Below are 144179 nucleotides of genomic sequence, written 5' to 3' on the forward strand. Positions count from 1 at the left end.
TCCAACCTAATTGGGACCACGATGGCTACCTGGATCCTGTTGGTTTGGCTTAAAAAGTGAAATATTCAGATGGAATTGGAAATACAGGGCATCCAAACTAAAGGGCAGGGAATTTCAAACTGGCTAAGGCTCCCCTTCCTTCATCCTAGTTTTTCCAGTGTAGGTAACTTAATGGCTCTCTATGTTCACCCATTTCCTTTGCAAAACACCATCAGGAGACAGTCAGCATCTCTGTTAGGCCCAGAGAATTTTTAGAGGTTGTTTGTGGCCAAGACACTATAATTAGATGAATGAGATCCTTTGCCCTTCCCCTGTAGGTAGGAAGAAGTTATGTAAGGAAGGCTGGTGCTTGCTGACTTGGGTGGGTGGAGACTGCCTTAGAGACTGTGGGGCACCTGCTTGCCTATAAGTGCTAACTTGGATCCTGACCTGTCCAGAGACCTGATCCTCTGGAATGTTCACTGTCCACTCTGCCCTCAACCTTCTCACTCCCCACCTCCCCACCCATTGCATAAACTTAAAGTAACTGTCAGTTTTTTCTGGCACTAAAATCGTTTTCATTGTTATCAGTATCGAAGAGAATTCAAATAAAAGCTATTGGCAATACAGTCCAAGAAAAATTCTGCTTCTGCCATTATCTCCCCTTTTCCAACTGTGAGAACGTGTTCACAGGCTGTCTCTCCTCCCGCTTTCAAGCTGATGTCTCCAAATACTTGGGTTACTTAGGAAATTTTTGTATGTGTTTTGAATATTTTGTTTTGTTTTCACTTGAACTTTTGTTACACATGCCCAACTTTAAACACACCAGAGACACAAGGATTTATCCTCTACTGTTTCTGCTTTGAAGGAATTTGTTGAGGTTTCTTAATTTATGATCAATTTTGTAAATGTCTCTTTGATACTGGGAAACAGAAGAAAGTACTCTGCATTTTGCACTTGTGAACCTGTGCGTGTGTGTGCGTGTGTGTGTGTGTGTGTGTGAGGAGAGAGAGACAGAGACAGAGAGAGCATTAGTGCATACTTAGCCTTGGAAGTTATCCTTGCTCGTTTCTTGACTGCTTGATCTGCCAAATAGAGTTGTATTAAGCTCTTCCCAGCACTTCTGTGTTTCTGTTTAATTATCTCATTGAATGTGGGTGCTATTTTTTTACATATAGTTCTAAATGTGCAAGTGAATTTGCATGTGTGTGTGTGTATAAAATTAAACTTGTGCAGATCTCCTACTAAAAGGCCACATGGGCATGTGTTCCTTGTTTTCTGGCTTTTTTTCCTCTTTGCACAATACTTTTTAAGAACATGTGATTAAAGGGAAATTTGATCCAAGGGGAAAGGGCTGTGGTAGCCTATTGAAAACCTCCAATTTGTCTTGGCCCCAGGGAATCTTCCTGACTGATCAGGGGGAAAAGGTAGGCTCTCGCTGAGATAATGCAACTGGACAGGGCAGACCAACCCAGAGGAAGATTCTGTGACCTTCGTGAGGCACTGAGTCTAGTGGGGGCAGGCAGCAACCAAAGAAAGAACATGACCATGGGTAAGCAGTCAGTTCCAGAGATGCTGTAAGGAATGAGATGTTTCCAGGACAGAGAGAGAGCAGCAACATGTACCTGTAAAGCATAGGCAATCATATTAGAACGTTCATCTGCACGGAGCAAACACTCATCCACTGAGCTTGGTTTTGGCCAGAGATTCCAGTACTAGAAGGGGGGTGATAAAAAGGAGTTTGGGCCAAACGGGGGATGTGGGCAATACAGGGCACCGGTGCCGTGGCCTAGACTTGGGAACGAGGCAGAACCTAGTTATCCGTCGGCTGGAGACTGAGTCGCAGAGAGGGAAGCTGGAGGACTGCTTAACATCCAGCTGTCTGAGGGCAGGATGGGTGCAAAGGGAGCCACAGTCTGCAGCTTGGGACTGCTTCTCATGGCCAGACGGAAGACAGCTCCAGCCTGCAAGCCCTCAGCCCTAATCTACAAGGGCCAGGAAATTGGCATTAATTTTTGCTTCTCTGATGAGGTAAGGAACCTGGTCAAGACCAGAAGATGTGTCTCTGGGGAAAGAGGGAAAGCAGAAAAAGAGAGATCAAACAGTCAAAAATAAGCAAAGGTTAACTACCAGGATTAAATACACACACACATACACACTCACAAATCCACATGAGTAAAAGAGAGTCCACTTCTGTTTTCCAGTATCTGTGGGGCATTTATTGAATTAATCTAAATAAAAAATAAAATTTTCAAAGCAGAGAAAGTTCCCATGGAGCAATTCTTTGTCAGTAGTGTGTTTAAAATTAGACTTTCATAATGAAGGTCCAATTGAAAACAAAACAATATAAAACAGAAAACAAAACATTTTTTTAAAGGTAACCAAGCATTTAGGGGAACCAGCTTGACAGAGGCGAGTGGAGAGACAGCCTGTGAACATATTTTGAATGTTTGAGAAGCAGTAGAGAGGCTGCCAGAAGCTGGTTGTTCATGTTCTGTATTGCAAAACAACTTTTGTTTGAAACCCTGTGAGATCTATAACAGTTACTACTGTATTCTAACAGATAAGAGATAACTGGATAGCGATTTTTAAGGTATCTGTAGGATGTTAGGCAGTAGGAGTTTCATTCCTGATAACTAGTGGATTGACCCTCCTAAGGAAAAAATTTCAAATGCAGAGAAAATGTGTCTTCCTGAGTGCATTTCTGAGTTGGCAAGAAAGTAAGAGGTTCAGGCCAAAATCCTAAGTGAGTTCTAAGTGAAAGAAGGACTACGCTGGCTGTGGCTCTGAGGGCACTGGTTGAACCAGGTGGACTTGAGCGTCTGTTGTTGGGCCTCACAGAGGACAGAGAATCATGAAGTACAGAGATCAGGGCCATCCAAGGCACCTGGACACCTCGCCCATAAAGGTGAGACCCCAAATGCCTACACTTCCAGATTGTATAAACTGGAAATAAGATGGTTATTAACCACCTTAACCATCAGGGAGTTGCAAGACCCTAGGTCCTGAGCAAAAAAGGAAAATTAATGTCATTACTGAGCATCTGGGACCACAATCTGTCCCTCATGTAGCTTGAGGCCCAATTTCATACTATCTGTGTGTTCTAAATAGTAAACAACAAACCACCCTCCACCCCCAACACTCAAGCCAATACTTTGTTAGGTTAATCTGAGACTGGTAGTGGTATAGCTGGCAAGAACTAGTGCAAATCTTTGATAGAGGAACCTGCCTTTATTTCAGACCTTAAAGAATTTCCACAAATAAAATCTCAGGGAAATGCACAGCTTTCAATAAAAAGAAATGATCCTCACACAGAGGCGCTATAAATGAGAAAAAAACAGACTGCAGAAAGAGACCCACAAGAATTCAAATACTGGAAATATCATGCACAAACAAAACTCTGAAATAACTATGATTGCTATATTGTTTTTTGAAAAAAGACCAACTTGAAAAACATGTTGGAGATAAGGAACTATAAGGAAAGATCAAGCAGATTTAGACAAGGTCCAAATACAACTTCTACAAATAAAAAATAAAATGAAAATGAAAACTTAATGGAAATGACAATTAGAAAATGAAATTTAGTAATTGATTCCAATGAATTCCCTAGTGGTCCAGTGGTTAGATCTTGGTGCTTTCACTACTGAGGGCCCAGGTTCAATCCCTGGTCAGGGAAAGAAAATCCTTCAAGTTGTGTGGCACAGCAAAAAAAAAAAAAAAATTAACTCTACTTATAATAATGTAAAAATTTACCTAGAAATAAATTTAATAAATGTTACAGAAGGCTCCTACCAATTAAAAAATACAAAATGTTGTTGGAAATAAAAAAAGTTGTTGAGAGAAATGAAAGACTTGAATAGAGAAATATACCATGATCACAAATTAGAATAATCAATATTATAAAGATGTACATTCTCCTAAAATTGATTTATAGACTCCAGGCAACTCCAATAAAAATTCTAGCAGGGTTTTGTGTAGATATTGACAAGCTATTATTAAAATTTACCTGGAACTATGTAGGTCTTTTGAGCATTACTTTACTAGCGTGTGAGATGAGTGCAATTGTGCGGTAGTTTGAGCATTCTTTGCCATTGCCTTTCTTTGGGACTGGAATGAAAACTGACCTTTTCCAGTCCTGTGGCCACTGCTGAGTTTTCCAAATTTGCTGGCATATTGAGTGCAGCACTTTCACAGCATCATCTTTCAGGATTTGGAATAGCTCAACTGGAATTCCATCACCTCCACTAGCTTTGTTCGTAGTGATGCTTTCTAAGGCCCACTTGACTTCACATTCCAGGATGTCTGGCTCTAGGTCAGTGATCACACCATCGCTCACACGCTAGTAAAGTAATGTTCAAAATTCTCCAAGCCAGGCTTCAGCAATATGTGAACCATGAACTTCCTGATGTTCAAGCTGGTTTTAGAAAAGGCAGAGGAACCAGAGATCAAATTGCCAACATCTGCTGGATCATGGAAAAAGCAAGACAGTTCCAGAAAAGCATCTATTTCTGCTTTATTGACTATGCCAAAGCCTTTGACTCTGTGGATCACAATAAACTGTGGACAATTCTGAAAGAGATGGGAATACCAGACCACCTGATCTGCCTCTTGAGAAATTTGTATGCAGGTCAGGAAGCAACAGTTAGAACTGGACAGGGAACAACAGACTGGTTCCAAATAGGAAAAGGAGTTCGTCAAGGCTGTATATCGTCACCCTGCTTATTTAACTTACATGCAGAGTACATCATGAGAAACGCTGGACTGGAAGAAACACAAACTGGAATCCAGATTGCCGGGAGAAATATCAACAACCTCAGATATGCAGATGACACCACCCTTATGGCAGAAAGTGAAGAAGAACTAAAAAGCCTCTTGATGAAAGTGAAAGTGGAGAGTGAAAAAGCTGGCTTAAAGCTCAACATTCAGAAAACGAACATCATGGCCTCTGGTCCCATCACTTCATGGGAAATAGATGGGGAAACAGTGGAAACAGTGTCAGACTTTATTTTTCTGGGCTCCAAAATCACTGCAGATGGTGACTGCAGCCATGAAATTAAAAGATGCTTACTCCTTGGAAGGAAAGTTATGACCAACCTAGATAGCATGTTCAAAAGCAGAGACATTACTTTGCCAACAAAGGTTCGTCTAGTCAAAGCTATGGTTTTTCCTGTGGTCATGTATGGATGTGAGAGTTGGACTGTGAAGAAGGCTGAGGGCCGAAGAATTGATGCTTTTGAACTGTGGTGTTGGAGAAGACTCTTGAGAGTCCCTTGGACTGCAAGGAGATCCAACCAGTCCATTCTGAAGGAGATCAGCCCTGGGATTTCTTTGGAAGGAATGATGCTAAAGCTGAAACTCCAGTACTTTGGCCACCTCATGCAAAGAGTTGACTCATTGGAAAAGACTCTGATGCTGGGAGGGATTGGGGGCAGGAGGAGAAGGGGATGACAGAGGATGAGATGGCTGGATGGCATCACTGACTCAATGGATGTGAGTCTCAGTGAACTCCGGGAGCTGGTGATGGACAGGGAGGCCTGGTGTGCTGCGATTCATGGGGTTGCAAAGAGTCGGACGTGACTGAGCGACTGAACTGAACTGAGAACTGAAGTGTTCTAGAGTTTTAAAAAAGATGTTTATTTTTCTAATTTCAGAGTTGGTACAGTTGCTTAAGGAATTTATCAAGGACCCAGACTGTCTTTTATTTTCCTCTTCGTTATTCCTAGTCATGGCCATCATCCTGATGTTCACAAGATGGCTGCTGCACTTCTAGGCATTGCAACTGTGTTCCAGGCAGAAAGAGGGTGAGAATGTGGTATGTCTGTCTCTTCTTTATGAGGAAAACAACATCTTTCCCAGAAGCTCTACTTGGTAGACTTCTGATTATATTTCTTTGGCCAGAAATCTGTCATATGACCATATCTAGGTGCCAAGCCTGGGAAATTTTTAGTTAGGTGAACTGCTTTGCCAAAGGAAATGAGGATTCTGTTATAAAGTGAATGTGGGAATGGATGTAGATTAGGCAACTAGCAGTCTCTGCTCTCTACTTGAGAGAAAACATCTTACATGAAGAATGATGAAAAGCAAAGCAAGCAATGTACTCCGCATACAGATGGAGAGACAGTACCGTGTAGGGACTAGAGTGGGAATCTCTACTGGAGGACTGGTCCTCACTTTCTTCCCCTTTAAATCACAACGCTGGAGGGAACAATCTGTATTTCTTTTTGAGGGCCTGTAGACACTGTGAAGGGAAGTCACATCATAGATGCTTCATGTGCAAGAACACATTTAGACCTTAGAGCAAATATATGAGTCAGTGTCATTATCTCATTTCACACCAGGGTGATGTAAAATCTCAGAGAGATCGGGTAGAATGCACAGATCCTACACCTAGGAAATGGCAGAGCCAGAGTTTCAGCAGAGCCTTCCTTCCATTGCCCACCCTATTTCAAAAGTGAAATAAGCACATGCATTTTTCAAATTGAATTTTAAGGTCACATTTCCTAAACCAAGTGTCTTTTAAAGCGTGACCTGGTGACACCGGCAGCTAAATCCCCTGGGGGTTTTTATTACAAATGCAGACTCCTGGACCTCCTTCAGATGAACTGGAGCAGAACTGAAACCAGGAATCTGCATTTTAAAAGGCTCCCCTGGTAATTTGGAGACATTTTAAATTTGAAAACCATGGTTATAAACTTATAATTTATCATTCCATTCTAATGTAGTTTATTTATGGATCTGTGGCTCATGGAAATTTCCTCCACATATCAGGAAAACAAAATTTAAAAATAGTCTGTTTCTCCTTCTTGTTCCTCAGTTTCCTGATAAACACACTCAATTCCATGGAAAATGTGAAGGGCCTGGAAGTGTGTCACAGAAGATATCCCAACACTGATTAACTGAGGCTCTGCAAGGCAAAAGCGTGGATTACTATGAACGTGAATGCTGATTAGAATCACACAGAGCTGGAATAGGATGGGCAAAGGAAATGACATTACTAAATATTTACTATGTTCCAGACACTGTTCAGACACATTACGTCATTTAAGGGGCCTAAGACATGTGATTTGATCCGTTTTATTTATAAATGGGGAAGGTGAATTCTTATATTTCCATTTTAGAGATGAAAAACAATGATGAGAGAAAAACAATCGCTTGTCTGAGATAAATCATTCATTCATTCACACAGTAAATATCTCTTGAGTGTTTATCTTAAGTAAGATATTGAAAGTAGAGCAGCAAAAAAAGAAGTCTAGAGACTGCAGGTGTCACAAAGTCCTGATTGACCCACCCAGTCTCCATTGAAGAAGCCAGAACTGAGAAAGCAGATTGGGGCTGGACCCTGGCAGAACAGGCTCTCTGGGCTTCGCCTGCCTGCTGCAGGGAGCTAAGAACAAAGCTTCTTGCTGGTGATCTCAGGCAGCCCCAGAGAGCAGGCTGTGACCTTGGTTCCAGCAGTAGCTACCTCCCTGGTTAGGTGGTCTGGTGTATGTATGCTTGCTAAGTCGCTTCAGTCGTGTCCGACTCTGTGCGACCCCAGAGACGGCAGCCCAGCAGGCTCCCCCATCCCTGGGATTCTCCAGGCAAGAACACTGGAGTGGGTTGCCATTTCCTTCTCCAAATACCAGCTTCTTACTTGCCCAGAGGAGAGGAGCAGGTGAGGGGTCCAGACAGAGAGTGTATCAGCAGAATTTCAGAGGGAAGAAGGGGAGCCCCCAAGTCTTAACATAGTCTCTCACTAAAACTTGAGAGATAGATATTATTTCCATTTTATAGATGACAAAATGGAGGCTCAGAAAGGTTAACTGGCTTGCTCAAATAGGTGTTCAAGCCAGAAGGGGAATAGTGCCCATCTCAGATCTCAGTTCCAACACCCCCACCCTGCCCCTTTACTACTCAGGAGGGAGGTCTTCACAGGCTTGTAAAATGCTCACCCCGGTAGCCCTAAACCAATTTACAAATCGATAGTAGAGGCTGGTTCTGATTCCTGCTACCAAGGTTTATTTAATTCCAGGTTCGAATCACACAGAAAATAAAATTTTCTCCCTGAAAGGTTCTGTGGAAAAATGTTCTCTGTTCTATGTAACAGCCTCCTCGGCTGTGTTTGTGTCTGAAGAGAGGACTAGTCTGACAGGAAGAATTACAAATCTGGAGCTCATTTTGGCGTCCCAGAGGAAAGGTGGGTGGAGCGTCTCACAGTAAATTAGGAATTCAGAATGAAAACGTAGCTGAGTTTATTTAGGTTTCTAGTGACACCTCAGAATTATTGTGCAGGCGTGTCAGAGGCAGCTCAAAGTAATGACTGCTCCTCCTCCGCTGTCGGGGTGCTGCCTGCTAAGAAGGGGGAATCCCTCTCCTTGGGGGATGGGGGTGGGAACCTTCCCTTTCTCACCTGGATCAGGAAGGGAGAAGGGGAAAGGAGTGTGGTTTGGAGTCCTGTCTGGCTCAGCTCCGAGTTCCGGAGAGGGGCGGGAGTCAATTCGGGGGTGTGTCTGAGCTCGGGATCTGTGTCTGAGGCGGGGACCTGACGCCAGGATTTGGAGACTTTCTTTAGATTTTTCTTTTTTTTTTTTGCGGGGTGAGGGTAATCTAGGTTTGGGGGTGGACAATGACAGTGGGAGGAAAACAGGAGACTGGGTCGTATCTGAAAAGCTGAGGTAGGATCTTGGGGTGGGGGGATGGTGTTGAAAGTTGAGGCGTGGATCTGGAGAGGGGAAGTTGAAGCCTGCCCGATGATACTAAGGATGTGGGTGAATGTGTGGGGGATTGACGGTGCAGGACTGTAAATTGGGGTCAGGCTCAGTACCAGATCTTAAATGAGAAGAAAAAAGGCTAGAAGAATAGAGCTTCGAGCTGCCACAGCCTTTTTCCGAAACCGACTCACACCCAGACACACCCATCGTCTAGCCCTCGCCCTCTGTGGCTGGAGGTAAGGCTGTGCCAGGCTCGCTAGACCCTGCCCCCACCCGGCCTTTAGCTCCCAGCGGCTCCGACTGGGGCAGGGGTCTGTCTCTTCAGCCCCGGGGGAGTCTGGGGGCGTGGCCAGTAGCCCGGAGCCTGCGGCTCCGGATTGGCATCCCAGCGGGCCCGTGGGCGGGGTTTCGGGTTGGGTCCCGCTCGGCAGTTCGCAGACGGCGGGGAGGCGGGGCCGGCGGGAGCCCTGCAGCCAATGGACTGGCAGCCCCCAAGCAGTTACAAAGGGCCGAAGCGAGGCCGCCGCGGCGGCAGGGGAGGTGGGGCGAGGCGAGGCTTGTTGAGGCAAGGCGGCGGCCGGGCCGGGCCGGGCCACAGGCAGTGGCGGCGGGACTATGGAGGCAGCGGCCGCTACTCCGCGTCCCCGGCTGTTCCTCCTCATGCTGGCGGCGGCGGCCACGCTGGTCCCGGAGGCAACGCGTGAGTAGCGGCGCGGCAGGGCTGGCGGGAAGCTTCGGGGCGCGCGGGCCGGGCCCGGCCTCTGGCTCACTCCTTCTCTTTCTCAAACATGGCGCGGGGCCGGGGGCGCAGGTGGCGGCACCCGGGCCGGGCTTTCCTGGTCTGGCCGCCGCCTCGCGAGCCGCGGGCGGGCAGCGGAGGCGGGGCAGAGGCGTGGATCCGAGCGCGGGTGAACGTGCCCGGTAGCCCTCAGCCGCCGCGGCTGCTGGCTCTTCGCGGGGAGGTGGCGTCGGGCGAAGCCGTCCGGGGTCCGGGGCTGCCCTCTGGGGAGCGAGTGGGCACGGGCCGAGGGGCGGAGGGTTTGAGGCTGGCCGAAACCGGCAGAGTTGGGGCTGCTCCCCGGTTCCCGCGAGGCGCTGCGTGGCGTTGTCCCAGGCACCGCACCCCGAGCGAGTTGGTCCTCCAGGCTCCGGGGGCCCGGGCGGGGTTAGGGGGTCGGAGGAAGCTTCCAGGGCGGGATGTGCGCTCTGAGCCTCCAGGCCTCCCCCAGCAGTGGGAGGGAATGTGTGTGGCAGAGACCCTCGGGGTCAGCGAGGCCTTCTTGGCCTTTGACATCGGCTTGACCCCGCCGAGTGGGGCTGCTTCTCCAGCCGGGGGTGGCTTTGGAAGAGGAGCTGCTGCGAAGCTTTGTGTGAGGACAAGGAGGCACTAAGATGTGTGGAATGTTTCTTCTTTCGTGCGTCTGGGGAACGCTGAAGTGAAATCCACTCACCAGAAGGCTGCGGATTGTTTTGGTAGTAGAAACTTGAACGTTTGCTCAGTCTGCAGGGTTTGGAATGTTTGAATGGAAATGACTCTGAATTGATCAAATGCTTTTATTTCCTCGAAGGAACATCGGTAGAGAGATTCCATTTCTTGAGTGACAGTAGTTTGAATCGGTTGTCTGTGTAGCTGGTTTTCGAGGGACAGTATTTGTTACGTTTTCCAAAATATTAAATCAGGATGGGGTATGTGGTCATCACCTACCCAATGGAAGGGGGAGTGAAAAACTTTGTTAGCATTCTAACTGTACTACTAGAAACTGAAACGCAGGGCCTTAGTGAAAGCAACTAAAATAAAGTGAATACATTTTTATTTCTCTAATTGAACACAGAATGTTTTAAAAACATTTCAAGACTTAGGGTGCCAGTTATTATTAATAGCTATTGTCTTTTAAGAGCTTATTATGATACAGATGCATAAAGTACACCAAAGTACATTATCTGATCCTCACAACTAAACCCTAAGGGCTGGTGGCGTTTGCTCCATTTTACAGAAGAGAAAACAGGTGTGGAGAGGATAAGTACTCAATTGCTAAAAGCTGGATTTAGGATTTGCAGCAAAGGTTTCAGGGTTTCCAAAACCTATGCACTTTAATATATATATACCTGTCTGGCATTGCCCATATTCATTTTTAGATTTTTGTACTCAAAATTAGAAAAACAATTTGGCTTCTTTCTGACTCCAAGTACTTTTTTTTTTTTTTTGGCCACACTGCATGACATGCAGGATCTTGGTTCCCCCTGCAGTAGAAGCGTGGAGTCCTAACCACTGGACTGCCAGGAAATTCCCTTCGAGTACACTCTTATAGTCCCTTTAGGCTAGGCCTACCTTTGAGGAAACAGTGGATTTTTGACATTGCCTGAGAAGAGGGGCAAGAGAGATATGTGGATAGGTAGGAGAATCAGTATAATTATGCATCAAGCATAAGTAACATTTCCACACCACTAATTAACTCAAATAGCATAGTTCACTCTTTTCCACTTAGCTTAGCACAGAAAGTGTTCATGTATTCAAATAACAGAATTGAGCTTACTGTATACACAAAGCATTGCCCAGTTCATGCCCTGGAGGAGCTTACAGACTACACTGGCATGCATACAATACAAAGCTGATCCAGGCGCTATTATCCTTAAGTCTAGACTACCTCAGCTGGTCTGCCTGCTCTCCTAGGTGATGTTGATGTTTCCATTCATCCTTTCATACCTTCTGAAGAAGCTCAAATGCTTTTTAAAATTTATAAATTGAGGGACTTCCCTGGTGGTCCAGTGGCTGGGACGCCGAACTCCCAATGCAGGGGTCTGGGGTTTGATCCCTGGTCAGGGAGCTAGATCCCATGTGCTGCAGCTAAGACCCAGTGCAGCCAAATAAATACACAGTTGTTTTTTTTTTTTTTAAATAATTTGACCTTCATTTTTAAGAGTCTGCAGTTGTTCCTTATTGTCTGGGTATCAGTTTTATATTTTTCTGCCCACCTTCTGCTCTGTCCAACATAGATTTCTTTGGGGAAATTGGTCCCTTGTCCTTGGTACATAGTTTAGTACCATTATGTTTACATAGATTTCCCATGTGAGAATGCTTTAGCTTCCTGTCATTTTGTAACTTTTTCTTGGAAAACATGCCCAAGCCCAACTATTCTTTACATTAATGCCTCTTGAATGTATCTTCCTTTCTTCATATGCAGCTATCAGGTTTAGTCCTGCCTATTATCCCTCAAATCCATTTGCTTTCCAGAGTTTCTCTCACCTAGGCTCTTCTGTAGGCTGCTGCCAAGCTAACCTTCAGCCATCCCCACAAGGGGGTTACAAGATTTCCCATTTGTATTCAGTGCTTAGAGCAGTAACTTGAGGTTTATGATTAGGGCCATTTCTGTATCCAGCTAGAGACCTCGCATCCTGCTACTGCAAACCCTCGATTCCAGTGTTTTCTGTTTTCCCACCCACTCCTGACTTTTCAGCCTTTTTACTACATATTTAATTTTGCCCCTTTTGGGAGTGTGAGAAGTTTTTAGTCCTGACTTCCTATACTGGTTTAGTTTGTGAACTATTTGCCTGAACTGCATAGAACTTACACTTTGTGTTTCTGTTTCTACCACCTTACACTGTCACTTAAATATTCTCTTGAACATGTTATAAGTACCCAGAGGGCAGGGGTCATGCATTTAATTTCCTTTTGGTCTTAGAACCTAACACTATATTTTATATTCTGTTCCATTTAAGTACTTGTTGATTAAATGAATTCTATTTGACTAGAGTATTCCTTTAGTAATTATACTGTTATATGTAAGTACAGTTTATACAGTATTGCGAATTCTGTGTATAATCAGAAAAGTCATGTAACTTCTAGTTATGCAGAAAACGGGGATGATACCTACTTTGCCTAGTTTGAGATTGTGGAGATTGAATGAGAAAATGGTATTAGAGTTTGAGGTTGCTGTTTTGTATTGTTATTAATAGGAGGGCTGATGTTCAGCCAGAAATTCCCACTGGGCCACCTGTGTTTTGATTGGTCAGACATCCTTTCTGATTGGTTGATCCCACTGTGGTGCTAGTTGTTAATACTTTTAATATCACCCCTGCAGAGAGGCATCAGTATTCAAAGAGGGAAGTGAGTAGTCTAGGCTGAAGTGACTGGGGGAGGGAGACTTCCTGGACACTTCAGGACTTAAACTGACTTTGAAGGGTAGCTGGAATTCATTGAGGCAGAGTGGGGGATGTGATTAGTGTTAAACTGTGTCTTTGTAAACTGTGTCCCCCAACTCCCCTAGGGCAGGAAGCAAAAGCTTTTATTGTCTGGCTGGCAAATTACTCTATATTTATAATTTTCTTATTCTAAAATGTGGGGCTTCGATATATTAACCACTGTTATTTATTCCCCAATTCTAAAAATTCTCTAATATGTGACTGAAGCAGAAATGAAATATAAGTGGAATAAGAGAGAATAATGTAATAGGATACCCACTAGGGCTAGGCATTCGAATGTTGAAAGTCATAAGTCATTCACTTTACAGATGGAAAAACATGGGTTAGGTGAATTTTTCAGGATAGGGAAGAACCAGAACAGGAATTTTGATTTTTCTGATCCTGGATCTTGTGTCCTATATGGCACTTTAAGATGTGAAGGACTTGGATCAGGGAGGAACAGAGTTAATGGAGTACTTTCCTAAGTGAAGTTACCTTGAATTTCACAGAGCTTAAGAAAAGTGAATTCTGAAAGTGGGAGAGAGGGGGAATAATTATAGGTTATAAAGTCCTCAAGAGAATGTCAGTATCTTTTTTATACTGCTGGAAAAAAATAAAAAGAGGACCTGGTGTAGTGTTTGTTGATTGAGAAATGTAGACTTACTAATTTGGAAGAAATTTTGGGTTAATTGAAGTGGGGTATAGGCCTTGTAGTACATGGTGGTTAGGTTTAGAGTTTTAGATGAACTCTTTTTTTAAAAAAAAAAATAACATTTTTTAATGGGTAATACATTGTAAATATGTTTTATTTTTATTTTGTTTTTTTTCCCACTTGGCCTGCAGCATCTTAGTTCCCTGACCAGGGATTAAACCCGTGCCCCTGCAGTGGAAGTGCAGAGTTTTAACCACTGAAACGCCAGGATCTACTTTGTTGTTGAAATTAAATGGGGAACTGATATGTTAAAAATAATCAAAAGGGAAACCCAATTTTCTTGTGGGGAAGGCTGCTCCTGTGAAGACTTTAGATGAAAGCTCCTAGGCCTAATGGGAACAATTACCTGAACTCAGTACCATTCTTATAGTAGTGCTGTATTGTATCAGATATGTTCATGTCTAATGAAGTGGGTTTTGAAAATGCCAGTATCCAATGGATTGCCCTTTTGATGTGAGAACATGTCTTTTCAAACCACAGAATCCTCTGCACATGTCAAAAAACCTCATGCCTTTTGCTGTTCTTTCTTGGTCATGGATTGCATAATGCAACTTTCTCTGAACAGACAGACTGTGGTTTGATATCATGTGATTGGGTCACATCTTTGCTTCCTGGTTCTGGAAATCGAGGGCAGATACTGGCATGTTTCTTAGAAATTTTCGTGCCTTGTCCCATAAAACTGGCTCAAGAAAACTTTTGGGATCTTCTAAAAATGTAGGTCTTGACCCAGCCTAACTACAATACTTAAGGTAACATTTAATGCCTTTCTTAATGTAATTTTCTCAGTATCAAATCCAAGAGTCTCCATAAATATTAAGATTTGCTGCTACTCTGAATTAGATCCAGGTTTAGCTGTACAGTTTCAGTCCAGATAGTGCAAGTAGGTTTCTTACGGTTACCTTTTTCTGGTATGAACTTAGGATTGATTGACTTCTAGGCTTTTTGCCTTAGAAACTTTCTCAAATGCTAGAGGAGTAAGCCTGATTGGTTTTATGGGTCCAGTTTTATAGATCATATCTGGCCTTTTGAAAGCTGCTTTCTCAGTTTGGCAATCTGAGAGCAATAAACATTATAAAGAATGATTTATAAATTAAATTATGACTTACAGGATATACAAACAGGTTGCTTTGACATTTCTCAAAGGTTTAGTGGGCCTTGCATCATCTTATCAATCTGAAAGGAACATATTTTAAGAATGTGCCAGGAATTCTACCTGCCTTGTCTCATTTAATTCACATAACCAGCCATAGATGATAGCTATATAATAGTACAAAAACTTACTATGTACCAGTTAATTTCCAGAAGAGTCTTTTTAAGTCCATTTGTTCCCAAGTCCAGTGACCAGTGTTCCGGAGATAACTGTAGATTTTGATGACATTGGTTTTAAGCCAGGATTCTTTTCAGTTCTCTTAAATATTTTTCAAAGATGTTAACATTTGTCATTCATATTTTAATCATAAACACATTTGTAAAAGGAAGACCCTTCACAAGGAACAGATAATGATTAACAGTAATCCAACCACTGAGACTCAAATGATTGTGCATTAATTACCATTAACTCCATCTGCTTGAGTAGGCAGAGTTGTCTGCATTTTGCTCAGATTGGAACTTAGTTTGTATTGATGAATGTTGGTAAATAGAGCTTCTGTGTTTCCATTTTACAGACCAGGAAACTGAGGTCATGGTGTTAATGAATGAAGCCTGTATTTGAGCTTTTCAGAGTGTGGACTCTTGCTGCTTTCATATACAGTAAATTACCTTGTTACGGTCACTGTGTCAGGAAGGATTTTTTTTTTTTTTAAACCATGAGAATTTGCTTCACTTTGTCTTTATTATGGGATTCCCTGGTCTTTATTGCAGTTCGCCTCTTTGAAACTACAGGTTACGCAGATCTTGCAGTCTTTGACATAGATAATTTTAATTTCTCCAGTGAGTCTAGTGATAATTGATCACTCACTATTTGTGTTGATTTATTTATATTCATAGTAAACTCTTATGCTTCTCAAATTAACATAGGCACAGACCTGAAAATTTGAGTCAGAGAAAACAAAAAAGCTATCATTGTCCATCATTAACATTTGGCTTATTCTTCCCCCTCCATACATTTTTTGTATAATATAAACATTCTTTAATCATTCCATTTTAGTAGTTTATCAAAACTAATAAATATGTTTTTAAGATGGCAGAACTTCGACTTGAAAAAGAAATAGCTCATTTAAAATAAGCACATATTTAGTAATGGTCAACACAGTGGAAATACAGAAAAAGAGGCACACTTGCTTTCAAGGAGTATGATGCTGGGGTAATAATGATGAATCCAGATTCGGTAATAGAACTCCAGGGACTGCTTTATAGAGGTTATAGGACTTGATCTCGGGCCTTTCAGGACAGGGACGGTTTAGACAGGATGAGGGGCAGAGGGAAAGCACTCCTGGGTAGGGGAAGATGATGTGAGTGAAGAAGGAGCCTGCTGAATTTCAAGAATTTAAGGGGAGGAATGGAAATTTATGATGTTTACATTATGGGTAGGCTCAAGAGAATTATGAGCCTTGAAAATCAGGTGGATGGTTTTAATAATTTAATGTGGAAAAAGAATGTCTAATTATACCAAAGAGGAAATGGAGCAGGGTGGCTACCTAGGAGTTTTGGAGTAGGTATGATGACCTTGGGAATGGCTTTGTGACATTTCAAAGAAATAGGAGGAGTGGGTAGTAGGGCATTTGCATGACTGTCCCTCATGTATCTGTGTGGCTTCCTCCCTCGCCTCTTCTATGTTTTTGATCACATGTCACCTTTTTCCCAAAGAGGCTAACCCTGACCACACTTCGTAACTGCCGTTATCTTTTCTTTTTCTTTTTTTTACACTGCCTTCTAAAATACTGTTTATGTATCATACTTACTAATTTACTGTGTTTATTGTTTCCTTCTAACTACTAGGATATAAGCTTCATGAAAGTGGCTATTTTTGGTTTGTTCATCAGTTTATCTCGAGTGCAAAGAAAGTGCCTGGTGCATCATAGACACTCAGTAAATATTTATTGAATATTTAAGGAAGTAGCTCTTAATTGTAAAAAGGTGGAGTACTGGTTTTTAGAAGGACTCCATGATATAAAAACAAGTGATTCCAGGGGTTTTTATATCTAGATAATTCCTTTAACTAGTAAGGAATTTGGTGAGAGAAAGATTGAAGAGAAGTGAATTCTGGTTTGAGCATGTTGAGTTTGAGGTGAAAATAGGATAGGTAAGTGAAATGGTTCAGTAGGTGGAATCCATAAAAGACTGAAAAATGGTTGGAATGGGAGAGCACCTTAGGGAGAGAAGTGATATCAGCATTTGCCTTCCATCTCATTCTTGTGGATTCTTATGCCCCCCAAACCACCTTAAGTATTTTGACCCTGAATTCCTAGCTTAGATCTAGAGCCTCACTCAGTTCATGTTATATTGTTCTCCTGGGTTGCAGGTCCATATTTAGAGTACCTGGCAGATAGCCTGATACTGATAAATATTCAATAAATGAGACTTATTATACATTTAGATAAGTGGAGGAATGTCTTTTGGAAGAGGAAATATATGTCTCTGTAATGAAGAGTTATGATTAACTGGTAGACGGAGAAGCAGATTTCACTCAGTATAAGAAAAGACATTATATCAATGGGGAGCAGTCATAAAGTGAAACATTACAAGGTACTACGTTCCCTGTCACTGGAAATGTTCAGGCAGAGGTGGTAGGCAGAGAAAACCTCCTGTCCAGAAGTTGTAGAAAACATTTCTTGCATTATGTGAGAGGATGGAATTGATTATATCCAAGCTCTTTTTCTACTCCAGAACTCTGTACTTAGAGTTATAGTCCAGGCTTCCGTGCTGTTTTTAGGCAGCGTACGGGCTCTCCACTTCCCTAGCATTCATGACTTCAAGATGAGCACCTTTTGTAGCTTACTGTTTGGGAAAAACTGATTCAGTGCTTGGCTTGTCCTCTGGCCATTTTCCATAAAAGGATTTAGGAAGCTTGAAGTAAAAATACATTCAGTAAGACCAAAGCTAGTGATCAAAAAGATAAGAACCAGTAAGTAAAAGGGGAAAATAAGGAGAACAATTAACCATAACTTTTTCACCTGAGGAAAGTGTTAGGCGTAGAGCTAATAATTAGCTTTGAGTTTTCTAGCCGTGAGGGCCATACGGGAACCTGAGAGCTTACATAGATCTCATTGCCTATAGTTGAGAACACATGAGGAGGCTGCCACCTTCATTAATAAAATAGTGCTCCCAAATATGAAGAGTGCAAAGTAGGGAGTAGCTTCAAGTGGTAAGAGCTCCGTGGATCTGGCAGCCCTGACTCTTGTTCTCAGCCTTCCTCTCTAACATGCTGGAGCATTTAGTTTAGTGCTGCTGCTACCATTTTTCTTCTCTACTCTTAAGGACACGCTGCTGCTGCTGCTGCTGCTGCTGCTACTAAGTCACTTCAGTCGTGTCCGATTCTGTGCGACCCCATAGACGGCAGCCCACCAGGCTCCCCGTCCCTGGGATTCTCCAGGCAAGAACGCTGGAGTGGGCTGCCATTTCCTTCTCCAGTGCGTGAAAGTGAAAAGTGAAAGTGAAGTTGCTCAGTCGTGTCCGACTCTTAGCGACTCCATGGACTGTAGCCTATCAGGCAATTCCAGTGGAAGGACTGATTTAAGACTGGAATGTTTAAATCAAGCTTTCCCAAAAGCTAGAGGATAATGGATGGAAAGCAACATAAAACTGTTCATCCTGGTTTATGAAGACTTTGTCTTCAGATCCTTATCTTTGGGCCTGTCTCCGTTTGGCAGACAGAGTCTGAGTACTGCCACCAAATGAACAGAGCCAGATATTTACCGCTCTTCCTACAGGCCCAAGACAGCAGGGTCCACAGAGTGTCTTTGCTTGGGTTTCTTGTTTGAAGAGCTGCCTCCTTTCTGGGTGATAAATTATAGGAATGATAACTTCCTTTAGGAGAGACTGCACTTACCTGGAGATCATGGTCTTACACGTGTTGGGTGTATAGTAACCTCAATATTCATGTAAAAGATACTGACACATTTTACCATAAGTTGCATTTTTTGGTTAGAGACATGATTATTTCACTGGAGAAAACAGTTTCTCCATGCTCTTTAGCAGAATCTATTATAGAAGTCTTTGTATAAGAAAGTGAAAGTCGCTCAGTTGTGTCTGACTCTTAACGACCCCATGGACTATATACAATCCATGGACTTCTCCAGGCCAGAATACTGGAGTGGGTAGCTATTCCCTTCTCCAGGGGATCTGCCCAATCCAGGAATCAAACATAGTCTCCTGTGCTGCAGGCGGATTCTTTACCAGCTGAGCCACCAGGGAGGCCCAAAAGGGCTTTGTGTAAGAGGCACTGGGAAAAAAGGGAAGAATTTGGGTTTATCAGTTTCCATGACTTGAGAAGCCCACTTTCCTTGCTTATTCTGCAGTTGCTGAGTTACTTAGGCCTGTTTCAGTGTTTCCTTGTTTTAACCAAGAGGGCTGAACCTCCTTATTTTTGTTTGCTTGCTTAGGATAACCATTCCATCTAGACTTCCTAGGTGTGACCCTCACTGATTACATAACAGTGTATATTTATAGTTCTGGGACACCTTGAGCGGGCGTCCTGTTACACTTCTCCCATGTAAGATCTTTCAGTATATGGAATACAAATAGCTCCCATGGGAAAAAGCAAATTTTTTTTTTAACTGGAAATGAGGACTAATATACATATTTGGGACCATTGAACATGAAAGAGATAGTTAAACCTGAAGAGGAATATAGAGATAAAAGCAGTAACAGTGGCTTTTCATTTATACACATGCACGTGTGCGCGCGCACACACACAATATGTGTATGGGGCTATTTTTTTTTTCCTAGATGTATTCATTCCCAAACCAAACCATAATGTGCTCTAATTGAGTCTCTTTGTTTAGCACATGGCTGTTGATTTGAGTACTTGCTCCAGTTGAAAAACTGACATTTAAATTTTGTTATTCAGTGTACAACAGATTTAAATAAAAACACCAAGATTGTGTATTGTAGATTTCCTTCAACATAATTATATGTAATTATTTTACCAAAATAAACAAGTTAATGTAGTTTTAGCTATTTTATCTCACTTCACATTTGGAGAAAAATTACAGAGCAGGGGTTAGAGTTTGCTCATGTTTCTCAATGAGGAGAGCTAATTTCTGATTGCTAGTTCCAGCTGGTTCCACAGAACCAGGCACAGTTGATGCTGGTCAGAGAGCACTGAGCACGAGGAGAGGAAGTGCAGTGGAAGTAGGCCGGGCTGGCTGCATGTTGCTAAAACAGGTGATCGTTTTCATGAGTGTGGTGTCTCAGCAATTGTAAGGAACCTGTGAAGATTAACTGAGATTGTACTCCTAAGCTTGGAGCATGCCTCCTGGCACTTAGAAAACATGGAGTAAATGATAGTTATTATTAAGAAAATTGTTTTTCATAGAATTGTAGAAGTTTTAGACTAAAGAAGGACCATGAGACCATGATTATCATTTTGTCTAACTCTGTAAGTGAGGAAACTGAAGCTCAGACATTATGTGGCATTTCAGGATAAGCAAAATGATTTCAGAATAATAATTCAGCTAACGACTGAACAGGAATCCAGCTCCCTCCTCACTTGCAGTTTCATTTAGCATCCCTTTTCTGACTCAAGCCTCCATTAGGGAGAATGATTTTTTTTTTTTTTAATGTCTAACTTTGTGGAAGGTTTTTTTGGTGTGGTGTGTGTGCTCAGTTGTGTCCACCTCTGTGACCCCAGGGACTGTAGCCTGCCACACTCCTCCTCTGTCCATGGAATTTTCCAGGGAAGAACACTGGAGTGGGTTGCCATTTTCTACTCGTCTTCCTGACCCAGGTATTGAACCTGTGTCTCCAGTGTCTCCTGCATTAGCAGGCAGATATTTTACCACTGAGCCACCTGGGAAGATTTCTTTAAATACTATCAAATCAGACCCTTAACAGATAGATGCATAGATGGATAAATAATGATAAAATTAATATAACAAAATAGTTGTTATGGAATTTATATGGTAAGTATAGAGGTGTTCACATTTCTGTCAATTTTTCTGAATGTTTGAAAATGTTCATAATGTTGGGGGGGGGACTAAAAAAAAATTGTATTATCTCCTCACCCCACATATCGGTGTCTCTGAACACAGACAAATCAGCAGTACTTGCTACAGCCAAAGGAAATAAAACAACCGGGGGACCAGATTCCTCTGGCGTGCACATTCTAGGCCCTTTGCTTGACATCCTTCAGTGAGTGAGAACCACAGGTCTGTCTCACATATTCCTGTTCTTTTCTTTCTTTACTCTCCCTCCTTTCTTAAATTGCAAACGTTGCAGATTTGAAAGTGCGTACCAACGAACAAGCCAGTTGGCACAGTTAGCACTGTGTATGACTTTCCTCTATTTTTCTTCTTTCTGTTGTTGCGCTTTCTCACTTTGCATGGTAAATTTAACTTTTGTTCTTTTCTTTCTTGTTTTAGTTTATAATCTTGAGTATTTGTTCTTATATATCTTTCTCCCCAAGACTGCAATCGTTTCTTCTACCTTATCCTTAAAACAAAACAAAACAAAACAAAACGCAAACATGGCCTCATCAGTATTCTTTCAGTTCGGGCCTTTCCACTCTTTCTCATATAACACTTAAATTTCTCATGTAACACTTAGATTTTAGATGCAGCCTACCCTTTCCTTATGGTAGGAGAAGGGGAAGGAGGGAGTTTTAATAAATTGGGTTTTAGGAGTCAGGGGATACTCTTAAAGGGTCAACAGACTCAGAATTAGCTGTGCATTGCAAACAGATGGTGTGCCCTAAGGAAATAGCTGCTCTAAACAGTTGGGTTCTTGCATCTAATTTAGCTTCGAGATCCTGGAACTAGGAAAAAAATTTTCATGGAGCAAATAGAGTGAGTGAAGTCGCTGAGTCGTGTCTGACTCTGTGCGACCCCATTGACTGTAGCCTACCAGGCTCCTCCGTCCATGGGATTTTCCAGGCAGCAATACTGGAGTGGGCTGCCATTTCCTTCTCCAGGGGATCTTCCTGACCCAGGGATTGAACCCAGGTCCCCCACATTGCAGGCAGATGCTTTACCGTCTGAGCCACCAGGGAATCCCAAATTCCCATGGAGCAAGTGGGAATACTTAAATATGAACCATTTTAAACCACTGCTAGGGCCTAGGCACTATTGACTGGCGTGTAGGCATCATAACTCTGCCACCGTTTTGTATGCTGCATACTTCTGTAGAACATAGTTCTGTGCTGTGTCTTCTATTCTCCAAAGGATAAGCAACATCAAGCCTTAACAGACTCTTACCTTTTAATAACCAATCCCTACTAGAGTCCTTCAGTAACCAAAATGCTTCTAGCAATTTGAAACCTGTATTCCTAATGCTGAGTCTTGGGACTCTAAATTTTGAGGTGTGAAAACGCTATTGGGTTGAATACAGCGCATCCCCAAAGCTCCAGTTTTTAAATACACATAATTTAGTCTTAAAAGAGTAAGTACTCCTCTAAAAGAAGTCAGCGCTAGCTGCTTGAAGCCCACAGATTCCGAAGGGTAGAAACATTATGACAATATACACGTAATAAACGCCTCTCCATTTTGGCTGGACTTTTCTGTCTGTGCTTGGTTTGGTTCAGCTATATTTCTTTGCTGCTGCTGGTAAGTCGCTTCAGTCGTGTACGACTCTGTGAGACCCCACAGACAGCCCACCAGGCTCCGCCGTCCCTGGGATTCTCCAAGCAAGAACACTGGAGTGGGTTGCCATTTCCTTCTCCAATGCATGAAAGTGAAAAGTGAAAGTGAAGTCGTGTCGGACTCTTCACGACCCCATGGACTGCAGCCTACCAGGCTCCTCTGTCCATGGAATTTTCCAGGCAAGAGTACTGAAGTGGTTTGCCATTGCCTTCTCCAGGAGACTGTAATTAGAATTGAACTGCTTTCTTTGATATTTTATTTGACAGGAGAGATGAACATTTCAGACAAGAGAAGACAAGAACATTAAATTGTGGTTCACCAAGTCTCAGATTTCTAAAGTATTTATCATCCCTCTTTTGGCTAAATTCTGTTGTTTTTTCCTTTGTTTTGCAAAGGGGTGGGAATGACATAAAACTAAATACCAAGAGACTGAATTAAGAGTAGAAAAAAAAAAATGTGATTACCTCTGTGGAGCAGGAAATAGAAAGGGTTGAGTGTTGGGGAATTGTTACCTTTTGTCTGGGGGAGGGGGAAGGTGGATAACAGTCTTGTAGAACTTTTTGACAACCTTAAGCTTTATACATATACAACTTTGATCAAAATAAAATCAAAGTTAATGATAAACATATGGCAGTTGTAAGTTCATGAATGTTTAGTAAATACAAAGGTTTGAATTCAAGAAAACAGATTATTAGATTAGAATTATACAAACACAGAGGTCTGCAAATCTAGCATACCTTTCCAGGAGACACTTAAAATGACATCAAAGGTTGAAATAATGAAATAGAAAAAGGCAAATCTGGTGCAAAAAAAAAAAAAAGTAGATATGGTAAGATTAGTACCTGACAAAATTTAAGCTACAAAAGATATGCAGATGACACCACCCTTATGGCAGAAAGTGAAGAACTAAAGAGCCTCTTGATGAAAGTGAAAGAGGAGAGTGAAAAAGTTGGCTTTTAAAGCGCAACATTCAGAAAACTAAGATCACGGCATCCAGTCCCATCACTTCATGGCAAATAGATGGGGAAACAGTGAGAGACTTTATTTTTTGGGGCTCCAAAATCACTGCACATGATGACTGCAGCCATGAAATTAAAAGATGCTTGCTCCTTGGAAGAAAAGCTATGACCAACCTAGACAGCATATTAAAAAGCAGAGACATTACTTTGCTGACAAAGGTCCATCTAGTCAAAGCTATGGTTTTTCTAGTAGTCATGTATGGATGTGAGAGTTGGACTATAAAGAAAGCTGAGCACTGAAGAATTGATGCTTTTGAACTGTGGTGTTGGAGAAGATGCCTGAAAGTCCTTTGGACTGCAAGGAGATCCAACCAGTCCATCCTAAAGGAAATCAGTCCTGAATATTCATTGGAAGGACTGATTTTGAAGCTGAAACTTCAATACTTTGGCCACCTGATGCAAAGAACTGACTCACTGGAGAAGACCCTAATGCTCAAAAGGATTGAAGGCAGCAGCAGAAGGGGATGACAGAGGATGAGATGGTTGGATGGCATCACCAACTTGATGGACAGGAGTTTGAGCAAGCTCTGGGGGTTGGTGATGGACAGGGAACTCTGGTGTGCTGCAGTCCATGAGGTTGCAAAGAGTCAGACACGACTGAGCGACTGAACTGAACAAAAGCATTAAAGGGAAGAAAAAAGATTTTATTTTGATAGAGGTACCATCTTTCAAATGTCATGAATCTTTATGAGCTAATAAAATATTGTCCAAGTACATAAGAGCAGAACTGTTAAAAATGCAAAAAGACATTAATTCACTGTTTGTAGATTAAGAAAACAGTATTTGAATAACTAATAACATAATTATTCCAATTTCATAATCATTAATAATCTTATAAAAATAATTCTGCAGTTTTCCAGGAAATTGATGATTTGATAATATGGAAATCTACAAAGAAAACTCAAATTAAAAATTAACAACCCCTCTAAAAAAAAAACCAAAATCAATCATGTATCTGTTGGAGTTGTAAATTACAAACCATTTAGAAATGAACAAGAGTTTATCAAACCTAGTGGGAGTGTCAGTAAAGGAATCCCCAAAGGAAAATTTGAAAGTGAAAAGATTGAAAATCAATCTGGAGACTAAGTAAATACAAACAAAATAAGGATTTAGAAAAAAAATTAAGAAAAACAGATTTGATACATAAAACTCCAAATTAGTTCTTTGTAGACACATTATTAAAATAGATAAATATTTGAGAACTCTAAAAAAGAAAATTTTTTATTTGGGCTTCCCTGATGGCTTTCCTGGTGATTCAGGTGGTAAAGAATCTGCCTGCAATGCAGGAGACCCAGGTTCAATCCGTGGGTCAGGAAGATCCCTGGAGAAGGGAATGGCAACACACTCCGTTATTCTTGCCTGGAGAATTCCATAGACCGAGGATCCTGGTGGGCTACAGTCCATAGGGTTGCAAAGAGTCTGACACAACTGAGCAACTAACTCACTTTCAGAAGAAAAAGAGGCAATATAGAAACATGGCAGAGGGTATGGGATCTTTTTGTTGAGCTGTAATGTATTTTAATGGAGTCCAGCTTCAGATTTTTTTCTTTAAGGTGAGTGCTTTTTGAATCCTATTTGATTATATTTCTGGATTCAATGTCTTGAAAATGTTTTTCTGTGTGTTTTCATCTAAAGGGCTTCTTATTTTACCTTTCACATTGAGATGCAGTCTGTTGGGAGTTGATTTTGGTATGAGATTTTTTTTTTTTTTCATCGAAAAAATATGTATCTCCAGTTGACCCAGCACTATTTGTTGGTCATGCCTGCCTTTTCCTAGTGCATTATGTCGTTACCTTCACTATAAATTAAGTAGTTGTATGTGAGAGTTATATGTGAGAGTTTGTTTCCGGAATCTCTATTCTATTTCATCGTTCTGGTTGCCATTGTGCCAATACCGTATTGTCTTAGTATTGTACTGTTATAATGGGTCTGGATATCTAGTAGTGCAGGTCTTCCAAAAGCATTGTTTTTCAAGATTGTTTTGGCCATTCTTGGGATGTTTTTCCATATAAGTTTTAGAATCAACTTATCAGTTCATACACATACACACACCCCAAACTGTAGCATTTTGATTTGATTTTGTCAAATGTACAGATCACTTTGAAGAATATTAACATTTTACAGTGTTGAACTGTCCAGTGAGAAGACTGACATGTTCCTCCATTTATACATAAATTTTTGTTTTATGTTTTTCCTAATTTCTATCAAGTAATCTTAAAAATTTAACTGGAGGATAATTGGTTTACAATGTTGTGCTGATTTCTTCTGTACAACAGTGTGACTCAGCTGTTAGTGTGCATATATCCCCTCCCTCCTGAGCCTCCCTTCCCCGCTGCATCCCACCCGTCTAGGTTTTTGGGATACTGCGCTGAGCTCTCTGTGCCTGTATGCAGCTTCTCACTCGCTCTTGGTTTTACACAAGGTAGTGTTCACGTGTCAGTGCTACTCACTCAGTTCGTCCTACTTTCCTTCACCTGCTGTGTCCACAAGTCCAGGAAATAGGTCCAGCATTACCATTTTTCCAGATTCCATACATATGTATTAATATACAACAATTTTTTCTTTCTTTTTTTTTGATGGGACAGAATAAAATAAGTTTTATTTTTATATTCAACTGCTTTCCCTCAGACGGTTGCACAATAACGGGTAGTTGGTGGGATGCGAATCAGATCATTTTTAGACAGCATTTTCAGCACAATCTTTATACAGAACAAAATACATTTCTCCACATTGTTCTCAGTCCAGCAGAGCCCAGACTCTGGGGCTGTTGTTTTTAATCCTCAGTGGAGACTTCAGGCTTTGCTACTTAGCACATTCTCCAGGGCTCTAGTTACCTGATCAGCACTGAAGTTGTTCAGAGAGACATTCTTCTCTTGGCCAAATGCGTAGCGGGCCCAGAGCTTGGGCTGCACATCCGAGCACTCGCAGATTAGGATGGGCAGGTCGGGATTCGCTTTCTTCAGCTCCACATAGCGTTTCTCAATGAAGTCCCTGACGCCCTGGCTGCCGGGCCAGCGCTGGCACAAATGGATACGAATTTCACGAAGATCCAATTTGCCTCGGACCCCACGAATCGCTGCAGCCGCCGCCATCTCGGCTAGTACTCAATCATCCCAATTTTTTTTTTTTCTGACTCAGCTTCACTCTGTATAATAGGCTCTATCAACTGATTCACATTCGTTCATTTTTATGGCTGAGTAATATTCCACTGCATATGTACCATAACTTCCTTATACATTCATTTGTAGATGGACATCTGGGTTGCTTCCATATCCTGGCTATTGTAAATTGTGCTGCTGTGAACATTGAGGTACATGTGTCTTTTTAATTATGGTTTTCTCAGAGTATATGCCCAGTAGTGGGGTTGCTGGGTCATATGGTAGTTTTATTCCTAGTTTCTTAAGGAATCTCTGTACTGTTCTCCATAGTGGCTGTATCAACTTACATTCCTACCAGCAGTGCCAGACATTTCCCTTTTTTCCACATCCTCTTCAGCATTTATTGGTTGTAGATTTTTTTGGTGATGGCCATTCTGACCTGAGGGGATACCTCATTATAGTTTTGATTTGCATTTCTCTAATAATGAGTGATGTTGAGCATCTTTTCATGTGTTTACTGGCTATATGTATGTTTTGAAGCTTTCACTATGAAAGTCTTACATGTTGTTCCTAGACACTTGATTTCTTTGGGTGCTTTGTGAATGATTTATTTTAGAATGTTTGTTTTCTGTTTGTTGCTGGTTTAAGAAAAGGTGACAACATTTTGTATAGTGACTTTTTTGTTTGAGTAGGTATTGAGTTTCATCCATTTTTTTGTTGATGTGATCTATGTACATTTTCCTAAACTGCCTGTAACTCTCTTATTCCTGAGTCTATGTACAGTATCTTTATGTATGACCTCCTTTACTTCTTTAGCCTTGCATAAGCCTCAGTTCAGGTGTCTTCTTTGAGATGTCTCCCTATTCTGTGCTCCCTCAGCACTTTGTCTGCATCACCATTTGTCAGCTGTGTGTGTGTTCTTCACATTACCGTGAGAGCTCCTTGAGAGCACGAGTCTCATCCTCGTCATCTCTGTCCTCCTAGAGGCACATTCTTTCCTCCTCCACAGATGACACCATTTTCTGTTCTGGTAAAGTGTGTTCAGGCCTTATTGTCTGCTTCTGAAATTACCAGCTGCACAGACCTTCGCCTCATATTCAACTGTGGCTCCAGTAGGTCTTTTGCTGTTTGCTGGCCCAGGTGTAACTCTCCTCTGCCCTCACTTCAGAGGCAGCCAGTGGGTGGTTACCACCTCTTCTCACCGCAGTTGTTGCATACTTCATTCCACTAGCCCAGAATGACTTGTCACTTCCATTTAGTGACATTCATCATGATATCTTGGTGTCTATGCAACCAACTCACAATGTCTCCTACAGTTACTCTTGCTTTCCAAGTGGAAGGGGTTGAATCCTTTGTCTTGTCCTACTTGGGGGAGGACCACTTAGATTATCTGATAACCCCCCCTTTTTTTCCTTCTGTGGTTTTTAGAATAAATCTAGATTATATTGCTATCACTCTTAGGGCACCCCTGTTTCCTCATCTATAAAATAGTTATTGTCACTCTGTTAAGTGTCAGTCACTCAGTCATCTTTGATTCTTTGCAGTCCCATGGATTGTAGCCCACCAGGTTCCTTTGTCCATGGAATTCTCCAGACAAGAATATTGGAGTGGGTAGCCATTCCCTTCTCCTGGGGTCTTCCCAACCCAGGGATTGAACCCAGGTCTCCTGCATTGCAGGCAGATTCTTCACTATCTCAGCCACCAGAGGGTTACTATCAGGTAATTATCAATTGCCTTCCCAGTATGAACGTTTTACGATTAATGAGTTGTGATTCTTTATCATTAGGGGTATTATATGTAAATGAGTATACATACTTACTTGTTAATTTGGCTTGGAACTGCAAACATGGTTCCATGTACTTACTTCTCACATGCTGTGGGAGTGAAGTTCTTGGACTAAATAAGTTTGCTCAGGCAGGCGCATTGATGAAAAACTGAATGGATATTTGTGAATGGAGTGAGAAATAGCTACCATGAATGCTGAGTGTTGTGTGTGCATGTGTTTATATTGTCAGTGCTGCCTCCTAGAGCCATAAAAAGGTTTGTTCTGATTCTCTGTCCAGCATCTAGAACAGGAACTGACACGTTGTAGTGATAAAAAATGAATGTATAAGTGAATTTTTTGAGCATTTTATTATGTGCTGGGCACTATACTAAATATTCTGTTACCTGATTTAACCCTCAAACTTTCTGAGACTGCTATTGTCATGCATTTAGGAAACAGGCTCCAAAAGTTAAGCAACTTAGAGGCTAACTGGCAGAGATAGGATTCGAACATGAGGCTTTTTCTTTGTCTCTGAATTCCATGAAATTAACTACTGTATTCTTGTAATACCCACTAGTCAACATAAAATCCAGTAAGAAACTATAAAAGTGTGTTTAGATTGAGGAAAATAAATTCATTTATTTTTAATCATTCACCATCATAAATACAAGTTTGTCCACTTTTTTTCCAAGGGCTAGAGTGAGGTAGAGTGCACACATCTGCTCTGTATATTAACATACCCCCCTCAACTCATTGAAGTGAAACAAAAATAAGATTGCTTGATAGGAATGAAATTATAATCACATGGTATACAGCTTCAGTAGGATGATTATTTCCCTGTCCTTAAACATACTTCTATAAATTATCAGCCTTAAAGGCTATACAGTATTCCGCTAACCCTGTTGTCACTCATATAGATTGTTTTCAACAAATGCTGTAACAAACATCGATGTGCTTATATCTTTGCTATCATCTGTTGTTTCCTTAGACTAAATTCTAGGAAGTAGAATTAATGAGTTAAAAGATGCAGACTTTTAAAGGCTCTTGCTATATCTTTGCAAATTATTTTCAAGAAAGAAGTCTTGAAATTGACATGAAGTGACTGTATTCCTCAGGGTTAAATATCCTGAGTTGGAGTTTTGAAGACAAAACAGGGAAAGGGGATGGAGTACAGAGGGACACATTAAACATTTTTTTGTAACTTTGAGTAGATACAATACATTCATTTTTCAAAATTCAAAAAGTAGGTTTACAGTGAGAAGTCTCCTCCTGCTCCAGTCTTCTGGGTACCCAGTTCCCTTCTTTGGAAGGCAGCATTACCTGTTTCTTTTATAGACTTCCAGGGAGAAGAAGGGGGTGACAGACAATGAGGTGATTAGGTGGCATCACTGACTCGAACATGACTTTGAGCGAACTCTGGGAGATAGTGAAGGACTGGGAAGCCTGGTGTGCTGCAGTCCATGGGTTGCAAAGAGTCAAATAAAACTTAGGGACTGAGCAACAACAAGAAAGGAGATACTTTGTAACATTTACAAGCCAATATATGTATGAATTTTCCTCTCTCCCTTTTTTAGCACAAATGTTGTTACTATATCAAATTCAGTGTTATGCACTGTGGATTTTTACTTGATACTCATTGGGGTCAGTCTTTGTGTGGCTGCATGATCTTCTATCTTATAATGATTTTACCACTTCTATTGATAGATGCATAGGGAAGATTATAGTCTTGTAGAACTGATGAGGACATTACCTATTAGGTAAGTATATGTAAGCCACTTTACACATGTATGAGTTATCCATAGGCTACATTCCTTGTGAACCGGAGGGTATCTTCATCTGTAATTTTGACAGAGCCAGCTTGTCCTCCATTTATATGATGAAAGAAGTTATTCTGGGCAATGAGTAGTTATATCAAATGGACCTAAGAGATATCTACATGGGAATTTTGGACAGTTGAAAGGAGAGCACTGAGAAATGGGAAAAGGACTTTAAAAAAAATGACGGTAGTAAGGTAGAAAGTGGTAAGAGAAAATTTGCTTGTGTGGCCATTTTATTGAGGCCCTTTGGGTCCAGAAGATCCCCTGGAGGAGGAAATGGCAACCTATTCCAGTATTCTTGCCTGGAAAATCCCATGGACAGAGGAGCCTGGCAGGCTGCAGTCCATGGGGCCACAAAAGAGTTGGTCATCACTGAGCAATCAAGCACACACTGCTAGTAGCAACCGTCCATGTAGTAAGGAGATACTGCTTGGATGTTTACTTAAGAAACACATACTAGATCTCTCCTGTGTACCAGGATCTTGGTACCCTGAAGATGTTAAGTTGAACTAGGTCAAGAAATGAAAACCTAGATACTTAATGTTTGATATAACTTGTAAGGTAATAGAATCTTACTGTTTAAAGGATGGTAGAGTTTTAGACTAACTTTTCATTTAGTACAGAGGATCCCTACTTCAAAAAATCTGACTTGGTCATTAAGCCTCTGCTTAAATATCTCTAATGACAGGGAAGTCATAACCTTTTGAGCAGCCAAGTCCATTGTAGGGAGGAGCTGCAGTTATAAAGTGACTCTTTATGAAACAAAATTTACCACATCCTGATCTCATGATTTGATTTAGTATTGGAGTAAGAGAAATTGACTCAGTTGCTACATCTATAAAATGAGGTTGTCTTCACATCTGTGGTATCTTTCAGATCAAACTTTGTTGAATTAATTCTTTGATTCTCTGACTCATTTACATGGCAGATTGATATTCAAGTAACGCTTATGATTACTTGTTATATTGGACATTTGTGGGATTTTGTGCCCAAAATCTCCCTCTGTCTCCCCCATCACCATGGCTACAGTTAACAGTAAGTGCTGTTGACTCTCTCTAAATCTGTTCTTAAACAGATTCCCCAAATCTGCTAGGCAATTATCCTGTACTTGTGCAGTTTATTTTGAACCCAAACGAAGGCCTTTGTAGTTAATTGCCCCTATTAAATCTCATCTTGCCATTCAGGCAGCGTTTTCTTAGCATACTTTTCCTCTGATACTAGTTAACGTTATATCAGCTAATTCCATGGAGCTTTGGAGACTAGAAAATGCAAGTATTGTGGAAAACCAAGTATTGAGAATTTAAAAGTACCCGCATTCATGTATTGAATTATATAAATGATGCTTCTTAAGTGCTTTAAAGGTGGCAGAAGTAAATGGTATTTAACTCAAGAAATGTTTGGATAAGTAAGATTTTTGTTTTGAAGCCCAACATTTGGGACTGAAATGTTATCCATACTGAAGGAGAACTTACTCTCACAACGTGTGGTGCTGTTATTTTTAACACTCATGTTGACATTACAGCTGTAGGGCAACCAAAAGGCATGGAGTTAAGAACTACTGAGTCTTTTGAGGAACAAAGCCCTTAGCAGTAGGCTGGAGGGAGTTGCAGACAGGATTTTAGCCTTGTTTTATAGAGATATGCCGCATATTTTAAGAGGAAGAGAACCTGTGTGGTTCCCTAGACTTGAAAGAGGCAAAAAAGAAGATAGGCCTCCTTGAGAGGGGTGTGGAGAGAAAGGAAGGTGGGCTACTCTGCAAAGCTCAAGTGGACCGGTAGACTAGATGCTAACAGGGCTTGACGTTAGTACTGGAAAGGATTTAACTTTTAACTTTTGCCTTCACCTTTGCCAGCAATGGTGTGGTCTGCTTTTAGTCTAGCTAAGCAGACTGAATAAAGGGCATTGTGTGTGTGTTCCTTTACCTACCTGTTGGTGAGTATTTGTTACATTTGGAAATAGTCTGTGCTGTAAAAAGTAATCGTGATATAATGGGGTAATGGAAAGAATGGTCATTACTAGAAAAACCAGAGTGATGAAAAGATTGGAATCCAGGGTCTGGTCAGAAGTCTTCATCCCCTTTTTCCGTTTTAGTGGCTGATCTGTCTTCTCTCTTAGCAAGGAAGAAACCTCTGAATCCTTCCAGGGGACTTTTTGTCACAGATACTATTCTTGGAGTAATAATGCTGTGTTTGGTTTTGAATGTGTTGACTTTGCACTAACAGGTAAGCCAAGCAGAATATGCCCGGGCAGGCAGTTTGGAGTCTAGAGCACAAGTGCAAGGAGAGGAGTGTGGAGACAGATGTGGGCTGCAGCAAAGGACTGAGTTTGCAGTGTCACATGACTGAGGCACACAGGCTTGTCAGTGTGTCTCCTGTCCTAAAATAATTAGAAGAGAACAAATTCAACCAAAGGGGCATCACTAGTGAATTTCAACAAGATGATTCAGCCTAGTTCTTGATGGGTGAGGATGGGAGATGAAAGGGTGATAAGTATTGAAAAAGAAGAGTATTTTTTCTTATGTTTTCTTTTATTTTTTAAATGGAGGAAAATTGCTTTATAAGGTTGTGTTGGTTTCTGCCATACAACAAAACACAAATCAGCCATAATTATCTATATCCCTCTGGAGCCTCCATCGCACCCCTCTAGGTCATCACAGAGCCCAGGCTGGGCTCCCTGAGTTACACAGCAGCTTCTCACCAGCTGTCTGCTTTATGCATGGTAATGTATGTATGTTGGTGCTACTTTCTCCATTCGTCCCACTCGCTCCTGCCCATGCTGTGTCCACAAGTCCAGTCTCTTCCTGCGTCTCCATTCCTTGCCTGCAGATAGGTTCATCAATACCATTTTTCTAGATTCCATATATATGCGTTTAATATATGATATTTATTTTTCTCTTTCTGACTTCACTCTGTGTAACAGGCTCTAGATTCATCCACCTTATTAGAACTGACTCAAATGTGTTCTTTCTTGTGGCTGAGTAATATTCCATTGTGTATATACCACATCTGTATCCATTCATCTGTTGGTGGACATCTAGGTTGCTTTCGTGTCCTGGCTCTTGTCAGTAGTGCTGCTGTGAACATTGGGGTACATGTGTCTCTTTTCAATTATGATTTTCTCAGGGGATATGCCTATAGTGGGATTATTGGGTTAGTTTAATCCCTGGGTCAGGAAGATCCCTTGAGAAGGGAATGGCTACTCACTCCAGTATTTTTGCCTGGAGAATTCTGTAGACAGAGGAGCCTGGCAGGCTACAGTTCATGGGGATGCAAAGAGTCAGATATGACTGAGCGCCTAACACTTTCACACATGGTAGTTTTATTCCTGGTTTTTTAAGGAATCTCCATACTGTTCTCCATAGTGGCTGTATCAATTTACATTCCCACCAACTGTACAAGAGAGTTCTGTTTACTCCACATCCTCTCCAGCATTTATTGTTTGTAGATTTTTTTGATGATGGCTAATCTGACTGGTGTGAGGTTAAGGGACACAGTATTGAAGGATATGCCTAAAAAGAAGTGTAAGGGCTGGGAAGACAAAGTTCCTGGTACTAATTTTTATTTCCGCAGTAGGGCTTATGAGCTAAGTTGCTTCAATCATATCCAACTCTTTGTGACCCCATGGACTATAGCCCTCCAGGCTCCTCTGTCTATGGGATTCTCCAGGCAAGAATGATGGATGGGTCACCATACCCTCCTTCAGGGATCTTCCTGACCCAGGGATCGAATCTGCATCTCTCTTGTCTTCTGCACTAATGTGCAGGTGGGTTCTTTACCACTAGTGCCACCAGGGAAGCCTGTAGTAGGGCTCATAGGAATTTTAATTTTAAGTCATCAGTAGGCCCTGTTTCATATACTATTCATAGTCTCTTCATTGCCAGGTGTAAGGGCTTGTGACTCAACCATTGATAGCCCTGGTATTAGGTAGAAGTAATAGTGCCTTGATGTGTGACCTCTGGATACAATGAAATGAAGCAATCATGGAAATTTCCTTTATAGAAGAAACTAAGAACCAGAATCTCAACTTGGAATTTCTCCGATACTGGAATATAATCAGAATGATAACCCCATGTGTTCTGCTCTTTTTACTCTTGCTCTTCCCTTGAGAGCTAGATGTTTGGTTTCTAACAGTCCTTCACATCTCACCAACATCTTCAAACTCGATAATTGTATGATTTATTCTGCAATATTTGAAAAATTCTCCTAGTAATTGTATTCCTGGCATGGGGCTGACAGTTTTCTGTGAACACAGTAACTTCATTGCAGTGCTGAATCACAGAGAAATCTCTGAAGACATCTTAATAGGGATCAAGCTTAAGTTAAATTTTAGTTGCAGGAGAGCTACCAGTGCAGATAAAGTGATGATTAACTGAGTAATACCTTCCATACATAGCCAAGTTTGCACAGGCATAGGTTGTAACAGCTCTATCATGTCTTACCTTTTTTTCTAGAGACTGGAGTTTTGTGGGTTTTTTTCTGACCTTGATTGTGACACGGTGTGTACATTTCCACAATGTTAAAAGTGTGGGAAAATATGCATCTTATGATTGAGGCAGCTGTGGCTACTAATGGAGATTGGGGCACAGAAGCAAAGGGCCAAGGTAGCAGAAAGGCACTCAGCAAGGAGTTTAGTTCTTTCCTTTGCTGTCAAGTAGAAAAGTCAGCAAGAAGCTGTATTACTGAAAGGTTGGAGTTACTTACATACGGATACCAGTATACAGAAGAACCACACATATTTATTCCTGTTCATGATGATGATTTACTGGGGTTGCAAGGAGTCAGAGGCAACTTAGTGACTGAACATTGTCTAGAGACATTTTCTTCTTATTGAAAAACTCTTAATATAAGAGAAGCCCCCTTTTAGCACAGACTGTCTTAAATTTGCAATACTTTTAAGAGAAAAATACAAATGTATTTTTCATAGTGTTGAAAGTTGTATAGACATGAAAGTAGATATAAAATCTTTGTTCTTGGCTCATTGACAACTGTAAACCAAGTCTGCAAATTAAAGAGAGCTACAAAACCAACAAAATTCAAATTAATACAATTATTCAGTGTGACAGATGATATTTAGGTTTCACAGTAGAAAAAACAGCCTTGGGTCTGATTCCATTTTAAATCTGTATCTATATATTTTAAGTTCAGTGATACTAAAAGCTTGCAAGTGCCAGTTCTCAGAGGTAATGTGCAAGGTGGTTATGTATTAATTTCTTCATGGCTTTGTAAGTCCAGGTTTATCAGACCTCATACCTCATCAAACACTTGCCAGCATGCATTCCTCAAATGCCAGTTTTAATGAGATGTCAACTGTCACAATCACTCGCAGGCGAGGTTAACATTATTGAATCTTTAAATGGCTCTCTCAAACAATGCTGGAAGTGAGAATGGAAAAATGTCATTACAACCGCAGTTACTGCTAATGAGCTCTTGTGGACTGTACTACAAAGATAGGACCCATGTAATTCTTGTAGTGTGTATATGGTATTGGCTTTTAAAAATACAGTAAATATACCATGCCTGTATCCTCATCTGCTCTGATGGTTCAGGTTCCCTGTTCTTTTCACTCTTTCAGTTACAGTTACCATTTCAATTACAAAAACCTCTCGCTTATAGTGTTTCATGAGGAAATCTGACCTGAAAGAGATCTTAACCCAGCTGAAGCAGCAGCAGTAAAAGCCAACTGACTGACAGTGCTTGTTTAGATATGTGTGTATATGTGTTCAGTCGCTCATTTGTGTCTGGATTCTTTGCAACTCTAAGGACTGTAGCCCACCAGGCTCCTCTGTCCATGGGATTTTCCAGGCAAGAATACTGGAGTGGGTTGCCATTTCCTCCAGGGGATCTTCCCAACCCAGGGATTGAACCTGCATCTCCTGTGTCTCCTGCAGGAGCATTCTTTACTGCTGAGCCACCAGGAGTGGTTACTCATCATCCAGAATGGTTATCATTCATCTTCGTTGCTGTTGTTCAGTCGCTAAGTCATGTCCGACTCTTTGTGACCGCCCATATTGCAGCACTCCAGGCTTCCCTGTCTTTCACTGTCCCCTGGAGTTTGCTCAGACTCATGTCCATTGAGTCAGTGATGCCATCTAACCATCTCCTTCTCTGTCATCCCCTTCTCCTCCTGCCCTCAATCTTTCCCAGCATCAGGGTCTTTTCCAGTCAGCTCTTTGCATCAGGTGGCCAAAGTATTGGACCTTAAGCTTCAGCATCAGCCCTTCCAATGAATATTCAGGGTTGATTTCCTTTAGGATTTACTGGTTTGATCTTGCTGTCCAAGAGACTCTCAAGAGTCTTCTCCAGCACCAGAGTTTGAAAGCATCAGTTCTTTGGCACTCAGTCTTCTTTGTGGTGCATCCCTCACATCCATTCATGCCTGCTGGGAAAACCATAGCTTTGACTATATGGACCTCTTTCAGCAAAGTGATGTCTCTGCTTTTTAATACACTATCTAGGTTTGTTGTAGCTGTTCTTCCAAGGAGCAAGTGTCTTTTAATTTTGTGGCTGCAGTCACCATCTGCATTGATTTTGGAGCCCAAGACAATGAAACCTGATACTGTTTTCACATTTTCCCCATCTATTTGCCATGAAGTGATAGGACCAGGTGCCATGATCTTCATTTTTTGAATGTTGAGTTTTAAGTCAGCTTTTTAGTCTCCTCTTTCACCTTTATCAAGAGGCTCTTTAGTTCTTCATCACTTTCTGCCATTAAAGTGGTATCATCTGCATATTTGAGGTTGTTGATGGTTCTCCCGGCAGTCTTGATTCCAGCTTATGATTCATCTGGTCTGGCATTTCACATGGTGTACTTTGCATATAAGTTAAATAAGCAGGGTGACAATGTACAGTCTTGACGTACTCCTTTCCCAATTTTAAACCAGTCTGTTGTTCCATGCCCAGTTCTGCTGCTGCATGTCCTGCATACAGGTTTCTCAGTAGGCAGGTGGTAATGTGGTCTGGTATTCCCATCTCATTAAGAATATTCCACACTTTGTTGTGATCCACACAATCAAAGGCTTTGGCATAGTCAATGAAACAGTAGATTTTTTGGGGTGGAATTCCCTTGCTTTTTCTGTGATCCAGCGTATGTTGGCAATTTGACCTCTGGTTTATCTGCCTGTTCTAAATCCAGCTCGTACATCTTGAAGTTCTCGGTTTATGCACTGCTGAAGTCCTAGCCTGAAAGATTTTGAGCATAATCTTGCTGGCATGTGAAATGAGTGCAATTGTATGGAAATTTGAATGTTCTTTGGCATTGCCTTTCTTTGGGATTGGAATGAAGACTAACCTGTGGCCACTGCTGAGTTTTCCAAATTTGCTGGCATATTGAGTGCAGCTCTTTAATAGCATCATCTTTCAGGATTTGAAATAGCTCAGCTGGAATTCCTGGAGAAGGCAATGGCACCCCACTCCAGTACTCTTGCCTGGAAAATCCCATGTATGGAGGAGCCTGGAAGGCTGCAGTCCATGGGGTCGCTGAGGGTCGGACACGACTGAGCGACTTCACTTTTCACTTTTCACTTTCATGCATTGGAGAAGGAAATGGCAGCCCATTCCAGTGTTCTTGCCTGGAGAATCCCAGGGATGGCGGAGCCTGGTGGGCTGCTGTCTATGGGGTCGCACAGAGTCAGACACGACTGAAGCGACTTAGCAGCAGCAGCAGGAATTCCATCACCTTCACTGGCTTTGTTCATAGTAATGCTTCCTAAGGCCCACTTGACTTCACACTCCAGGATGTCTGGCTCTACACCACTGTCGTTATCTGGGTCATTAAGATCTTTTTTGTATAGTTCTTCTGTGTATTCTTGCCACCTCTTAATCTCTTCTGCTTCTGTTAGGTCCTTGCTGTTTTTGTCCTTTACTGTGGCTATCTTTGCATGAAATGTTCCCTTAGTATCTCCAGTTTTCTTAAAGAGATCTCTAGCCTTTCCCATTCTGTTGTTTTCCTCCATTTCTTTTCATTGATCACTTAGGAAGGCTTTCTTATCTCTCCCTGCTATTCTCTGGAACTCTTCATTCAGTTGGGTATATCTTTCCCCTTCTCTTTTGCCTTTCGCTTCTCTTCTTTTCACAGCTAGTAAGGTCTCAGACAACCACTTTGTCTTCTTGCATTTTCTTTTTCTTGGGGATGGTTTTGGTCACCACCTTCTGTACAATGTTACGAACCTCTGTCCATAGTTCTTCAGGCAGTCTCTCTCCCAGATCTAGTCCCTTGAATCCATTCATCACCTCCACTGTTTATAATGATAAGGGATTTGATTTAGGTCATACCTGAATGGCCTAGTGGTTTTCTATACTTTCTTCAATTTGAGCGTGAATTTAGCAATAAGGAGTTGATGATCTGAGCCACAGTCAGTTCCAGGACTTGTTTTTGCTGACTGTGTAGAGCTTCTCCATCTTCGGCTGCGAAGAATATAATCAGTCTGATTTTGCTGCTGACCACCTGGCGATGTCCATGTGTAGAGTCGTCCCTTGTGTTGTTGGAAGAGAGTGTTAGCTATGACCAGTGCGTTCTCTTGGCAAAACTCTGTTAGCCTTTGCCCTGCTTCATTTTGTACTCCCAAGGCCAGACTTGCCTGATATTCCAGGTATCTCTTGACTTACTACTTTTCATTCCAGATGAAAAGGACATCTTTTTTTTGCTGTTAGTTCTAGGAGCTCTTGTCGGTCTTCATAGACTCGTTCAACTTCAGCTTCTTCAGCCTTAGCAGTTGGGGCATAGACTTGGTTTACTATGATACTGAATGATTTGCCTTGGAAATGAACTGAGATTGTTCTGTCATTTTTGAGATTGCAACCAAGTACTGCATTTTGGACTCTCTTTGTTGACTCTGAGGGCTACTCCAAAGGAGTTCTTGCCCACAGTTGTGGATATAACGGTCATCTGAATTTAATTAGCCTATTCCCATCTATTTTAGTTCACTGATTCCTAAAATGTTGATGTTCACTTTTGCCATCTCCTGTTTGACCACGTTCAATTTACCTTAATTCATGAACCTAACATTCCAGGTTCCTATGAAGAATTGTTCTTACAGCATCAGACTTTACTTTCACCACCAGATACAACCACAACTGAGCTTCGTTTCCGCTTTGGCTCAGCCTCTTCATTCTTTCTGTAGCTATTTTTCCATTTTTCCCCAATATTGTACTGGATAGCTACTGACCTGGGGCATTTGTCTTTCAGTGTCATTTCTTTGTGCCTTTCCATACTGATTATTCATTATTCATCTTAGAGTATATTTTAAATAAATATACTTAAAATTTTGTACACTATTTTAGACTCTCTTTCTCCCAACATATTTGTGACCTCCTGTTTGGGAAACATTTCTTTGGACAAAAAAAAAAAAATATATATATATATATATATATATATATAACCCTAACCTATATATATATATGTTTGTTTTTTTTTTTGGCTGTGTAGAATAGCATGTGGAATCTTAGTTCCTCGACCAGGGATCGAACCTGTATCCCCTCTATGGCAGCACTGAGTCTTAACCACTGGACCATCGGGGAAGTCCCTGGCAAATGTTTTTCTGATTGTTGTCACAAGTTCAGAATTCAAAGATGGGAAAACAAAACAAATTTTAAAAACCTGGCCATTCTTAATTTAACGAGAGACAGTTTAACAGCAAACAGTAAATAGACTGATTTGTGCTAACCTAAACATAGGTGTACTCATAACTTAGCAGTCAGGGATGACAGCACGTGGGAAGTGTTGCCAGCCAGCAAAGTTCACTGGAGCCTTGGTGTCCAGGGGCTCAGTCACATAGCACTCTTATGAGAGAGAATATTTCAGGGTGTCAGAGCTCATCTCCCAGGAACTGGCCAAGGACCAGTCCTGAAGACAAGCCTTTCTTCAGGATGTGCAAGGTTTGAGCAGCTTGGACTTGCTGAGTAAACCTTTTCCTGCATACCAAATTAGCTGTTCAGAGTAGCTAGTTTTCTCCTGGCCTGCCTGTCTGCCTAGCCACTGTTTCTAGTTACAGTAGACCTCCCTGGTCTCATTGCAGATGGCCATTCTGCAAACGTGGACACTTCCCTTTTCCTTTACCGATGGGTAATTGGACTCAAGGATAGATCTGTGCTTTTCATGAGATCACAGTGATCTCCCATTCATTTCACGTTTTTTTTTAAATGTTGTGTACCAAGCTTAGTTCTAGATGTGGATTTACAGAATCTGCCCTCAAGAACCTTAGAGTTTCATGAGGGAAAGGAGAAGTTAATTCCGGTAAGCAGTGTATGTATGCTTTGGGGAACACTTATCCTTGTTGGCAAGCTTAGTGAAGGGTTCTGTGTGTATGGGAAGGTGTTGATTATAATTAGAAGACGTCCCTTAAGGAATTACTCTTCAAGTTGAACCATAAAGATCAAATAGATAAAAGTGGGCATGGAGCAAGTGTTTCTCCAATTATTTCTGTAGCCAGTTGCCTTTGTGGTTGGAGCACATATGTCTTGTTACCTTGCTTATGAGAAAGTACTCTAATCCTGATTAGAAGATACATGTCTTTTGGAGTTTGCACAGGAGAAGGGAATGTCTGGCTCAATACAAATCTATTTCCATTACTCTATTACCATAAGCTTACCCTGAGATTTCCAACCTACAGTGAGGAGGAGGTAGGATTTTCACACTGCGCTCCCCAGTGAAGGGAATATATGAATCCCTAATTTTGGACTGATAAGAGTAAGTATAACCTTTGTAAATTTCAGTGTACTGCATTTTAAATGGGAGGACAAATGCTTGCCTTGCACAGATAAAATTGCATGTAACAGTTTTTCTCTACTTGGAAGCCAAAAAGGTTTAGGAAAAAAATCTGGGTCCAAATTTCAACATGTTTGACTCCTACATATATGTGCTTCTTAATAGAATTTGGAACTTCTCAGAATAACAAGAGTTTTGTTTTTGGAACACTGTACAAAAAACTATAATACAATCAGGAATGTGTCAATATTAGCACAGAGACCATGGGATAATTAAAATTGTTAACCTTGATAACTTTCTCTGATAGGATCTTTTCCTTTTTTTTCCAGCATTACAGTGTTTCTGCCACCTTTGTACAAAAGACAATTTTACTTGTGTCACAGATGGGCTTTGCTTTGTCTCTGTCACAGAGACCACAGACAAAGTTATACATAACAGCATGTGTATAGCTGAAATTGACCTAATTCCACGAGACAGGCCATTTGTATGTGCACCATCTTCAAAAACTGGGTCTATAACTACAACATATTGCTGCAACCAGGACCACTGCAATAAAATAGAACTTCCAACTGTTGGTAAGTTGTATGAGACTTTTTTCTTGATACTATAAGGAAAGCTCTTAGACTATCCCAGTTTATTCAGTTTAGAGGCAAAAAGTAACTAGTCCATGCTAGTAGAGTCATAAGAGTAGCCAAAATTCTTACTCCTGGGTGTATGTTGCTTGAGAAGGTGGTACCAAGACAGACTTTCTCTGAGGTCTGTTGTGCCTAAAAGGGTAGGCACATGTAGAGAATCCTGATACAGGCCACCATAGCAGTATATCCTGAGAGTGTCCCTGCTTGTATAATGCTCCAGCCTTTGAAAGCAGTCAGTAATGGAGGGGGAATGGAGAGCAATACTCAACAATCCAGACGCCTTCACTTTGTAATTTCACCTTGCTTTATGATCTTTATGTATAAACTATTACATATGATTTCTAGGTTTTTGGTTCTTCACCATAGTTTACATTTTAAAATGTCCTAGGACCTGGAAAATCCCATGGACGGAGGAGCCTGGTAGGCTGCAGTCCGTGAGGTCTCTAAGAGTCGGATACGACTGAGCGACTTCACTTTCACTTTTCACGTTCATGCATTGGAGAAGGAAATGGCAACCCACTCCAGTGTTCTTGCCTGGAGAATCCCAGGGACAGGGGAGCCTGGTGGGCTGCCGTCTATGGGGTCGCACAGAGTCGGACACGACTGAAGCCACTTGGCAGCAGCAGCAGGAGAGCCAGAAATTTGAAAACTTCATAAACAGTTAGGATTAGGTTAAAGATTCTGGTTAAAGATATTGATCTGAGCTGATGTATTTAACTCTGCTGTCACTTTTCCCTGGTGGGCTCCCTGGTGGCTCAGATGGTAAAGAATCTGCCTGCAGTGTGGGATTCCCAGATTCGATCCCTGGGTTGAGAAGATCTCCTGGAGAAGGAACTGGCAACCCACTCCAGTCTTCGGGCTTGGAGAATCCCATGGACAGAGGAGCCTGGCAGACCTTGAGGTCACAAGGAATCAGACCTGACTGAGTGACTACATGATGTGATGTGATCTGTCACTTTTCCCAAGTACCTACTATAATAAAGGAGTACAAAAATGAGGAAAAGCTATATTAATGCTAGGAGAATTAATGGAAGAAGTGCCACTTACATGCATTTAGAGTTGTCAAACTCTGCAGTTTATAATGCAGATGATAATCGTCTAGTGAAGAATTGACTAACTATAGGAAAAGAAGTAGGTGAAAGAACTTCTTGCAGAATCCCACCAATACTTTAAGCTGAGAGGCTGGGCGTGAGACTAGGCTACAGGGGCAGACTCTTTCTCTCTTTTTTTAAAAAATATAAATTTATTTAATTGGAGGCTAGTTACTTTACAATATTGTATTGGTTTTGCCATACATTGACATCAGTCTGCCACGGGTGTACATGTGTTCCCTATCCTGAAACCCCCTCCCACGTCCCTCCCCATCCCATCCTTCTGGGTCATCCCAGTGCACCAGCCCCGAGCACCCTGAATCACGCATCACACCTGGACTGGCGATTCGTTTCACATATGATAATATACGTTTCAATGCCATTCTCCCAGGGGCAGACTCTCAATTCTCCTTTAGGAAGCACGGCTTTCATTGCTCAGAGGTACAGACCCCAGTGCTCAGTTTCCACTCAGAGCTGGTCTAGGCATCATACTAGTTAAAGTAGAAAACACTGCTGGAGCTCAGAATAAAAGGGCCAGTCCTGCCAGTTACAGAAGGCAGGCAGTCTTCTACCTAGTTCACGTGATGACAGCAAAGTAAAACCAGATCTTTAACATAAAGAAGGTCCTTGTGGCAGAGCTCTGTCAGACTTTTCTATAGTTACTTGCAATTCTAATATGACGAAGAGAATAATTCGGAATTTCCCATTTTTGTTGTTTGAAATGGTTTGAAATATCAGAATGGAGACTCACAAAACCTTATGAAGAACTTACTTTATTTCTAATGCTAAAATACACAGATCCCTCATTCCCAGGCCCCAGATAATCAGACAGCAAATAATTTTACCAAATGGAAAGATTCCGTGGTTCAAAAGAAGTGAACTGAACTGGATAAATGAGAGTAGACGTCATCCTATGAAACAGACTTAGCACATGATAGGGAAGAACTTCCAGAGTCCAAGGTCTGTTGTCAGCTGTTGACAGTGAAATGAGAACATTTCACAGTTGTTAAAGATCGCTTTCAGATGAAAAGCTCAATTGATAAATTATTTTAAAAAATGCAGTATTGAAAGTGAACAGCAGACTGGATACTATAATTTTATAATCAAGTGTGAGAAAGCTTAAGGCAAGACAAGCTTGAGAAACTGTTACAATTCAGAAAAAAGACAGTTGGTGAGCAAATTAAGAGATACAGAGGACAGATCTAGGTGATCCAATGTGCTTACTGTAAAACCAGAAAAAGGCAAAAGGATGGACAGAAGAGAGAAGAATACTATGTAAAATTAATGAAGAATTACTTAACCAAATATATATAATGAAAAACCCATCAGTTTTCAAGAATAAAAGAAAACTGTGTACACATGCAGCACAAGTGAACACTGGTTACGTATAAAAGGAAAAAGTTCAAATAATTTTGCTTTTTTAAAAAAATACCAGAAGGCAATGAAATATCATATATTGCTTGTTACCCAAAATTCTTTAGATGAGCCAAGATTTTTCATGTGTAAAGGCAGCAGCTAACTTTAGATAATCAACTATTCAGTGTGTATGCACTCATGTACTCCTGAAAGATAGGATTCGTTCTAAGAAATCAGTCCACTAAAGATCTCAATATGATAAAGATGTGATATGAAGGAAATGGTAGTGGGCCATGAACCAGCAAGTGTCAGAATGAATGCCTAAATAGTTATAATTAATGTGTTTCTGAAGCAATGCAAATTGTTTATTAAATTATACAAAAAATGATCTTGAATTAAAAGGCTCAGTGATTAAAATAAACTGGAAAGTATACATGTGCAAACTCTATTAAAAAACCAGGGTATATTTTTGCATGGACAAAAAATTGGTGGAGGTATACAGATACACAGAACATGCAGATGAATTTTAGGGGGATTGTGAGGCTATAGATAAATTTAACTTTTCCTCATCTGTATTTATACTTCTTAATTTTTTTTCTTGCTATGAGCATATACTGGCCTTGGAATAAGAAGATAAGCCAAACTGCTTTTTTAAGAAAAGAAAAGACCAGTGACTCAAGAAATATTTAATGAGAGTTGTTCCAGATTATTGGTTCTTTTATTAGTAATCTGAGAGTGATGGGAGGTGGAGAGTGGGTGTACAATGTTTGTAGTACCTGGCCTTGTTATTTAGGCTCAAGACTACAGGAAGACTAAGTGGATGTTGACAGAGCTAGTGACCATAAAAGGAGAGCCAGTGGGAGAAGATGAAGTGCTTCACTTGTTATGGGTTTGAGCTCCATGAACTGCTGTAATGAGGCTGTGACTAATGGTAGTGACCAACTGCAGGAAATGGGAGGATTAGGAAACTGTGGATGCCGCCTATAGTGTTATTGTTGTTGTTTATTTCATTTGAGGCCCTTTTACAGGAAAGCCATCATCTGGCCTTGGTCCTGTTGAACTGGCAGCTGTCATTGCTGGACCAGTCTGCTTTGTCTGTATCTCACTCATGTTGATGGTCTATATTTGCCATAACCGCACTGTCATTCACCATCGAGTGCCAAATGAAGAGGATCCCTCGTTAGATCGCCCTTTTATTTCAGAGGGTACAACGTTAAAAGATTTAATTTACGACATGACAACATCAGGTTCTGGATCAGGTAATGTATTTCTTTCTTTTTCCTAAAATGTCTTTTTAAAATTAACTGTATTTATTAGTTGGCTAAGCCAGCTGGAGAATTTTGAGCATTACTTTACTAGTGTGTGAGATGAGTGCAATTGTGCAGTAGTTTGAGCATTCTTTGGCATTGCCTTTCTTTGGGACTGGAATGAAAACTGACCTTTTCCAGTCCTGTGGCCACTGCTGAGTTTTCCAAATTTGCTGGCATATTGAGTGCAGCACTTTCACAGCATCATCTTTCAGGACTTGAAATAGCTCAACTGGAATTCCATCACCTCCACTAGCTTTGTTCATAGTGATGCTTTCTAAGGCCCACTTGACTTCACATTCCAGGATGTCTGGCTCTAGGTGAGTGATCACACCATCATAATTATCTTGGTCGTGAAGGTCTTTTTTGTACAGTTCTTCTGTGTATTCTTGCCACCTCTAATGCTTCTGTTAGGTCCATACCATTTCTGTCCTTTATCAAGACCATCTTTGCATGAAATGTTCCCTTGGTATCTCTAATTTTCTTGAAGAGATCTCTAGTCTTTCCCATTCTGTTGTTTTCCTCTATTTCTTTGCACTGATCGCTGAGGAAGGCTTTCTTATCTCTTCTTGCTATTCTTTGGAACTCTGCATTCAGATGCTTATATCTTTCCTTTTCTCCCTTGCTTTTCACTTCTCTTCTTCTCATAGCTATTTGTAAGGCCTCCTCAGACAGCCATTTTTCTTTTTTGCATTTCTTTTCCATGGGGATGGTCTTGATCCCTGCCTCTTGTACATTGTCACAAACCTCAGTCCATAGTTCATCAGGCACTCTATCAGACCTAGATCCAACCAGTCCATTGTAAAGGAGATCAGCCCTGGGTGTTCTTCGGAAGGAATGATGCTAAAGCTAAAACTCCAGTACTTACTTTGGCCACCTCATGCGAAGAGTTGACTCATTGGAAAAGACTCTGATGCTGGGAGGGATTGGGGGCAGGAGGAGAAGGGGACGATAGAGGATGAGATGGCTGGATGGCATCACCAACTTGATGGACATGAGTCTGAGTGAACTCCGGGAGTTGGTTATGGACAGGGAGGCCTGGCGTGCTGCAATTCATGGGGTCACAACGAGTCGGACACAACTGAGCGACTGAACTGAACTGAAGCCAGTTGGCTAAGTTTGTAAAAATTTGGGCTAGTGTGAATACTACCCCAGGTTTGAACCTTAATATAGGTCTTTAAGCTAGGTTTATATCTGACTGTGGCTAGTTTATGAAGGACAAATTAGAAGTGACTGACTTGTCAACATTTCATCAGTAAGTCACTTTCACATTTGTGTAAATTTCAAAGCATTCTCACCTTCTCATGACTGTGTAAGATAAAAAGGATAAGGACAGTTATTCTTCTATAGCTGAGGCTGAAGTTCAGAGATGTTCAAATAATCTGCAGTTACCCATTCTCTTCAGGACTGTTTAGCAGCTTTATTATTATATTTGAAAGCAGGTATGACAGTGTATTTGAAATCGTGAAGGCTATTTGCTTTTTTAACATGAAATTGCTGTCTTTGGCTCAGGCCAGTTCTTGTTGTTTTTATTAAACTAATGAATTTTTTTGTCATTTTCTCCCTTAAGAAAATGCCTGATCACCTTTTTATTTAATACAGCTTTACGGATCCATGGCCCTTCTGATATTTGCTTTTCTCAGTTTGTTGATTTATGTGGGATCAGAAATAGATTACCCAATTGCCTGAAGCAAATTAACTTCAAATAAGGGCTAGATTAATGGATACAAAGATTTAAATATATATATATGTAAAGAAAATTTCACAAATTATATATCAAGTGATTAAAGGAACTTTAAAGCAGTAATTATGACTAGGGTAAGCATATGGCTCTGAAGCATAAAATCACAGATACACAAAAAGTTCACATGATGAAAGATGCTTTATTTCAAGGGAATGAAGGTATATTTTAAGGGATGTATATGTATATATGTTCATTCATTTAAGTGTGAAGAAACTGATTTCATGACCTAAAGTTTTCTTCTATAGAATTTGACCGTAAATATTCCATGAGTTCTGTCCATGATTGCTAGGATGCATACAGGCTTACGAAGGAGCCCACATCTCTTAAGGCAGCCTTGTAGGGATTCCTGAGACTCCTATGAGGAGGGAGGCAATTAGAAGTTGGATTAGAAGGAGCAGCCTTAGTTCTGAAGATGTGACACTCTGGGCAGAAATGGTGGAGGAGTGGCGAGAGATTATTTTACAGCTTCCCTGGGGTTCCCCTTTGATTCTGAGTTAAAGGGTTCTCAAAGAATATCTGGCTCATTCCAGGAGGTATCCTGGAACAAAATAATATCTTAAGCAAGGACCAAAGTCACGGAAAATTAGGGTGGCTTTAAATCATTTGGAATTAATCCCTCGGACCTGCTCTCTTGTGGCCAAACTTAAACCCAAGGAAATCAAAGCAGCTCATGCCACCTGGCACAGTGTTATGTATCTTGGCTTCCTAAAGGATTAAAAGAAATCGCTGTCTGGATGGCAGATGATTTCTAAATAAGAATATATTTACCTTTTAAGATACAGATATGAAGTAAAGAATTCTATATTTCTAGATCTGTCAGGGACCCAGCTCCACTGTCTGAAAGCTCTCTTTTTTTATGCCTCCTTTCACCATGTAAAAACTTGTCTGCATTGTTTGCCAGCTCTGTGGCTTTGGGCAGTTAGCTGATGTCTCATGCTGGAGTTATTTCATCTTTAAAATGAAAATAATGAACCCTGCCTGGTGTATGTCATTGAATTTGTTGTGAGATTCAAATGAAACGATACGTTTGCGTGAAAGCACTTAGGCACTTGGTAGATTGTAAAGTTATATCCAAATGACAAGTGTTATTACTCTTATTGAAAAGGTATTTGGGAAAAAAATCTGACGTACAATATGAATTTGCTGCATTTTACAAAAAAGCTTAGTTTAAGGCCTCTTTCCCTGTCATAGTTTATTCTGTGCTGAATGGCTTCCAGATTTATCCAGACAGAAGCTATCTTCTGTTGAATGATAGCAGAAAGTGCTTTTCCTCCTATTTATTACAAAGCCTGAATGCCACTTCATGAATGGAACTCATGCCTCTGAGTAAGTCAAATGTCTGTGAGTAATACCCTTTTTAGTTCTTTCAGTCATTGAAGAAGAGGTAAAACAACATTTTATGTTATGAATTCAAACGTTTATTACTCAGTACCATATTTGAGGAAGGGGCCTATCTCTCTCTTTCAAAGACTGTACTTTTTAGGAATTGTGGGAGCCAATAGAGAGCTGGGTTCTGGTACCCACCTCTAAACTTAAAGTTAACCTTACGCCTGTCGCAGGAATCTGCACCGCAGGTTGTGCACGTGCCTGTCTTTAAGCATATGCCTCTAAGCAGTCATTAGACTGAAAACTGTGTGTGGACATGCACATGGGTGTGTCCGTTTTTGAGAATGTAGATCTCTTAGCCCAGTGTTCATCATGTCTTGTTCATGCTTATGATCTCTTTAATGTATGCATATTGTTCTAGTCTTATTTCCATTGTTCACTGCTTGTGAAGGTGCTTGGACCATGCATTTTTCTGTATTGTAGCTTCCTCTCAAGCAGTTCTAAAAGGTACAGAAGCAGAGAACATTGAGATCTATCTTAGGCCTGTTTATTTTTGTCTTTACAAGAAAACTATTACTTTTTTTTTTTTTTTTTAATGCTCAGATACTTTGCCTGATAGCTCAGTTGGTAAAGAATCCACCTGCAATGCAGGAGACCCCGGTTCAATCCATGGGTTGGAAAGATCCCCTGGAGAAGGAAAAAGGCTACCCACTCCAGTATTCTGGCCTAGAGAATTCCATGGACTGTATAGTCCATGGGGTCGCAAAGAGTCGGACACAACCCAGGGACTTTCACATTTGACTTTGAATTCTAGTTCTGCATCTGTCAATGGTGAAGGGGAAGACAGACTTTTCCTTGTCCTCTTAGCCTTTCTTGACAGTACCCTTTACACAGTCTTGAACGTGTCAGGCGTTTCCAGACTTCCCATTTGCTATTCCCCTTTTTTATTTCTTGCCTTTGTAACTTCAAGATCAGCCTGCTGAAAGGAACCTTTTTTCCTGTATGTTTTTAATATTTATTTATTAGTACATAAATAAATATAACCCTGGTGGCTCAGACAGTAAAGAGTCTGCCTGTAATGCGGGAAACCTGGGTTTGATCCCTAGGTTGGGAAGATTGCCTGAAGGAGGGCATGGCAACCCACTCCAGTATTCTTGCCTGGACAACCTCCATGGACAGGAGCTACATTCCATACGGGCTACAGTCCACGCAGTCACAAAGAGTCAGATATGACTGAGCGACTAAGCACAGCGCATTTAATTACGGCTGCACTGGGTCTTCACTGCTGCAAGCTGGTTTTCTCTAGTTGCAGCTAGTGGGGCTACTCTTCATTGCAGTGGCATCTCTTACTGCAAGCACAGGCTCTAGGTGCATGGGCTTCAGTCGTTGTGGTGCGTGGGCCTAGCCGCCCAGCATGTGGAATCTTTCTGGACCAGGGGATCAAACTTGTGTCTCCTGCATTGGCAGGGGGATTTTTAACTGCTGGACCACCAGTAAAGTCCTTGAAATGAACTCTTATGTATGCTTTACATCTTTTTAAGTACGTGGTGTGGCCCTGCTCAAAGGCTTTAGTGTCTACTGTATGTACTTCCAGTACGTTAGTGTCTATTGTAAACATAATTAGGAATTGGTTATTCATAATACAAATGAGCTCCTTCATTTAATTTCTACAGGTTTATTTTTAACCAGCAGTCTCCTTGTAAAAACAACTGTTTACAATTAGACTGCTAACTACTTTGCAGGAAGTGGGGGGTGGATGGATAGAGCAAGGGAAAGGAAAGACCTATTTGAGAAGCTTAAAGATGAAGAGAGACAAAGATTTAATGTTTGTATTTATACGCATTTCACACTAGAAACCAAAGAGAGCAGATAATTTCATTTACCCCTGTTGGGTTAATTTGATCTGTAGTAGGCAACTCAATATAGATTACTTGTGACACAGATTTATGCATATTAGACTACATAAACAGTGTAGAACATGATGTACACTGATATTTTAATTGTCAGTGCCAGTATAATTTAAGGTGACAGTTCTTAGTCCATGAACTATTAAGTGAATTAGAATAGTCAAAAATACAGTTACTTAAATTTTATAGGTAAATACTTTTATATAAATGAAGTGTGATAAAATATTGAAAACTCTGTATGTTATAATCAAGCAAATTCATTTGGTGAGAAAACTGCCAACATCTCATCACCAAGGTAAGTTACTTGGCATCATTCTTTAAGATATTAGTGTTGTGTGGGGAGCCAGTTCCTAGCACATCAGATCAGATCAGATCAGTCGCTCAGTCGTGTCTGACTCTTTGCGACCCCATGAATCGCAGCACGCCAGGCCTCCCTGTCCATCACCAACTCCTGGAGTTCACTCAGACTCACATCCATCGAGTCAGTGATGCCATCCAGCCATCTCATCCTCTGTCGTCCCCTTCTCCTCTTGCCCCCAATCCCTCCCAGCATCAGAGTCTTTTCCAATGAGTCAACTCTTCACATGAGGTGGCCAAAGTACTGGAGTTTCAGCTTTAGCATCATTCCTTCCAAAGAAATCCCAGGGCTGATCTCCTTCAGAATGGACTGGTTGGATCTCCTTGCAGTCCAAGGGACTCTCAAGAGTCTTCTCCAACACCACAGTTCAAAAGCATCAATTCTTCGGCCCTCAGCCTTCTTCACAGTCCAACTCTCACATCCATACATGACCACAGGAAAAACCGTAGCCTTAACTAGATGAACCTTTGTTGGCAAAGTAATGTCTCTGCTTTTGAATATGCTATCTAGGTTGGTCATAACTTTCCTTCCAAGGAGTAAGCGTCTTTTAATTTCATGGCCGCAGTCACCATCTGTAGTGATTCTGGAGCCCAGAAAAATAAAGTCTGACACTGTTTCCACTGTTTCCCCGTCTATTTCCCATGAAGTGATGGGACTGGATGCCATGATCTTCGTTTTCTGAATGTTGAGCTTTAAGCCAACTTTTTCACTCTCCACTTTCACTTTCATCAAGAGGCTTTTTAGTTCCTCTTCACTTTCTTCCATAAGGGTGGTGTCATCTGCATATCTGAGGTTATTGATATTTCTCCCGGCAATCTTGATTCCAGTTTATGTTTCTTCCAGTCCAGCGTTTCTCATGATGTACTCTGCATATAAGTTAAATAAACAGGGTGACAATATACAGCCTTGATGAACTCCTTTTCCTATTTGGAACCAGTCTGTTGTTCCCTGTCCAGTTCTAACTGTTGCTTCCTGACCTGCATACAGGTTTCTCAAGAGGCAGGTCAGGTGGTCTGGTATTCCCATCTCTTTCAGAATTGTCCACAGTTTATTGTGATCCACAGAGTCAAAGGCTTTGGCATAGTCAATAAAGCAGAAATAGATGTTTTTCTGGAACTCTCTTGCTTTTTCCATGATCCAGCAGATGTTGGCAATTTGATCTCTGGTTCCTCTGCCTTTTCTAAAACCAGCTTAACATCAGGAAGTTCATGGTTCACATATTGCTGAAGCCTGGCTTGGAGAATTTTGAGCATTACGTTACTAGCGTGTGAGATGAGTGCAATTGTGCGGTAGTTTGAGCATTCTTTTGCATTGCCTTTCTTTGGGATTGGAATGAAAACTGACCTTTTCCAGCCCTTGGCCACTGCTGAGTTTTCCAGATTTGCTGGCATATTGAGTGCAGCACTTTCACAGCATCATCTTTCAGGATTTGGAATAGCTCAACTGGAATTCCATCACCTCCACTAGCTTTGTTCGTAGTGATGCTTTCTAAGGCCCACTTGATTTCACGTTCCAGGATGTCTGGCTCTAGGCCAGTGATCGCACCATCGTGATTATCTGGGTCATGAAGATCTTTTTGTACAGTTCTTCTGTGTATTCTTGCCATCTCTTCTTAATATCTTCTGCTTCTGTCAGGCCATACCATTTCTGTCCTTTATCGAGCCCATCTTTGCATGAAATGTTCCCTTGGTATCTCTGATTTTCTTGAAGAGATCTCTAGTCTTTCCCATTCTGTTATTTTCTTCTGTTTCTTTGCATTGATCGCTGAAGAAGGCTTTCTTATCTCTTCTTGCTATTCTTTGGAACTCTGCATTCAGATGTTTATATCTTTCCTTTTCTCCTTTGCTTTTCGCTTCGTTTCTTTTCACAGCTATTTGTAAGGCCTCCCCAGACAGCCATTTTGCTTTTTTGCATTTCTTTTCCATGGGGATGGTCTTGATCACTGTCTCCTGTACAATGTCATGAACCTCATTCCATAGTTCATCAGGCAGTCTTATCATATCTAGGCCCTTAAATCTATTTCTCACTTCCACTGTATAATCAATCATAAGGGATTTGATTTAGGTCATACCTGAATGGTCTAGTGGTTTTCCCTACTGAACGGCCGAGAGGAGCTACCCCGCGTCCGAGGTCAGGGGTAGTGGCCGAGAGGAGATACCTGGCGTTTGAGGTCAGGGGTGGCGGCCGGGAGGAGATACCCCATGCCCCAAGCCCGAGGCCAGGCGCCACGGGCGGGAGGAGCTAGCCCACGCCCCTGAACCCGAGGCCAAGGGCGGCGGGCTGGAGGAGCTACCCTACGCCCCTAAGCCCGAGGCCAAAGGCGGCAGGCTGGAGGAGCTACCCCAGGCCCGAGGCCAGGGGCGGTGGCCAGGAGGACCAACCCCACGTCCAAGGAGCCGTGGCTGCACGGGCGCAGGAGGGCCTAGAGGAGCTGTCCTAGCACATAAATTAGTAAATTTCTTGTCCTGAGATGATTTTTGTGATCATTTTTAAAGTTAGACCAGAATTCACTTCTCTTGTTTCTGGTGTTTACATACTTTTTTCCTCCCATTCTTAAAACTTACCAGACTCATCTTTCTGAACTAAGATTTGTAAATCATTTCTTCCCATTCATGGCCCCTTTTCAGAAATGTTTACCAGTTCCTCTTTCTCCTACAGCTCTTCACTGGTCATCTGGAGCTTGGCATTCAGTACTCCTCACATTCCGACGCAGCTTCCCTCCTGTTCTACTGTTTTACTACACACGTCCCCATTCTGCTTATCTAAGCTGGTTCCCTAAACATGTATCATCGATTTCCTTCCTTCTACTTTTGCTTGTATATTCCTCCTATCTAAACACCTTACCTTCTCTTCTTCTTTAGTCCTGTCCCTTCTGTAAACCCAGTATAAATTCAGTTTATCTTTTAAAGCCTACCTTGACTGTTAGGAGTTTCTGGATCCTTTTATTAGTTTCCTTTTTATCATGAATTACTGATTTCACAAATTTACTCTGTATTTCCTCAGTGAGATTTTAAGTTTTTGGGTCATTCTTTAACACCTATCCTGGGTTAGAAACACATACTAATATTTTGTATTGAATACTGTTTATTTTTATCCTTAGGTTTACCATTGCTTGTTCAGAGAACAATTGCGAGAACTATTGTGTTACAAGAAAGTATTGGCAAAGGTCGTTTTGGAGAAGTTTGGCGAGGAAAATGGAGAGGAGAAGAAGTTGCTGTTAAAATATTCTCCTCTAGAGAAGAACGTTCATGGTTCCGTGAAGCAGAGATTTATCAGACTGTCATGTTACGTCACGAAAACATCTTGGGATTTATAGCAGCAGACAATAAAGGTCAGTGACATTTGCTTCTCCTCTGAGTGTAACAAAATATATTTTAATTCATTCTACAAATAAGACTACTAAACACTGTCATATTTGATGAGAAATGGATGTTTGTCATATTGATTAGACCTATTAAGTAAAACAGAATACATTAGAAGCCTTTAGAAACAGGAACTTCTAAAAGATTTTCTTGATTCTTGACATGTTCCTAAACCTCTAATTACTTCATAAAGTATAAAGAGCTATTTAAAAAAACAAAAAATGAAACTATATGCTTTTGTTAATTTGGTTCTGGGAAGTTAGATATTGAATATAGTCATAACAGGGAAAAAAAATTCATAAGCTCTTGTTGCCCAGAGTTCTGAGATAGACTAGAGCTCAGATACGTTTCCTTTTATTCTCCTCCTGACCATTAGGGCATTCTAGTATTTCCTAATGAGCTTATTTATAGGGAGAATAAAAATAACTTCTCAAGTGTATTCTGTGTTTAAATTTCTAGGGCTAAATAGATTAGTCTTTTAAGTAAACTCACTTAGAGAAATGGTTTCTCTAAAACCACCTAGATCTTGGTAACCATGTGCATGAACCCTTTCTTGCCTGTGGTACACAGGTGATTGAGGCCAGGGGTCAGATCAGATGCTGAAGCAAGTGAGGAAGCCATGTGTGTAGACAGTCAGGATGAGCGGTGACTGAAAAGTCACTTCAGACTGTACTTACTTTTCTGGCTTCAGTTTTTATAGCAGTGCCCACAATCCCTACCTTTTAGCTTTTGTCAGAGACTTGTATTAAACTCAACTCTCATTGTACTTGCTTTGAATCAAATGTATTTCCCAGCATTGCTATTTGTTTTTTTAGAAAAATGCTTTCATTCTTTTTTAAAGGCCATAACCATAGTCATCTTTTTACTCTTCTCCCTTCCCATTTTCTTCAATAATATTTATTTCTTCAAAATGTTAATAGTGTTTAATCTTGGTGTTCATGGGTGATTTTGATTTTTCTTGTTGTTTCTCTGTATTTTCAAATTTATTTACAATGAACATTACTTGTTTTTTTTAAACTTTTATTTGTAGAAAATATCCAGTATTCAGAAAAGTAGAGAATAGGATAGTGGATTCCCATTCAGTTCAGTTTAGTCACTCAGTCGTGTCCGACTCTTTGCGACCCCATGAATTGGAGCACTCCAGGCCTCCCTGTTCATCACCAACTCCTAGAGTTCACTCAAACTCACATCCATCGAGTCAGTGATGCCATCCAGCCATCTCATCCTCTATCGTCCCCTTCTCCTCCTGCCCCCAACCCCTCCCAGCATCAGAGTCTTTTCCAATGAGTCAGCTCTTCACATGAGGTGGCCAAAGTACTGGAGTTTCAGCTTTAGCATCATTCCTTCCAAAGAACACCCAGGGCTGATCTCCTTCAGAATGGACTGGTTGGATCTCCTTGCAGTCCAAGGGACTCTAATTTCTGCTTTATTGACTATGCCAAAGCCTTTAACTGTGTGGATCACAATAAACTGTGGAAAATTCTGAAAGAGATGGGAATACCAGACCACCTGACCTGCCTCTTGAGAAACCTATATGCAGGTCAGGAAGCAACAGTTAGAACTGGACATGGAACAACAGACTGGTTCCAAATAGGAAAAGGAGTATGTCAAGGCTGTATATTGTTACCCTGCTTATTTAACTTACATGCAGAGTACATCATGAGAAACGGTGGGCTGGAAGAAGCACAAGCTGGAATCAAGATTGCCGGGAGAAATATCAATAACCTCAGATATGCAGATGATACCACCCTTATGGCAAAAAGTTGAAGAGGAACTTAAAAAACCTCTTGATGAAAGTGAAAGAGGAGAGTGCAAAAGTTGGCTTAAAGGTCAACATTCAGAAAACGAAGATCATGGCATCCAGTCCCATTACTTCATGGCAAATAGATGGGGATTCCCATTACCCAGCTTCAAAAATTATCAGCTCATTGCAAATCATATTTGAGTTCTGATTCCATCTACTCTGCCCCCTTTGAATTATTTGAAGCTAATCCCAGCAATACATCTTTTCCCTATGAATATTTCAGTTTGCATCTTTAGATTATAGGGAATCATTTTTTTATGAAACATAACCATACTACCATTGTCAATTTAAAAGATGCCATCAAATACCTAGTCAGTTTCATATTTCTGCAATTGTTTACTTATTGGTTATTCATTTTTAGGATCCATTGCATTTGGTTGATATTTATCTTAAATCCTTTAAAAACACTGGGGATCCCCCCCTTTTTTCCCTTGCAGTTTATTTGTTAAAGAAACTGGATTATTTGTCCTATAGAGCTTATCATATTCTAGATTTGCTAATTGAATTCGTACAGTATCTCTGAACTTGCTCCTGTATAATTTGAAAACTGGTAGTTAAAATTAGAAACTGAATTTGATTATCGGTTTTCTGACTGAAAATATTATATACTTTCTACATATTGTATTCTTTCTATTGCACCTCATCAGGAGGCATATATATGTGATTATCTACTTTTTGTGACCTGGGGTGATGATGGATGTAAGCAGCTGTTATCAATAGATACTACCAATTTGGTATTGTTTAAAAACAAACAAAACTAGTACTTATAGTCTGACCAAGTCCTTAGTTTTCATTTTCTTCTCTCAGACACCATTTTTCTTCTTCCCCAATGCTTTAAAACAGTCAATGTATTCTGTGAGTATGGAGTTTTTACTTTGCCAATAAAGGTCCGTCTAGTCAAGGCTATGGTTTTTCCAGTGGTCAGGTATGGATGTGAGACTTGGACTGTGAAGAAGGCTGAGCGCCGAAGAATTGATGCTTTTGAACTGTGGTGTTGGAGGTGACTCTTGAGTCTTATGGACTGCAGGAGATCCAACCAGTCCATTCTAAAGGAGATCAGTCCTGGGTGTTCTTTGGAAGGAATGATGCTAAAGCTGAAACTCAGTACTTTGGCCACCTCGTGCGAAGAGTTGACTCATTGGAAAAGACTCTGATGCTGGGAGGGATTGGGGGCAAGAGGAAAAGGGGATGACAGAGGATGAGATGGCTGGATGGCATCACCGACTCGATGGACGTGGGTTTAGGTGAACTCTAAGAATTGGTGATGGACAGGGAGTGCTGCGATTCATGGGGTCGCAGAGTCGGACACGACTGAGCAACTGAACTGAACTGATGGGAGTTTTTTAAATTTTTTTATTGAAGGATAATTGCTTTACAGAATTTTGTTTTTTGTCAAACCTCGACATGAATCAGTCACAGGTATACGTATATCCCCTCCCTTTTGAACCTCCCTCCTCATCCCACCCCTGTAGATTGATACAGAGCCGTTTGCGTTTCCTTAGCCATACAGCAAATTCCCATTGGCTATCTATTTTACATATGGTAATGTAAGTTTCCATCTTACTCTTTCCATACATCTCACCCTCTCCTTCCCTCTCCCCACATCCATAAGTCTATTCTGTTTCTCAACTGTTGCCCTGTAAATAAATTCTTCAGTACCATTTTCTAGATTCTGTATATATGCATTAGAATATGATATTTATCTTTTCTCTGACTCACTTCACTCTGTATAATAGGTTCTAGGTTTATCCACCTCATCAGAACTGACTCAAATGCATTCCTTTTTATGGCTGTCGATGGACATCTAGGTTGCTTCCATGTTCTAGCTATTGTAAATATTGCTGCAGTGAACAATGGGATAGATGTATCTTTTTCAATTTTGGTTTCCTCAGGGTATATGCCTAGGAGTGGGATTGCTGAGTCATATAGTGGTTTTATTCCTAGTTTTTTAAGGAATCCCCAAACCATCTTCCATAGTGGCTGTATCAATTTACATTCCCACCAACAGTGCAAGAGTGTTCCCTTTTCTCCACACCCTCTCTAGCATTTATTGTTTGTAGACTTTTTGATGATGGCCATTCTGAATGGTGTGAGGTGATAATACCTCATTGTAGTTTTCATTTGCATTTCTCTAATAATGAGCGATGCTGAGCATCTTTTCACGTTTGTTAGCCATCTGTATGTCTTCTTTGGAGAAATGTCTGTTTAGGTCTTTTCTCCACTTTCTGATTGATTGGGTGAGTTTATTTCTTAATAGGTGCTTTTGTTTTCTGAAATGTTTTCTGAAACCCTTGTTAACTCATATGAAGGCTCTAATTTTACAAATTGTAATTTCTCCGTCAAAGAACTCACCCACATTTTTGGTTTCAAATTCAGTGGTGGCAGTGACTTTAAAAACTGCAGTTTGAGGCTCTTACCAGGCCCAGCATGTTTTAGGCTTGTTCTAAGTTGTTAACATGCTGACTGGCAAAAAGCGCTCCCGCTACTGTGCCCTGAACTCTACTCTGTGCTCAAGCAGCAACCAAGCTAGTGCTGTCACCTAGTGGTCACCGTGGGAATTGGTGACCCTGCTGGCTCTTCCCTACTCTCCTTTCTTCTGTGTTAGGGGGCAATGGACTCTGCTTAGAACCTAGGGCTGCCGCTCCCCCACCACCTTCACCTCCAGCCCCCTATTCCCTTTTCTTTATTTTCCTCCTAATTTAGTTAATTCCAACTCAGACAACCCTTTATGTGGGCGTAGCCTCTAGTATATCCTTCCACCTCTCTTGTCAATTACCTCAGAAACTCTCCCAGTCTTCCATCTTACTGTGTTCCGAATTTATTTCTTGTTATTTGTGAACCTTCCAGAATTCAGCTATGGTTAATCATGCAGATGTACTTAGTGATATACCTGTATCGAGGAAAAGGAAAGGTACAAGTTTGAACAGAATCAGTTGATTAAAGTTGATGAACAAATTTATAAAGAATTAGTATCATGAATATCTAAATCCTTTCAAAAATACTCAGCAACCTCTTCCAGAATCTTCTGAAAACATTTCATTCCTTAATTTCTTCTAATCAGAGTTGCTTTCTTTCAAGTAACAACCTTCAAAATAAAGTGTTTTATGTCACTTTGAGTTTCTTTCGTTTTACAACTAACAGGGAAGGAAATAGCACATTTTAGTTCTTGTGTGCCATGCTAAATGCTTTTTAAAAACCTATTATCTTATTTTTAAAATCTTCTTAGTGGTCTTGAAAAGTTAAGGTATTCTTGTAGTGTAAAAGAGGAAACAAAGGCTCACTGGTTAAGAAGTTTCTTAACCAGTCTAAGGTCACATAGTCATCAGTAACAGCCAGGCCCTGGATTCCAACCCAGGTCAGAATGACTCCAAGTAAAGCATCTTTTACTGAAATGCCCTGCCTCCTAGTATTGTTGTAATACTGTTTTGCTATCACGATTTTGTGAAATATATGGTTCTCCAGCTACTTGTAGGCTAAATGGACTTTTGTGGACCAGCCTAGCCTAGAAGCCCAGCCAGAACCTTTACCATGGTTCCTAAGGGAAAATACATTTTCATTTCACATACTGGTTTACAGTTAATTGAACTTTTGGAAAAAGGCACATTCTTAGCTGGTGAGGTTTAAAACTACCTTGTGTAAAATTAAATTCAGTCCCAGCCTTTTCCCCTCTTGACATTTTTAGTTCCTATCTCAGCTACCCCATGTGTCAGTGATACTACTGTTTTTATAGTTTTCTAAGCTGGATACCTTGGAATTGTAATAATCTTACTTGGCTTCTTGTTGAACTGTATACACAGTTTGTCATTAAAGCTTGCATTTCTCATTTAAGGTCACATATGGTTTGTCCCCTAATATTCTATTCCCACTATGGCTGTGCTAGGTTCCAGGTATTTCTCTTTTTCCTCCTTGTTTCCCTCCCAGCTTCCAGGAACAATCACTGAGCACCTCACCTGGACCAGGCATTCTTCTATGTATTAAACAGTCCCATCCCTGCTACTGTTTGTGTGGACTCGAGATCAGCGTCTTTACACTGTGATTCTTTGTCTCTTGAATGGACTAGTTGTCTTTGCCTCAATCTCAAGAATAGGCGACTTAATTTAAGGACCTAAAGGATATAAACATAAACGTATAAGAAAACTGAAAATAAATGAAAATATATGAACAAGAAAAACAAAATATGAAAGAAATCTATACAAATGTAAGGTACCAATGTGTTGCCGTTGTGTGATTCAGGACTGAGTAAAAAGTCATAATGTTTGAACAGATAAATCATAAATGTTCTATAGCCTATCTGAAATATTGTTTTTCTACTTGGCAGACAATGGCACATGGACTCAGCTCTGGTTGGTGTCAGATTATCATGAGCACGGATCCCTTTTTGATTATTTGAACAGATACACAGTTACTGTGGAAGGAATGATAAAACTTGCTCTGTCCACAGCAAGTGGACTTGCCCATCTTCACATGGAGATAGTTGGTACCCAAGGTAACTCAAAGCAGTCCTGTTATTTAAGCTTTAAATTCCTATGGGTCTAATGTCTATTCAGAAAATTTTTGCAAGAAGTCAGCCGAAGCAGAAATGTTTAAAATGAGTTTTTATATGAGAATATCTTAATTTTCTGTTGAAAATCTAACATAGAGTTCGGAATCTAAGAATTTGATTAGAGATTCTCTAGTTGTTACAACAATACTGATATTTTGGTAAGTTCTTAAAAGTAGTGTTTAGTCTTGTGATTTTGAGGATCTTGATTTTGGAATTTATGTATAGTACCAAATGAAATGTGAAGATGTTCTGTAAACATCCAACATGCTACATAAATGTTATCTGACCATCTGATAATTGTGTTTGATCCTAGGATAAGGAGATTGCATGAGTTAGTATTGTGCTATATAAGATATTAGATGCCAGTGTAGTCTCTGCTCTAATGATTATCCACTTGCTACCTGATGATTATCCACTTGCTAACCCCATTACCAGCTTTACTATATACGTCACACATGCTGTTTTACTAGTTCAGCCTGCCCCATCTTTGCAAAATCATTGTTGATTATAATAGCCTTATTGAGTTATAATTCACATACTATGTCACATACAATAAACTGGAAAATTCTTAGAGAGATGGGAATACCAGACCACCTTACCTATCTCCCTAGAAACCTGTATGCAGATCAAGAAGCAACAGTTAGAACTGGACATGAAACAAAATAGACTTCAAAAACAGGTTCAAAATTGGGAAAGGAGTACAGCAAGGCTGTATATTGTCACCCTACTTATTTAATTTATATGCAGAATACATCATGTGAGATACCAGGCTGGGTGAATCACAAGCTGGAATCAAGACTGCTAGAAGAAATATCAACAACCTCAGAATGATGGTAATGACAGAAAGTGAAGAGTAACTAAAAAGCCTCTTGATGAAGGTGAAAGACGAGCGTGAAAAAGCTGGCTTGAAAGTCAACATTCAAAAAAGGAAGATCCAGGCATCCAGTTACATCACTTTATGACAAATAGAAAGGGAAAAAGTGAAAGCAGTGACAGATTTTCTTTTCTTGGGCTCCAAAATCACTGTGGACGGTGACTGCAGCCATGAAATTAAGACACTTGCTCCTTGGAAGGAAAGCTATGACAGACCTAGGTAGTGTATTAAAAAGCAGAGACATCACTCTGCCGAGAGAGGTCTGTGTAGTCAAAGCCGTGGTTTTCCAGTAGTCATGTATGAATATGAGAGCTGGACCATAAAGAAGGCTGAGCGCCAAAGAATTGATGGTTTCAATCTGTGGCGCTGGAGAAGACTCTTGAGAATTCCTAGAGCTGCAAGGAGATCAAACCAGTCAGTCCTAAAAGAAAACCCAGAATATTCTTTGGAAGGACTGATGCTGAAGCTCCAGTACTTTGGCCACCTAGTACAAAGAGCCAACTCATTGCAAAAGACCCTGGTGCTGGGGAAAATAGAAGGCAAAAGGGAAAGGGGGTGGCAGGGGATGAGATGGTTAGATAGCATCACCAACTCAATGGACATCAGTTTGAACGAACTCCAGGAGACAGGCCAGGAGCCTGGCCTGCTCCAGTCCATAGGGTCGCAAAGAGTCAGACATGACTTGGTGACTGAACAATAACAAATTGAGTTGTAATTCACATACTATACAGTTTACCCATTTGGTGTACAAATGAGTGGTTTTTAGTATAATCAGTTTTGTATAGCTATCACCACATTTTAAGAACATTTAAGAACATTTTCATCACCTCAAAAGAGGTGAGGCCTATAGTTCTCAGCAGTCACTCCCCATTTCCCTCTAAACTCTCTAGCTCTAGGCAACCTCTAACTTATTTTCCATCTATTGTTCAGTCACTAAGTTGTGTCTGACTCTTTATGACCATCTATATAGATTTGCTTATTCTGGACATAGCATATGGAATCATACAATATACCTTTTATGACTAGCTGCTTTCTAGTATAGGTTCAAGGTTTATCCATGTTGCAGCATTATCAGAAATTCATTCCCTTTTATGTCCAAGCAATATTTCATTATATGGATTTACTACATTTTGGGTATCCATTCATCAGTGATAGACATTTGTTGTTTCCACTTTGGGCTATTATGAATAATGCTGCTATGAACACTGATGTACAAGTTTTAGTGTGGATACGTTTCCATTATCTTGGGTATATGCCTGGAGGTGAAGTTACTGGATCAGACAGTAACTAATGATTTGGAAAAAAAAAAAAAAGTCTGGCAAGTTCACAAAGGGCCTGTACTATTTTATTGTACATTCCCACCAGCGGCCTCTGAGGGTTCCAAGTTTTACACACTGTAATTATTTTATAATAGCACTTTTTCTAGTAGTTAGTATTAAAGGCATTACACATTTAATGAATATATTCCAGTTGATAGGCAAAAGAGGTGATCTAGATTTTTGGTTCTTGGATTGGAATATTAGTACCTAGGCGTCCTATAAAAAAAGATTCATAGGGTATCAACAAACTAGTATCTTTAACCTCCTGGTTTTTGAGTGTTAGACATATTTTTGAACATCATCTGTTTTCTTTGAAATGTAATCTCATCAACTTTTTGTGCACTGATTCATGTTAGTTGGTTTAGTAAGGGCCCAGGTATTGCAGTGACGGGGATGAAATGCTTTTGATACTGGGATGGGAGGACCTAGGTGAGATTTGTGATTGGTATTGCCCTTTAAGCAACCATGTTTAACTTTCTTTTTCTTTAGGAAAACCAGCCATAGCTCATAGGGATTTGAAATCAAAGAATATCTTGGTAAAGAAGAATGGAACTTGCTGTATTGCAGACTTAGGATTGGCAGTAAGGCATGATTCGGCCACGGATACAATTGACATTGCTCCAAACCACAGAGTGGGAACAAAAAGGTATACTTATCACAGAGTGAACACAGTTATTTTTATGTTCTGAAGTTGACTTCTTTTCCTTCTCATTTCTAGATACATAACTTTTTTGAAACTCAACCTTGTTCTTTATTAGACTGCTCACAGGTAGAAGATCTCATGGTCTTGCCTGCTCTGAAATCATGGTTAGCTAACTTACAAAGGTTACTGCTGATGAAAGGTAGCCTTTCCAGAAAATACTACTATTAGTTATGTTATCATAAGAGTAGTTAATATTAATGGGGTACCTACTGTGTACCAGTCATTTTAATTCGTCTCTTATGTATATTACATCATTTAATGTTCTCTTCAAATGTTGTGATGTAGTTAGCCCAACTGTTTTTATATTTTTATTTCCTGAAAACATAGCTTTCTGTCTTCAAACTTTCACATGTGCTATATCCTAGAGCAGCAGTCCCCACCCTTTTGGGCACCCGGGACTCATTGTTTTAAAGGTAATTTTCCCAAGGACCAGGGGTGGGGAAGATTCAAGCACGTTACATTCATTGTGCACTTCATTTTTAATCTAATGCTGCCACTGATCTGACAGGGGGTGCCACAGATTGTGGGCCTGACTTCTGTCCTAGAGCATACTTTCCCCTCCTGTTTCCTTAACTTGTACTCAGTCTTCCTTTCTCAGAGGAATCTTTTTCTGGACTGTTAGATGTCCTTGTTAGGCACCCACATTGCATGCTAAATCTGGACCACTTAGCACATTATAACTGTTCACTTATCTGTATATTCCATTGGATTGTAAGCTGCTTTGAGAGAAGCCTTGTATTCCCAGCATCTATCATGGTGCCTAGAAGATAGTAGGTCCTCAATAAGTATTTGTTGAATCTATGAGTACTCCCCTGGTAGCTCAGTCAGTAAACAATCTGCCTACTATGTGGGAGACCCAGGTTCTGTTCTTGGGTCAGGAAGATCCTCTGGAGAAGGGAATGGCAACCCACTCCAGAATTCTTGCCTGGAAAATCCCATGGACAGAGGAGCCTGGTGGGCTACAGTCCATGGAATCCCAGAGAGTCGGACATGACTGTGTGACTAACACACACACATGAGTACTCAAAGAACCTAAGTAGGTAAGTATCACTGCCCTCAATTCACAGATGAGGAAACCACCTTGTGAAGGTTAATGTGGCCAACCTCCTGGATGGTAAGCTGAAGAGCTGAGATTTGAACCTGGGCCTTTCTGACCCAAAAGGCTTTGCTTTGTGTATCACAGCATTTTGCCACCACATACCGTCAAAGTGCTATGCTGGACTTGAATAGAGCTGAGCTTTATTGTATCTCAGCTGTATTTATGGATTCAATGGGGACTCTCAGATCTTTTGACTCAGGGTTCCAGGCAGTGGTTGCTGTAGGTCTTTGTGAGTCCTAATCTGTAACCTTAGTAGGATTTTTGAAACCTCAGAACTGTGCAATATGGTATCATTAAGGACTGGCATTCATTTTTATCTATTATTTTGTTCCCTGGAGTATGTCCTTGCCTTTCCTTTTATTCTGTTTTAGTGAGAAGACTTCTAGACTGAAATACATAGTCCCTGCATAGTACACAGCAAAGTAGGTGGTGTATAGTAGGACGCCTAGGATGTGGGTCATTGGAAACAAAGATCATAAGGCAAATAGCATAAAATTGCTATTTCAGCTTTTCATGGGATTTGGAGTAAACCAGTGGAGATATTTTTCTTGAGTCTAATATGATCTCAGTTATGCGTGGAAGCTCAGGCTTCAGAAATCAGACCTGGGGGGCACGGGGGTGGGATGTATAGAAACAGTCTGAAGGGGTTAGGGTCTGATGTGATTGCATCTGAGGGTGTACGCAGAGAAAGCCTGGGCTGCCTTAGAATCCAGGCGCCATCATGTGGGCCATGTGTGAGGGGCGTTTTCCCCTGCATTAGCTTTCAGGCAGCAGGACACTACCTCCAGGAACAATCATGAGCTGCCACCACTGCCAAGAACACCAGGACCATTATCTGCATGCCCTCTATCAAAGGGATAATTACCAGTACATGCTGAGGGGAGAGGTGACAGGCATCCATACTAAAACAGCCCTTGCACCAAAAATACTAAACCCACACAAGGTACAAAGGGGGGCTCCCACCTATAAATAGTCCTCAGAGACCATCGTAGATAATTGTTTCTCCTAAATTCACAAGATGATGCTGTGAAAGTGCTGCACTCAATATGCCAGCAAATTTGGAAAACTCAGCAGTGGCCACAGGACTGGAAAAGGTCAGTTTTCATTCCAATCCCAAAGAAAGGCAATGCCAAAGAACATTCAAACTACTGCAAAATTGCATTCATCTCACATGCTAGTAAAGTAATGCTCAAAATTCTCCAAGCCAGGCCTTAACAGTATGTGAACCATGAACTTCCTGATGTTCAAGCTGGATTTAGAAAAGACAGAGGAACCAGAGATCAAATTGCCAACATCCATTGGGTCATTGAAAAAGCAAGAGAGTTCCAGAAAAACATCTACTTCTGCTTTATTGACTACACCAAAACCTTTGACTGTGTGGATCATAACAAACTGTGGAAAATCTTCAAGAGATGGGAATACCAGACCACCTGACCTGCCTCTTGAGAAATCTGTATGCAGGTCAAGAAACAACAGTTAGAACTGGACATGGAACAATAGACTGGTTCCAAATCAGGAAAGGAGTACGTCAAGGCTGTATATTGCCACCCTGCTTTCATGCAGAGTACATCATGCGAAATGCCAGGCTGGATGAAGCACAAGCTGGAATCAAGATTGCTGGGAGAAATATCAATAACCTCAGATATGCAGATGACACCAACCTTATGGCAGAAAGTGAAGAAGAACTAAAGAGCCTCTTGATGAAAGTGCAAGAGGACAGTGAAAGAGCTGGCTAAAACTCAACATTCAGAAAACTAAGATCATGGCATCTGGTCCCATCACTTCATGGCAAATAGATGGGGAAACAATGGAAACAGAGATTTTTTTTCTGGGCTCCAAAATCACTGCAGATGGTGACTGCAGCCATGAAATTAAAAGATGCTTACTCCCTGGAAGGAAAGCTATGACCAACCTAGATAGCATATTAAAAAGCAGAGACATTACTTTGTCAACAAAGGTCCATCTAGTCAAGGCTATGGTTTTTCCAGTAATCACATATGAATGTGAGAGTTGGACTATAAAGAAAGCTGAGCACCGAAGAATTGATGCTTTTGAACTGTGGTGTTGGAGAAGACTCTTGAGAGTCCCTTGGACTGCAAGGAGGTCCAACCTGTCCATCCTAAAGGAAATCAGTCCTGAGGAAGGACTGATGTTGAAGCTGAAACTCCAATACTTTATCCACCTGATGGGAAGAACTGACTCACTAGAAAAGACCTTGATGCTGGGAAAGATTGAAGGTGGGAGGAGAGGGGGCAACAGAAGATGAGATGGTTGGATGGCATCACCAACTCAATGGACATGAATTTGATTAAGCTGAAGGAGTTGGTGATGGACAGGGAAGCCTGGCATGCTGCAGTCCATGGGGTTGCAAAGAGTCAGACATGATGAGCAACTGAACTGAAACTCACAGAAGAGAAATATAAGTAAAATGAAGAAGCAGAGGAACCACTCCCAGTTGAAAGACCAAGAGAATTCCCTTGAAAGAGCAATGAAACAGACCTCTTCAGTGTAGTAGGCACTGATTTCAAAAAGAAGACTGAAAATACTGAAGGAATTAAAAAAGGCTATCAACAGAAATACAGAGTACTGTAAAAAAGGAATTCGAAACTATAAACAGGAACCAAGAAAACTCACTTGCCAAGACAAAAACTGAAGTAAAGGCAATGAATAGCAGAATAAATAAGTGACCTGGAAGACAGAAGATGAAAACTGCCCAATTAGGACAGCAGACAGAAAGCCAAACGAAAAAAAGGGACCTATGGGGTAAGATAAAGTATGCCAATCTATGCGTAATAGGAATTCCAGAAGGAGAAGAGACAGAAAAAGAGGTTAAAAATGAATTTGAAGAAATTATGACTGAAACCTTCCCATACCTAAAGAACGAAATGCATATTCAGGTACAGGAAGCGCTGAGGGTCCCAGACAAGGTAAACTCAAACAGGCCTACACCAAGACATGTTATCCATAGCAGAAATTAAAGAGGAAAATTCCAAAGGAAGCAAGACAAAAAGTTAATTATAAGGGATTCCGCCATCAGTTGTTCCTACTACAGAAATGTTGCAAGTTAGAAGGAAGTGCCAAGATAGATTCCAAGTCCTAAAAGGGAAAAATCTGCAACCTCCGATCCTCTACCCAGCAAGGTGATTGTTTAGAAAGAGATGAATTTCTCAGAAAACTGAAAGTATACAGCAATACTAAACCTGTCCTAAAGGAAATACTGAAAAGTCTTCTCTAAATAGAAAAGGAGTAATACTCTATAGGGGAATAAAAAGGGGAGGAAAAAAATCACAATTGGAAAGCAAATGACTGAAATAAGCCTGTACACAGATTAAAAAAAATTTTTTTTTTCTGTGAAAGTGATAACCACAATGAACAGCAAAAGAACATGAAGATATAAAAGTGGACATCTAAATCGTAAAATATGGGGGAGGAAAGTAAGAAGATGTAGGGTTTTTTTTTCTTTGATTTCCTAGATATGTTTTTTCCTTTGATTTCCTAGATATGTTTGAGCCTGTATGCCTACCTATCTAAGGCAAGTAGATATAGGATGGGATTAATGTATTTGAAAAATAGAGTAACCACCAATGAAAAACATACAATAGATTCACAGGAACCAAGAAGAAAATAAGTATGACACAAAAGAAAATCAAACCACTAAAGGAAAACAAAGAAAGGGACAAAGAAGAAATATAAAATCAATGGGAAAACAAAGTTAAAATGGAAATAAATATGTATATATCAAGTTACTTTAAATGTCAGTGGACTAAATACTCCAGTCAAAAGACAGAGGGGCAAACATTTGCACAGTAAAGGAAACCATAAACAAAACCAAAAAGACAACCATCGAATGACAGAAAATATTTGTAAATGAGGTGACCAACAAGGGATTAGTCTCCCAAATTTACAAACAGCTCATGTGGCTCAATATTAAAGAAAAACAACAACCCAATCAAAAAATGGGCAGAAGATCTAAGACATTTCCTCAAAGAAGACATACAGATGGCCAAAAAAGCACATGAAAAGGTCCTCAACATCACTAATTAGAGAAGCCCAAATCAAAATTACAAAGATGTATCACCTCAGACCTGTCAGGATGGCCATTATCATCATCATCATAAAAAAAAATCTACAAACAATAAATGCTAGAGAGGGTGTGGAAAAAAGGGAACTCTCCTACACTGTTAGTGGAAATGAAAACTGGTAGAGTCACTTTGAAGAACAGGATGGAGGTTCTTTAAAAAACTAAAAATGAAACTATCATATGATCTAGCAATCCCACTCTTAGGCATATATCTGGAAAAAACTATAATTTGAAAAGATACATGCCCCCCAGTGTTCACTGCAACACTATTTACAATAGACAAAAGACAGTCTAATGTCCAGATGAATGGATAAGGAAGATATGGTATGTACACACACACACACATATACATATATATACACACACAATGTTACCCATTAAAAAAGAAAACGCCATTTGTGGCAACACTGGTGGACCTAGAGATTATCATACTAAGTAAATCAGAAAGAGCATATCGCTTACATGTGCAATCTAAAAAAATGACACAAATGAACTTATTTATTTATGAAACAGATTCACAGGCTTAGAAAACAAACTTATGGTTACTAAAGGGGAAAGGTGGAAAGGAGTGATAAAGTATGGGTTTGCGATTAACATACACACAATGGGCTTCCTTGGTAGCTCAGCTGGTAAAGAATCTCCCTACAATGCAGGAGACCCTGGTTCAATTCCTGGATCAGGAAGATCCCCTGGAGAAGGACAGGCTACCTACTCCAGCATTCTTGGGCTTCCCTGGTGGCTCAGACGGTAAATCTGCCTGCAATGCAGGAGACCTGGGTTTGATCCCTGGGGTGGGTAGATCCCCTGGAGGAGGGCATGGCAACCCACTCCAGTATTCTTGCCTGGAGAATCCCCATGGACAGAGGAGCCTGGTGGGCTACAGTCTGTGGTGTCACAGAGTCACACACACAGCACAGCACATACACACAATACTATATATAAAACAGATACTCAACAAGAACCTACTATATAGTATAGGGAACTAACTCAACTCAGTACTTTGTGATAACCTATGTGGGAAAACATATATATATATGTGCGTGTGTGTGTGTGTAAATGAATCACTTTGCTGTACACCTGAAACTAACACATAAATCAGCTATCCCCAAATATAAGAAATGAGAATAAACATAAACTCTCAGAGTAGATGTCTCAATATTCTGTGGTAAACCTTAATGGAAAAGAATGTATAACTGAATTACTTTGCTGTACAATAGAAATTAACATTGTGTATCAACAATCAGATCAGATCAGTCGTTCAGTCGTGTCCGACTCTTTGTGACCCCATGAATCGCAGCACGCCAGGCCTCCCTGTCCATCACCAACTCCCGGAGTTCACTCAGACTCACATCCATCGAGTCAGTGATGCCATCCAGTCATCTCATCCTCTGTCATCCCCTTCTCCTCCTGCCCCCAATCCCTCCCAGCATCAGAGTCTTTCCCAATGAGTCAACTCTTCACATGAGGTGGCCAAAGTACTGGAGTTTCAGCTTTAGCATTATTCCTTCCAAAGAAATCCCAGAGCTGATCTCCTTCAGAATGGACTGGTTGGATCTCCTTGCAGTCCAAGGGACTCTCAAGAGTCTTCTCCAACACCACAGTTCAAAAGCATCAATTCTTCGGCGCTCAGCCTTCTTCACAGTCCAACTCTCACATCCATACATGACCACAGGAAAAACCATAACCTTGACTAGACGAACCTTTGTTGGCGAAGTAATGTCTCTGCTTTTGAATATGCTATCTAGGTTGGTCATAACTTTCCTTCCAAGGAGTAAGTGTCTTTTATTTCATGGCTGCAGTCACCATCTCAATACAATAAATTTTTTAAAATAGAAAAATAAAGACAGGGTGGCAGATGTATTGTTTTAATCCAGAGCCTACAACATGCTGCCTCTAAGACCCACATTAAGGCAGAGGACACACAGAGATCAAAAGTGATGGGATGGAAAAATATTTCACATAAACTGAAATGAGAACAAAGTGTGGAATCACTCAAGTCAGACAACACAGACTTTGAAACAAATACCATAAAGAAAGATAGATAAGGACACTGTATTGAAAAAAGGATCAGTTTAGGAAGAGGATCTTATACTCATCAGCATATACACACCTAATGTAGGAGTATCTAAATACATAAAACAAATAGCCACAAACATAAAGGGAGAAATTGATGGGGAAATAAGAGTAGGAGATTTGAACACCCCACTCACATCAATGGATAAATTTTCTAGACAGAAAACCAGTAAAGCAAGAGATCCTAAACAACACAATAGAATTACGGTAAGTTGATATTTTCTGGACATTAAAAAACAAAACACATGCTTTTCAACTGCACCTGAACATTCTCTAGAATTGATTATCTTCTCAGGCATAAAACAAGCCTCAACACATTTAAGAGTGCAGAAGTTATTTCACACATTTTTCCTGACCATAACAGCATTAAACTAGAAATCAACCACAGAAAAAGAAATGAGGGGAGAAAATAAGTTACACAGAGACTCAACAACAGACTGCCAATACTAAAAAACCAGTGGGTAAAGATGAAATCAAAGAGGAAATTTAAAAATACCTTGAGACAAATGACAGTAAAAACAACCATACAACACCTATGGAATGGGACTTCCCTGGTGATTCAGTGGCTAAGACTCCAAGCACCCAATGCAGGAAGCCCAGGTTCAATCTGTGAACTAGACCCTGTATGCAGCAGCTGAGAGCTGGCACAGATATTTTCAAAAAAGAAACCTATGGGACGCAGCAAAAGCAATTCCTAGAGGGAAGTTCACAGCAATACAGACCTTACTCAAAAAACATGAAACATATCAAATAAACAGCCTAGCCTACCACTTAATTATAGAACAAAAGCTAAAGTCAGCAGAAGGAAGGGAAAAAATAAAGATCAGAGAGGAAATAGAGATTTTTGAAAAAAAAAAAAAAATTACAACTGAGACCTGGTTCTTTGAAAGGGTAAACAAAATGCACAAATCTTTGGCCAGGCTCACCAAGAAGAAATGAGAGAACCCAAATACATGAAAAAGGAGACATAACAACTGACACTGCAGAAATACAAAAAAACCATAAAAGAATACTATGAGCAATTATATGACAACAAATTTGACAACGCAGAAGGGGACAACAGAGGATGAGATGGTTGGATGGCATCACCAACTCCATGGACATGAGTTTGAGTAAACTCCAGGAGTTGGGTGACAGACAGGGAGGCTTGGCATGCTGCAGTCCATGGGGTTGCAAAGAATCAGACACAACTGAGTGACTAAACTGAAGAAATGTACAAGTTTCTAGAACTATACAGTCCACCAAAAAATTTAATCAAGGAAAAACACATAATTTGACCAGACTAATTACTAGAGGTGAAATACAATCTGTAATTTAAAAAACTTACAACAAACTAAAGTCCAGGACCAGATGGCTTCGTGGGTGAGTTCCACGAGACATACAAAATAATTTATATCAATGCTTCCAAAAAACTGAAGAGGTGGGAACACTGCCAAAGGCATTTTATAATGCCACCATCACCCTGATTCCAAAACTAGACAAAGAACCACCAAAACAGATACATACAGGCCAATATATCTGATGAATATAGATGCAAAAATTCTTAACAAAATAGCAAACTGAATCCAGCAGCACACAAAAAAATGTCATACACCACAACCAAGTGGGATTCATTGCAAGTTCACAAGGGTGATTCAACATATACAAATCAATGTGATACACCTCATAAACCAGACAAAAAACACACGATCATCTCAATTGATGCAGAAAAAGCATTTGACAAAATTCAACATCCATTCATTGCAAAAACGCTTTACCAAAAAAGTGGGTATTGAGGGAACATAACATAATAAAAGCTGTTTATGACAAATCCACAGCCAGTATAATACTCAAAGGTGAAAAGCTGAAAGCCCTACTGCTAAAATCTAGAACAAGACAAAGACGCCCACTGTCACCTCTTCTAGTAAACACTGTAGTACTGGAAGTTGTGGCCACAGCAGTCAGATCAGAAAAAGATATAAAAGGTATCCAAATTGGAAGGAAAAATTTAAATTGTCATTATATGCAGATGACATGATTCTGTGTACATATATATATACAGAAAACCCTAAAGACTTCACACAGAAATTACTAGAGGTGATAAATTAATTCAGCAAGGTAGCAGGATACAAAGGAAACAAGACTCAAAGAAATGGAATGATATCCCATGTCTTGGATTGGAAGAATTAATATTGTTAAAATGGCCATATTGCCCAAAGCAATCTACAGATTTAATGTGATCCCTATCAAATTACCCATGACATTTGTCACAGAACTAGAACAAATAACCCTAAAGTTTATATGGAATCATAAAAGACCCAGAATTGCCAAAGCCATCCTGGAGAAAAAGAACAAAACAGGAACCATAACCCTCCCAGACTTCAAACAATACTACAAAGATACAGTAATCAAAACAGCATGGTACTGGCACAGAAACATTCATACGGATCAATGAAACAGAATAGAGAGCCCAGAGATAAACCCATACCCCTAAGGCCTCTTCGACAAAGGAGGCAAGAATATACAATGGGAAAAAGTCTGTTCAGCGAGTGGTGGTAGCGAAGTTGGACAGCCACATGGAAATTGATGAGGTTAGAACATACCCTCTCACCATACATAAAAATAAACTCAAAATGGCCTAAAGACTTAAACATAAGACATGACATCAAAAACTCCTTCAAGAGAGCACAGGCAAAATGTTCTGACATAAATCATACCAGTGTTTTCTTAAGTCAGTCTCCCAAGGCAGTAGAAGTAAAGAAACAAATGGGACCTAATCAAACTTACAAGCTTTCAGCACAGCAAAGGAAACCATTAAAAAAAAGGAAAAGACAACCTACAGAATCAGAAAAAACATTTGCAAATGATGCAACTGATAAGGGCTTAATAATTTCCAAAATATGTAAATACCTCATAGAACTCAACAACAACAAAAAAACCAAGCAACTTAATCAAAAAATGGACAAGAGACCTAAAATGGCATTTCTCCAAAGAAGAAATACAAATGGCCAATATGCACATGAAAAAATGTTCAGTATCACTAATTATTAGAGAAATGCAAATAAAAACTGCAGTGAGGTACTACAGTGAGTGGCCGGTTAGAATGGCCATCATTAAAAACTGTACAAATAACAAATGCTAGAGAGAATATGGAGAAAAGGGAACTCTTACACTGTTGGTGTAAATGTAAGTTGGTACAACCACTACAGAAAACAGTGGAAAAAGAGAAAAATAGAATCACCATATGGTCCAGCAGTCCCACTTCTGGCTATATATCCAGAAAAAACTAATCCAAAATGATACATGTACCATATTCATAGCAGCATTATTTCACAATAACCAAGACATGGAAACAACCTAAATGTCCATTGACAGATGAGCTGATAAAATGTGGTGCATATATCCAATGGAATACAACTCAGCCATAAAAAAGAATGAAATAGTGCCATTTGCTGCAACATGGATGCAACGAGAGATTATCATAATAAGTGAAGTCAGTCAGAAAGAGACAAATATGATATTAATGTGTGGAATCTAAAATATGACACAAATGATCCTATCTGCAAAATGGATTGAGGGACATAAATAACAGACTTGTGGTTCCTGGAGCGGAGGGTGTTGGGAGAGGGATGGGGTGGGAAGCTGGAGTTAGCAGATGTTAAGCTATTACATATAGAATGGATAAACAACAACATCCTACTGTACAGGACAGAGAACTATATTCAGTATCTAAATAATAATGGAAAATAATATTTTAAAAAATGTATATATACATATAACTCACTTTGCTGTATAGCAGAAATTAGCAATATTATAATTCAACTATACTTCAATAAATTTTTTTTTTTTTTTTTTTAATTTAAAAAGCAGCAGAACCATAGTGAAAGGAGGAAAGGTCAAAGTTAATATTGCTCCCCACCCCCCTGACCTCCCGCCCAGGAGTAAAAGAAAGATGATGAAACGGTTTAAAAAGTAATGTTACTATTGCATAAAATGAAGTGCTGACTTCTTTTTTAGGTACATGGCCCCTGAAGTTCTAGATGATTCCATAAATATGAAACACTTTGAATCCTTCAAACGTGCTGACATCTATGCAATGGGACTAGTATTCTGGGAAGTAGCTCGACGATGTTCCATTGGTGGTAAATTTCTCTCCCTTCCCCCAATATATTGTCACAAACAAAAGTTGTTTAAGAATTGTCTTTTTTATTGAATGAAATTGTTTACCCAGTGATCAATGAGAGTGCCAGAGAGATGACACAACATGCTTTATCCTTGTGCATGGCTTTATCCTAATACACAGCTTTATTCCAGTGTGGTCTTTTTCTAGTTCCACTTGAATTTTGGGAAGCAATAGAAACCAACCCCTTGTTATCTTGCAGTATAGATATTTAGAATGAATGACTGCTTGTGAGGCCACCCAGGAAGCTATTTTTAGCATGTACCAGAGTCAAACTGATTTTACCCCGAGATTGTAGTGATTTTCTCCATCTTGAGAGTGGAAATTACATATGCAAAATGCAGATAGACTGTCACTGCATTACTTTTTAAAGTACATTTGTGTTAGATTGAGAACTTTCAATGTTTACTTGAGAAACAGTCTTATCCTTGAGAACCCAGGCTCACCTGAGACTAGGGCCTCAGGTTTCCGAGGCAGTGAGGGGTGGAGTAGCAAATAGGACAGGTTATTAACAGACACAAGTAGAGGAAGGGACTTGCACCTCAGGCTTGCCATGTAGGATTCACACCTTAGTGAGAGTGTACTTCCCTTTACCAGGTGAGGCTGTGCACTTGCAGAATAAAGGCTTTCATTTCTCGCACATTGGGGCTCTAAGAGAAAATGTCTATCTGGTCATCACAACTCATAGTTAACCATTATTAAAATAGCCTTTGCTGATTATATTGCAGAATTTAGTTTCAAAGTGTGGGCTCAGTACTGACTCAAGGAGGTGGGTTGTTGATGCAGACATGGATAAGAGAGAGCAGGCTGTTCCACTTACCTGTTTTAGTAATGGGACACTGTAACAGGATTTCCAGCTGTTCCTTTTCTGTCTGGTCAAAGATTGTTCTGACATTATCTGAATAAACCTTTCAAAATAGGTTTTTTTAAAATTCTTTACCAATGTAGGAATACATGAAGATTACCAGCTGCCTTATTATGATCTTGTACCTTCCGATCCATCAGTTGAAGAAATGAGAAAAGTTGTTTGTGAACAGAAGTTAAGGCCAAATATTCCAAACAGATGGCAGAGCTGTGAAGTGAGTATTTATTTTGGATATTATACAGTTTTCTAAAGTGCTTCTGGTTACTATGTGGAAATTTGCTACTTTTCTTTAAGGAAAACAGAAGTAAGAATTCCCATTCCTTTATTTTTCATAGCTAATTAAATCAATGAGTAAAAACAGAATAATTTGATTTTTATGTTCAATTTCAAGTACATTGCAAAGGCGATGGAACATTTTTAGTGGCCATCAGTTTATTAGAACAGTGTTTAGATCTGCCAGTGAAACAAGGCTCTTGCATTTTAAATTAAAGCTTCCTGGCTTTCCCTGGTGGCTCAGTGGTGAAGAATCCGCCTGTCATTGCAGTTAACACAGGTTCAATCCCTCATCTGGGAAGACCCCCACAGGCCACAGAGCAACTAAACCCATGCACCACAACTTATTGAGCTCTAGAGCCCGGGAGCTGAAGCTTACTGAAGCCCACATGCCCCAAGAGCCTGTGGCTCTGCAACGAGAGAAGCCACCACAACGCGAAGTCCAAGTACCACAACTAGCGAGTAGCTTCTGCTCTCCACAAGTAGAGAAAAGCCAAGCACAGCAGTGAAGACCAAGCACAGCCAAAAAATAAATAATTTTTTTTTTAAAGCTACCTTTCAACCAGGGCTGCCCAGAACAGTGGGCTGTGTGCTGGCTGGAATCAGGAGGCCTATATTGTAGATCCTGGCTACCATATATTTCAGAGGCTGACTTCTCCAAAGCACTTCAGTTCTTGGGACCTTAATATGCCTTTTTGTAAAATAAGGGATTTGGATGATTGTGAAGATGGTTCAGATGATTTTATATTTTATTCATTTCACTGCTCATTTGACTATTCATCAGGAATTTGTGGAAACTGCTTTTCAGCAGTATCTGAGCTTTTCAACCCCAGCTCTTTACAGAAAGTTTTAGAAATATTTTTGTAGTTATACTTTTAAAGAATTTATAAGAAAAATGTTATTTAATTTATCCTTAATTGCTAACTTTTACTAACAGAAGTAGAAGGTATTAAGAATACATAGAAAAACTACAGAAAAGGTCTTAATGACCCAGATAACCAGGATGGTGTGATCACTCACCTAGAGCTAGACATCCTGATGTGTGAAGTCAAGCGGACCTTAGGAAGCATTACTACAAACAAAGCTAGTAGAGGTGATGGAATTCCAGCTATTTCAAATCCTAAAAGATGATGGATGTTGTTAAAGTGCTGCACTCAGTATGCCAGCAAATTTAGAAAACTCAGCAGTGGCCACAGGACTGGAAAAGATCAGTTTTCATTCCAGTCCCAAAGAAGGGCAATGCCAAAGAATATTCAAACTACCACACAGTTGCACTCTTTTCACATACTAGTAAGATAATGCTCTAAATCCTTCAAGCTAGGCTTCAACAGTACGTGAAACGAAAACTTCCAGATGTACAAGTTGGATATAGAAAAGGCAGAGGAACCAGAGATCAAACTGCCAACATCTGTTGGATCATAGAAAAAGCGAGGGAATTCCAAAAAAAAACACTTCTGCTTCATTGACTACAGTAAAGCCTTTGACTATGTGGATCACAAACTGGAAAATTCTGAAAGAGATAGGAATACCAGACCACCTTACCTGCCTCCTGAGAAACCTGTATGCAGTCAAGAAACAACACTTAGAACCAGACATGGAAACAGCGAACTGGTTTAAAATTGGGAAAGGAGTATTGTCAAGATTGTATACTGTCACCTTGCTTATTTAGCTTATATGCAGAGTACATCACGCAAAATGCTGGGCTGGATGAACCTCAAGCTCGAATCAAGATTGCCAGGAGAAATATCAATAACCTCAGATATGCAGATGACATCACCCTAATGACAGAAAGTGAAGAGGAACTAAAGAGCCTCTTGATGAAGCTTAAAGAGGAGAGTGAAAAAGCTGGCTTAAAACTCAACATACAGAAAACTAAGATCATGCATCCAGTATCATCACTTCATGGCAAATAGGTGGGGAAACAATGGAACAGTGAAAGACAATTTTCTTGGGCTCAAAAATCACTGTGAATGTTGACTGCAGTCATGAAATTAAAAAAGATGCTTGCTCCTTGGAAGAAAACCTATGACAAACCTAGACAACATATTAAAAACAGAGATATCACTTTGCCAACAGAGGTCTGTATAGTCAAAATTATGGTTTTTCCAGTAGTCATGTATGGATGTGAGAGTTGGACCACAGAAGCCTGAGTGCTAAGAATTTATAGTTTCGAACTGTGGTGCTGAAGAAGACTCTTCAGAGTCCCTTGAAGAACAAGGAGATCAAACCAAGTCAATCCTAAAGGAAATCAACCCTGAATTTTCATTGGAAGGGCTGGTTCTGAAGCTGAAGCCCCAATACTTTGGCCACCTGATGTGAAGAGCTGACTCACTGGAAAAGACCCTGATACTGGGAAAGATTGAGGGCAGGAGGAGAAGCAGGTGACAGAGGATGAGATGGTTGGATGGCATCAATGACTCAATATACATCAATGTGAGCCAACTCTGGGAGATAGTGAAGGACAGGGAAGCTTGGCGTGCTGCATTCCATGGAGTCAGAAAAAGTCAGGCACAACTGCGTTAACAACCACTATTATTATGATACTGTTATAATATTGGTAAAGCAAAGCATTTCCCTTTAGAGTTGATGTTTGGTAGTTTAGGAAGAATAAAACGCTGTTCACTTAAGTAGTTTATCTTACATCTTAAGAGTCGGACACGACTGAAGTGACTTAGCAGCAGCAGACTTCATTAGATACCTGTGAGATCAAGAGAGTTCCTTGGCTACCTCCAATGAAATCAAGTATGCAGGCCCAGACAAAATTTATTTTGTGTGCTCACAGAACCTGCATGTTTAACAAATGAAATTGGGCTAGATTTTGTCTTTGAAAAATTTCATCTTGATACTACAAACTGGAATTATTCATGCACTCATTCAATAAGCAAATTAGAGCAAATTAATATTAAACAGATGGCTAATTAAGCACGAAGGAAAGTTAGTAGTTAACGTTAAAAACATACATGCAAGTTGAAATTACTGTCACAGTATGTTGAATGAATGCCATCAGTGTCATTTAGCTAGTTTTGTATCACTAACTTAATCTTTCACTTTTCTCGGGTTTTACAAATCTCCCATCAGTAGCTGAAACGCATCGAGAATTTGAAACTGATAGGATACCTACAGAAGTGTTTTTCAGAGCCCTCTGACCTTTTCCAATCTGGAAAGCTGGCTCAGGATATCCCTTACCTTTCACCTGTGATCTCTCTTGCCTCTTTTGTGGTGACTGCCTTTCTGAATCCCATGTCTTCATGTTTCTTGGTTTGCTCATTATCCTCCTCTTCCAGCTCTTTGCTCAGATATTACCTTGTCAGTGAGTCGTTACCTGTCAATCTATTTAAAATAACACTTTTTCCCCTGGCATATTTTATCTCCTTCCCTAAATGATGTTTCTCCTTAGCACTTACCACTGACAGTCCATGCATTTTCCTTATTTATTATATGCTTTAGCCCTCTACAATGTAAGCTTTATGAGAGCAGAGATGTTGTCTATTATTTCGCTGCTGTGTCTGTTAGTGTATCCTACTAGATACATGTAGGATGGTATCTGGATTATGGCACTCAGTTTGCTGGATGATTTTATGCATGTCCTGAACCCTTGGTCATTTTTACCTGAAAACAAGTGTTCATTCCTAGGAAATTTTCCTCACGTGTTCCCTTCCATTTTCTTCTGTTTTCTTCAACTCTGGTTATGAATGTAGACATCCCGAACAGGCATTCTGATTTTCTTGTGTTTTCCTTCCTATTACCCATCTCTTTGTTTTCTTTTCTCAACTTACTGGGAATCTGCTTTTATCTTTTGGTTTTATTATTATTATTCAGGTTTATCTTGTAGTTCTATAAAACTTTCCCCAAACCAAACAAAACCCAAAAAAGTATTGATAAGTCCAGTATCAGTATTTTATCTCTTTGAAGGTATTAATGATGGATTGTTGATATTGTCTTCTGTACACCTTTTGTTTTTTCCAAGGTGTTTTTTTCTGTTTGTGTCAGTTTCTGCATTTCATATTACTTTCCTGAAATGTTGATCAAGTTCATACTCTGTATAAAAGCAGCACTGAAAGCTGATGGGAAGCTTTGTGCACATGAATGGAGCTTATCGTCAACTTCAGTCTGAGGGTGAAGTAACTGGATTGCTTCCTTGGGGAACCACTGATGTCCCTCTCTTTAGGCTTTTCTTCTTGGGCTGAAGACTCTTCTGGTCTCCTACCTGGAGGAGTATGTGAAGTCACTGGCCATGTTCTGGGGAGAAAGTTTATTGTCTTAGTGTTTAGTGTGTTGTCAGTGTGGAATTTTGCCCTTTCCCCAAGATGGGAGTCTGTTCTGCTCTCTCAGATTGAAATCTCTTGTCCTCTGTTGGGCTGGGGTGGGATGGTCACCCAGCTGTGTGAAGTTGGGGCAGGGCAGGTATCTGGGTTTCTAGCTTCTTTGGCTGATTCTGTTTTTACCCTGAACTTCACCCCAGGGATACAGGATATAAGTTAATTCCTCAGTTTTGGGGGCCATTTCATGTGAGTCAGGTTCCCTCTTTGCTTTGCACAGCTCTATTTGAGGATTCAGCTTTCTCAGGCTGCTAAGTAAATCCTCCCTTGTCCATCTGCTTTCCAGCTGCTGGCACCAGTATCCTGCTGATGGGAATTTAGGTCGTCTTTACTCATTTGCTATTACAAATAATGCTGAAACAGAAATACTTGTATGTCGTTTAAAAAGAAAATTTACAGGTAAAGATTATTATCCAGGTCGTTGAAAAGTGGTGCATGCATTAATGATCTTTCTTTTCTTTTCTTATAGGCCTTGAGAGTAATGGCTAAAATTATGAGAGAATGTTGGTATGCCAATGGAGCAGCTAGGCTTACAGCTTTGCGGATTAAGAAAACATTGTCACAACTCAGTCAGCAGGAAGGCATCAAAATGTAAATTCTGTGGCTTTGCCTGAACTCTACTTCTTCTTCAGATCTGCTCCTGGGTTTTAATTTGGGAGGTCAGTTGTTCTACCTCACTGAGAGGGAACAGAAGGATATTGCTTCCTTTTACGATGATGTAACAAGGTGAACTAAAACATCCCAGGATTTCTTCAGACCCAGGAAACCGCCATGTGGGTTCCTTTCTGTGCACTATGAACGCTTCTTTCCCAGGACAGTTACAAAATGTTGTGTAGTCTACCTTTATTTTTTATTAACACAAAACTTGTTTTTTTAAACGATTGCTGGTCTTAACTTTAGGTAACTGCTGTGCTGAAGATCATCTTTAAGGGTAAAGGAGCTGGATGGCTGAGTTATATGAAACGTTTCTTATTTTTAAAGAAAGTGATTTCTCCTGGTTAGTACATTCTCAGAGGATTCTGAACCACTAAAGAGTTTCTTTGATTTAGACTTTGAATGTACTGTTCTATAATTTTCAGGATCTTAAAACTAACATTTATAAACTCTTGAGTCTAAAAATGACCTCATATAGTAGTGAGGAACATAATTTATGCAATTGTATTTTGTATATTATTGTTCTTTCACATATTCAGAACATCACATGCCTTCAAAATGGGATTGTACTATACCAGTAAGTGCCACTTCTGTGTCTTTCTAATGGAAATGAGTAGAATTGCTTAAAGTCTCTGTGTGTGTTAAATCTGTCATGTTTTAATTCAAAAGTTTATTTACCTGGATAACCCAGACTTATTCTGTTTTGTTTTCTGGAAGAGTTTTTCTGGTATGTTCTTTGGTTTTCCATTCTGAATATGCCTTTCTCCTGCCAAAATGTGCTTAAACCACTAGAGAAATGAAATGGCATTAATTGGTAAATTATCATGGTCATAATTAAGTATTCTCATCAAGTTTTTGCATTTTAATTGTATTGTCTAAGTACACTTTAAAAAATTCAAGTGGCACTCTTGATGCTTATAGTACTTTAATAACTTAAAATCTGTAGCATACAGACGAATTTTTCTAAAAGGGAAAATTTGTCTAGCTGCTTGTGAAAAGTTGTGTGGCATTCTGTAAGCCATTTTTTTCTTTATCTGATCAAAGACAGTGTTATTTTTTTAAGAAATGAATTATGTTTAAAATTAGAATATGGTTAATGTTAAATAGGCTTTTTTCTAGGAAGGTAAAGGTAGTTGATAATTTGAATAGTAACAGGTGTGTGAGAGTCACATTGTTGTGTAGGAGTCACTGTTCTGTGGACTTTGTCTTTGTAGCTAAGGTCAGTCAGTGTGGTTTTGAGGTCGCACTACACTTTGAGGAAGGCAGCTTTTAACTCAGTCTTTCCTTCTCTGTGCATATATCACAACTGCCTAATTTATATGGCTCTGGAGTGAATTTGGTGCACCCTCAATTTTTAGGAAACCGATAGCTAAGGAATATTCCAAGGATAGATTCTCCATTTACAGATGTTTATGGTGAAATTAAATGTTTAAAGTAAATCTGTCATGGCCTTCTCACATTCAGTTGAAAGTAGCTTATAATAACTGGTTTTACTTCCAGTGCTGAAGGTCTTTGCAGGATTTTTACAATTTTTCAAAGTCCTCTTTATCACTGTGATCTTAATCTGAGGGAGGAAAGTCTATCATAGCTGTGAGGCAAGACATACCTTATAGAGCTGTCAATTTCCTGATGAAAGGGTCAGAATAACCTTTACAGTATTTTGGTAAGAGATAGTGGCCATTTATGCTGACTGAGCTGCATTCTGATAATGTCTTATTTCTTATACATAGAATAAATTTGAAAGACTATTTGGTCTTAAAGCCAAAGTAATTTTAGAATGAATGACATACTTCATAGGAATTTAGTGTCAATTTCATGTGTTTAAAAACAACATGGGGAAAATATTGTTTAGAGGTTAATATTTTGAGTCCAAATTTGAGTTTTTTCTGTAGTTACCATGATTTCATCAAAGCAAATGAGTGAGTTTGAGAGGTTTGTTTTATAATTGTGTTATGTTTCCTGTTTAATAATCTCTAGCTCTATGATCAGGTACTTTTCCTTTTTTTTTTTTTGGCCATTTACAAGCCTACCAGATCTGCTTTATGAAATCCAGGGGACCAATGCATGTAATCACTAAAACTATTTTTATATAATTTTAAGAACATACCAAAAGTTCTTGTCTGATTTAAAGTTGTGATACATGATTTCTCAGTTTCATATAAGGTAATCAACTTTTGCTGAAGATATTCTTTATTAAGTCAAAAAATGAGTTACAGTTTTACTGTTCAGCCTAAATGGATGAAATCTACTTTTGATGAATCAGGGAACTTTTTAAAAGTTGGAATTTAGTTCTAAATTGGGTTTACATGTTACTCTAGCTGATTCCATTTTTTTTTTTTCCGACTAACGATGGTTTGACAAACTCCAATTGGCTAGTACTGAAAATGAAAGTAACTGAAAATATTTATGGATCATGATTGTTGTGGCTATTCCTGCAGAAAAATTTGGAGAAATATATTTAAAAACACAAGCCTTTGTGTTTATACTATCTATCTTCAGATGCTCACTTTCCAAGGTTCAACTTGGCTAAAGTATACCTTCAGGCAGATTGTCTGTCAGTCAGTACCCCCAGAGGAACGGGGATGAGGGGTGCGTACGGCTTACTGGGGTGTCGACATCCCTGGTCTTTTCTTCACACCCTTAGCTTGCTCCCTCCCAGACTGCCTTCCTGCTGGTCCTGCCTCTGAGTGGGCTGGCAGCAAGGGTAGCTCTGGCAGTGGGAGTTGTGCCAGAAGCAATGGCCAGTTGTATCTTCCATAGGACAGGGTAAGGTCCAAAGAGCTGAGCCTGTAGTTATGCTGTAATGATAGTGCTCAGGAAGTGCCTTGAGTCAGGATAGAGTGCCATGGTCATCAAGAACTCCAAATTTCTATTCTTAAAAAATTTCAGTGGTCACTTGGCCATTTTGCTGCTCATGCCTGAGTTACCTTTTTTCCCCCCTCTACCTTAAAGAACTGTCACATACAGAGTATTTTGTAAAACAAGATGGTGAAGTGCTAATTAAAACTCAAAACAACATGAGGATCCCATTAGACATGTCATATCAAGCATTTATTTTTATCCCTCCAGTGAAAGACTGATTGTTAATAAACTATTTATTGACCATGGCAGTGTTCTGGCTCCAGATGGTGAGAGTCCAAATAATGGTTCTGTCACAGCTTGGCAGAAAAATGCCAGTTCAGATGTTTTTGAGACTCTAAAAAATAGCTCATGACGTGTCCTGCAGCATCTTGTGTCTGTTTTGGAATGCTGCGATTCCCATGGGCCCTCTCCAGAAATGCTGGACTTCTAGGACATTTTGAGGATTGTCAGTACATTTAAACCTTTAACCCTATTATGCAGTCTTATTTGTAACTGTAAACTTAAAAAAAAAAAAAGTGGTTAACAACATTCAACCAGTTTCTTAAAGCTTAAAAAGAACTTCAGTGAATGTTTTTATTTTTAAACAAGATTTGTGAATTGAGTATCATGAACTGTGTTTTGATATCCCTTTTTCACATTGTGCCAATGGAATGGGGTGTTTGATATTTCTTTATATGTCAAGGAGATGCTTCAAAACGTCAATTGCTTTAAACTTAAATTACCTCTCAAGAGACCAAGGTACATTTACCTCATTGTATATATAATGTTTAATATTTGTCAGAGCATTCTCCGGGTTTGCAGTTTTATTTCTATAAAGTATGAGTATTATGTTGCTAAATTACTCAAATGGTACTGTATTGTTTATATTTGTACCCCAAATAACATCTATACTTTGTTTTCTGTATTTTATTGTATTTGTGCAGAATTCTTTTGGCTTTATCACTGTAATCTCTGCCCCTTTAAGATGTGTACAGAAAATGTCCATATAAATTTTCACTTACGTTGGATGATTTTGAGAAACCTGTAAAGAGGTGAGGAAAATGAAAACTGCAGTTCCCCATAAGTTTTTTAAAATTGTATACTGTATTTGTAGTAATATTCTGAATGAACTGTAAATAGGAGGTAGAAGAATAATGCTTATGTCAAGTCCTAACACTACAGTAGAAACATGGAAGCAATGCAAATAAATTACTTTTTTCCCAAGTGCTAGTGGCATAATTTAAAATAAAGGGTGTATATTGGAGAGAGTCCTGCTATTATGACATGTAACTGATATAAATACAGACTAGAATCTTTGGATGACTGCTCGGTACAAGTTACAGTATTAGAACGTGTTTGAGACTTGCCCACCTGTCCAAAGGTGCATCTTTGTGTGTAGAAGCTTCTCTCCACATGCTTGTGGGTTGTTAATCTGTCGGTGGACACGAAGTGACATGTCTACACGTGAACTGCTTTGTCTCTGGCTCAGCAATCTGCTAAGTTTGTGTTAAAGTTTTTCAATGATTTCCAAAGAAAATTTAAAGTATTTTCATCTTCTTTCCAAATTTTTCCTTCTTTTCCTAAATTAAGGATTGTGAGAAATAATTTGTAGAAATAAGTTTTTGTTTTTGAGTTTTTTTGAAGTTAGTCTCCAGAGAGTGAGAACTTCACTGATAAGAGAACTGAGGAAGTAGAGAGGGGAGATGTCATCCCCAAGCCCGCAACATACTCTGGGTGAGGTTTTGTAGATTGGATTGTTCTTGCATTAAAGACTAGTCACCTCAATTCAGAGACCGGATTTAGCGATTTTATGTTTCTTCATATTTTTATTCATAATAAAGGCAGAAGTAGAGGTTTTTCTTGTAAATTAGAAGAAAGTGAGATTACTTTTAAAACATCATAGATTCAGAGAAAACAGAACTAGCTTTGTCTTTTCATCACCTCTTCAGCCCTTGGGGTTTTCTAATTTGGAGAAAGTGATATTACATAGATGACCCGATGGACAGATCTTGCAACTCTGTGCTTTATTTCATAATTGAGAAAACATTGGAGCTATTCTGAAAAGTGAGTAGAAAAATTTGATGTTATAAAAGCGAGGGCTCAGTCATGTATGACTTGTAAGGGTTAGAAAATATTCAGTTAAATAATATTAAATCATTGTGAAAAAGAAGGATTCTTAATGTGAGATGGAAAAAAAAAGAAACTTAAGATGACTATTTTCTTTCCTAATACAAAAGAAGAGAATTATAAGAAAGGGATATTGGCAACTTAAGTATTTCAAAGAAGAGAAAGGAAACAAAGGTTGTCAAGAATGATAGGATTTGGATACAACTAAACCAGCCCTCAAAAATAGAGGTGGAAAAAAAAAGCAGCACACATGAAAAAATGAAATTAAGATCATTCCTTAATGCCATACACAAAAATAAGCTCAAAATGGATTAAAGACCTCAATGTTAGACCAGACACTATAAAACTCAGAGGAAAACACAGGCAGAACACACTATTACATAAGTCACAGCAACATCTTCAATCCATCTCCCGGAATAACAGAAATAAAAACCAACAAATGGGACCTACTTAAACTCAAAAGCTTTTCCACAGCAAAGGAAACAATAAGCAAAATGAAAAGACTACCCACAGATTGGCAGAAAATATTTGTAAATGATGTTACTGATAAGGGATTAGTCTCTAAAATTTACAGCCAGCTTATGACACTTAATAGCATCAAAACAAACACCCACTCAAAAGGCAGAAGCCTTGCATAGACATGTCTCTCAAGAGGACATACTGGTGGACAGCAGGCACGTGAAAAGATGCTCAACACCGTTCCTTATCAGAGAAATGCAAATCAAAGCTACAATGAGAAATCACCTCACACCAGTCAGAATGGCTATCATCAAAAATCCACAAACAACAAATGCTGGAGAGGGTGTAGAGAGAAGAGAACCCTCCTGCCCTGTTAGTAGGAATGTAAACTGGTACACAAACTATGGAGAACAGTATGGAGGTTCCTTAAAAACTAAAAACAGCTACCATATGATCCTGCAATCCCACTCCTGGGCATATATCCAGAGAAAAACATGACCCCAAAAGATACATGCACCCCAATGTTCACTGCAGCACTGTTTACATCAGCCAAGACAGGGAAACCACCTAAACGTCCACCGGACATTCAGGCGTGCTGGCTCACTCCATGCACCTGGAGAAGCCCACGGGCAGAGGAGTCTGGCAGGCAATGGTCCACAGGGTCACAAAGAGTCGGACACGACTGAAGTCACAGCACACACGCACACAATGTATATTACAATAATAGCACAAAGGAGTGGGCAGGAAATGGAGCTATATTGGAACAAATACTCTGCTTTTTACTGGAATTACACTAGCATTAATCTGAAGACTGGTTAACTAATATACTGTAGTCCCTAGAACAACCACTAAAACACTCAAAATACAGTTTAAGAAATCTAAACAGCACACTAAAAATCTTTTAACACAGAAGAAGGCAGCAATAGAAAGATGGAGATGCAAAAACATATGAGACATTTGGAAGACAGTAAAATGGTAGCCATAAATCAAATCAAACCATACCAATTATTTCATTAAAAATGACTGGACTAAATGCTTGAACCAAAAGAAGAAATTGTTACAATGGATAAAAAAAGCAAGACTTAACTATATGGTGTCTACAAGAGAAACTTTGGATTCAAAGACAAATAGCACAAAAGTAACAGTATGAAAAATATAGCCCATGCCAATAGTAACCATAAGGCAGAGCCAGAATGGATATATTGATATCAGACAAAGTGGGACTGGAAATAAACTAGAAATAGAGGACATTTAAAATGATAAAGGGTCAGTGTATCAGGGACATATATTACTCTACCAAACGGGTTCACGCATGTGCACTCAGTAAAGCTAACCTAGTGACAGTAGGTTGTGGTGAAGAAAATTCCAGTGTTTATTGCGAGGCACCCACTGTGGGGACAAATTAAAAGAGTGGTAGCTCATGCCTGAATGACCCAAACTCCCCACTGGATTCTAAGGAAGATAAAGTGAGGGAGAGGGTCACAGGGTTATTGATCAGCTCATGCAGTTCTGGTTGGTTAGTGGTGAGTCAACAGGGTGATGTTTGGGGACTCTCCATCATCAACTTTCTGCTTCCAAGCTGTCTAGAGCCGACATGCCTGTGGTCAGCATGTAGTTAACTTCCTCCAACTGGTGGTTGTGAAAGTGAAAGTCACTCAGTCATGTTCGACTCTGCAACCCCTTTGGAATTCTCCAGGCCAGAATACTGGAGTGGATAGCTGTCCCCTTCTCTAGGGATCTTCCCAACCCAGGAAACAAACCCAGGTCTCCCACATTGTAGGCGGATTCTTTACCAGCTGAGCCACAGGGGAAACTCAAGAATACTGGAGTGGGTCGCCTATCCCTTTTCCAGTGGATCTTCCTGACCCAGGAATCAAACCAGGGTCTCCTGCTTTGCAGGAGGATTCTTTACCAACTGAACTATCAAGAAGTCCTAGATATTAATGTACCTAAAAAGCCACACTTAAAAACAAATATGTGGAGAAAAAAGTGACAGAACTGATAGGAGAAATGGATAATTCACCAATAACATTTGGAGATTAATACCACATTCTCAATAACTGATAGAACTTGAAAAAAAGCAAAAATGAAAATGTCATCACCCAACCTGTCCTGACATTTGTAGATCAATCACCACAGCAAAACATAAATTCTTTTCAACTCCATATGGAACAGTCTCCAGGGAAAGACCACATGCTGTGCTATAAAACAATTTGAAAGGACTGAAGTCACAGAAAGTATCAGTATATTTTCCAACCATTTGAAATTAAGTTAGGAGTCACTAACAGACATTTTGCAAATCCCCAAATATTTGGAAATTTAATGCATTTCTAAACACTTGTGTATTGAAATCAAGGAACGTTAAGAGAATTTTAATGAAGTAAAACAGCATATTGAAATTTATAATATGAAGCTAAAGCAGTATTGAAAGGGAAATTTAGTTTTAAATACCTATATTTGAAAAGTTATTTAAATTCCATGAAGATACATGCAAATGTCCTTCATACTATTAGCGAACTGAATCCAGCAACAAATAAAAAGGTTTATACACCAGGACTAAATCGGCTATATCCTGGGGCTGCAGGCTTGATTTCACATCCAAAAAGTTGTATGCTACTGCTACTGTTATGGAGAAGGCAATGGCACCCCACTCCAGCATTCCTGCGTGGGAAATCCCATGGACAGAGGAAACTGGCAGGGTACATTCCATGGGGTCGCAAAGAGTCAGACACAACTTAGCGATTTAACAGTAGCTGCTGCTGCTAAGTCGCTTCAGTCGTGTCCGACTCTTAGCGACCTCATGGACCGCAGCCTACCAGGCTCCTCTGTCCATGGGATTTTCCAGGCAAGAGTACTGAAGTGGGTTACCATTTCCTCCTCCAGGGGATCTTCCTGACCCAGGGATTGAACCCATGTCTCCCGGTCTCCTGCACTGGCAGGCAATGAATTCTTTACCACTGAGCCATCTGGGAAGCCCTAAAAACGTATACCATATTAATAAAATGACAAAACCCATATGTTCAGCTAAATAGATACAAGAAAAGACATTTGACAGAATTCAGCACCCATTTGTGATTTAAAAAACCCAAACTAGGAATATAAGGCACGTTCCTCAACCTAAGTGAAGAATATTTTCAACCTATGAAAATCCTACAGCTAATAAACTTAAGGGTGAAAGAGAGTGTTTCTCCTAAAATCAGGAGCAATCTAGAATATCCACTCATTTTTATTTAACATTGTAGTAGAGGTTCTGTCCAGCTCCTGACCTGCCCCCAACCCCCACCAAAGATTAAAGGCATTCAAATTTGAACGAGTAAAACTATTCACAAATGATGATTTCCTATGATCCTAAGGAATCCACAAAAAAAACTGAAAAAATTGTAAGGGTGTATGATGCAAGATCAATACATAAAAATCAACTGAAATTCCTTATTAGCAATAAACAATCCTCTTAAAAACTTCCACTCACAATAGCATCAAGAATATAAGAATAAATTTCATTGAAAAAGTATAAAAACTGCAGAGAGAAATTAAAGATCTAAATAGATGGAGAAACATCCCATATTTTTGGACTAAAAGATTCAATACTCTTATAATGGTAATTCTCCTCCAATTATTCTCTAGCTTCAACTTAATCCCTATCAATAGTCCAGCAGGCTTTTCTGTTTTTTGAAATAGACAAACTGATCCTAAAACCTGCATAGAAATGCAAAGTATCTAAAGTAGCCAAAATTATTTTGAAGAACAAAACTGGAGGAATTACCCTACCCGATTTCAAGTTTATAAAGCTGCAATAATTAAGACAGTGTTTGCTGGCATCAGGATAGGTGGATAAAGCAATAGAATAGGGTTAACAGTCTAGAAATAAACACTTACATATATGATAAATTGATCTGACATGTGCCAAGCCATTTCAATGTGAGATCAATCTTCAGCAAGTGGTGCTGGGACAACATATACCAAAATGGGGCGGGGGGTGGGTGGGGGGAGGTGTGCGAAGACAGAAAGAAAATTATTTAGACCTTTAGCTCATTATAGACCTAAGATACAAGCAAAGGCCGTACAACTTCTAGAGCTTCCCCAGTGACACTAGTGGTAAAGAACCAACCTGCCAATGCAAGAGACACGAGACTCGGGTTCAATCTCTCGGTTGGGAAGATCCCCTGGAGGAGGGCATGGCAACCCATTCCAGTATTCTTGCTTGGAGAATCCCATGGACACAGCAGGCTGGCAGGCTACAGTTCATAGGGTCACAGAGAGCTGGACATGACTGAAGCGACCTGGCACCTCACATATGACTTCTAGAAAAAAATGAGAGAGAATCTTCATGGTTTCAGTGTGATACCCAAAGCAAAATTAAAAATGTTGAAAAACTGGACTTCAGAATTAAAATCTTTTGAGCTTAAAAAAAAATTGGTGTTGGTTAGGATTGAGGTGATGGAGAAGTGGGACATGAAGTTCACCTCCTCCCATAAAAACATTAAAAACACACCTACAGATATTTCCCTGGTGGTCCAGTGGTTAAGGTTTCACCTCCAGGGGTGCTGGTTCAATCCCTGCTCAGGAAGCTATGATCCCACATGCCTCAGGGCCAAAAAAACAAAACATAAGGCAGATTCATATTTTAACAGATTCAATGAAAACTTTAAAAAAATGGTCCACATCAAAAAATCTTTAAAAAACCCCCCACATCTGCAAATAGAATGATTCACACAGAACATCTACGAACACTGGCAGAAGACCACAGACTTCCTAAAGACAGCAACAAAACCTCCACGTAACTGGGGAGGACAAAAGGAAAGAGAAAAATAAAGGAACTGGGGCAGCCCCGCTGCAGGGAGGAAGCTGTGAAGGAGGAAATGCTCTTGCACCCTGGGTAGCCCCTTTGCTGGCAGAGAGAACAGCCTGGATGGAGGGGGAACTTCAGAGCCTAGGAGGAAAGTACAGCAAAACAGAGTAACCTGTGCAGAAAGTTGGCACCACCACCCCATGCTCTGTGGCATGAGACGCTCATCCATCAAACCACCTCAGGCTTCAGAGGCTGAGACTCAGGGAGAAGACCAGAGTTGGCTATGTAGAGACAGCCTGAAGAGTCTGGATGGTGGCCACAGAGGGTATACTCAGAAGGAGCCTGGGCTCACCAGTGAGGTCAGCCACCCTTCCTGGGGGACGTACAAGGATGGGGCAGGACCGCAATAAGAACTTCTCTCCCTGTGAGTGCTCTCAGGCAACAGGACACCTCCTACAGGAGCTCTGGGCATGGGGGTGAGTCATGGACACCATGGTGGGCTCTAGAGAGGGGCATGAGCCATCACTGCCACTACGAGACCCGTGAGCAGGCACCAAACCCTGCCCCCGCTGTCCCAGGAGCACACAGGTGCCGCTGTACCTGCACACTCCGTATCAAGGGAATAATGGCTAACACACTGAGGAAAGAGGCAGCAAGCCTCCAAACTAAAAGCAGCCCTGTGATTTTAGTGGCAGAGTAGAAGGATTTGAGCTCACCTCCTCTCACAAAAACACGAAAATCACAACTAATTGCTGAACAACCAGAAAAGACCAGAACCTACAAAAAAGGATATGTCACTTTCAGAGACAAAGAAGAAGCCACAATGAGATGGTAGGAGGAGTACCTTTGCCACATCATCAGATCTTACACCTATCAGGTGGGCAGCCCACAAATTGGGAAATAATTATATCATAAAGGTGTTCCTACAAGAGTGACAGTCCTGAGCCCCACATCAGGCTTCCCAGCCTGGGGGTTTGATGTCGGGAGGAGGAACCCCCAGAGCACTTGGCTTTGAAGGTCAGCAGGGCTTGAGGGCAGGAGCTCCACAGGATTTGGGGAAATGTGCTCCACTCTTGGAGGCCGCACACAAGGCTTCACACGCACTGGGACCCAGCACAAAGCAGTAACTCCATGGGAGCCTGGGACAGACCCATCCAGGGCTTGGAGGGCCTCCTGGGCACGTGGGGGCTGGCTGCGGCTCACGGGAGGACAAGGACACTGGTGGCAGAGGCCCCAGGAAATACTGATCAGCATCTGCTCTCCAGGAAGTCGCCATATTGGCACCAAGACCTGGCCCTACCCAACAGCCTGCTGGCTCCAGGGCTGAACACCTCAGGCCAAACAACCAGCAGGACAGGAACACAGCCATCATTAGACGGGCCACCTAAAGCCATACTGAGGTCACAGCCACCTTTAAACACACACCTTCACACGGCCCTGGTCACCAGAAGGACAAGACCCAGCTCCACCAACCAGTGGGCAGGCACCAGTCACTCCCAACAGGAAGCCTGCACAAGACCTAGGACCAACTTCACCCACCAGAGGGCAGACATCCAAAGCAAGAGGAGCTATGATCCTGCAGCTTGTGGAAAGGGGACCATAAACACTGAAAGTCAGAAAAATTAGGTGGCAGAGAAAGAAGTTCCAGATGAAAGAAGATGATTAAAAACCCAGAAGAACAACTAAATCAAGTGTACAAAGGCAATCTATCTGATAAAGAATTTGGAGTAAAGATAATCCAAGATCTTGGAAAAAGATTGGAGGCACAGTCAGAAGACACAAGAAATGTTTTAACAATGAGCTAGACGATTCAAAGAACAAACAGAGATGGACAATATTATACTGAAATGAAAAATACACTGTAAGAAATTAATACCAGAAGAACTGAATCAGAAGAAGGAGTAAGTAAGCTGGAAGACAAGAGTGCTGGAAATCACTACTGTGAGACAACAAAGAAAAAGAATGAAATGAGGACAGTGTCAGGGACCACTGGACAATATTAAACACAGCAACATGTGCACTGTAGGCGTCCCAGAAGGAGAAGAGAGAAAGGGCCTGGGAAAATATTTGAAGATATTAAAGCTGAAAACTTCCCTAACATGAGACAGGAAACACTCAAGTCCAGGAAGCACGGAGAATGCCATACAAGATAAACCCAAGGAAGCACATCAGTTCACTTCAGTTCAGTTGCTCAGTCGTGTCTGACTCTTTGCAACCCCATGAACCACAGCACACGAGGCTTCCCTGTCCATCACCAACTGCCAGAGTCTACACAAGCCTATGTCCATTGAGTCAGTGATGCCATCCAACCATCTCATTATCTGTCGTCCCCTTCTCCTCCCACCTTCAATCTTTCCCAGCATCAAGGTCTTTTCAAATGAGTCATCTCTTCGCATCAGGTGGCCAAAGTATTGGAGTTTCAGCTTCAACAGCAGTCCTTCCAATGAACACCCAGCACTGATTTCCTTTAGGATGGACTGGTTGGATCTCCTTGCAGTCCAAGGGACTCTCAGGTCTTCTCCAACATCACAGTTCAAAAGCAGCAATTCTTCTGCACTCACCTTTCTTTATAGTCCAACTCTCACATCCACACATGACCACTGGAAAAACCATAGCCTTGACTAGATGGACCTTTGTTGACAAAGTAATGTCTCTACTTTTCAATATGCTGTCTAGGTTGGTCATAACTTTCCTTCCAAGGAGTTAAGTGTCTTTTAATTTCATGGCTACAATCAGCATCTGCAGTGATTTTGGAGCCCAGAAAAATAAAGTCAGCCACTGTTTCCACTGTTTCCCCATCTATTTGCCATGAAGTGATGGGACTGGATGCCATGATCTTAGTTTTCTGAATGTTGAGCTTTAAGCCAGCTTTTTTACTCTCCTCTTTCACTTTTCATCAAGAGGCTTTTTAGTTCCTCTTCGCTTTCTGCCATAAGGGTGGTGTCATCTGCATATCTGAGGTTATTGATATTTCTCCCAGCAATCTTGATTCCAGCTTGTGCTTCTTCCAGCCCAGCGTTTCTCATGATGTACTCTGCATATAAGTTAAATAAGCAGGGTGACAATATACAGTCTTGACATACTCCTTTTCCTATTTGGAACCAGTCTGTTGTTCCATGTCCAGTTCTAACTGTTGCTTCCTGACCTGCATATTTCTTCCATGTCCAATTCTAACTGTTCCTTCCTGACCTGCAGGTTTCTCAAGAGGCAGGTCAGGTGGTCTGGTATTCCCATCTCTTTCAGAATTTTCCACAGTTTATTGTGATCCACACAGTCAAAGGCTCTGGCATAGTCAATAAAGCAGAAATAGATGTTTTTCTGGAACTCTCTTGCTTTTTCCATGATCCAGCAGATGTTGGCAATTTGATCTCTGGTTCCTCTACCTTTTCTAAAACCAGCTTGAACATCTGGAAGTTCATGGTTCACATATTGCTGAAGCCTGGCTTGGAGAATTTTGAGCATTACTTTACTAGCGTGTGAGATGAGTGCCATTGTGCGGTAGTTTGAGCATTCTTTGGCATTGCCTTTCTTTGGGATTGGAATGAATACTGACCTTTTCCAGTCCTGTGGCCACTGCTGAGTTTTCCAAATTTGCTGGCATATTGAGTGCAGCACTTTCACAGCATCATCTTTCAGGATTTGAAATAGCTCAACTGGAAGTCCATCACCTCCACTAGCTTTGTTAGTAGTGATGCTTCCTAAGGCCCACTTGATTTCACATTCCAGGATGTCTGGCTCTAGGTGAGTGATCACACCATCGTGATTATCTTGGTTGTGAAGCTCTTTTTTTGTACAGTTCTTCTGTGTATTCTTGCCACCTCTTCTTAACATCTTCTGCTTCTGTTAGGTCAATACCATTTCCGTCCTTTATTGAGCCCATTTTTGCAGGAAGAACATGCCAAGACACATATTAATCAAACTTACAAAAATTAAAGACAAAGAAAAATATTAAAGGCAATAAGAGAAAAAAAATCAACAAATAATGTACAAGAGAATCCTCATTAGGCTATCAGCTGACTTTTCAGCAAAAACTCTGCAGGCCAGAAATGAGTGGCACACTACTATATTTAAAGTGATGAACAGGAGAAATATTACAGCCAAGAATACTCCATTCAGCAAGGCTCTCATTCAGATTTGACAGAGAAAGCAAAAGTTTTAAAGACAAAAGCTAAGAGAATTCAGCACCACCAGACCAGTTTCGCAACAAATCCTAAAGGAGCTTCTCTAGGTGGAGAAGAAAAGGCCACAACTAGAAACAAACAAAAAAATTACAAATGGGAAGCTCACCACGAAAAGCAAACATAAAGATAGGAAATCATCCACACACAAATATATTAAAACCAGCAATCCTGAGAAGAGTACAAATGCAGAATATTGGAAATGCATTGTAAATTAAGAAATCAGCAACTTAAAAACAATTTTGTAGATACATAGACTTCTGTATCAAAACCTCATGGGAACCACAAACCAAAAATCTACAATAGATACACACACACACACACACACACACACACACACACACACACACAAATGCAATCCAAATACAACACTTAAGATAAATGTCAAATCGTCAGAGAACAGAATAAGGGAAGAAAAAAGATCTATAAAAACAACAAAATGATAATAAGAACATACATATAAATATTGCCTTAAATATAAATAGATTAAATTTTCCAACCAAAAGACAGAGACTGGCTGAATGGATACAAAAACAAGACCCACATATATGCTATCTATAAGAGACCCACTTCAGATCTAGGGACACATACAGACTGAAAGGGGAGGGACAAAGGTATTCCACGCAAATGGAAATCAAAAGAAAGCTGAAGTAGCAGCACTCAGACAAAATAGACTTTAAAATAAACATTGTTATTAGAGACAAAGAAGGACACTACATAATGATCAAAGGATCAAGCCACGAATAAGATATAATACATACATATTATATGTATTATATGCACTCAAAGGAGCACCTCAATATTTAAGGCAAATTATAACATCCATAAAAGAAGAAATTGACAGTGGCACAATAATGAAGAGGGACTTTTAACGCTTCACATTCGTGAATGAACAGATCATCCAGAGAGAAAGTCAATACTGAAACATAGGCTTTAGATGACATAGTAGATTTAAACTTAATTGATATTTATAGAACATTCCATCTGAAATCAGCAGAATACAATTTCTCCTCAAGTGCACACAGAACATTCTCCAGGATTGATCACATCTTGGGCCAGAAATCAAGCCTTGATAAATTTAAGAAAATTGAAGTCATACAAAGCATCTTTCCAAACACAGTGATATGAGATTAGAAATTAACTGCACACACAAAAATGTAACTAAAAAACACGTGGAGACTAAATAATATGTTGCCAACAGCCAATGGATCACTGCAGAAATCAAAGAGGAAATTAAAAAAGATACCTAAAGACAAATGAAAACAAAAGCTTGACGATCCAAAACCTGTGGGACATAGCAAAAGCAGTTCTAAGAGGGAAGTTTATAGCAATACAATATTACCTCATGAAACAAGAAAAATCTCAAACAACCTAACCTTACACCTACAGCAACCAGAGAAAGAAGAATAAACAAAACCCCAAATTAGTAGAAGGAAAGAAATCATAAAGACCACAGCAAAAATAAAATAGAGATAAAAAACAATAAAAACATCAATGAAACTAAAAGTTGGTTCTTTGAAAAGATAAATGAAATGGATAAACCTTTAGCCAGACTCATTAAGAAAAAGAGGGTACAAATCAATAAAATTAGAATTGAAAAAGAAGTTACAATGGACACCACAAGAATACAAATGACCATAAGAGACTACTACAAGCAACTATATGCCAATAAAGTGGACAACTTAGAAATTGACAAATTCTTAGAAAGGTACGATCTCTCAAGACTGAACCAAGAAGAAACAGAAAATATGAACAGATCAATCACAAGTACTGAAATTGAAACTGTGATTTAAAAACTTCCAACGAACAAAAATCCGAGACCAGACGGCTTCACAGAAAAGTTCTATTAAACATTTAGAGACCATGTAACAACTATCCTTTGGAGAAGGTGACGGGACCCCACTCCAGTACTCTTGCCTGGAAAATCCCATGGACGGAGGAGCCTGGTAGGCTGCAGTCCATGGGGTCGCTGAGGGTCGGACATGACTGAGCGACTTCACTTTCACTTTTCACTTTCATGCATTGGAGAAGGAAATGGCAACCCACTCCAGTGTTCTTGCCTTGAGAATCCCAGGGATGGGGGAGCCTGGTGGGCTGCCATCTATGGGGTCGCACAGAGTCAGACACGACTGAAGTGACTTAGTAGCAGCAGCAGCAGCAGCAATAACTATCCTTATGAAGCTATTCCCAAAAAAAAAAAAAAAAAAACTATGAAAACTTATGAACCTATTCCAAAAGCAGAGGAAGGAACACTCCCAAACACATTCTATGAGGCCACCATCACTCTGATAACCAAAACCAGACAAAGATACCACAAAAAAAGAAAGTTACAAGTCAATATCACTGATGAACATAGACACAGAAATACTCAACAAAATACCAGCAAACTGAATCCAACAATATATTAAAGGGATCATGCACCATGATCAAGTGGGATTTATCCCATGGATGAAAGGCTTTTTCAATACCTGCAAATCAATCAATGGGATACACTACACCAACGAACTGAAGAATAAAACCCATATGATCATTTCAACAGAAGCAGAAAAAAATTGACAAAATTCAGCACCCACTTACATAAAAAACTCTAAAGAAAGTGGGCATAAAGGGAACATACCTCAACATATTGTTCAGTAGCAAACACCTCAACATAATAAAGGCCATGTCGGACACAACTGAAGTGACTTAGCAGCAGCATGACAAACCTACAGCTGATATTATACTCAAGGGTGAAAAGCTGAAAGCATTTCCTCTAAGATCAGGAACAAGACTCAAGGATGCCCACTCTTGCCACTTTTATTCAACATAGTGTTGGAAGTCCTAGCCACAGCAATCAGAGAAGAAGAAATAAAAGGAATCCAAACTGGAAAAGAAGAAGCAAAACTGTTACTATTTGCAGATGATGTGATATTATACATAGAAAATCCTAAAGATGCCACGAGAAAACTACCAGAGTTCATCCATGAATTTGGTAAAGCTGCAAGATAAAAAACTAATCCATGGAAATCTCTTGCATTTCTATATGACAACAAAAGATCAGAAACAGAAATTATGGAAACAATCCCATTGACCATCACAACAAAAAGAATAAAATACTGAAGAATAAACTACCTAAGGAGGCAAAAGATCTGCACTCTGAAAACTCTATGACAATGAAAAGATAATTCAAAATCTATGGGATGCAGCAAAAGCAGTTCTGAGAGAGAAGTAAATAACAATACAACTTTATCTTAGGAAGGAAGAAAAATCTCAAATAAACAAATCACTTTACACCTAAAGAAACAAGAGAAAGAACAAACCAAACCCAAAGTTAGTAGAAGGAAATAAATCAAAGGTCAGAGTAGAAACAAATGCAATATAGAGAAAGAAAACAACAAAGAAGATCAATGAAACTAAAAGCTGGTTCTTTGAAAAAGCAAACAAATTTTATAAACTTTTAGACAGACTCATCAAGGAAAAAGGGAGAGCGCTCAAATTAATAAAATTAGAAATGAAAAAGAGTTACAACTGGCACCACAGAAATACAAAGGCTGTTAAGAGACTACTAAAAGAGCTATACACCAATAAAATGGACAATCTAGAAAAAATGGACAAATTCTTAGGTGGTACAACCTTCCAAGGCTGAACCAGGAAGAAATGGAAAATAGGACCAGATCAATCACAAGTAATCAAATTGAAACAGTGATTTAAAAACTTCCAACAAACAGAAGTCCAGGACCAGATGGCTTCATAGGAAAACTCTATCAAATATTTAGGGAAGAGTTACACCTATTGTTCCGAAACTCTTTCAAAAAATTGCAGAGAAAGGAACACTCCCTACCTCACCCTGTGAGGCCACCATTACCCTGATACCAAAACCAAAGATGATATAAAAAAGAAAATTATAGGCCACAGATGAACATAGATGCAAAGATACTGAAAAAGATACTGGCAAACCCTGAACCCAACAATATTAATACATTAAAAGGATCATATACCACGTTCAAGTGGGATTTATTCCAGAGATACAAGGATTTTTCAATAAATGCAAATCAATCAATGTGATATACCACATTAACAAACAGAAGAACAAAAACCAAATGAACATATGATCATCTCAATAGATGCAGAAGAAGCTTTTGGTAAAATTCAGCACCCATTTAGGATAAAAACTCTGCAAAAAGTGAGCACAGATGGAACTTACCTCAACATAATAAAGACCATATACCACAAAGCCACAGCTAACATCATTATCAGTGATGAAAAGCTGAAAGCAGTCCCTCTAAGATCAGAACAAGGCAAGGATGTCCACTCTCACCGCTTTTATTCAACATAGTTTTGGAAGTCCTAGTCATGACTGAGCGACTTCACTTTCACTTTCCACTTTCACGCATTGGAGAAGGAAATGGCAACCCACTCCAGTGTTCTTGCCTGGAGAATCCCAGGGACGGGGGAGCCTGATGGGCTTCCGTCTATGGGGTCGCACAGAGTCGGACACGACTGAAGTGACTTAGCAGCAGCAGTCATGGCAAACAGACAAGAAAAGGAAAGAAAAGGAATCCAAATTGGAAAAGTAAAATTGTCACAGTTTGCAGAAGACAAGACACTATACATAGAAAATTCTAAAGATGCTATCAGAAAACTATTAGAGTTCTATAAATTTGGTGAAGTTGCAGGTTATAAAATTAATACACAGAAATCTCTTGCATTCCTACACAATAACAATGAAAGATCATAAAGGGAAATTAAATAATCCCACTTACCATTACATCAAAAATAAATAAATAAAATACCCAGGAATAAACCTACCCAAGGAGGCAAAAGACCTATACTCTGAAAACTATAAGATGCTGGATGAAAGAAATTAAAGATGACACAAACAGATGGAATGATATACCATGTTCTGGGATAGGAAAAAAATCAATATTATCAAAATGACCATACTCTCCAAGGCAATCTACAGATTCAGTGCAATTTGTATAAAATTATCAATGACATTTTTCACAGAAATTGAACAAAAATTTTTACATTTTGTATGGAAACACAACCCCCTCATCCCAAATAGTCAAAGCAGTCCTGAGGAAGAAAAATGGAGCTGGAGTAATCATGCTCCCTGACTTAAGACTATACTACAAAGCTATAGGAATTAAAACAGAAATATAGACCAATGGAATAGGACAGAATGCCCAGAAATAAACCCATGTGTCTACAGTCAATTAATCTATAACAAAGATGGCAAGACCACACAGTGGAGAAAAGACAGGATCTTCAATAAGTGGTAATGCAAAAACTGGACAGCTACATGTAAAAGAATGAAATTAGAACATTCTCTGAATACTATACACAAAAATATACTCAGAACAGATTAAACACCTAAATGTAAGGCTGGACATTATAAACTTAGAGGAAAACATAGGCAGAACACTCTTTGACATAAATCTCAGCAAGATCTTTTTCGGTTCACCTCCTAGAATAATGAAAATAAAAATAAACAGATAGTACCTAATTAAACTGAAAAGCTTCTGCACAGCAAATGAAACCTAAACAAACTGAAAAGAATGGAAGAAGATATTTGCAAAAGAACAGCCAACAGGGATTAATCTCCAAAATAAACAGCTCACACAGCTATATGTAAAAAAAAAAAAAAAAACAACAACAAAAAAAACACCAAACCAATAGAAAAATGGGCATAAGATCTAAATAGATATTTCTCCAAAGAAGACATACAGATGGCCAAAATATACATGAAAAGGTGCCTCTACATCACTAATTCAGTTCAGTTCAGTCGCTCAGTCGTGTCCGACTCCTTGCGACCCCATGAATCGCAGCACGCCAGGCCTCCCTGTCTATCACCAATTCCCGGAGTTCACTCAGACTCACATCCATCGAGTCAGTGATGCCATCCAGCCATCTCATCCTCTGTCGTCCCCTTCTCCTCCTGCCCCCAATCCCTCCCAGCATCAGAGTCTTTTCCAATGAGTCAACTTTTCACATGAGGTGGCCAAAGTACTGGAGTTTCAGCTTTAGCATCATTCCTTCCAAAGAAATCCCAGGGCTGATCTCCTTCAGAATGGACTGGTTGGATCTCCTTGCAGTCCAAGGGACTCTCAAGAGTCTTCTCCAACACCACAGTTCAAAAGCATCAATTCTTCGGCACTCAGCCTTCTTCACAGTCCAACTCTCACATCCATACATGACCACAGGAAAAACCATAGCCTTGACTAGACAGACCTCTGTTGGCAAAGTAATGTCTCTGCTTTTGAATATGCTATCTAGGTTGGTCATAACTTTCCTAATTAGAGAAATGAAAATCAAAACTGCAATCAAGTATTACATCTTACCAGTCAGAATGGCCATCATCAAAAAGTCTATAAACAATAAATGCTGGAGAGGGTGTGGAGAAAAGAGAAAACTCCTACACTATTGGTGGGAAGGTAAATTGGTTAAACTTCTGTGGAATGCAGTGTAGAGGTTCCTTGAAAAATGTATCTGGAAAAAAAACATCATTCTAAAAGACACACGCATTCCAGTGTTCACTGCAGCATTATTTACAATAACCAAAACATGGAAGCAATCTAAATGTCCATGAAGAGATGACTGGAAGAAGATGTGGTACATATATGCAATGGAGTATTATTCAGCCATAAGAAAGCAAAATAATACCACTGACAGCAACACGGATGGACCTAAAGATTATCATACTAAGTGAGGTCAGTCAGACAAAGACAAACATATGGTATTGTGGCAGAGCAGGATGAGCACAGTCCTTAGCAGGTAACAGCCATTGCTGTGCCTCCTTTTACTCTGCTCACTGTAACTAGGCAACAGGTCTTGTTCAGCCACTGCTCAGTGGCTCAATGGGCCCTGTCCACGAGCAAGCGTCAATGAGGAACCACTGGGGAAGTAATTCAGTCAAGGGTCGATGGTGTGGGGGTCATCAGGTAGAGAATGAGGTAAGAGGTAGATTCAGGCCTTCTCCTGGAGACCCTCCAGCTTACTCAGCCCTGGGCCAGTGGGTGAGCTGGAGGGCCCAGGAACAGACTGGGGACTACATCCTTGAGGGCTCCAGAGTCCTTACTAAGGCCCTCCACTAGCCGTGGCCCAGGCCTTGTGGTAGCGGCGGACCTCTCGCCCATCCCTGTTTCTGCAACCTAACAGCAATGGCTGTCTGGGTCACAATCTGTGAGCCCTGGCCTCCCCTATTTGGGTGGCCTGAGGAGGCTGAGGGTCAGCTGGGCTGGGTACGTGGCTCCCTCAGGGATGACAGCTGGGCAGGATGTGGGAACCTGGCTCTGAAGGAGCTGCCAACTGAGATCTGCCTCCTCTTAGCCAGGGCTGGGACCTTGGAGGGTGGAAGTTGTGCCTTAGATCTTTGCTCTTTCCCATCAGGACAGAGAATAACATTTATCCGGTAGAGATTTATAGGAACATTGTTACTTAACATGACTGGACCTCAAGAACAAAGGATCTGACACCAAGAAGTCTGCAACAACTAACCATGTTCATTTCTCACCTTTTGCTTTTAAAGGGACTTGATGAAAGCATTTAGTAATTAACTTTGGGGTTCTCAGGGGATGAGCCACCCATCTCCTGGTATGAATCTGTAATAAATCTTTCTCTGTTCCAAACTATGTTTAGTATTGATGGGCCTCACTGTGCATTGAGCACATGGACTTGTGATTTCAATAACAGTATAATTCATAGGTGGAATCTAATTTAAAAACATGATACAAATTAACTTATTTATAAAACAAAAACAGACTTACAGATTTTGAAAACAAATTTATGCTTACCAAAGGGGAAACATGGTGGTGGGGCACAAATTAGGAGTTTGGGATTAACAGTACACATTACTATATATAAAATAGATAACCAACCAGACCTACTGCTGTATAGCACAGGGAACTCTACTCATTATTCTGTAATAACTCATCTGGGAAAAGGATCTGGAAAAGAATGAATATACGTATATGCATTACTGAATTGCTCTGCTGTACACCTGAAATACGACATTGTAAATCAACTATACTGCAACAGAATTTTTAAAACTTACTGTTAAAAATGAATCAAAGATTGAGCAAAAACGTTTACAAATCATGTATCTGATAATAGAGAATGTAACTCAAGACAAATGATCCAATTATAAAAGTCTTAAAAAATCTGATATTTCCCCAGGATACATGAATGGCTAATAAACAATTTCTTATGACTATCAATAAAATTAATACCATAATAAACAACCACGCCACACCAGAATGACTGTAATAATTTTTTTTAAAAAGACAATGTAAGTGTTGATGAGGATCAGAAACTAGAATCTTAATAGACTGCATGAGTGAGTGCTCAGTCATGTCCAACTCTCTGCAATCCCATGGACCATGGCCTGCCAGTCTCCTCTATCCATGAAATTTTCCAAGCAAGAATACTGGAGTGGGTTGCCATTTCCTACTCCAGGGGATCTTCCCGTCTCAGAGACTGAACCTGTGTCTCTTGCATCTTAATATTAATACACTGACAGAATGTAAAATGGTATACAGTCCCTTTGGAAAAGTTTCATTTTTGAAGAACAGTTCCTTCAAAAGTTAAATACAGACGGATGGGATAAGGATCAAGATATGGTAAAATGATGTAAAGCTCACCTTCCCCCATCAACACATCAAAAATACATCGACATATATAAAATTTTTCATGGAAATCTACCTAGAAACCGGCAGAAGAACTACATGACCAAGGCTTAAGGAGATTCCCAAAGTAAGTGGGTAGGACAAGGAAAAAAGCACTGGGTTGGGACCAGTGCTTCTGAAAGGAGTCTAAGAGGAAAAGAAAGACTGCACAGGCAGACTCTTGTTCTGAAGAGTGGGCCAGAGTCTGGGTATCTTAGGCTTGGGGTCCTACAGAGGAGACAAGCACCCTTTGCTGATGAGAAAACCAATGCGACAGAAAGGTTGGAAAACCTAGACTCTCCTCGCTAGGAGTGCAGATGCTGGCTTGCCGAAAGACAGGGCAAAGAGAGCTCTGCCCTAGTGGCTGCTGCCTCTCTGCATTCCCCAGTCTGAGCTGGGCAAAAACCCTTGCCCTACTCACTCCACACACAGCTTAGCAGAGTATCTAGAGTGACCAGGTCCTGGGAAAATACTTTATCTAGTGACACAGAGGTGGTCTGTGTGGGATGTGGTCCAGGAGGGGAGGTGGTGGCCATTGTTGTCACTTACTCAAACAGCTCCAGGAAAGCAGTGCTGACCTCCAACAGCAGTGCAAGCCACTTTGTTGCAGCCACAATGCCCCAAGCCCTGGTCCCAGCCTAGTGAATGCTCTGGCTCTGCTCACTCCACAACACGACCTTGCACTAAATCTGGGAAAACCACAAAGAGCAAAAGACATGACTTTGAGCTATGACTGAGCAGTCTAAAATACCTACACAGGCAGCACTTCCAACCTCTGTAAGCACACAAATGTCACTGAGTTCACATTCCCTTCCTTTGGACCAAAAGCCCCAGTGTGGGGAGAAGGGAGAACACTTAAAGGGAACAGATCCTACCTTAGTTTGACCCTCAGAGTTTCTATTCCAGCAACTTGGGAGTTGACCCATATCCCTGGCAGGGCTGCAGGAGATGTTGAGCAGAGAAGTCCCACCTCACATCCTGAGCAGGATTTAGCTCCTCCAACACTAGTCACACTCTCTCTCAAAGTGACAGCGGCCAGCAGATCCTGGCCAGGAAAGATGTGACTGGTGTCCACATCGAATCAAGACTTCACACCACTGACACTAGACACATGCTGTCTACATAGGGATATTCCCATACGAAAACACTTAGACCACAATAAATGTGTCACCTAAATTCACAGACACAGAGAAAATAGAATGAAAAGGCAGAGGAACTACTCCCAATAGAAAGAGCAAGGGAAAACCCTAGAAACAGGGATAATCAATCTACCAGACACTTGAGTATAAAAAAATTAGTAATAAAAATGCTAACTGAATTAAGAACATTTATAAAAACACAGGTCATTTTAATGAGGAACTAGAAACTACAAAGATAACCTAATCAAAAATAAGTTTTTCAGTTTCTGACATAAAAGCACTCTAGAAGCAATAAGGAGCTGACTCAATGACACAGAAGAATGCACAAGGCATTTCTAGGAAGAAAGAATAAAGGAAAATCATCCAATTATAACAGAAGATAAACAAAAAGAAAGCAACATATGAGATTTATGGGTTAATATAAAATGTGCCAACATATGCTTAACAGGAGTTCAAGAAAAAGAGAGAGAGAGAGAAGGGGATAAAAAACTATTTGAAGAAATTTTGACTGAAAAACTTCCCAAACCTAAAAAAGGAAACAGATATGCAGGTATAAGAAGCACAGAAGGTAACAAATAAGATGAACCCAAACAGGTCCACACCAAGACATATCATTATTAAAACGGCAAAAGTTAAAGAGAGGATTCTAAAGGCAGCAAGGGATAAACAGAGGGTTAATTACAAGGGAACCTCCAAAAGGCTATCAGCTGATTTCTCTGCAGAAATTTACAGGTCGCAAGGGGGTGGTAGATACATTTAAACTCCTGAAAAGGAAAAACCTGCAACCTAGGATATTCTATCCAGCAGTATCATCATTTAGACTAGAAAGAAAGACAAAGAATTTATCAGACAAGCAAAAAACAAAAGAATTCAGCAATAGGACTGGGGAAACAGACTCCTGGTGGGCACAAACAAAACCTTGTGTGCACCAGGACCCAGGAGAAAGGAGCAGTGACCCCACAAGAGACTGACCCAGACTTGTCTGTGAGTGTCCAGGAGTCTCCGGTGGTGGCGTGGGTCAGTGGTGGCCTGCTGCAGGGTCAGGGCACTGGGTGCAGCAGTGCACGAACGGGACCTTTTGAAGGAGGTCGCCATTATCATCATTACCTCCACCATAGTTTGGCATCAGGTCAGACAACAGGGAGGAAACACAGCCCCACCCATTAACAGAAAATTGGATTAAAGATTTACTGAGCACGGCCCCACCCATCAGAACAAGACCCAGTTTTCCCCTCAGTCAGTCTCTCCCATAAGGAAGCTTCCATAAACCCCTTATCCTTCTCCATCAGAGGGCAGACAAAACGAAAACCATGATCACAGAAAACTAACCAAACTGATCACATCGACCACAGCCTTGTCTAACTCAATGAAACTATGAGCCATGCCGTGTAGGGCCACCCAAGATGGCTGGGTCATGGTAGAGAGTTCTGACAAAACATGGTCCACTGGAGAAGGAAACAGCAAACCACTTCAGGATTCTTGCCTTGAGAACCCCATGAAGAGTATGAAAATGCAGAAAGATAGGGCACTGAAAGATGAACTCCCCAGGTCGGTAGGTGCCCAATATGCTACTGGACATCAGTGGAGAAATAACTCCAGAAAGAATGAAGAGACGGAGCCAAAGCAAAAACAACACCCAGTTGTGGATGTGACTGGTGATGGAAGTCAAGTCCAGTGCTGTAAAGAGCAATATTGCATAGGAACCTGGAATGTTAGTTCCATGAATCGAGGCAAATTGGAAGGGGTCAAACAGGAGATGACAAGAGTGAACATCGACATTTTAGGAATCTAAAATGGACTGGAATGGGTGAATTTAACTCAGATGATCATTATATCTACCACTGTGGGCAAGAATCCCTTTGAAGAAATGCAGTATCCATCATAGTAAACAAGAGAATCTGAAATGCAGTACTTGGATGCAATCTCAAAAACAACACAATGATCTCTGTTTATTTCCAAGGCAAACCGTTCAATATCACAGTAATCCAAGTCTATGCCTCGACCACTAATGCTGAAGAAGCTGAAGTTGAATGGTTCTATGAAGACCTACAAGACCTTCTAGAACTAACACCCATAAAAGATGTCCTTTTCATCATAGGGGGACTGAAATGCAAAAGTAGAAAGTTGAGAGATATCTTGACTTCAGTATTCTTACAGGCAAATATGGATAGAATATCCTAGGTTGCCAGGAGTAACAGGCAAATATGGCCTTGGAGTACAAAATGAAGCAGGGCAAAGGCTGAGTTTTGCCAAGAGAACGTACTGGTCATAGCAAACACCCTCTTCCAACAAAACAAGAGAAGACTCTACATGTGGACATCACCAGATGGTCAATACAGAAAATCAGATTGATTATATTCTTTTCAGCCAAAGATGGAGAAGCTCTATACAGTCAGCAAAGACAAGACTGGGAGCTGACTGTGGTGCAGATCATGAACTCCTCATTGCAAAATTCAGACTTAAATTGAAGAAAGTAGGGAAAACCACTAGACCATTCAGGCATGACCTAAATCAAAACCCTTATGATTATACAGTGGAAATGACAAATAGATTCAAGGTATTAGATCTGATAGAGTGCCTGAAGAACTATGGATGGAGGTTCATGACATTGTACAAGAGGCAGTGATCATTCCCAAGAAAAAGAAATGCAAAAAGGCAAAATGGTTGTCTGAGGAGGCCTTACAAATAGCTAAGAAAAGAATAGAAGCAAAAGGCAAAGGAGAAAAGGAAAGATATACCCATTTGAATGCAGAGTTCAAACAGCAAGGAGAGATAAGAAAGCCTTTGTAAATGATCAATGCAAAGAAATAGAGGAAAACAACAGAATGGGAAAGACTAGAGATCTCTTCAAGAAAATTAGATACACCAAGGGAATATTTCAAGCAAAAATGGGCACAATAAAGGAAAGAAATGGTATGGACTTAACAGAAGCAGAAGATATTAAGAAGAGGTGGCAAAAATACACAGAAGAACTATACAAAAAAGATCTTCATGATCCAGATAACCACGATGGTGTGATCACTCACCTAGAGCCAAACATCCTGGAATGCAAGTCAAGCAGGCATTAGGAAGCATCACTATGAACAAAGCTAGTGGAGGTGATGGACTTCCAGTTTGAGCTATTTCAAATCCTGAAACATGATGCTGTGAAAGTGCTGCACTCAATATGCCAGCAAATTTGGAAAACTCAGCAGTGGCCACAGGATTGGAAAAGGTCAGTTTTCATTCCAATCCCAAAGAAAGGCAATGCCAAAGAACATTCAAGCTACCACACAACTGCACTCATCTCACACACTAGCAAGTAATGCTCAAAATTCTCCAAGATAGGCTTCAACAGTATGTGAAGCATGAACTTCCAGATGTTCAAGCTGGGTTTAGGAAAGGCAGAGGAACCAGAGGTCAAATTACCAATATCCGTTGGATCAATGAAAAAGCAAGAGAGTTCCAGAAAAACACCTACTTCTGCTTTATTGACTATGCCAAAGCCTTTGACTGTGAATCACAATAAACTGTGGAAAATCCTTAAAGAGATGGGAAAACCAGACCATCTGACCTGCCTCCTGAGAAATCTGTATGCAGGTCAAGAAGCAACAGTTAGAACTGGACATGGAACAACAGATTGGTTCCAACTGTCACCCTGCTTATTTAACTTCTATGCAGAGTACATCATGTGAAATGCCAGACTGGATGAAGCACAAGCTGGAATCAAGATTGCCAGGAGAAATATCAATAACCTCAGATATGCAGATGACACTGCCCTTATGGCAGAAAGTGAAGAAGAACTAAAGAGCCTCTTGATGAAAAGTGAAAGAGGAGAGTGAAAAAGTTGGCTTAAAGCTCAACATTCAGAAAACTAAGATCATAGCATCTGGTTTCATCACTTCATTGCAAATAGATGGGGAGACAATGGAAACAGTGGCTGACTTTATTTTTCTGGGCTCCAAAATCACTGCAGATGGTGACTACAGCCATGAAATTAAAAGATGCTTGCTCCTTGGAAGATAAACTATGACCAACCTCAACAGCATATTAAAAAGCAGAGACATTACTTTGCCAACAAATGTCCATCTAGTCAAGGCAATGGTTTTTCATGTATGGATGTGAGAGTTGGACTATAAAGAAAGGTGAGTGCCAAAGAGTTGATGCTTTTGAACTGTGGTGTTGGAGAAGACTCTTGAGAATCCCTTGTCCTGCAAGGAGATCCAACCAGTCCATCCTAAAGGCAATCAGTCCTGAATATTCACTGGAAGGACCGATGCTGAAGCTGAAGCTCCAATACTTGGGCCACCTGATATGAAGAACTGACTCATTTGAAAAGACCCTGATGCTGGGAAAGATTGAAGGTGGGAAGAGAAGGCGACGACAGAGGATGAGATGGCATCACTGACTCTATGGACATGGGTTTGAGTAAGCTTTGGGAGTTGGTGATGGACAGGGAAGCCTGGCGTGCTGCAGTCCATGGGGTCACAAAGAGTCGGACACGACTGAGCGACTGAACTGAACTGAAACATACCCTAAAAGAAATCCTGAAGGAAATTCTCTAAATGGAAAAGCAAAAGCCTTTAGAAAAAGAAAAATCCCTTTCCTTTTAAGGAAAGTAAGAAAGGTCAATATATAGTAGGGATTAAAGATCACTTAAATAGCTAGTATACTGATTGAAAAACAAACAAAAAAATTGAAAAAGCAACTATAACTACAATAAACAGTAAAGGGGTACATGTGAAGATGTAAAATATGACATTGAAGACAATGTTGGGGAGGGAAGTAGAAAATGTAGACCTTTTAGAATGTGTTTGAACTTAAATGACTATCAGTTTGAAGCAGACAGATATAATTATGGGTCAAAATATACAAATCCCATGTTGACCACAAAATCTAAAACCTACAAGAGATGCAAAAAAGCCAAAAAGAAAAGAACTCAAACATATTACAAAAGAAAATCAAACCACAATGGGGAAAAAGAACAACAGGACAACTGGAAAACAAGAAATAAAATGGCAATAAGTATATCTCTATAATTTAAGTGCCAATGGACTAAATGCTCAATCAAAAAACATAGGATTGGATTAAGGAAAAGATCCATCAATATGCTGTCTGAAAGAGACTCAATTCAGGGTGGAAGATATACACAGGTTAAAAGTGAGACAATGGAAAAAGATATCCAGACAAATGGAAACAGTAAGAAAGCTGAGACAACAATATTCATATCAGACCAAATAGACTTTAAAACAAAGACTACAGAAAAGAAAAAGGGCATTATACAATGATAAAAGGATTAATACAAGAAGAGGATATTAAACTTGCTAATATACATGCAATCAATACAAGAGAACCTAAACATGTAAAACAAATGCTAACAGACATAAAGGGAGAAATGAATACAGTAATAGTAGGAGACCTTAACAGCTCACCGACATCAATGGACAGACCATCCAGATAAAAAGCAATAAGGCAACAGAGATTCTAAATGACATAATAGACTGGTTGGACTTAATTGATATCTACAGGATACCATATCTAAAAAAAAAGAAAACATATTCTTTTCAAGAGTGCATGAAACATTCTCCAGGATCAATCATACATGAGGTCACAAAACAAACCTCAACAAATTTAAGAGGGTAGTAATTATATCATCCTTTCCAATCACAATGGCAAGAAACTAGAAATCAACTGAAAGACAAGAAAAGAACAAACGTGGAGAATAAACAACATAGTGTTAAGAAAAACCCCAATGGTTCAACAATAAAATCAAAAAGGAAATCAGAAAATACCTTAAGACGAAAATGAAAACACAGCTTTTCAAAATCTATGGGGTGCAGCAAACACAATTCTGAGAGGGAAGTTCATACTTCCCTTTTTCTCAAGAAAAAAGAAAATTCTCAAACAACCTAACTTTCCACCTAAAAGAACTAGAAAGGGAACAAAGGCCAAAGTCAACAGAAGAGAGAAAATAAAATGGATAAAAAAATAGAGAAGATGAAACTAAGAACCAGTTTCAAGAGCTAAAGTTTTTTTTAAAAGAAACAAAACTGATAAACCTTTTGCCAGACTCACCAAGAAGAGAGAAGATTCACATGAAATAATAAAGAGGAGAAATATCAATGCCATAGAAATTTTAAAAAATCATTAAGTAAATGTTATATTTACTTAATCATTAAGTAAATATTATGATATTTACAGTTATATGCCAACAAAGACAATATAGACAACCTAGAAGAAATGGACAAATTTCTAGAGACAAACAGCCTGCCAAGACTGAGCCAAGAAGCAACAGGTAATTTGACTAATTATCGAACAGACTAATACTCACTGGGAGTGAAACAGAATCCATAATAATAACAATAATAAAACAATGCAAAACTCCCTACAAACAAAAGTCCAGGACTGGACTGCTTCACTGGGGAATTCTACCAAACACATGGAGAACTTCAGTTCAGTTGCTCAGTCGTGTCCGACTCTTCGCGACCCCATGAATCACAGCATGCTAGGCCTCCCTGCCCATCACCAACTCCCAGAGTTTACTAAAACTCATGTCCATCGAGTCGGTGATGCCATCAAGCCATCTCATCCTCTGTCATCCCCTTCTCCTCCTGCCCCCAATCCCTCCCCGCATCAGGGTCTTTTCCAATGAGTCAACTCTTCGCATGAGGTGACCAAAGTATTGGAGTTTCAGCTTTAGTATCAGTCCTTCCAATGAACACCCAGGACTAATCTCCTTTAGAATGGACTGGTTGGATCTCCCTGCAGTCCAGGGGACTCTCAAGAGTCTTCTCCAACACCACAGTTCAAAAGCATCAATTCTTCAGCGCTCAGCCTTCTTCACAGTCCAACTCTCACATCCATACATGACCTCTGGAAAAACTGTAGCCTTGACTAGATGGACCTTTGTTGGCAAAGTAACGTCTCTGCTTTTCAATATGCTATCTAGGTTGGTCATAACTTTTCTTCCAAGGAGTAAGCGTCTTTTAATTTCATGGCTGCAATCACCATCTGCGGTGATTTTGGAGCCCAGAAAAATAAAGTCTGACACTGTTTCCACTGTTTCCCCATCTATTTCCCATGAAGTGATGGGACCGGATGCTATGATCTTCATTTTCTGAATGTTGAGCTTTAAGCCAACTTTTTCACTTTCCTCTTTCACTTTCATCAAGAGGCTTTTGACTTCCTCTTCACTTAACTGCCATAAGGGTGGTGTCATCTGCATATCTGAGGTTATTGATATTTCTCCCAGCAATTTTGATTCCAGCTTGTGCTTCTTCCAGCCCAGTGTTTCTCATGATGTACTCTGCATATAAGTTAAATAAGCAGGGTGACAATATATAGCCCTGACGTACTCCTTTTCCTATTTGGAAGCAGTCTGTTGATCCATGTCCAGTTCGAACTGTTGCTTCCTGACCTGCATATAGATTTCTCAAGAGGCAGGTCAGGTGGCCTGGTATTCCCATCTCTTTCAGAATTTTCCACAGTTTATTGTGATCCACACAGTCAAAGGCTTTGGCATAGTCAATAAAGCAGAAATAGATGTTTTTCTGGAACTCTCTTGCTTTTCCCACGATCCAGCGGATGTTGGCAGTTTGATCTCTGGTTCCTCTGCCTTTTCTAAAACCAGCTTAAACATCTGGAAATTCACGGTTCACATATTGCTAAAGCCTGGCTTGGAGAATTTTGAGCATTACTTTACTAGCGTGTGACATCTATCCTTCTCAAACTATTTAAAAAAAAAACTGAGAAGGAGAGAATACTCCCAAAATCATTATATAAGGACACTTTTATCCTGATACCCAAACCAAACACAGTACAAGAAAAACTTACAGGCCAGTATCCTTGATGAATATAGATGCAAAAAATCCTCAAAATATTAGCAAATTGACTTCAACAATACATAAAAAGAATCGTTCACCACGATCAAGTTGGATTTATTTCAGGGTCACAAGGATGGTTCAACAATCATAAAAACAAAAAGATCAGTTTTATACCACATAAAGAAAAGGATAAAGATCATATGATCATCTCAATAGATGCAGAAAAAGCATTTGACAAAATTCTACATCCATTCATGATAAAAATTCTCAAAGTGGGTATAGAGGGGACATCACCATAATAATCAGTTTATGACAAATCCATATCAATATAATACTCAACAGTGAAAAGCAAAAGCCTTCCCGCTAAATTCAGGAACAGGAAAGGATGTCCACTCACTACTTCTTTTGTGTGTGTGCAATTACAATAAAAAAATTAATTTATTTTTAAGATAAATTTATTTTATTTACCTACAATATTGTGATGCCTTTTTGCCATACATCAACATGAATTGGTCGTAGGTATACATGTATTCCCCCATCCTGAACCCTTTCTCCCACCTTCCTCTCAAACAGGACTCACTCACATCCCAAACAGGGCTCACTACTTCTATTTAACATAGTACTGGAAGTCCTAGCATAGCAATCAGGTGAGAAAAAACAAAAAACCAGACCCAGACAGGAAGGGAAGAGGTAAAACTGTCACTAGTTTGCAGATGATATAATACTTTACATAAAGATCCTTAAAGTCTCTACCAAAACTATTAGGATAAATGAATTCAGCCAGGTTTCAGGATATATGGTTAATATACAGAAATCTGTTGCATATCTATACACTAATAATAGGAGAAAGTAAAACAATCCTGTTTAAAATTGCATTAAAAAAAAAGAAGCTAAAGAGGTGAAAGATGCATACTATGAAAATTATAAAACACTGACAGAGAAAACTGAGGATGATTCAAATAAATGGAAAGATAGCCCATGCATTTGTCAGAATGGCTATCATCAAAATGTCTGCAAATAGCAAATGCTGGAAAGGATGTGTAGAGGGGAACCTGGTCCCTGCTGTTAAATTTTTTGAAGGTAAATTCAACAAGTTGAGACATATGCATTCCTAAAGCCCCTTCCACCTTTTGCACTTTCCTGTCAGGGATGTTCTGACCAATAAAAGTCATATTAACCATCTTCAAATTCTCTCGCGCCTCAGGGACTGCATCTGTATATGCCTATAGGCTTACTAGAAATTTTGAATGATCCTCATTTGGTTTCTGTATTCCCTCCTGTGCTTTATTAAGGTGTCTTTGTTTTGGCCCCATCTTCACAACCATGCAACAACACAGCCTCGACAATGTCCAAGTTTGGGCCTGTCCCCAGCGTCATATCCCAAACAGGACCCACTGTGGGTTCAGCTGTGCTTGTAGCAGCCTGTATCTAGTTACCAGGGGCTTCTGAATGAAGCCCATCTGCCTCCTCCCAGGCTTTATCCAGCACCTTCTGCGTTCTGAAGTGAGGAGGGTGGTTAACAAATTTTGAACATCGGCCTAGGTTGGGTAATAGGTTGCAAAAAATCAATGAAACAAATGTCCAACTCTTTGGGTCATCTCTATACATTGGCTTATTGTTCTTCCAGTTAAATACATCTGAAGGTGGAAAAGGAAAATGGACCAAGATCAACCCCGCCCAGTTTCAGCATTCACATCCCTCATTGTAGACTTGCCTTAAGGGATTTTGCCCCACTTGAGTTTGAGAAGCTTCCTGGCCAAATGAAGTACCCTGGCAGGTATGAGAGGGGAAGATCAGCCCTATTTCCTATTTCTCTACCCACAGACACCAGCAGGGACTAGAGGGGGATTGAGGAGAGCCTGAGGCAGCAGCAGCACCAGCGTGTGGGGCTGGGGAAGGAGCCGTCCAAGTATTAGAATTAATAGCAAGCCCTCCTTCTTTTCTTTAGAATCAAGTGAAATAATAGGTTTCTTTTCCTGCTCTTCCTGTTGGGCCATAATCTTGCATTGTCTTTGCACAGGTTTATTCTGACACAATAACATAAGACTGTATAAAAGATATTTTATCTTGTTTTCCTTCCCATTTACAAAATAAATCAAGTTGTGAGATTTTATTGTAATTTATGGATCCATTTTCAGGCCATTTTGCTCTGGAGTCTAAAGGATATTGTGGTTATACAGTGTTACAAAAAATACCATCTCTTTCTTTCTCTTCCATGGATTCATAACCCAGAGTCACCTAACTCCGAAGAATGCAGGGTAGAGGGCTGTGAGAGGGAACTGAACCCACATTTCCCATTTAGGAAGGGGCTCTGCTTCCGGGTGGTTATAGCAACGAAATCTCTCTACAGGTCCTCTCCGCTTGGTGCTTCTTGGGCACCAAGCAGCTCAATCCCTAACAACCAATTCTTAACAATTAACTCAGACCGACCTAGACAAACATAGGCAAACAAGAGCAGAACAAACAAGACCAAAACAAAACAAAAACAAAAAACCCCCAAACAAGAAAAACAGTCCTGGGCCTTTAATTCAGGTACCTCAGTCAGCAGCTGTAGCCTTCTGTATTGACTGCCCACATCCCACCAGGTAGGCCTTCAACCCAGGATTCAATCAAGATCACACAAAAAACCTGTGCACAGGTGCGTTTCTTTAACGAGGTTACTCACCCCCAAACACATCTTCCAAACCCAACCCCCCAAAACCATTTTTTCACTGCCAAACAAAACTTAGGCGCCGAAGGCCAGGGGCATCTCACCTGGGAATTCCAAAGGACAGTCCCTGGCACTAATGGATCAAGCCGCTGCCTGGACTCACGCACTGGCTCTTAGTACCGCGAGGGGCCGATAAACCACGGGCAAAAGCTCCGTTTCGACTTACCTCCTGGCTGGCTTATCTTGCCGGACAAGCAGGAAACCAAAATCCTGAGACACCGAGGCTTGCAGCGAAAAGAGGGCTTATTTCATAGGCAGCCAAGCAAGGAGGTCGGACGACACATCTCAAATTTGTCCTCCCAAAGGCAAGAGGCTGGGAAACTGGAGGTATAACTAAAGAAGAAACAGCGGGGGCGGCAGGGGGCGAGAGAGGCCGAGGCTCGGGAGCAGTAATGCTATTCGGCGCAGGCAGGCCGAACTACGTAAGCCTCTGCGTGGTCAAAACGTCACGCTCGCTCATGCTCAGTGGAAAGGCTGATGGGCCTATCCGGTTTAAACTGGCTTAGCTTTAACCAGACACAGCTGACTACAAGCTCCTAGAAAATAACTCAGGCAAACATCTTATTTTTGGACCACTTGCCACGTGGAAAACATGCAGGTCTGTAAATGACCTTGATTAGAGAAGGCAGATAAAATGGGTTTAACTCAGTTTCAGTCATCTGCCTTTACTTGCTAAATCTGGCACCCTAATTCAAGAAAAATGAAAACATCCACACAAAGAATCCTAGGTGAATGTTCATAGCAGCACTGTTCATCATAGCCAAAGACAGAAGCAATCAGAATGTCTACCACTGTTATATTTATTCAGTGGGTTACTATTTAGTGATCAAAAGGGATGGACCACTGGTACATGATGCAACGTGAATGGACCTCAACACCATCATGGCTAGTGAAATAAGCATGACCGAAAGACTGCAGATGGGCACCAGAGGACTTTTTGCAATGATAGGAATGTTCTAAAACTGGATTTGGGTGATGAATTCACTATTTTATAAATTCAGTAAATTTTATAAATTCATTAAAATTCAATTGTATAAATTCAGTAATATTCATTAATTATACATGTATAGTGGGTAATACACATATACTGTGTAAATTATACCTCAATAAATCTATTTTTATTGAGGCTTCCCTGGTGGCTTTGTTGGTAAAGAATCCGCCTGCAATGAAGGAGACCTGGGTTCCATCCCTGGTTTGGAAAGATCCCCTGGAGGAGGGCACGGCAACCCACTCCAGTATTCTTGCCTGGAGAATCCCCATGGACAGAGGAGCCTGGCATGCTACAGTCCATGGGCTCGCAAATAGTGGGAGACGACTAAGCACAAATCTATTAAAAAAAAAAAAAAAAACTCTCCTGCCATTCTTACCCCCAGCATACTTTATGTGCCAGTCCTATGGAGTCACCCTTGTGTTTGCCAGCACACCCTGCTTTTTGCCTCTTTGCTCAGGCTCTGCTGGGACCACAGATGCCCCTTCCTCTGCCTTAGCAATTGATCATCCCCAACGCCCAGCTCAAATGTCATTTCCTCCACGTTCAGTCATGCTGCCTGCTAGCAGGTCACTGATCTCGGCAGTATTTCCAAGTCATTTGCTTCAACTTCTAACTGCACCTCTTTACTGATTTAACCTCCTTGGGGATATTTAGGACTCTCTCCCTCTTCACATTGAAGCAAGAAGATGGTGTTCACACTTTTCCAAGTACCTCACATGAGAACTAACAAAATAGACTGCAGGATTATTTGGATGCTAACTCCCTGGTGACTCAGATGGTAAACAATCTGCCTGCAATTCAGGAGACCCGGGTTTGATCCCCGGGTTGGGAAGATCCCCTTTAGAAGGGAATGGCTACCCACTTCAGCATTCTTGCCTGGAGAAATCCATGTACAGAGGAGCCTGGCGGGCTACAGTCCATGGGGTCACAGAGACTGGACACTGAGTGACTAACACTTTCCCTTTTCACTTTCAACTCTGCTGGAACCCTGTCTTCTCAGGGAGCCTGCCCTAAGTTTGATGTGTCCTGTCAGAAGCACAGCACCCTTTCTAGGAGGGTCTTCTTTATGTTCCCACCACACTGTTTATGAAGCTGTCATACGTACACATGCTGCCCTTTAAGCTCTTGTATAAATTTTGTGTCCTTGAGTGGTTCCAAGGCATATCTCTGCCAACTAGATAGGAATACCTCAAGAATGAGGACCGTGTCTCGTTCATTTCCATGAACCTCTTGCATAGCCCAGAGCAGAGCAAACCCCAAGAAGAATTTGTTGAATGAATGATCATCTAGTTAAGGGAATCCTAAAAGAATATCATTGATCTGATGGAATCCACCCAATAAGCTGGATATTTATATTATAAAAGCAAAGTCCTTCATCCTGGGGAGTCCCCAGATGAAGGGTGTGCCAGCTTTTTAAAAAGGCATTCCAGCCCCACCACCAGGACCTCTCAGGTGTTCTTAGAGAAGACCTTTCTTATTTTCCTTATTCACCACCCCATCCATCTCCAGATGGCTTCTCTCTTGCTATTCTGTTCACCAATTCCATCAACTACTTTCATTACCCTTTTATTACTTTCTCTTTTTCTCATACTTGATGTCATTAAAACAAAACAAAACAAAAAAGTGGGCTCTCCTTAGAATCCAGCACTGTTAGTAAGATGGAAGTTTGGTTTTAAATTTTAAATTATTTAAAGTGAAGAATATTTTTACATGCTCAATAAATATTTATTAGTGTTTATTTATAATATAAATAAATATTTACTGAGCCTGGACCATATAAAACAAACTGTACCTATCAGTCACCTTCCATTTCTTTTCTTGTATTGCCCTTCCAAATTAAAAAGCAACCAGAATTCTTATTTACAGAATTCCCGATCCCAGTCCAGCTTATGAGTTTAGCGAACCAGATGATTTTGGAAACCTTTCCAGCTCTAATATTTTGTGATTCTAATATACGTTTTTACCTTGTTTCTTTTTTAAACCAATAAGTGAATGCAATCTGCTTTGATCTTACTGGGGGTGTTAATATTTTCAACCCAAAAAGGAACAGGAATTTGGTTCATTAGACTGTAGAACCTGGATTTTTAAGGCGTGGGTAAACGTGATAAATACAGGTTGGATTGGGTTTGGCAGGATGGCTCCCCAGATATAGTTTGATTTCTCTTAGACTCTTCGATGCTTTGGCTGTGCATCAAAGTCCTCCTGTAAGTCAGGCTGAGGATCTGTGACTCAGGGAGTGAGGGGACTTGCCTAGTATGTGGCATGTAATAGAACCCTGATAAGTATTTGTTGGACGCCTGCTTGCCTGCCAAGACCATGTGCTCTAATTTCTCTCAGCATGCAGACACTCTATTCCCACTTTTCAGGAGAGAGGTCCTGCCTCTCTGGGCACCAATTTGCAGTGAGCAGGTGTACATCTCCTATTTCATGGGACAACAGAAGTTATTTTAAGGAAGTAGTGTTTCTTAAAAGGTCTTTCTGGTACACTGTCACTCCTTTTCATTGGTCACACACATCAAGCCTTTGCCCCAGAAGAGCCGTGTCAGAAGTTGAGCCCAAGTCCCTTGTGTCAGATATTCACTCGGGTGAATGAACTCCACTTACGAAACTGCTGTCCATGCCTTCCCAAGCGTCTCTCTGTATGATCCTGATTTCTTACTTCTACTGCTACTAATTCATGCTCCTGGAGAAGATAAACCAGATTTTGGGTCTATGCAGATCTCACAAGGATTTTTGTTTGTTTTATATTTATAAGACAAGCCTTTCAAGGCAACGTATTCTCCAAAAGTCGTCAGTAGATGGCAGTGTTGCTCTTTTATCGGTTTGGGGCCTGCGGTGTTTCTTCTGTTTTGTTTTTCTAAGATTTTGAACAGCTGAGGTTTCTGTCTAGCTTTAGATTGTGGGTTCCACAAAATGTAGTTCTTTTTACTCAATCAGTCTTTTTGTTCAGGACCTTACCAAAAACCCTAAGTCCTTTGGATAGGCTAATAAGTAAGTCTTCAAACTAGTATTATATTTAAAATGTTTTAATTACAACAGTTAGACATGGTTGTAAAAATTCAAAAGACACAGCAATGTAGAAAAGAAAAGTGAATGAAAGTTTTCCAGGTGTTTTTCTATGCATATAATATATACTAATAACATTACATATATGTGTGTAGGGTCATATTATTCATATTATTCTACAACTTGCTTCTTTACATCACGGGTTCCTCCACGTCAATACATACGATCTTCATTCTTTCACACTTTCACTGTTTGTAACATTTACATTCTGTTCTGGAACTATAGTCAAGTCTTCTAGGCTGGAACTTCTGAATACTTAATAAAAATAGCATTTACCATATTGTGGTTATGTAAATATTAATCACTGCCGAACAAAATGTGATCAGATCTATAGAGAAGGAAAGAGAATCACAGGTACGTAACGCTCACCATACAATTGTCAATGTTCAAAGCTGTGTTTTAATTTCATTTTTATTTTCCTTACTTTTACTCAGTTATCACTGGTTTTTATTAGTTTGTTTGAATCTCACGTTTCATGAAATCTCATTCTTCTACCCCTTTTGCTCTGTTCAAGTACCTCCCTGGGTAATTAGTAAACATTAGTACATCTGTTGGAGAAGGCAATGGCACCCCAGTCCAGTACTCTTGCCTGGAAAATCCCATGGACAGAGGAGCCTGGTGGGCTGCAGTCCATGGGGTCTCGAAGAGTTGGAACGACTGAGCGACTTCACTTTCACTTTTCACTTTCATGCACTGGAGAAGGAAATGGCAACCCACTCCAGTGTTCTTGCCTAGAGAATCCCAGGGATGGGGGAGCCTGGTGGCTGCCATCTATGGGGTCACACAGAGTTGGACACGACTGAAGTGACTTAGCAGCAGCAGCAGCAGAAGTAGTACATCTGTTATAAGCTTTCTCTGCAGAGCTCAAAGTACCTTCTACCCACTGATTACTGATTTGCCTAGAGATTTTAGGCTCACATTTGTATTCCCTTGGAATTTTAAAGACATGGTTTAAAAGTGTTTCTGATGGGAAATCTGATGTTAGTCAGATTTTTATTCCTTTGAGGCTGATGTTTGTTTCCCTATCTGGAAGCTTTTAAGACTTAATCATTGTTCTTGGGGTTCTGAAATTTCTACGAGAGTCTAGGTATTGATATCTATATTTATCTGCTTGGTACCTGGTGGGCTCTTTCAATCTGACGATTTATGTTATCCCCTAGCTCAGAGAAATTTTCTATTATGTTTTTGATTCTGCTACTTGCCCCCCTCCTTTTCTTGATTCTTTCTCAAACTCATAATGAATGGGTGTTGACCTTCTAGATCTTCTCCAGCCAACATGAACACATTGCTGAATCCTTCCAGGGATATTTCATGTGTAGACTAATACACACATGCATGAGTTTATACATATACACGTGCACGCACATACATACAAGTAGCCCCCTTTCCATTTTTACTTAAATGGTGCTGTACCAAAGAGCTGTTATTGAAAGAAGAGGCCAAACTTTGTTAGAGGAGGAGGATTGCTAGTGACAGCCCTCAGCTCAATTTTTCCTCTTCTGTGCTGACGATTAGAGCTCTGCTTCTAAACATGCACACACACACCACCACCACCCCCAACAAAAAAAACCCTCAACTCACTCCATTCCATGATGGTTTCTTGCAAGCATGTTCTTCAGAGGACTCCTTACTTCTTTCCCCCTAAAAAGCAAGATTTATTGAAACGTTGCAACCACACAGAATAATCTCCTTGTGAGGAGTTCCATCCAGTAAATTCCCTTTTCCCCCAACTTGTACCCTTCTGGAGCTTTTGCATGACTGGGTTTGGTGCTCCAGTAGCTGCCCAGGGGTCCCACCCATTATCCCAACCCTGGTGCTGCCTGTGGAAGCTGTCAATGCAGGTGTCACTGGTGAAGAATGAAGCACATTGTTGGGTGCTCCCTGAGTGGTCTTTCTGCTCTCTGCCCACTTCCTCTCCCCCACTGCCGTGTCCCCATGCTGGATTCCAGTGCCCTGAATTGACCTTGTGAGGGAAAGTACTGGAGACTGGAAAGCATCTCCTCTCAACTTTTTATCCTTTTCTAAAAAGATGGCAGAAGTCAGGAATCCACCTGGGTTGGTGGGGAAAGGGAAAAGGTATGTGTGTTGGAAAGGGTATGGGGGGGTAGACGGGGTCCGTCTCAGAGCAGGGAGGTGATCAACAGGGGGCTGCTTCCTGTGTGGCCTTGGCTCCGATGGAACTGTCAAATTTGTGTCTTCCTAATTTTCCTTACTGCTGCTGCCTGTCTGAATTCTGCCCAGCTCATAAAAAATAGCCAAACAGAGCTGAAGAACACAACAACTGAAAGGAAAAAATACACCAGAGGGAATCAACAGTAGATTAGTTCATACAGATAAAGGGATTAGTGAACTGGAAGACAGAGTCAATGGAAATCACTTAAGTTGAACAGAAAAAAGTATTTTCAAAAATGAGGATAGTTTGAGAGACCTACAGGACAGCATCAAGAATAATGAAATTCACATCATAGCGGTCTCATAAGTAGAAGAGAGACAGAGAGAAAGAAGGAAAAAACTTACTTGAAGTGATAACAGCTGAAAACTTCCTTAACCTGGGAAAGGAAACAGACATCCAAGTCCAGGAAGCACACAGATCAAGATCAACTGAAAGAGGACCACACCAAGACACACTGTAATTAAAATGACAAAAAAGAATATAAAAGCAATAAGGGGAAGCAACCAGTTATGAACAAGGGAACTCCCCAAAGACTGTAGCAGACTTTTCAGCAAAAAACTTTGCAGGCCAGAAGGGAGAGGCACAATGTAATTCAAGTACTGAAAGGAAAAGGCCTACAACCAAAAATACTTGGCAAAGCTATCATTTGGATCTGAAGGAAAGATAAAGTGTTTTACAGGCAAGCAACAGGCAGAAGAGTTCAGAACCAATAAACTGGCTTTACAAGAAATGAATCCTGCCCAGATCAGAAGTCATATCCTCCACTCTGGGTAGGCCTGTCTCCAAACTGGCAATGTTTGTCTGTCAGTCTTACACACACACACACACACACACACACACACACACATACACAGGTGTGTGTGTGTGCACAGAGGCTGTTTGTGATTTATTTCTCTATTTACAGAGTCCATCACAGAGGTGCTTAGGAGCTTAGGAGATTCTTGTGGGACAAATATTATTTTAAAAATTTTATGTTTTGAATAAATAATGCTCAAAGAATTCACATATAGTATAGCTACTATGGAAAACAGTATGGAGGTTTCTCAAAAAATTAAAAACAGAATTATCATATGATCTAGCAATCTCACTTCTGGATATATACCCTAAGGAAATGAAAACAGGATCGTGAAGAGATATTTGTACTCCATGTTTATAGCCGCATTATTTACAACAGCCAAGATATGCAAACAACTCAAGTGTCCATCAGAGGAAGAATGGACAAAGATGTAATGTACACCCACACACATCAGTTCAGTTCAGTTCACTCGCTCAGTCGTGTCCAACTCTTTGTAACCCCATGAATCACAGCATGCCAGGCCTCCCTGTGCATCACCAACTCCTGGAGTTCACTCAAACTCATGTCCACTGAGTCAGTGATGCCCTCTAACCATCTCATCCTCTGTCATCCCCTTCTCCTCCTGCCCTTAATCTTTGTCAGCATCAGGGTCTTTTCAAATGAGTCAGCTCTTCGCATGAGGTGTCCAAAGTATTGGAGTTTCAGCTTCAGCATCAGTCCTTCCAATGAATATTCAGGACTGATTTCCTTTAGGTTGGACTGGTTGGATCTCCTTGCAGTCCAGGGGACTCTCAAGAGTCTTCTCCAACACCACAGTTCAAAAGCATCAATTCTTTGGCGCTCAGCTTTCTTTATAGTCTAACTCTCACATCCATATGTGACCACTGGAAAAACCATAGCCTTGACTAGACAGACCTTTGTTGACAAAGTAATGTCTCTGCTTTTCAATATGCTGTCTAGGTTGGTCATAACTTTCCTTCCAAGGAGTAAGCGTCTTTTAATTTCATGGCTGCAGTCACGATCTACAGTGATTTTGGAGCCCAGAAAAATAAAGTCAGCCACTGTTTCCACTGTTTCCCCATTGATTTGCCATGAAGTGATGGAAACAGATGCCATGATCTTAGTTTTCTGAATGTTGTTTTAAGCCAACTTTTTCACGCTCTTCTTTCACTTTCATCAAGAGGCTCTTCAGTTCTTCGCTTTCTGCCATACGGGTGGTATCACCAGCATATCTGAGGTTATTGATATTTCTCCCGGCAATCTTGATTCCAGCTAGTGCTTCATCCAGCCTGGCATTTCGCATGATGCACTCTGCATAGAAGTTAAATAAGCAGGGTGACAATATACAGCCTTGATGTACTCCTTTCCTGATTTGGAACCAGTCTGTTGTTCCATGTCCAGTTCTAACTGTTGCTTCTTGACCTGCATACAGATTTCTCAGGAGGCAGGTCAGGTAGTCTGGTATTCCCATCTCTTTCAGAATTTTCCACAGTTTGTCGTGATCCACACAGTCAAAGGCTTTGGTGTAGTCTGTAAAGCAGAAGTAGATGTTTTTCTGGAACTCTCTTGCTTTTTTGATGATCCAACAGATGTTGGCAATTTGATCTCTGGTTTCTCTGTCTTTTCTAAATCCAGCTTGAATATCTGGTAGTTCATGGTTCATGTACTGTTGAAGCCTGGCTTGGAGAATTTTGAGCATTACTTTGCTAGCACGTGAGATGAGTGCAATTGTGCAGTAGTTTGAAAACTCTTTGGCATTGCCTGTATTTGGGATTGGAATGAAAACTGACCTTTTCCAGTCCTGTGGCCACTGCTGAGTTTTCCAAATTTGCTGGCATATTGAGTGCAGCACTTACACAGCATCATCTTTTAGGATTTGAAATAGCTCAACTGGAATTCCATCATCTCCAATAGCTTTGTTCATAGTGATGCTTCTTAAGGCCCGCTTGACTTTGCATTCCAGGATGTTTGGCTCTAGGTGAGTGATCACACCATCGTGGTTATCTGGGTTGTGAAGATCTTTATTGTATAGTTCTGTATATTCTTGCCACCTCTTCTTAATATCTTCTGCTTCTGTTCGGTCCATACCATTTCTGTCCTTTATTGTGCCCATCTTTGCATGAAATGTTCCCTTGGTATCTCTAATTTTCTTGAAGAGATCTCTAGTCTTTCCCATTATATTATTTTCCTCTATTTCTTTGCATTGATCACTGAGGAAGGCTTTCTTATCTCTCCTTGCTATTCTTTGGAACTCTGCATTCAAATGGGTATATCTTTCCTTTTCTCCTTTGCTTCTTTTCTTTTTTCAGCTATTTGTAAGGCTTCCTCAGACAACCATTTTGCCTTTTTGCATTTCTTTTTCTTGGGGATGGTCTTGATCACTGCCTCCTGTACAGTGTCACGAACCTCCGTCCATAGTTCTTCAGGCACTCTATCAGATCTAATCCACTGAATCTATTTGTCAGTCCCACTGTATAATCGTAAGGAATTTTATTTAGGTCACACCTGAATGGTCTAGTGGTTTTCCCTACTTTCTTCAATTTAAGTCTGAATTTTGCAATAAGGAGTTCATGATCTGAGACAGAGTCAGCTCCCGGACTTGTCTTTGCTGACTGTACAGAGCTTCTCCATCTTTGGCTGCAAAGAATATAATCAATCTGATTTTCTGTACTGGTCATCTGGTGATGTCCATGTGTAGAGTCTTCTCTTGTGTTGTTGGAAGAGGGTGTTTGCTATGACCAGTGTGTTCTCTTGGCAAAACTCAGCCTTTGACCTGCTTCATTTGGTACTCCAAGGCAAAATTTGCCTGTTACTCCAGGTATCTCTTGACTTCATTCTTTTGTATTCTAGTCCCCTATAATGAAAAAGACATCTTTTATGGGTGTTAGTTCTAGAAGGTCTTGTAGGTCTTTATAGAACCATTCAACTTCAGCTTCTTCAGCATTACTGGTTGGGGCATAGACTTGGATTACTGTGATACTGAGTGGTTTGCCTTGGAAATGAACAGAGATCATTCTGTCATTTTTGAGATTGCATCCAAGTACTGCATTTTGGACTCTTTTGTTTACTTTGGTGGCTACTCCATTTCTTCAAAGGGATTCTTGCCCACAGTGGTAGATATAATGGTCATCTGAGTTAAATTCACCCATTCCAGTCCATTTTAGTTCACTGATTCCTAAAATGTCAATGTTCACTCTTGCCTCAATTCATGGACTCTTCCAATTTGCCTCGATTCATGGACCTAACATTCCAGGTTCCTATGCAATATTGCTCTTTACAGCACTGGACTTGACTTCCATCACCAGTCACATCCACAACTGGGTGTTGTTTTTGCTTTGGCTCCATCCCTTACTTCTTTCTGGAGTTATTTCTCCACTGATCTCTAGTAGCATACTGGGCACCTACTGACCTGGGGAGTTCATCTTTCAGTGTCCTATCTTTTTGCCCTTTCAAGCTATTCATGTATACACACACACACTAATACGATGGAGTATTACTCAACCATGAGAATAGAAGAAAATCCCGTTGCTATTTGCAACAGCTTGAATGAAGCTTGAGGGCATTATGCTAAGTGAAATAAGGCACGCAGAAAAAGACAAGTTCTGTATGATATGTACTTCATATATACACCATGCAAATGTAATCTTAAAAAGCCAAATCAATGGAAACACAATAGAATGGTTGTTACCAGGGGCTGGGCTGTGGGGGAAATACTGGTCAAAGGCTATAACCTTCCATCATGATTGACAAGTTTTGGGGACCTAATGTACAGCATGGTGATTATAGCTAATAACCCCTCCTTTCACCTCTGGTAACCATAAGTTTGTTTTCTGTCTGTGAAACTACTTCTGCTTTGTAAATAAGTTCATTCTTGTAGATTCCGTATGCAAGTGATACCACTCATTTCTCTTTGTCCGATTTACTTCATGTAGTACGATCATTGCTAGGTCCATTCTCGCTGCAATTTGCCAACACATCTTCATAGAGAGCTGACTTTCAGAACAGACCGGTGGCAAAAGATCTGAGGGTCAATTTCTCACAGGTGAGAAGCACGGCACAGGCCTTGTTTACAAACCCAGGAAGACCTGCTGGGACTTTTCTCTGCTCTCATCTCGGTTGTGAGGGGTTAAGCCTCTGCGGACCCTCAGGGATTTCAGCCTGGACTCCCAGGTCGTTAATCACTGGGGACCAGGGCTGCAGGAGCAACACTTACTAGCAATTAACCTACAGTAGAGGGAGCATTGTTCCCCCCACCTCCCTGCACTCCCTCATCTGCACGCCCAATTACTCTAAATTAACATTTACCAAGCAAAGTGCCTGTTAATTGGAAGGGCAGTAGAAAGAAAGGCCACACACCTACCCAGTCTAACTTAATAACCTGAAAAGAAGCCATTAATTAACAGGAAACGCAGCACATTCAGATCTTGTTTGGCTGGTTCGCTGTTAACATGGGTTTGTGTTTCTGAGCTCCGCTCTGGTCTCCCCACTCCCTTGCCTCCAGTACCTCTGATTATAAAAAACACACTCATAAGTGTGTCCACATTGACTGGGTCCTTACAGGTTCCTGGAAACAATCTTCTTGTTGTCTAGATGGGGAAACTGAGGCAGAGAAAAAAGGAGAAGAGGACTGCCCAGGGTCACACATTCAGACAGCAGCCAGTGCCCCCCTGACAGGGACTTCTCTGTGCTACCCTGTGCACTGTGGGCCGCATCCTCTCTGGTCCCCAGGTGCCAGACAGGCAAGTTTGTTAACTTTCATGCTGGTTGACACAGGGCGAAAAGTTAACAGGGGCGAGGGGTGGGGTGGGGGGGGGGGGGGTGGGGGTGGGGTGGTGACGAAGCTGGGCAGCAGGCACAGTATCTCAGGGCAGCTTGCTGTAAAACAAACGCCCGTCAAGGCTCACTCCCTGGCCCCTCCCCAGGTATGCAGCTGGGCTGAATGGCACCCACAATCCTCCAGACCAGTAATCCGAGGGTCCTGGCAGACACTTCTCTTTCACCCCTGTTCCCATGCCCTGTCCATTTGAATCCTTGGCTTCATGCAAACCCAGCTCTTCTCTTCCTGCACACGCACGTGATCTCCATCCCAGCTGGGCCTCCTCCTGGCCTGGCGGTGCCTGAGGTCACCTCTCTCTTCCATTCTCCACAGCGACTGTTACACACTTTCCTGACTTTCCTCAAGCCCCTCACCCATCCCTCCCTGTTCTTATCAGATAACTGCCCCTCCCTCCTCAAGAAAGTGGGCAGTGTCGGGGAGGGGATTCTGCTTCATTCCCTTCCTTCCTGCTGGGCTCAGCCTGCCCTCCTGCAGGGCCGCCCTGTAGTTGAAGAGGTGTCCCGCATTCCCCACCTGGGCTCCCAGTCTGCGCCTCCTCTGGGACCTCGCTCCTCTCTTGCCTCTTGGTCTTGACCATCTCACTCTCTCCAGGATTCTTCTGCCACACTGGAAGACTCTGAAGTGACTCCCATCCTACAACAGCCCTGCTTCCCCCGCACCCTCCTCCAGCCTCCCTCCCTCCTTCCCTCCTCGACTTCCGTGGTGCGCTGGTTACATTCACTGTATATTCTCAACCTCCTACTCACTCTCAATTGCCCTACGGAAATGCTCTTCCCTAAATTCAAAATTAGCTCCTTGTATCAAATCAGGAGATGTGTTTTTAGTTTCTTTTTTTTAAATATGACCCCATTTTTTAGAATTTTCTACTGCTGATGACTCCCTTCCTCCTTCCTGAAACTCATGGTCCTTGGCTCCCATGGAACCACTTTTCATCTTCCAGGTGTCTTGTTCCATCTGTCCCTTCATCAGACATTCTCCACGGTCAGCCCCATCCAGTCGGGCGGCTTCCACTGCCAACTCAGTGATGACGTTGCTGCTGCTGATGACGGCAGTGACTCTCAGATTATACTGCACCCAGATCTGACTCCTGAGGATCAGGATCATCTCCAGCCACCTGGCAGACATCTCACTTGGGACTTTTAGAAGCATCTCACACTCACCATGTTCAAACTGAGCTCATTATCTTTCCTTTGTCTGCTTCTCCCTGAGGGCTTCCTGTGTCATTGAAAGTGCCACCGTGCACATGGGAGTCACCCCTTCCCCTACCTCTCCTGTCCAGTCAATCAATTAAACATCAAACCCTATATATTCAATCTCCGAGGGGCCTCTGTACCCCTACTCCCATTACTTGAGCTGTGACAAATTCCAGTCTCACCTCCCTACTACCAGAGTAATCTTGCTAAACCTATATTTTATCCAGTTGCACCCTTCAGTGGCTCAGCACTGCACCCACGTCAAGGGTCAAGCTCTTTAGAACAATGCCAGATTCTTCAAGACCACACACTGGAAAAATCTATGGACTAGGACAAGTGTTCTCATCTCGGCCTCAATTTTCTCATCTTAAAAATCAAACATCCCTGCAACAATCTTAGAACTTTGATATCTGTTTCCTGACTTAAGACATGAAAACACTTCCATGAGGTAGGCATTACTACCTCCATTTCACAGATGAGAATAATTGAGTCTCACAGAGTCTGAGGTCAAAATATAATTATGGCAGGATGTAAACTCCTGCAGGAGACTCACCATACCTTTTCCATGATCCCAGAGCTCAATAATCCAAGGAAGCAGAACAGGGGTCTTCCAGTGACTCAGAGATCACCCCGATCACATCACAGATCCAAGAGACCTTCTCATGTTGCACATGCTTCCTGTTGCCCTGTACCTGGGGCCTGAGTCTTACCCTGAGTTCTGGGTCAGACAGAATTGCTTCCATACCTACTCTCAGATGGGATTGGAATGATGGATGAGCAAAGGATCAATAGCCATCTGTCCGGCTCCACTGACAAGCTAATCTTTTCAGTAAACATTTCATTAGCTCCTGCCAGGCTGCTTGCACCTGCTGACTGAGAGGCAGAAGGGGGTGGGTGAGGGGCCTCTGCTTTATCATATGGTTCATATGTCATGTTGGTGGGGGTCTCCTGGCCCCTAAGCTTTGCTAGAACACCGGTATCCTGTACCAGGAGAATCTGAAACATTCCCAAGGTTTTGGTAAATTCCTGGAGATGACTGTTCTTTTTGTCCCCTTTAGCTTTTCCCCAAAGAAGCTTTCATGACCCACAATCTAAATGAGACCTCTCCGGTCCCATTCCATTTTAAGTCCTTACAAATTTAGTCTTCCCTTCATTGTGCTTTTACTGCTCTTGTTGCTGCTACTGTCAGTTGTACCAACAGTAATAGCAAACAAAACATCTAGTGAGCACCCACTGTATGCTGGGCACCCTGCTAAGTGTCTCGCATGCATTACAACAGCCCTGTGAGGTAGGGCTATTATACCTGTGCATTTGGCAGGTGAGCAATGACTCTCTGAGAGGTTAAATGGGCAAGCAAGGCCTAGATCCTGGGTTTGTCTACTTCCAAAGTCCAAGCTCTTACTCACCATGTCACATTTGCAATTTGTGGAATTATTTGACCAACCTGTGGCTCCCTGAGCAGACTGTAAACTCTGCAAAGATGCAGAGCATGTTTGATTGCTTCACCACTATGTCCTGAGCATAATGATTTTTTAAAAAGTGATACAAGGTATTACACTGAAGTTTGTTTAACTTTTATTGGTGGTGATGGTTTAGTCACTCAGTCGTGTCTGACTTTTGTGACTCCATGGACTGTAACCAGCCAGGCTCCTCTGTCCATGGGATTTTCCAGGAAAGAATACTGGAGTGGGTTGCCATTTCCTTCTTCAGGGGATCTTCCTGACCCAGGAGTCAAACCTGGGTCTCTTGCATTGCATTGCTCCCAGGCTAGTGGAGATAAGAAGCTGATTTTTATTTTATTTTTGACATATAGATTCCGTCTTCACAGCTTCTTGGGGAAGACTGCAAATACCACTAGCTTGGGTGATCCCTCACTTAGCTCCACATCCTGGCTTCTTAAAACCAAACTACATCTGGAAAGCATCCTCATGCTAGCTGATAACGCCTACCTTCCTACTGCAATAAACAAGCTACTCCAGTTTTGCATGTCAGGGGGTGTCCCTCATTTTCAGAATTATGTTCACTGGCTTTCTTGGAGGTCTGTAGCCTCTCACCTCCTCATAGTCTCCCCTGTTCATTCTCCTGCTCTATTTTGACTGCTTTGGACAGTTCTTCCAAGTAATTTAAAGTTTTGTCTCCAGTTCAACAAAAATTGTTGCTGTTGGATGACCTTCAGGAAAAGAAAAGGGATAAGGTGACATCATGTCATGAGGTGACTTTATGGGGATTGGGATGAAGCATTCTGGGGGGCAGTCCCGGCAGCTTGTTGGCATGTAGACTGTAGGCTCCCTGGTACCAGATCATTTGGGTCTTCATATTTCAGGGAAAGGACCAAGCCAGGCCTTTTCGTGTCTGATTCTAAAGTCCTTGGTCCTAAACACTACATTACTACACTACATTACAAGGTCTCCATTAGCCATGTTGTTGAAAGAAAAATAGAAAACACTGATAAGCTAAAATAAACAATTACAATTACCCATTATGTTTCCAGTATTCTTGCCTGGAAAATGCCATGGACAAGGGAGCCTGGTGGGCTACAGTTCATGAGGTTGCAAAGAGTTGGACACGACTAAGCGGCTGAGCACGCACACGCGCACACACACACATCCTGCTTCCACTTAGAGAAAACCACTGTCAAATAAATGATATGGTGGTTAAAAGCACTCAGACCTTTTCTATACGTATAAAAGTGAAAGTCACTCAGTCGTGGTGAAAGTCCGACTCTTTGTGACCCCATGGGACTATACAGTCCATTGAATTCTCCAGGTCAGAATACTGGAGTGGGTAGCCTTTCCCTTGTCTGGGAGATCTTCCCAACCCAGGGACTGATCCCTGGTCTCCTCCATTACAGGTGGATTCTTTACCAGCTGAGCCACCAGGGAAGCTCAAGAATACTAGAGTGGATAGCCCATCCTTTCTCCAGAGGATCTTCCCAACCCAGGAATCGAACCCAGGTCTCCTGCATTGCAGGTAGATTCTTTACCAGCTGAGCTACCAGGGAATGAACACAAAATATTATCACATTAGGCATGTGATTCTGAAACCAGATACTTAGCACTATGTGTTTCCATAGTAATGAACACAGATTTATTTACCTTTTAGTGGTGCTGTGGTATTCTAGTGCATGCGGGGAGTGTGAGTTAACTAGTCCTCTATGGATGTGCTCTGCTTCTAATTTTTAACTTTTTATACAATGCTGCATTGAATATTCTTGAATACATATCCCTGTGTACTTACTTGAGTTTCCCCCGCTAAGTCAGGGTTTCTCAACAATGACACTATCGATGTTCTGGACCAATAATTCTTAACCTCAGAGGGCTGTTCCGTACATCATAGCATGTGTCACCTTTGATTTCTTTCCTTACTATCTCATAGTTTTATTCTGAGTACAGGTCTTCTGCCTCCTTAGGTTTATTCCTAGGCATTTTATTCTATTTGTTGTGATGGTGAATGGGATTGTTTCCTTAATTTGTCATCCCGATCTTTTGTTGTTAGTGTACAGGAATGCAAGAGATCTCTGTGTATTAATTTTCTAATCTGCAACTTTACCAAATTCATTGATGAGCTCTGGTAGTTTTCTGGTAGTATATTTAGGATTTTCTAAGTATAGTATCATGTCATCCACAAACAGTGACAGTTTTACTTCTTTTCCAATTTGGCTTCCCATTATTTCTTTTTCTTCTCTGATTGCTGTGGCTAGGACTTCCCAAACTATGTTGAATTAAAGTGATGAGAGTGGACATCTTTGTCTTGTTCCTGATGTTAGAGGAAATGCTTTCAGTTTTTCACCATTGAGAATGTTTGCTGTGGGTTTGTTGTATATGGCCTTTATTATGTTGAGGTAGGTTCCTTCTATCCCTAATTTCTAGAGAGTTTTTATTATAAATTGGCACTGACATGCATGCACAAATGCCAGTAGCTGTAGCATAACCCTTTCCCCATATCTTGACAATCATTATCTCCAGATTGCCAAATGTCCCCCAGCTGGCAAATGCTCCTGCTTGAGAACCACTGCCCTAAGGATAAAAACTCCTAAATCAAAAGGTTAAAGGATATGCATATTTTAAGACTTCTGTTACCTATGCCAAATCGCCTTCCAAAAGTTGCATATCTATCTCTTTACACTCCAAGAATGTATGAGAGTGCTCACTTCATCACTCTACGAATATGAGCGTTATATCCATCATTTAATAATTTATTAAGACAAAAGTTCTCTCACTGTTTGATTTTTTATTACTAAAGCTGAACATTAAAAATACCACGTTGATTGTATTCATTGGTTATAGTTTCTGTGGTGAACTCTCTCTCCTTATAATTTACCATTTTTTCTTTTGGAATATTCTTTTTCTTTCTTATTTTTCTGTCATCTTTTAATTTATCAAAGAAAAAGTACATCCCTTTCATAGCTTGCTGTTTGTCTTTCTGTCCTGATGTCTATGGTAGTATTTGTTTAAAATCCTTAGGAATATCATATGCAACATGACGTGTTTTTCCAACAAACTGTGGAAAATTCTTCAAGAGATAGGAATACCAGACCACCTGACCTGCCTCCTGAGAAATCTGTATGCAGGTCAAGAAGCAACAGTTAGAACTGGACATGGAACAACAGACTGGTTCCAAATCGGGAAAGGAGTACATCAAGGCTGTATACTGTCACCCTGCTTATTTAACTTCTATGCAGAGTACATCATGTGAAATGTTGGGCTGGATGAAGCAGTAGCTGGAGTCAAGATTGCTGGGAGAAATATCAATAACCTCAGATATGCAGATAACACCACCCATATGGCAGAAAGCAAAGAACTAAAAAGCCTCTTGATTAAAGTGAAAGAAGAAAGTGAAAAAGTTGGCTTAAAACAACATTTAGAAAACTAAGATCATGGCGTCTGGTCCTATCACTTCATGGCAAATAGATGGGGAAACAATGGAAGAGACTTTTTCTTGGGCTCCAAAATCACTGCAGATGGTGACTGCAGCCATGAAATTAAAAGATGCTTTCTCCTTGGAAGAAAAGCTATGACCAACCTAGATGGCATATTAAAAAGGAGAGATATTACTTTGCCAACAAAGGTCCATCTATTCAAAGCTATGGTTTTTCCAGTAGTCATGTATGAATGTGAGAGTTGGACTATAAAGAAAGCTGAGCACCAAAGAACTGATGCTTTTGAACTGTGGTGTTGGAGAAGACTCTTGAGAGTCCCTTGGACTGCAAGGAGATCCAACCAGTCCATCCTAAAGGAAATCAGTCCTGAATATTCATTGAAAGGACTAATGTTGAAGCTGAAGCTCCAATACTTTGGCCACCTGATGGGAAGAACCGACTCATTTGAAAAGACCCTGATGTTGGGAAAGATTGAAGGCAGGAGGAGAAGGGGATAACAGAGGATGAGATGGTTGGATGGCATCACCGACCATGTAGACATGAATTTGAGTAAACTCTTGAGAGCTGGTGATGGACAGGAAAGCCTGGCATGCTTCAGTCCATGGGGTCATAAAGAGTCAGACGTGACTGAGTGACTGAACTGATCATATGCAGGGCCAGGGACAACATCCTTGTATATTTGCTTTTTAGGGGCTCTGTGTTCCCTGCCAGTGAACCTCTGACCTGGCTGGTCTTTGCCTGGTAGAGGAGGTCATTTGGGTCTTTCCCTTGTATATTAAAATCTGCTGAATGTTCCTTTTGAGTTTGAGTCTGAAAGCCCACTTGTCAGGAGGCAGTCTTAATCTGGGAAGACTGACCTGGGGCTTGACCATAATTAGTTCAGGTTAATTATTGCCAATCTGTAGATTCGCAGCCCAGAGCCTTTCTTCCCCTGAGCTGGGGCCTCTGGAGGTTTCTTTTATGAGCTCCGAACCCTGAGGGAGGACTTAAAGTAATGAATTTTCCTGTAATCAGATTTGAGGGTTTGTTCCCTGAGCTATCCAGTCAATTGGAGAATTGAGCACTGACTGGTTTATTTGGCCAAAGGATGCCGGAGATGAAGCACAAGACATCTGATAAGCAACCTGGTGAGTATACTGAAAAAATGACTTAACAATCAGAGACATCCACCTCTTCTGCTTCATGAAGTTTTTAGAGGGAATAGATTCATTTACAAGGAGAGGATATCATCTGCGAGCTATTCAGGAAAGACTAGCTCAGGGGTAGTTTTTGTTTTGAGTATCCAATAATTGGACTGAGAGTCCAATTATCCTCCAGTGAAACCTTGTGAGTTTCATCTTAAACTTCTTCACCATAGGAGTAACATGGCTTGCAGATGCTTATAAGTATTTAATTTGCTAAGTATTCACTCAGCATTCATTTGTTTGTTCATTTATCCATGCAGTCACCAGAAGGCACTGTGGATGTAGAATGCATTATATGGGGTTCCTGCCTGTTTTAAGACACGTGCATGCCACTTGTATTACTGAGTGAAAACATGCTTTGCAAGAGTTCATGTTATGTACATTCGGGTTCACAACATGAATATCTGTTGTAGCAAAGTTACTGAGGCTGGTTCAGGGATCTGGAAGAGGATGAGAGCAGGTTGAACTGAAGGGGAAAGGTGAGTATCCACTCGTCAGCCCACAGGCAGTCAGTGGATGCTAGTTTCTTCTCCCAGGAGAGTCCCTCATATGGAGCTCTCAGAACTGCAACAGCCTCACTTGGTCTGAACTTGGATAAAAGCTCCATGCAGATGGGCTTCCCAAAGAACAGGAGAGGACAAGTCCAGACTTTTGTGTTACTTTGAGGCATCAAGGTCAGAAATAGAAGGGAGCTGCAGCGATATCTTCTTGTCCTGTGGTGAGTGCCTAAATGGCCAAATGCAGGCCCCAGGCCTAGTAGGGCCTCTAACAGACGGAAGCATCCCAGCCCAGAGCTCCATGGGGCCCTGCGGCGGGGAGGCAGCCAGGTGGGAGTGTGGGCAGAGGCTGCAGAGAGGACCCTTCTGCCCTGTGACCCATCACTGCAGAGAACCATAAACTGCACACCACACCAAACCTGGTGAGACGCCATGCCGAACTTGAAACTCCCATAAACACTGTATGTATCTGTATCTATTATCTAGATGTCAGTGCACTTTCTTATTGTTTTAGGATTGTCTGTTTGTATGTCACTCTTCTAGAGGCTCTTTTGATTACATTCATTTCTTGTTTTTCTTTATAGTTGCATGATTTTTCTTTCCTGTTTAGCAAGCCTTACGGTGATATAAAGGGAATTCTTGCAGTGAAGTTCCCACTCAACCCACTTCTTCTCAGGAGTTGCTAACTAGTTACAGACAGGAATGTAGGTTATAAAACTTTAGAGAAAAGACTGCTTTACATACAAATATTTCAACAGAGAAGTTCATTCTGGAGGGATGTGAAGCTCTCAAAACTGTCATTCTGGGTTAATTTCATTCCATAGTTAATTCCAATAAAGGAGAAAAGAGAGAGGCAGCCGAAGGCACAGGCATGGGTGGGCAGGAAGTGGTGCCAGGCTCAAGAAACATGACTGCCTTGGGCCAAAGATGCAGGAGGAACATGCACATCACAAACCTGCAGGAGGTAGACAAGGGCATGCAAGGACATTGTAAGGATGGTAGCCAGTGTGGTCGAGATGTGTGGTGGTGGCGAGTCGCTCAGTCGTGTCCAACTCCTGTGACCCCATGGACTGTAGCCCACCAGGCTCCTCTATCCATAGGATTTTCCAGACAAGAATACTGGAGTGGGTTGCCATTTCCTTCTCTAGGAGATCTTCTTGACCCAGGGATCAAACCCGGGTCTCCTGCACTGCAGGTAGATTCTTTACCAACTAAGCTATCAGGGAGGCAAATGTGTGGGAAAGGGCCAAAAAGCTTTGCTGGTTGTGCTCTGTGTGAACTCGAGACTGCATTTAAGTGCTGGTAACAGTGACCTGAGAAACCATGGCTTCAGTGAAACAGGGGTGCACTTTTCCTCTTGGGCAGTGCAGAGTTGCTCTGGCGGCCTTACCATGCCGTTACAACTTTCTATCTTTCTGCCCTGCCATCCTTCCTATGTGGCTTCCCTCTGCACATTCCCCTCATGGCTCACGGTGGCTGCCAGTGCTCCTACTGGGAAGAAGAAGGGAGTAGGGAAGAGCACAAAGGGTGTCTTCCGAATTTGATAGTGCCCTTTATAAAGTAGTTCCCCAGAACCCGCCTCTCGCCCAGTGACTTCCGCTTACTTCAGATGGACCACCCCATCTGCAAAGGAGGCTATGTGTGTGTCAGTCACTCAGTCGTGTCCGACTCTTTGTCACCTCATGGACTCAAGCCCACCAGGCTCCTCCGTCCATGAAAATCTCCAGGCAAGAACACTGAAGTAGACTGACATTCCCTTCTTCAGGAAAGGAGGCTGAGACACCAGTTTTGTAGTGTGGCCACATTCAACAATCAGGGGGATCCTGTTACAAGGAGAGAGGAGAGAATAGATGATGGCCAGGCAAGTAGCAATTTGTGATACAAGCTCAAGGAAGACAGTGAACAAAGATGGCAAAGCACCCTTCCTCCCCTCCGCAACTCAGGATGCACAGTGCACTGTCACTAAGCAAGAGAAGGCTCAGACCCGAAGCTCTAACTAATCTGCTCCTATCTTCTTAAAATGTAAGAGGAAAGTTCAGGTCTAGGGAAACGGAGGAGATAGAGCATAATTTAAAAGGACTTCAAGTTCTAACCCCTTAGGTAGTTTTAACACAGGGCAGTGACAGGACTGAGAGATCCTGGAGAACCTGACGGAGAGGGGCTTGAACGGCATCACACTATCTGAAGTGTGATTCCCAAGATGCTACTGGAGGTTATTAATACATGAAGAAATGGCTCCAGGGTCAAAACATTTGGGAAACTCTGGATTAAACTAAGTGAAACTGTTTATTTCACTGCAGAAAATGTTGGCGTCATTAACATGCTCACTGAGCTTGTAATTTTTTGCTTTTCTTTCTAAAAGAGAGCATCTCCAAGTTTGTTTGACCATGGAAGTCACTTCTTGCAGAGGGTCCCCTGGGATGTACCCAGATTAAATACTGGGGAAATAGTGGTGTGGGTAGAGGCTGCTGCCTTATCCGGGCTCTGGCTTTCTCAAAGTGCTACCCGTGGAACACTTAGCCCAGAATCAGCTTGGCCCTATTTCAGACCCACTGAATCACAATCTCAGGGCTGTGGCCTGGAAACCTGCATTTTCCCAAGCTCTCTGGATAATTCTTATACTCACTGAAGTTTGAGATCCACCAGATGACAGAGCTGAGCCTTCACTTTACAAAGAGTATGACTTGAATTTACATCCAGGGAGCTCCTCCTGGCCCCCTCAAAACTCATTTCTCTCATCACCATTTGGTATCTGGCTAATTTTCTCAGCTCTCTTCAGAGCAACTTGCATTTATCTTTATTGCCTGTCTCTTTATTGATTTAGGTTCTTCTCTGCAATTCGTCAAGCTTGGATTGTATTTTAATCTTGTCCTCCAAAGTAGCTAAGATCCCTTCCAGCTTTGTATCATGCAGAGATCTGATTAGCTGGGTCTCGATTCCATCCTTCAAGTCATTAATGAAAATATTAAATGGTCCTGGGTTGGTATGAAGGTCTTCAGGGTTGTAAGTAGATGTATGGCCTCCATATCTGCCACTGGCCTCTGCTGCGTACAGTCAGACGTTGGATCACACCCAGGATTTCAGTTGTAGGTTACCATTTCCTAATTTACAAACCCATGCATGTAATGCAAATCTAAGTAGGAAAAAACCCCATTGACCAATAAATATTAGACCAGCAAATGGCTTTAAGGCCTCTTCAGCCTTTCCTCTCACATCAGTGGCATACTGACCACAGGGTGAAGAAGGTTATACCCAATGTGTGCATCAAAAAGATCAATTTTTATACAAAAGGCAGCTCAGCTCCAACTTTGAGGTACACCATTCCAGGCAGAGGCAAGCCCATAACACGCAGCTTCTACATCATAATCCAGTAAGAGCTCACTTTTCTGAGCATTTCCTAAGTGCTGGACATGGCTCTCACCTCTTTACACGTGTTCATCAACACCCCTATGGTGTGAGTACTGTGGCCATCACCCTTCTTCAGATGGGCCATCTGAGGCATGTAACACACATGTAGTGCCTGAGCCGGGAAGCGTCAGAGCAAGATCTCAGACTCAGGCAGTCCGCTGGCTCTGACCCGTGGTGGTGGAGGGGCCAGAAACGTGCAGGTGTCCCCACTTTCAGAGAGCAGGAGGGAGCACCGCAGTTTCCTGTAGGAGCTGGGCCTTCATGTCAGATCTCAGTGACAGCCCAGGGGTGAGCTGGGGTGGTTCTGAGGGGAATCAACACTCACGAGTTGGCCACGTGAGCACCGGAGCAAACCTGGTGGCTGGTGACTTCTCGGTCAAATGCCCGCCAAAGCAACTGACAGAAGCCACACACTCACCTCAGTCCCTCAGCCTCTCGGTTGCTGTTTCATGAGATGATGTGCATTCCATTAGTCAGTCAAGCTGAGACAGTGAAGGCCAGGGCCCCTAGAATAAAAAAAAAACCTGCCACTGCCACTCACTGGGCCAGTAAGAGGAGGCTGGGAGGCTGGAGGGCCTTTGTTTTGTTAGGTCTGTGGAGCGCTTTGTCCGTCAGCCGCCAGAGGGCGATGGCCGTCCATACATCAGATATTCCTGTGGGGGTGGGGGGCAGCATCTGCCTGGGAGACCTGGGGCTGATGGTAGGGATTTCCTCCACCCCCAGAGCTTTTAGAAACCTTCATGGCAGTGGCATTCCAATCTTAGGGAGCAGTCTAGTTTAAGAACGGTTCCTGAGGTACAAAGACACTTGATTTGGGAGAACATAAGAGAAACTGAGCTCAGACCCCAGCGCTGATGCTCAGAGGCTGTGTTTAAGCCCCAGCCTTAGTTGCCTCATCTGTAAAGTGGGGATAACACTGCTTGTCCACCTATCTTCCCAAGTGCTCACAAGGCTTAAATGAGACAAAGGAAGTGAAGGAGCTCTGAGCAATATGACTTGTGAAGACAAGAGATTTTGATGAAAGCTGCTGTGTTTGTTGCCAGCATCCTTCCCGTCAGCAGAGAAGGAGGCGGAGCCTGAGGAGCCTACTGCTTACTCTGAGGTCGCAGGGAGCAGCCTTTGTGTCACGGAAGCTGGCTACTCTGTGGTTAGTGGCACAGAGTAGTGTCCCTACATCTGAAACATAGAGGGCAAGGGATGTGGGGCACGTGGGGGGGGGCTTGCTCACAGTTCATGGATGCTGTCCCACACTGACTCGCTTTGTGACTTAAGGTAAGTCTCGCAATCTGTACAGTGGGCAGGAGGTAGGATCTCTGCCCTTCTAGCTGCTCCCAGCCTTCAGTGCCCCCTGAGTTGTTATGACAAAGCAGGGAAGTCGCAGGGAGAGAAAGGCTGCTCATACTGGGAGCTGGAGGGGAGGGGTGAAGAGTAGCCCCTGACGCACAGGGAACCTTGGACTTCTCCTCCCTTCCTCTGGGCCTTGATCTTCTCATCTGTGGAACTGGCAGATTGGACTAGTTGATCTAGTCCAACCATTTTTTTTTTTTTTGAAAGTCGCTCAGTCGTGTCCGACTCTTTGCGACCCCATGGACCACACTATCCATGGAATTCTCTAGGCCAGAATACTGGAGTGGGTAGCCCTTCCCTTCTCCAGGGGATCTTCCCAACCCAGGGATCGAACCCAGGTCTCCCGCATTGCAGGAGGATTCTTTACCAGATGAGCCACAAGGGAAGCCCAAGAATACTGGAGTGGGTAACCTATCCCTTCTCTAGGGGATCTTCCTGATCCAGGAATCAAACTGGGATCTCCTGCATTGCAGGCAGATTCTTTACCAACTGAGCTATGAGGGAAGCCCCTTAGTCCAACCATTATCTCCCCACAATTCTGTCTCAATAAATACCCATAGAATCCATATGGACTCTAAAATTCCCTGATTGTGATTCCATTAGGAAAACAGACAAGCAAGCAGACACTTTGCCCTCAGATTGGTCCTGACCTCTAGAGTGCCCCGAAGTGTCCCAGCTGAGCGGAGGCTGGAGAACGTTCCCATGTGCACTCGGGGTCTTCCTGCCACTATCATCAAAGGGTAAATGCTGGAACCCCAAGTCCCTCTAAACGATGGGCTAAGCTGCCTTTCTGATGCTCCAGGCCTGGATGCTGAGCTCCACCTTCAAGCTGCTGCCATAGCTGCCCCTTGTCCAGTCTCTGGTGTCCTCATTTCCAACAGACTGAGGCTCTGTCAGCTCCATGTTGACGCCTGGTCTTTTTGTGGCTCCAGGGGCTCATGGAACAGTATTACATGGTATGGCCCATGTTTCTTCAGTTTTATCTTCTAATGCTTCCATTGATTTTTAAATTCCAGTGAAAATGTAAAGCCAACGGAAGTTTATGGAATGTAGGAAAGGAGAATCCATCTAAAATCTCTTCAACTTGGAACTAGGATTACCTCCTCCTATCCCCAAGATCTGCATTTCTGCCCTCTCCATCCTCTTTGCTCTATTCAAGGCACATTACCTCCCAGTTTCAAACAAGCCTTCCTCTGCTGCTGTGCTTACATTAGGACACAGTCTGGCTTCCCGCTTCCCCAGCTGTGACACCAGCATTAACCTCCTCTAGGCTCCTTTCTTGGAGAAGGCAATGGCACCCCACTCCAATACTTCTGCCTGGAAAATCCCATGGATGGAGGAGCCTGGAAGGCTGCAGTCACTGAGGGTCGGACACAACTGAGCGACTTCACCTTCACTTTTCACTTTCATGCATTGGAGAAGGAAATGGCAACCCACTCCAGTGTTCTTGCCTGGAGAATCCCAGGGATGGGGGAGCCTGGTGGGCTGCTGTCTATGGGGTTGCACACAGTCAGACACGACTGAAGTGACTTAGCAGCAGCAGCAGCAGGCTCCTTTCTAAGATGAAGACTGGATCCCATCAGTCTCTCTCTTAGAGATACAGGTGGCTCCTCTTTGCCTTCAGGTAAGCCCAGCATCACTGTCCTTAGGTTGCTACCACAGAGAATAATAGCAAAGACTAACTTTCATTGTACTTTCTGTATTTCAGGCTCTTTGCTAAGTGCTGTACGTATTCTACTTATTGCATCCTCATAAGCATTTTAAGAGGTGGGTCATATTATTATCCACTTTTTGCAGATAGGAAAATTGAGGCACTGAAAAGTGATCCAAGCTCAAAGTCACCTAGTCGGAAGGGATGGTGCTGGTATTTGAATCCTGTTTTGGAAGACTGGTGCTTATCACAGTATAATCCCATCTCTTCATTTTGAGAAGCTTCCTCAGATTACTCTTGAGGGACAGAGTTCAAAGTCTCTTTATCTTTGCCTCCAAGTTTTCTTATTATGATCCCCCTTGAAAGACACTTTGCCATGTGCCTCTCTGCTCTGTTACTAGATTGGAAACAACTCAAGCAGATGAAGGCAGAGATGCTCAGAAAACACTGGTTAACTTGAATCCCCCTCTGCCCTGGTAGATCCCCTGTATCATACCACTTTCTCACCCCCTCCTCATCCTCTCTGCATTGGGCTCTGCATGTGCCTCCACCCAAGTCTCCAGGGACACACATCCTCGTGTCCAGGTACAGGGTCCTGCCTGGACTCTGATGTGGCCCCTTCCCCTTGCCAAAGCTTTCTCCCCTTGCAGTCTCCAGCATGCTCCCCACAACTGGTCATTTTGCCTCTGCCAGCTTCTCTTCTGTTTCCATCCACAATCCTCCCACCCAAGTCAGGGAGCTGTCCCCAGCTGTGCCCCCACCACCATTACATGGCCCTCTCACAGCCCAGACTGGGGACACAGGAGCAGTTCATAAACACGAGCTGGATGAATATTTAAAGGGAAGTAGTAAGTAGTATATTAACAACTTACATGGATGTTGTAATGATCCACAGTGAAATATTCCCTCACCTCTTTGCAAAATTATCATTCCAAACCACGGAATACATTAGGTTTTATGATCTACTCGCTTCTTTGGGGAGATATAAACCTTGAAACATCATCTTCATATGACAGGGAAAAGAGTCCCCTGGGACACAAGATGTTTAAGAATGTTAACTGAGAATCAGAAATAGTTTGTGACTACTATCAAGGCTTTGTTTATGGACAGAAATAAATCCCCATCTAGGGCCGACCTGTACAAATCTGATCACAAATGATGAAATGGGGGAAACACTCTGAATTTAAAGAGATGACTGGGGGAGGGGGGGGCGGGGCAGGGTTGCAGTGTTTAGGAGCTAATATTTTCTGACCATAAATCTCTATGCTGTTCAAACATTACTAGTCACCAACTAACATAAATATGATAGAAACTAGGAATTTATATTGATGGTCTATAGTCACCAAGGTCTGTAAGTAGGTCATATGAAATGAAGCAGTTCCTTTTTCTAGGATCATCAAAAGAGGTCCCCTCACCCTTCTTTCACTGTTCAGATGAGGAACTATCAGTGGTACTCGGGAGGATGCATTGGCTTTTGGGGGTCTGTGTGACTCAAAGTAGGGTGGGGGTCCTCACGTGGGAGCACAGCTTTGGGAGAGAGAAGACCCATGTTTGCTTCTTGCTTGTTAGACTTGGTCAGGCTACTTCCCTGTTTAAACCCCATCACATATGATATGATATATAGAAAAGCCTAAAGACTCCATACAAAAACTACTGGAACTGATAAAAAAAATTCAGCAAGCACCAGGATACAAGATTAATATACACAAATCAGTTGCATTTCTTTATACCAACAATGAAATATCAGACAGGGCATGTTAAAAGAAAAACAATACCTTTTAAAATTGAACTCCTCAAAATAAAATGTTTAGGAATAAACCTGATCAAGGAGGTGAAAAACTTCTACACTGAAAACTATAAAACATTAACAAAGGAAACTTTGTTAGTTTCCGATGATTCAAATGGAAAAATATCCCATGCTCTTGGATTGGAAGAATTAATGTTGTTAAAAGGCCATACTACCCAAAGCCATATACAGATATAGTGCAATCCTTATCAAATTACTCATGACATTTTTCACAAAACTAAAACAAATAATCCTAAAATTCATATGGGGCTTCCCTGGTGGTCCAGTGGTTAAGAATCTGCCTGCCAATGGAAAGGACACTGGTTCAAGCTCTGGTCCTGGAAGATCCCCACATACCTCAGGGCAACTAAGCACAGAAGCCACAACTACGGAAGCCCACACACCCTAGAGTTCATGCTGCGCAACAAGAGAAGCCGCTGCAGTGAGACGCCCATGCGCTGCAGCTACAGAGCAGCCCCACTTGCCACAACTAAAGAAAGTCCACACATAGCAACTGTAAGCCAGCAGAGCTAAAATAAATAAAACAAAAAAAAATTCATATGAAATCATGAAAGACCCAGAATTGCCAAAGCAATCTTGAAGAAAATGAGAAAAGCAGGAAGCATAATCCTCTCAGACTTCAGACAATACTACAAAGCTACAGGAATCAAAACAGCATGATATCAGCACAAAAACAGACATATGGATCAATGGAAGAGAATAGAGAGTCCACAACTAAATCCACACACCTATGGTTAATTAATCTTTGACAAAGAAGGCAAGAATACACAATAGGAAAAAGTTTCTCAGCAAGTGGTATTGGGAAAGCTGGAAAAACTATGACATTCTCAGGCTTTTCTTGTTGTTTTTTAATTTGTATTAAAAAAAATTTGAGATATCTAACATTAGAGTGTCCTTATTTTTGATGATCAGTTTTGAGGAATACTGGTCAGGTATTTCATAGCATGTCCTATAGAAATTTGCCTGATACATTTTTTTCTTAGACTGAGTTTACAGGTTTGGGCGAGGAAGGCCACAGAAGCAAACTGCCATTCTCATCACATTACAGCAAGAGTACATCCCAGAAACTTGACTTATCACTGTTGATGTTGACCTTGATCAGCTGGTTGAGGCAAT

General features: G+C 41.0%; 2 protein-coding genes across 3 annotated transcripts; one reads left to right on the top strand and one right to left on the bottom strand.

Moving 5' to 3' along the window:
• Positions 1-9184: 9184 nt before the first annotated feature.
• Positions 9185-84610, top strand: TGFBR1 (transforming growth factor beta receptor 1). 2 transcript variants are annotated; one of them, XM_061425795.1, is made up of 9 exons: positions 9185-9369; positions 41025-41270; positions 44794-45036; positions 53520-53750; positions 59904-60071; positions 62811-62967; positions 74274-74398; positions 75385-75515; positions 80363-84610. In XM_061425795.1, exons 1-9 carry the CDS (start codon positions 9285-9287, stop codon positions 80486-80488), a joined length of 1512 nt encoding a protein of 503 aa, XP_061281779.1. In that variant the 5' UTR covers positions 9185-9284; the 3' UTR covers positions 80489-84610. The 2 variants fall into 2 exon arrangements, with proteins under 2 accessions (XP_061281779.1, XP_061281780.1); XM_061425796.1 differs by having other exon boundaries at positions 9190-9369; positions 44806-45036.
• LOC133252830 (NADH dehydrogenase [ubiquinone] 1 alpha subcomplex subunit 2-like) lies at positions 26001-26446 on the bottom strand. Its single transcript, XM_061425803.1, has one exon. The coding sequence runs from the start codon at positions 26404-26406 to the stop codon at positions 26107-26109; it is 300 nt and encodes a 99-aa protein (XP_061281787.1). The 5' UTR covers positions 26407-26446; the 3' UTR covers positions 26001-26106.
• Positions 84611-144179: the final 59569 nt, after the last annotated feature.

Source organism: Bos javanicus, chromosome 8 (assembly GCF_032452875.1).
Source record: "Bos javanicus breed banteng chromosome 8, ARS-OSU_banteng_1.0, whole genome shotgun sequence".
Taxonomy (NCBI): domain Eukaryota; kingdom Metazoa; phylum Chordata; class Mammalia; order Artiodactyla; family Bovidae; genus Bos; species Bos javanicus.

Bases quoted from the DNA above. Each gene is read 5' to 3' on its own strand.
- TGFBR1 (XM_061425795.1), top strand. From the start codon at position 9,285: ATGGAGGCAGCGGCCGCTACTCCGCGTCCCCGGCTGTTCCTCCTCATG. The intron at 53,751-59,903 runs GTCAGTGACATT...TCTACTTGGCAG, and splicing joins TATAGCAGCAGACAATAAAG to ACAATGGCACATGGACTCAG. The intron at 62,968-74,273 runs GTATACTTATCA...CTTCTTTTTTAG, and splicing joins CACAGAGTGGGAACAAAAAG to GTACATGGCCCCTGAAGTTC.
- LOC133252830 (XM_061425803.1), bottom strand. From the start codon at position 26,406: ATGGCGGCGGCTGCAGCGATTCGTGGGGTCCGAGGCAAATTGGATCTT.